This window comes from Asterias rubens, chromosome 6, assembly GCF_902459465.1.
Source record: "Asterias rubens chromosome 6, eAstRub1.3, whole genome shotgun sequence".
Taxonomy (NCBI): domain Eukaryota; kingdom Metazoa; phylum Echinodermata; class Asteroidea; order Forcipulatida; family Asteriidae; genus Asterias; species Asterias rubens.
Window position 1 is genome coordinate 7,492,092 of NC_047067.1, and position 121,896 is coordinate 7,613,987.

A 121,896-nucleotide genomic window follows, 5' to 3' on the forward strand; every position below is an offset into this window, starting at 1 on the left:
AATCACATACACATCCTAGGATGGCATAGGAAATAGTTTAATCATGACCTCCAAAACCCTTTCCTTCCAGCCATTCGTTCATTACCAAACAAACCGAATGATCAGTTTTCAAGGTTATTATATTTTTAGGGAGGGGGGGTAACTATTTTAAGTTGAATAGTAATTAAGGTTTTAATTAACACAAGTAAGGCTTACATTAATTTTACTCTAGCCAATTTGTTTGACTTGGCCCAGTACCAAGCAAAGTTTGGCCTCACAGACTAGGGCGAATCTTTCGCAGGTGGTGCCCACATTTCTACTGTTGCGGATTCGCTGCGAATATGTGATGTAAAATTTCTATTATTTATATACCTAGTATCCTGCCACCACTTTTTTTATTCGTTATGAAATAAGTTAGAGAAAGATTTCCGCATATCGCCACCACTTTTTCATTCGATATGAAATAATATTAGTATCTAATTTTCAGGGCTGTATACATGCTTCGTTTTTGAAAGGGCAAGGGCACCAAGGCATTTTCTCTTTGGCAAAGGGCACCCTATATGAGGAAATTGTAAATTTCTACTGGAGCGCCATGACAAATCGCCTCCGTTGCCTCCGTGAAGTATCAGGCCTGTTAATTTACCTCAAATGAGATCCTTTTTCTAAAAATTAGTGAAAAAGAGATGGCAGGATCCGGAAAGTTATCCTACCAGTTTGAATCTAATTAAAGGCAGTGGACACTATTGGTAATTGTCAAAGACTAGCCTTTACAGTTGGTGTATCTCAACATGATATGCATAAAATAACAAACCTGTGAAAATTTGAGCTCAATCGGTCATCGAAGTTGCGAGATAATAATGAAAAAAAACAAACCTTGTCACACGAAGTTGTGTGCGTTTAGATGGTTGATTTCGAGACCTCAAGTTCTAAATCTGAGGTCTCGAAATCAAACTCGTGGAAAATTATTTCTTTCTCAAAAACTATGGCACTGCAGAGGGAACCGTTTCTCACAATGTTTTATACCATCAACCTCTCCCCATTACTTGTCACCAAGAAAGGTTTTATGCCAATAATTATTTTGAGTAATTACCAATAGTGTCCACTGCCTTTAACACACAAATGAGAATTTTCGTAAAAATTACTGAAACTTTTGAAAGGTGGTGGCAGGATAAGGCAATCTCTCCGCACTCGCATTCGCAGTCAAGTATGAACCAGGCTTTTAGGGTAGGCTCTCCTTTGGTAGTTAGGTCTGCCTTTTCTTTACTTACCTACCTAATGCTTGGTGGAGTGTTCCTTGCGCTATATGGTAGAGTCAGTCCTGGGTTCTTTACTTTATGATGATTTCAACAACAAAAGACACCAGCAATCAGCAATGCAAGCTGTAATTTAGTGTAAATTTGTACTTGGTAGTGTAGACTGTAGTGGGAGGAGTTCGTAGTCTAGAGTACGATGGTTGTTTAGTCCCGATCTATGCTCCTCAAAGATCCATGGGTTTCGATCCAAATGCCAGAGCATACCAGGATATTGAGCAGTTTAGTGACTGGCTTCTCGGTGCGTTTAGTTAGGGTTTAGTCGTTGCGGACAAGCCCCCTGCCATCGTGGTTCGCCGTCCGTTTCGTCGAGTGGAGCATGGAGTATGTAGAAATACTCCCTTCAACAACCACACGTTGTTGGTAATATTTTGCTCCTCTATATACACAACTGTTCCTCCATGGTTCAAGTTAGGTTAAATTCTCTTTTCGAGTCTCAGTCTAACCACAAAATAATGACGAAGTGGCCTGCTGCTTACAACATGCTGACTTCTCTGAAGTGAGTGAAAACCATCGCTTCCGGAATTCGGATGACACATGACCTAGGATGACCCCGGCCGCGAGCACCCCCCGGCCACCTGATATTCGACATGGTCATGTGACTTGAACTAGTGGCCAATCACGAAGAGATTCCTTTGTGTGTGTGTGTTGGGGGAGAGGGGGCGGGGCTCGGGGTCAGGGCTTTTGGGGTGTTCATTGAGGCAAAATATCTAGCTCTGCATTTTCACTCAATCACAATGAACAACAAAATGTAAGCCTGAGTAATATTCATCGGATTTTTTTCACAGAACTTTTGAAAGTACTGAGTATACAGTGCTAACACACATCGGTGTATGCTGGTACAGCCAAAATAAATAAAATTTAACTGTATTTTATTATTGATGATGGAAACTAAAAGAAAATGAATGAATATTTTATGGTTAAGATGACTAAGTCTACTAAAAAACTCTGGAAATGTTCGAAATGCCATGATGCTTCGTTAAACAAAGAAAATACTGACTAATGGATTGACCAACCTGTTTTGTCAGCAAACATTGCATACTGTTTTTCCTTTTAACTACTTTGGCACGTCTCCATGCGTGCTGTGAGAAGAATGCATCCAGCTTCAGATTCAAGAATTTAACACTACAAATTAAAATGAACTAGCTGGAGAAGGGGGATTCAAAAGAGAGCGAATCAAAAGAAGTTTGACACAGTTGGCCATATGGGGGGGGGGAGGGGAGAGGACAGTACCTCCAGGGGACAGAATCTCATGCCATGCCGACCCTCAAAACTGTCTAGCAACAACCTCGAGATATCCTGGATTTTAAGCCGGTGTGGGGGGAGGGGGCAGCTCAATTGAACCATTTCCATGGGTGCCTTTGAGTACACAATTCTAGACACATTTCAATGCAAACGAGTCTGCTGGATAGGATTAATAAATAATATAAATTATATGGGTTCGAACACACCCAGGCTGAGTTCAAACACCCTAAGTTGGGTTCGAACACCCCAAGCTGAATTCCAACGCTCCAAGCTGAGGTAGAACACAAGGAGCTGGGTGAGGGTTTTAACATCCCAGGCTAGGTTTGAACACCCCAAGCTGGGTTTGAACACCCTTTAGCTTGGTTTGAACACCCCTAGCTGGGTTCAAACACCAAGGCTGGGTTCGACACAACCAAGCTGAGTTCAGCTAGGATTTGGGTTCAAACACCACAGGCTGGTCGAAAACATCCAGGCTGAGTTTCAAAGACCCTGAGTTGGGTTCGAACACCCTGAGCCGAGTTCGAACACAAGAAGCTGGGTTTGAACACCCCATGCAGAATGGATTTCGAACACACCCAAGATGAGTTCAAACACTCCAAGTTGGGTTCGAACACCCCAAACTGAATTCCACCGCTCCAAGCTGAGGTAGAACACAAGGAGCTGGGTGAGGGTTTTAACATCCCGGGCTAGGTTCGAACACCCCAAGCTGGGTTTGAACACCCTTAGCTGGGTTTTAACAACCCGGACTGGGTTCGAAATCAAACATCCTGAGCTCCAGGGTTTGAACACCCGGGGCCCAATGTCATAGATCTGCTTAGCACAAAAATTTGCTTAGCATAAAATGTCTTCATTGATAAAAACAGATTACCAACCAAATTTCCATTTGTTGCAGATTGCTTGTTACTGGTATTCAGCTGTTGTTTGCTTATCCTGAAAATCACGTGGACATTTGGTTGGTAATCCTGTTTTTATTAAGGAAGCTTTATGCTAAACAAATTTTGGTGCTAAGCAGCTCTATGAAATTGGGCCCTGGAGCTAACACCTACAACATTACAACAAAACAAAATGTTCTGGTTTGGAAAATTACTGTTTATTCCGTCATCCACAATGCGCCAAAATGGAACACACGTTCTCTCCTAATTGAATAGAGTATCACTGTCTATAGGAACAAAAGTGTAATGAGTTAACAGCACATGGTATTATAATATGAACTACCTTTAGTTTGAATATAACAATGTTTAACACACCACCAGTGGTTTAATAGGATTTTTTAAAATTATTATTTGTAACAGCTAAGAAAAACCCACTCCATTTTCTGTCTAATAATTAAAGCTGTATATAACAAACATCGATGGATATTTATAAAAGCAGAAATTAAACAAAAATACATAATTTGTTCTATAGTTATAGTACAACTCTTTCATACATAAATGCGATTCAATGCCAGTGTCTCACCCCCTTGATTAAAAAATGTCATGTTCTATAATCGCAATGGCAACTGTAGGGGCAAACGTTTGCTGAACATTGTACTGACTGTTCCATTATTTTAATGGGTGTTTTATAACATTGCCAAGTTGATGGTTTACTTTTCTTTCTTTTTTTCTCACAAAACGACCGGCTGGTTAAAATCCAATTAGATGTGAGAATAAAATGTAACAAGCCAACACTTGGACAAATTTGATGTCTGATCATTAAGATTTAACAACCCATTCTGAAATAAATAGTGTGCGCTTCATGAAATTTCTTGTTAATCTGTAGTGTTAGTTGACCCTCCTTGTGAATGGGTCGCAACCATAAGAAACACATACTGTATTGAGCCCAAGTTCGTTCTCTAAAAACTACCTTTTATAGGTAAATTGTTGGAATTTTTGGAAAATTCACAAGTATTTAAAAGAAAACTTTTTGATAAAAAGCAATAGCAGTTACAGGATTTAAGTTAAACTAAATATTGTCAAACGGTAATTAAAATTGTAAATTCTCTTTTCTTTCTCTCACACTCTCCCCCTCTCTCTTTCTCTCGCTCTCAAAGACTCAAGTGATTAAGGAAGAAATGCCCCCAGCCCACCAAAAAAGGGAGAGAAGAAAAAACCCAAACCCCAACAACAACAACATCATTTGGTGTGCCTTTTTTCATTCTGTGGTCAGTCAGGTACCAATCCAATGACGCACTTTCTCTTCATGAGAAAGGAATCTTGGGTCCTGACTTCTCCAATTTGAAAACTGTCCAATAAACAATAGGACAACATTGGCATCAAAAAGGGGCCTTCTAAAACGAACACTGGTCCAAAAAACTTTTTTTTACAGATGCACTATAGGAAAGTCAAACAGCATCTGATAGAACTATCAGCTGCTTCTACTTCTACAAGATTTTTTTTTCTTTTTTACGAACCAGTCACCTGGGATATATATTTATATCCATATTTATATTTAAATGTAAATATATTACATACAGAAAGACAGACAAAATAACTGACTGCCTGACTAGCCGACTCACAGGAAATGAACATCAGTTAGTAATCATCAATTAAGAAAAAATATGTATTTATAATTAAAATGGTGGGTTACATAAAAAGATATGAAGGACAGGGACTGTCAAAGACTGGGACATATAAAGAGGTAGAAAGAAAACCAAAAAGGTGAATCGAAACAAAAACAGTACTTATTTTACATTGACACTTTTAAAAACACAGTGAATGTTGTGTTCAACCAGGCAAGTGATCAACTTATTTGGGAAAGAGAGCCATTTTAACCGGTAACCTCAAATGACTTGAATTTAACATCCCTCTCAAACTGGGAGCTCCGTCATTATTTCTTGTTCAACTTGGATGACACTACCATCTAAAATGATCTTATTCAAAAGCCAAATACAATCTAATTCGTACATGATAAATAGGAAAAACAGAATTGTTCTTAACAACATATCATGGATAATTGTATGCCCAATTTAAATGGATGAACATTGGCAGATTTTGCAACAATTGACACAAGACACAAATGATACACCAAAACCAGAGAAAATACAGATTGAATGGAGGAGAACACTAATCAGAAAAAGGGACTCGGTAGAAACAGGAGATCAAAGAAAACAGAAAGCTCTGGACCAAGAAGGGAAGTAAATGAATAATCCAAAGATATATTTGCTAGGAGAGAGAAATTGCAAATACAACAAAAAGATGAGTAGAACATGAAACATGAAAAAGAAAGTTCACACAACTGAACAACTACTTTTGTTATTGTGTTAAGTATAAACACAACTAATACTTATAGTGTTAACCAAGTAGTTCACTACTGTTCACCCTGCAGACAACTAAAAAGAAATGAAAATTATTCTTAATAACATTTATAAATAGGAACATTAAAACTTTTTTTAACATATAATTCTTGCAATCACAGTTTAATTTCTATACATAAAAAACTCAAAGTAATTAAATTAATATGTAAACGATACCAAATAAAAGTTATTTCTGTACTCTTTGTCAGAATTATTTAAACAACACTGACAAAGAAAGTTAATTACCACTGATACTCTCTCTCTGTTGTTGCACAAAACCATTAATATTTCTTTTAACAAGATCACTCTCTAAGTAAACACATGTAAATATAACACCGAAACATTTTACTTTAAAAGACAAAACTTCACAATACCCTCAATCAATATTATTATCATTTGTAAAGACAACATTGCCACATACCACAACATTCTTTAGGTTTGTAGTGGTTTATATGTGGCTATTTTATTGTTAAGTCCATCAGGGCAGTTTTTCAAACTTTCTCTTCTCAAATTCCTTTCTTCAATCTTTCGAGACTCCATGTTATCAACATGAAGAACAACAACCGCATTTATCCATTCACAATCATTCGCTGTTTACAAACCAACAGGATACACAAATGTTATTTCATGGAAAACAAGCAAAAATGGAAAGAATACCCAAAACTTTACTAATCAAGATTTAACTAACTCTATAATTTTGTTCTTTTTTTTTTTTTTTCTTTTGTAACTTTTCTTGCCTCACGTTTTTTCGTCTTTTTTTTCTACTTCATTCTTGCTATCATTATGCTTTGTGACTCCTGTTTGTTTGTTTATTTGAGTTTCTCACTTGGACACAGAGATTTAACTCCATAAAAGTAATAATTGTAGGTATATTTCCTTTTTGACAGCTCTGCAATGGTTTTGTTACCAGAGAAGTCAAATAAGATTCAATTTAGATGCCATACCTGCTATGTATATCATTATCATGGGGCGACCATCTTGTTTTTCATCACTAGAAGTCTGATACCTATTTGTGAAAAGAGATGTTGCACTCTCACAAGCAGGGAACCATACCAGTGTGACCTGACCACAGTGCGATAAAGGGTGCATCGTTTTAAAAAATGGTCCAGTTTTAAAATCCAACATTCAAAGCAATCAAATGCCTTACAATCCCATACTTACATAATTCAAATTCAATTTGTCAGCAACTTGTAAACATTAGGTTGACTCTTAAAGATTGTTAGCTCTTGCTATTGGTACAAAAGAATGGAACAATTTTGAAATGTATTTGTAAGTATTTCACTCATGTGGAACTGAGAAGTAGAATTACTTAAAACTATTCTTTCAAAATGTTTTTTTTTTTTTTTTTTTTCATTTGTACAGCTCTATAAGTCTACATAATTGACAACAAATATTGGACAGTTTTAAAATCTTACAATTTGTTTTTCTGTTGTTAAAACGTGTGAACATGTTCGATGTTTTTCTTAAATATTCCAAGTATCAGCTGAACGGTATCGAAAAAACATCATTTATGCGTTTACCATAGAAAGAAGTTATTTTGTGGGAAACAATCCCCAAAGTAGGCCTACTTTGTTTCATGTCTTTGAGTAGCAACACAGCCTTTGTTACTGTACACCAATAACCATTTTTTGAAGTAAGCCTAACACGCACACACACACACCTACAAAATGTCTTGGTTATGTTTTGTGGAAAAAGACATGTAACAATAGAGTTGATGTGAAAAGTAGCTGCTTCTTTTTTCTGGATTCAGGTCTCAGTATCAACGATAAGTTCTTTGTTTATTTAGTACCGTAAAACAAAGACAGAAACAATAGATTTAATTTAAGGGTCACCTATGCATAGCCAATGAATGAGATGCTCCCTAATATTGCCCTTTTTTATTTGGTATTTCTGGAGTGTTTGTGACAATAAATACATTTTGATTTTGAAGTTTATCACCTTTGTCTGATGTGTCCGTCATAGCTTTCAAACACGGACACCACTGTGTTGGTTAATCGATACTTCTCTAGTCCGAGGCACCTAGAAATGGGTGTTTTTTTTCTCCCCCGATGGCTCGAAACTTGAGGTAACAACTCCAATTGCTGCGATACCAGCTGCTATGGTGACGGCATCACAGATTTAACAGTGGATGCAAAGTGACAACAGATGAAGATTTTCTGGCAAGATGCAGCTTGGATGTAAAACAAGGAGGCTCTTTCTTTAGTATCTATATAAACCTCTTGACTCGTATCATGGCTCGGACTGCATTGAAAGCTTTCTGCAAAGTCAAGAAGTAAAAAAAAAAGTAAATATTCAATTCAATTCAATTCACAATTATTTCCACAAACATATTTCCACAAGTAATACAGAACTACATTGTAATGCATACATGTATAAATAAAACACAGAGGAGAGCGCAGGGAGGCAAGGCCCAAAGTCAGCCAGGTAGCTTGTAACAGCCTGCCTTTACATAAACAAATACATAACCTAAGACATGCTTAAGACAATACAAAGACGAAACAGACAGACCAACAGACAGACAGACAGACAGACAGGCGGACAAACAACTGGAGAAAATGACAGTGACAAATAATTAGGAAAAGCGAGTAATGAGAGAGAGAGAGGTGGAGAGCAGATCTTTACGGGATCGTCAAATCATTCAATATTTTAAAGGTCTTGAAGAAAGTTCGACTTGTAAAGAACCCCTCCCAACCCCCAAATTCCTGCTTACTGTTACTTAATGTTCTTTTTGCTTTACTCAACTTATAAATGTACTTGTTGATATTTTTCATAGAAGTATGAAAATAAATGTGTATCTGAATTGAACTGAATTGAAAAAGTAATTATCACTGATTCTCTCTTTGAAAAGAAACATGAATTAAGGAATAACAGTTTGGTAATGACAGGTTGGTGGCTGGCTGCTACTAATGGCCCAAGCTCAAGCGAGGTCCATTATTCATTTATTACAGTAACTTGTTATACGATTTACTATAAAGTTTTTGAGATATTATAAGTCAATTCTACGAAGGCAGCTCTAATGTGTGCTTCATCACTGTCTTTACCTATACAGATACAGATACAGAGAATAAAGGCGATTACCGATTCTCAGAATAGCGTCCTGACCCGATTGCCACACATATATATCTAGTTGTACTAACCTGCCACCTTCTCTTGATGACGTATTTCTTGATTCGAGCCTTGGAGAGGGCGTGTGTACTTTTGAGTTCCTTCTTTAGCCAGTCATTATTCAAGCACTGATCAGCTGTCATTCTTTCACTAAAGTACAAACAAAAGTTGAAAAAAGTGTTGACATCTTTTCCGATAATAATTTGTGTGGTCACAGTTTCAAGTTTCTTTGATTGCCAGATATAGTGACAATAAACTGATGTGAGAATATACTACTGATAATAAAATGCATTTATATGGCGCCTTTTGTAAAATACCCCAAAGCGCCTTACAGTAAACAAAATATAAAACCAAGACAATAATATATTTTACAATAAACACAAATCAAATGTTTAACTTTAAAGGGTGTAGATAGCAGGCAAGCAATTCAACATGAAAGTAAACCAAACTATTAATATAAGGAAGATTTTTTAAATTGCGAAACAAAGCATTGGGATATGGTGGACACAATACGAAACATTTAAAAAGTTTTAAACAAGCTAGAAAATTCATTAAACAAAGCAATTGAAAAAAATTATTATATGCATTGATATTAAGGGTTTGAATAAGGGTTCTGAATATGGGCAGAGAAATGTGTTGCGACCAAAGGTACAGATATTGGCAATGATTATACGGTATGACGTTATGCCAAAAATAATACTAACAACACAAAACAAAATTTACACGCCGCTTAAAGGCAGTGGACACGATTGGTAATTACTCAAAACAATTATTAGCATAAAACCTCACTTGGTAATGAGTAATGGGGAGAGGATGATGGTATAAAGTATTGTGAGAAACGTCTTTCTCTGAAGTGACGTAGTTTTTGAGAAAGAAGTAATTTTCCTTGAATTTGTCAGAAAACTGGTCTTTGACAATTACCAATAGTGTCCAGTCTCTTAAATAATTACAAAATAATGCAATTACAAAAGTCGAAGTAATATTGAGAAATATGCATTGACGTACCTTTTGTCCTCTTTGAGGAGGCTTTCAATGAAGTTTTTGGACAGGTCTGAGATTTCATCAAAGCATTCATCATCAAAGTCCCATTCCACCTTAAGGATGTTACTCATTGTCTCACCTTCATTATCGCCCATGAACGGCGACAACCCGCTCAATCTGTAAGCATCAGATCAAATTGAAAATAGAAAATAAAATGTGGGAAGAAACTGTAAAAAAAGAGTAAACTTACGGGTACAACCATGTGTAAATCTCTTTAGTGGGAGGTTTGGCTCCGAAAAGAGCCGGTGTGGTCTCGACGTTTCGAAAAGTACACTCTGCTCGTCTTCAGGAGAAATTGAAATGGTTTATTGATAAAAACCATTATCGCAGCCAGAGACCAAATTAAGACAACTTTTTTCAGATAAGAATATTTACAATTTTTATTAAAAAAAAACAGTGCACATATCCACAAATTGCTGGTTGCTGTAAAAAGGTTTATACATTTAATGTTTTATTGTTCTGTTCTTATCTTGTTTCTCCGAGACAGTTGAGAGGACTTTCTTCATTAAGAATTAAGATTAAATAGATTGCATCTTTGTGGTACCCACTGCTAAAACACAGGATTCGAACTGCCTCTAGCTACTGGGCAATCTCGGTGGTCTATTCATATTTCATGGGTTAAATTAAAAATTAAGATTAAGTTTTCTACTTCAACAGATATATTGAAGACACTTACAAAACGTAGCAGATGACACCTACAGCCCACATATCTGTTGTGTAGGAGACCTCGTCATATGACACAACCTCTGGGGCCAAGAACTCTGGCGTACCACACGACACTTTAAGTCCCTTCTTCATGACTTGAGCAAGACCAAAATCAATAATCTTGATTTTGTTGCTATTCTTTCGCACACATAGGATGTTTTCTGGCTGTAGACAGGGGGGGGGGGGAAGTGCGTTAATTCAGCTGGTTCTATGTAGATTTTTTCACCAGTAGCATTAGTAATAATAATCATAACAATAACAGGCATTTATAGAAGGCTCTTACACAAGGTATCACAGCGCTTAACAAAAAACAGTACAACAAGCAAATAAATAAAGGCATTCATAATGGGAAGACAGCTGGTCCTCAGCAGTCAATCATTGAACAGGAAAGTTTTGAGATGTTTCCTGAATACTTCAAGTAGCTCAGCTGAAAGAATTTGATGAGGCAGACGGTTCCAACGCTGCAGGCGGGGTATTTATATAAAATTCCAATTCCCTGCAGCAGAATGCACCTTTGACCACTAAAACCACTAAAATATTTGAATTTGATTTAAAGACCTCAGAAAAATCAAGCATCTGAAAGCACACAACTTTGTGTATCAAGGTTTTTTTTTTTCTTCCATTATTATCTCGCAGCTTCCACCACCAATTGAGTTCAAATTTTCACAGGTTTCGTATTTTGTGCACATGTTGAGATACACCAAGTGAGAAGACTGGTTTTTGACAATTACCAAAGGTATCCAGTGTCTTTAAGTTAAGGGCGAGACGATCATTTTTTTTAATTTTTTGTACTTATTCTTTGAGTAAGACAATTGGAGTAAAGTTTTCTTACTTTCATGTCAAGGTGCAAAACTTTTTGAGCGTGCATGAATTTGACACCTTCGCAGATTTGCCGCATGAAGAACGTAACTTCCTTTTCCGTCAGATCAAAGGATTCATCAATAACTCTCTCAAACAATTCTCCACCTGAAACACTGAGTAGATAGATGAAAAAAAGAATTGCGTTATCTTGATCTGGGCCCAATCTCATGGCTCTGCATATACCCAATGGATTAACTAGCCTCTCTTCTTCTTTGGGCCCTTAGCACATCCATGTTTTGAACCTAAAGTCCACTGAGCAAAAACAAGTTTGATAACAAGATTACAAATTAGGATTTGAACTGTCTCTCAGGCAATCTCGTTGGTCTACTTGGTAAGACACTGCTCTAGAATTGCAAGGGTCGTGGGTTCGAATCCCACCTGAGTAATATGCCTGTGATATTTGTTCACAGAACTCGGGAAAGTACTGAGTATACAGTGCTGACACACATCGGTGTACGGGTAACACCAACAATTAATATTCTTTATACCCGATGCAAATTTAATTAACAGCTATTAAGATTACAAATTGTTATGCTGGAGACATGAAATTTGGCCAGCATTGACACAGACAGATGCTTCAAGATCACTGGTTTTAAAAGGCACATGGAGGGCAAAGGAAGCCAGACATGCCCAGCAAGCTGACAAGAGAGCCAGGAGAAAAGAGTAGACAGAACTTTTTAATAACTGTATCATTTTCAGACTCACTACAGCAATGAAACAAGTAAAATTTGTGTAGTGTCAAGAGCTTCTCAAACTTCAAAGTGCTTACGTCTGTAAAATGAGAGCATGTTATTTACAACAACAAAACCCCATTCTTATTGGGTCTTGAAAGAACAGTCTGAACAAAAATAATAAATAAAGGTACTTACTATTCTAGAATCATGACCATATTATTTCCTGTGGCAAAGGCATCATAAAGCTGAAGCAGCTTAGGGTGCTGTAGAACCATCATGATTTCAATTTCATGTTCACACTGTAATGAAAAGTATATAGGACTGTTAACTTTACCGCCACAACATTCTTCAGCTCCATTTTGAAAGCTCACTGTCTATTGACGCCTTGGAAAAAAAATACACATTGTATAAAACATGCATAAAATAATTACAAGTCTGTGAAAATTTGGACGCAATTGGTCATCGAAGTTGCAAGAAAATAACGAAGAAAAAAAACCACCCTTGCTGCATAGAATTTTTGCTTTACAGACGCCTGAGGAAAAGGCCTCAGATTCAAAATGTTTATGTGAAAAATTACCTCTTTCTCTGAAACTACTTTACTTCAAAAGGGGCGTTCCTAACAATGTTTTATGGTATCAGTAGCTCTCCAGTGCTCTTTCCCACGTATGTTTTAATGACCATTAACTTGAGTAATGACCAAAAGTACACCCTGCCTTTGGTAAAAACTGTATGGGTGCTTTAGTCTTTGTTTGATACGGGCGAGACTTTCCCAATCTGTAATCACAATATATTTATGATGGTCTGATCGATTGGCAAGTATAAACTGCCAAAACAAGTAACCGTCAATTATGCTCATGCCAGCCATGGTCAACCATGTTAATCAAGCCAGCACAAACTTATGGTTAAGCCTTGCTCTCATTGGTTGTTCTGCCTTCCACTTCCTTGCATAATTTCACTCACACAACATGCAACAGTGTAAAGCCATAGAGGAACAACCTAGACTGAATAACCAGTCTTCCCCTGACTCTTTAGAGCTAACCCAGGAACAATTGGGGTCTCTACCCCAGGGTGTAATGTGCCAATTTTAAAGATCTTCATCATTTACTGGATAAAATTAATTTAAGTAATAACATATTTAAAACATTTACCTCTTTTTTATCTGCTGGTTTCTCTGCCTTGATAAACTTAGCTGCAAGCATTTTCTTGGATTTCTTTTCCACACACTTGTTGACTGTTCCAAATTTACCCCTGCGAATTGTTTAAATAAGAAAAACTTGTAAATTCTGCTTCTTCTAGCGCTATATCCGTCACTCAGTGATGCTCAAGGCGCTTCAACATTTAGGATTTTCCTGCAAGGTATTGTGAAGCAACGCTTTTAAAGAGTCAGAACAATTTCTTGACAAAGCACCATGTAATGGTTGACAAGGTGCTGTGGCGCAAAATACAGCCAATCAAACCAGGGGTGGATTTCACAAAGAGTTAGGACTAGTCTTATCTCGAGTTAGGACGAGTTACTAGTCCTAACTTAGGACTAGCTGTACGTTTTTGATATCTCTTAGGACTAGTCCTAAGTTAGGACTAGTCCTAACTCTTTGTGAAATCGACCCCAGGAAGACCAGGGCGAACCCCTTCTTTTTTTGGTAGTGCACTGGATTCTTTCACGTGCATTTACACAGCACCCGGAACGAACAACTTTACGTCCCATCTGAGGACGCAGCAATAATGCTTAAGTGTCTTGCTTAGGTCACAAGTGTCAAGACTTGGGCCCAATTTCATAGAGCTGCTTAAGCACAAAATTTTGCTTAAGCAAAAAATTCATTGCTTTGTAAAAGCAGATTACCGGCCAAGACTCAATTGTTATGCTAAGTAAACAACAGCTAAATACTAGTCATAATCAATGTATATGGCATGACATTTTGGCCAGTAACATGTGTAAAATAAGCGAGCTATTTTCGTGCTTAAGCAAATTTTTTGCTTAAGCAGCTCTATGAAATTGGCCCCTGGACTCAAACCCACACTGACGACCAGAAACACCAGAGCTTGAGTCCAGTGCTCTTATCAGCTCGTCAATACTAAGGGTAATGCCCCACACAGTAATGCACAAGCAACCAGTTTCGGGCAATCTCCAAGAAAGCAAAGCATTTACATTTCAAACTTCAAATTTAACCTAATTTCCTTGGAGAGAGTCAAGCCCGGTTCATACTTCCTGCGAATGCAAATGGGATACCAATGTTGACGTCACAAATTCGCAACAAGTAATTTGCAGAGGTTGAGCTGTGCTCAACTCTCTTGCGAATATCGCAGCAAACACAGAGTTGTCACGCCAAATTCACTTCAAATTCGCATCGCATTTGCATTCACAGTAAGTATGAACCGGGCTTAACACAGTGTAGTCGCCTGTGACTGTCACTGACAAATTCCTTTTGCACAGGGGACTTTTAGGACACTAGGTGGCAGCAGACTGATCAGGTAAATATTTTTTTCATGCTTATGTGCGCATTCTCAAAACAACATAGTTATAATGGTAATTCCCCAGCCGTGACACCTGTGTCCTTAAGCAAGACACATAACCATTGCTTCGTCCTTCGGATGGGACGTAAAGCCGTTGGTCCCATGTGTTGTTTAAAGGCATGTAAAAGAACCCAGTGCACTTGTCGAAAAGAGAAGGGGTTCGCCCCGGTGTTCCTGGCTGGATTGGCAGCATATTGCGCCACAGCACCTTGTAAACCATTACATTGTGCTTAAGGATTAGGTCTTATATTATCTCAAAAATCGCCCCCACTCCTTGCAGTAATAATACATGGCGCTTTGTATCCTTTGGCAAAAGGCGCGTTATAAATACGGTTATTATTATTATTATTATTATTAATTCTGCTGCCACCTAGAGTCCCAATAGTCTCTCATTGGAGTTCCCTCAATTTTCTGCTGACCGCCGAAAAGCTGACAGAAAAATCAACCCGGACATTCCATTCTGTAGCAGGCACAGGCATGCACCTACTGTGCTACACTTTGTTTCACCCGTACAAATGGGGCACAAGGTACAGGCAGCACCTACTGTGCTACACTTTTTTTCACCCGTACAAATGGAGACACAAGATACAGGCAATAATGCCTCTTAATGTCAACTTGAAGTTCAAAGGTCATACGTACTTTCCTAGTTCTTCTCTTATCTCATAGAACTCCTTGACGTTTTCCTTTCTGGTTTTGACTTTCCGTGGTTCAAAGGATGCCTCATCTGTAGATAAAAGGAGGAAAAATAGTCTTAATAGTTGGCACTGTTAAAATCTTTAAAGAAAGTAGATTTGTTCTTAACAACTCTTCAACATCATAAACAATTAGTGTTACACTCTCTTAAAGGAACACGTTGCCTTGGATCGGTCGAGTTGGTCTTTGAAAATCGTTCTCTAACCGTTTGTTGTAAAATGTATATGGTTAGAAAGATATTGTAAAAGTAGAACACAATGATCTACACAAATATGCCTCGAAATTGCGTGGTTTTCTTTTTACCCTGTCGACTAACACGGTCGGCCATTTATGGGAGTCAAAATTTTGACTCCCATAAATGGCCGACCGTGATAGTTCGCGACGTAAAAGGAAAACCGTGCAGTTTCGAGTGATACTTGTGTGGATCATTATATTCTACTTTTAAAACATCTTTCTAACCATATGCATTTCATAACAAACGGTTTCAAACGCTTTTAATATACCAACTCGTCCGATCCAAGGAATTGGATGTTCCTTTAAAATGTTTGTCATTTGCCTGACATTTCGACCCTAGCAGACTCTGACAGGGTCAAAAAGTCAGCCCACTAACAATTTTTTGTTGTTGCATGTATACTAATAGATCTTTTTAGTTGGTATACTATTTTTGTATAAGAAAATATAATAAGCTGGTGGAAACTGCTTACCAACCAAAAGGACCTATGTATGGTACAAATACAAACAAAAATGTTAATGGCCTGACGTTTCAACCCTAGCAGAGTCTTTCTCGAAGGAAGGCTCTGTTAGGGTCGAAACATTGGACCATTAATTTTTGTTTGCCTCTTTATAAAGAAACAAAACGGTGTGCATGGTTTCAATGTTTAGACTACAATATTTGGACAATAAGTTTTCAAATAAGTAAGACTTGAAACTGTTTAAGATGATAAGAGTGGTGTACCTTGTAATCATCTATTCAATCGTAGTTGCCTTCGATCGGCTGCTTTTGGGCTATAACAAGCATTTGTAGTGAAATGAATATAGTTGGAAAGATATTTTAAAATCTGCAGCCTCTTACCTGGTTCATCCTCCTCGTCATAGTCATCTGCATGTTTTGGGGTAAAAAAAGGAGGGAAAGAATAAACAAACAGAACCCAATTTCATAGAGCTGCTTAAGCAGAAATTATGCTGAATAATTTTGCTAAAAACCCAAAATGAGCAGGCTACCAGGCAGATTGTACATGTAACAAGGTGAACAATCGGTAACCGGGTTCATTAACATTCCTTTACTCTGCATCTCCTGCTCCAAAATACGCCAGACTTACAAACAGTAGAGCATTTTGTGATTCTACCATTGAAGTAAAATGTAACCAAATGGGAGACTTTGGAACAGTAGGTGGCAGCAAACATACCAGGAAAATTTCCACTATTTACATTAGTCTGAGCATGCACACATTAGCGATAGATTTTACCTGGTAAGTCTGCTGCCACCAAGCGTCCCAAAAGTCCCCCTGTAGAGACTTTCTTCTGTGATTTTAGACTCGCCATGGTGGCGTACTGATTTTTTAGTTTACAAAAGCGTTGTGAAGAAACAACAAATACCCCATCCCTCCCTAACCCCCACCCCCACCCCCCCCCCCATCCCAAACTTCCACCTTTATAAACCAAACTGACGGTTGACTTACCCCCTTTTGAATCTGATGCTACAATGGGCTCCGACACGATGCTGGGTTTGCTTGTCCCTATTGCGTTAATACAACTGACTCTGAATTTGTAGGTGCTATTGTCTTTGAGACCCTTGACCGCGTAGCTGGTGCTGAACACGTTCTTGGTCAGAACCTTCCAGCTATTCTTGGTTCCTTCGCACATCTCTATCTGGTACCCGGTCACGATGCTGCCCCCATCGTAGGTCGTACCCGGCCACACAAGGTTGATCATGTCCTTGAAGACTTTGGCCGCGTACGGTTTATTGGCAGGGGGTTCAGGAACCTCTGTTATACGGGAACGAAAAAACACAAAACATCCAAAGTTAAGAATGAAAGTATCAAAGTTTAAAAAAAAATTATTATTCCTATAAATATTCCTCTTTCTTGGGGTGGGGGTAGCAGCGGAAGGCTTGCTACAAATGTATACATGGCAGGCCTGGAATTTCATCTTTAAAAGGACGAGGCCACTTTAATTTTGCAAAGGGCACTTCCATTGGAAAATCTTAGAGTCAATGGGAAGCTCTTAAAGGGGCACCAAGGCCAAGACATGGGGCAACAGATCTGTGGCCTGCGTCTGTCCATCCTGACCCAGTGCCATGTAAATGATGGCACACAAGAATTTAACTTTCAAATAAAAAAAATGGAATTGAAAAGGTTGTTCACCTATTGTTTATGCTGTTAATAACAACATGTAAACAATCAACTGACCCAGTACTTCATGAAATACTTCCCCGGCATTTTTATTTTTGGAAAACCTACCTGATGTTTAAATCATTCTAATCTAAAATGAGATACCATTGTCCAATGCCGGATGTGATGGTTTTGAAAGTTGAAGGTTGAAGGTACGACCAACCTCCATACTGAGAACCAATCTTTCCTTTAAATAGACTGATTGGACATATGGTTTCATAAAGCGCTGAAACTTCATCAACTGAATAATTACTTTATAGGCATTAAGTAATATTTAATACATCTGTCCAGTTTAATAAGATAATCTTACCTGCAGGCATGGTGTATTTTTGTCACTGCAAAAGAAAAAAGAGAAAACAAGTTTAGTTTAAAGACATTGATACACTTAATTGCTGCAGATACCTGATGTACATGTAAGACCTCCTTCTTGTTAACACACTTTGATTAACCCACAAACCTCTCCAAACACACCTTGCATGGGAGTGGTTGTTGCTGTTATTGCTTAAGCAGAAAAAATGCTTAACAATTTTCTGCCTAGCAGAAACGAGCAGGATATCCATCACAAGTTGTACATGTGACATGGTAAATTGGCCGGTAACCTTAATCTGGTAAGCAACATTTTGTTGTGCTCAGCTATTTTATGTGCTTAAGCAGCTTTGTGAAATTGGGCCCTGCTGATTCAAGTCCGAAAATAAAGTAACACAACAAGGAGAACTTGAAGGAATGCACCCAACCATGAATGAACAGCAAAAAGGGATCATCTCTACATAAATAGCTCATGGAGATATCTGAGAATTACACAAACATTTCATCAAATATCTCATCCAGACATTCCAAACTATATTTATTCTCATCCAATTCACTAGGGATAAGATCCCTGTGCTTCATACACACTACCTCTTCATAATCAATGACAACATTTCTGATCAAAAATCTATCTTCCTTTTACCAACAGCGTTCTTTCAGCAGAATCCTAACATGTAACAACAACCCCACAAATATTGTTGGGAAAAACAGACAGGCATCCACAGCTCTTTTAAAAATCCAGAAGTGATTCCTTTTATGAGTGATAACAAGGAGTTCTATCCTTCTTGAGGACATAGTCCATTCCCCTGATAGGGGAATTCCAAGAAATGAACCCTAAGATACCTTCCTTAACTCATCATTTACTGCCAAAATAAAACACAAATGTCTTGCAAAGTCAAACAAAACCACTCAAGCAAACTTGATTATTGACTAGATTAATCTTAATTATAATTATAGATTGGTTATCATTTTCCTGTGTAATACCATTAAGTTTCCCCTCGGCCATGAATAGTATGCCCCGATAATGCAGCAGTTCAGTAGGAGGAGATTCTTATAGGAGCATGGACACCGTGCGTACGCTGCCGCCGGGTTATCTATGCTCACCCATAGAGTTAAGCCTTGGGGATACATTAATATCTACGTCATTCCCATGGTTGAAATTTCTCATCTCCTGTAGATCCTTTAGTCGACGTGGATCTCATTCCAGGGGAATGCTTCCCGACCCCCCCCCCCCCTCCTCTCTTCGGATTTCTAAGAGCATCTCCTCTCTCTCTTTCTCTTCCGAACGAGCAGGAGGTTCTTAAGTCTCGGTGTTATGTTCCCAAATGTCAGAGAAGTACCAGGAGGGTGAAAAAAGGTTGTTGGTGCTGAACAGAATAAAAGGTCTTCAACTTGGTACACTATGACGCTCAGGCCTGTATGCTCAGTTATTGAAAGGGCAAGGGCGCCAAGGCATTTTCTCCTTGGTAAAGGGCACCCTAGGAGGAAATTGTAAATTTTTACTGAAGCATTTCAAGGGCACCAAGGCAATGACCAGGTTGCATGGAGGCAATCGCATTCAATGCCTATGTGTCGTATCAGGGCAGGACACTGCAATACAGAACTTTTAACATTGTTTTGTTTTGTTGTACAATCTCTGCAAATAGTAGCAATATGAAGTTCAAAGGTTTTTGGTTGCTTCCGGTTTTTTTTCTCCAGCATCTCTAGATTGACAATTAAACATCCAATTCTCATACTCTTATTCAAACTTAAAAAAAAAAAAAAATCATGAGTACACATTAAGTTATGTTTACAAATTCAGGACTGCAATTTCCTCATTAAGAGGGCAAGGCAATTTTGCAAAGGGTACTTTCATCTTTAAGTCTATGGGAAACTTTTGAAGGGGCCCTGAGGCCAAGACGAGGGGCAACAGAGTCCATGGCCTGCGTGGTCTCCATGCTATTCCAGGGCTGCATATTTGAGTTTGTAACTTTCAAACACAACTCCTTCTTCAGACTTTTCTGTCTGGCCGGCCTTTTTTTTTTCTTCTCAAAAACTTAACATCTTCACACAGTCTCGTTGTACTGTTGCACTGACATTTAACTGATAATCTTATATGTCATGGTAATTAAATCTCTTAACTGATATGAACTCATAAGAATGTTCAAATCAATCATGCACTTTTATGCCATCTTAAATTTCAAGACGCTGTTTCTTAAGGTTATTCCAAGTAAAAACAAACTTAGAACTGAAGTTGGCAGAAAACACAACCATCATGCTCAGCAAGGATTGTTTGCTTGGTCCATTTCTGCCTACATGCTTTGCTGAACTAGAGACGAGGGAAATATTGTAAGCATGTATAAATGTGGTTAACAGTAAATTAGCACAGCTTGTTTCTACAACTCTTTTCCATTAATTTTATGACTGAGTCAAGAAAATGTAAACCTTTCATTTCATCAAATTCGTAATGGGAGTGGAGACTTTACACATATGTAGGCTTAATTGGCAATAAAAAAAATAATATTTTATTGGATATCTGTTTATATTGAGCTTCAAGGAAGTGTGTTTAAAACTGTTCTTGTTTATCTGTTTATTAAATACAAGCTTAAACTTTGCAAAGAAAACAATTTCTCTCTCGGAACACTCGACCCCGACAAAGTTTTTCTCTTTGTGAATTAACAACTTTGTTATCATAATTTGTGTTTAAAAACTGTCTTTGTTTATCTGTTTATTAATACAAGCTTAAACTTTGCAAAGAAAAAAGTCTGCCTATGAACACTTGACCCTGGCATAGTTTTTTAAAATCTGGTCTAAAACAAATGTCATCACAGGAGCAATGCTGACAGTTACTGATTAGAAATCCAGTCGAGGAGTAATGTCACAAGCAGAGAGCTGGGGCCCACAACAATGTAAGGAAGCAAAAAATGTCAATGGGTTTTATGGTTAGTATTACAATCCAAAGATCGGGCCGGACATACCACGCATAGTGAACTATGGTAGGGTGCATGTGTATAATAAGAACTGGGAAAAAAGAAAAAATAAGAATAAAATACTTTGACCGTCAGTCGAGTTGGATATCTAGTTAAAGATTGTCTAAAAATAATTTGTTGAGTAAACATTGTTTTTTTCTTCTTTTCATTCTTCCATTTTGTGAGCTCCGAAGTGCAAGTATACTGTGTTCAATTATGGTTTACTTTTGGTGATGAAAATTTAAAATTTGTAGAAGCTGCATTCCTGTAAAGAACTAGCAAGATGACATTAAAAAAAATAAAATAAACATTAAAAAAGTGTCAAATGGCTGCCCAATTATTTAATACTCGATTTTCACAGAGAACAGCTCTTTGTAAGGCTTGAAGGGGTGCAGGTAAAGGGGAGTGGCTAGTGGGGTGGGGTTAAGGACAAATTTCTACCTATACTATAATTGTTTGAAAAAGAAGGTACATGTATGTACAAAGTTCTCTTTGTGCTTGTTTTTGTGCAGGAATAGATCACCAGGCCTTAGATTTTTTTTCCATATGACTTTCCAATGGAAGTGCCCTTTTCAAAATGAAAATGGCCTTGCCCTCTCAAAGATGAAATCCCAGGCCTGGATCACTGTTTGTGGAAGAAACTTACATTAACTTTTGAAAAAATGCAAATGGCTGAACTTGAGGGAAGATTCATGAATTAATATCGTTGCTATATTTATCCAGTTATATTTGGCACAAAATGTGAAATGAGCATTTAGCAGGAAAACAATGTGAAAGATGATAAAATGGTGAGACATCGATGGCAAAGGTCGTGGGTTTGAATCTCACCTGATATAACATGTCTGTTGATTTACTTTACTTTTAATAGGACTCAGAAAAGTACTACATACACCACATTGGTGTGTGGATAAAACAGTAATAAAACTTTTTATGAATACACAATAATAATAGAGAGTCTATTCTGTTGACAATTACCAACCCATCAATCTGAATCTGCTAGATCACTCCAATGAAAGTGCAATAGGGCAACATGTGCAGCTGTAATGTTGCCTCATGTTACGATAGTTTTTGTATTTAAACAATACTCCTACACATCTTAAAGGGACTGTCCACCATCTTCATTTAGAGTACCTCCTGGTTTTGTTTTCAGCAAACATAATCTGTGAAAGTTTTCGTCTAATTCTGTTGTGATGTTTTTAAGAAGACAACTCTAAATAAGTTTGTGTTTTGTTTTGGATTTGGTGCAGCGCATGCTTGTTCATATACAAATAAAATAAGCGAGAACGATTTGTGGACTTTTTATATATAATTTCCTTGAAAGTGATATATTGCTATTGAGAAATAGTGCTGGTAAAAATGTGATGACCAGTTTGAATTGAATTGCTTTTGTTTATATAATTATAAATCCTGAACTATGTCTTTAAGGTGACGTACTGGATTCAGATGTGCTGTACTCAACTGAAGTCAGACAACATAAATCATCCAATTGCACCAAAAAATTGTCAAGAATCTCTTAAGAAATTTTTGTAAATTCTTGTATTGATCCATGGACAAGGCAAACGAAGAAAGGTTCAATTTGATACGAAGAAAGGTTCTGAAAGGATGTTTATGAACTTCGAAAATTCTAAAGATTAAGATTTTTTTTTTAAATACCCACGCCCCCCCCCCCCCCCTGAAAGTTAAAATTCCATTGAGGTCGGGGTCAATATTCCTTCTTTTAAAAAAAAAAAAACATTAATAAGTTTTTAATAAAAAAAGTGTAATGACAATATTATTCTGTAAAACTGTGTAGATGATATCAAAAGTCAAGAAAGTTAATCACAATTGACAATCACAACTGAGTGGAAACTTATCAACTCACTTTAAGGGTATCAACAAAAACAAAATTGTTTTTTAAAAATAAGAGGCGTAATGATCAAAATGGATTGGGGGGTCAAAAATGTATAGTCAACCTATAAAAAAAAGAGGAGCACACACAAATTATGCAAAAATGATTTGATATATGAAAGTTAAAACAAATATGACTTGAAATACATCTTACTATTTGGAACAAACCTTGTAAAAGAAAACACATCCTTTTTTATGTTACACTTTGCATCTATTGTTTCAGTTAAAAACAAAAAATATCACAAAAGGAAATTAATACCCTTAAAGAAAAAAAGTCGGAATGTGTAAAAGTTTTTGCAACACAAAATGAGGAAGAACCAAAGAGCACAAAATCATTCCAAAAAATTAATGAACAAAAGGTAAGTAATTTAAAAATGAATGTACCACCCCCCCCCCCTTTCATGGCCTCAATTAATAAAATACATTTCATAGATCCTAATAACATTTGAGTACACATGAGTACACATAAATCATACCTCACACTCAATCGATCACAGTCATTTGAAATCATTTAAGCTAATTAGCTGAAGTTGCGGTGGGCACGAGACACACCGCAAAAAGAAAAAATGGAACAAGGGTTAAAGAAGAGTCTTAAAAAAATCAACTCTGTGTATCTTAAAGAATAAGACTCCAGCAAACTCCAGTCATCAGAGAGAGGTTGTATTTTGTAATTGTCCGACCAATTACAAATGCAAAATGGAGGCAGAATGAGACCAGTATCAAGCAGCATATTTTGAATTCCTTCAGCAACAACGGAAAGAAAGAGAAAAAAAAGCACCAAAGATGCTGTCACTCCATGTACCCGAACCCAATCAAAATGTCTTCCCCCAAACCAGTTCCTTGTCCAAAAAGTTTAACTTTAAGTTTGTTTTACATGATTTTTTCTTGGGTAGATAAAAAAGACAAGCAAAAAGAAGGCAAAAGGAGAGATTGCAACTCACCACACAAATTTGTAGAAAGAAGGCTGTTCCAATATGATTTCCTTGCACACGGTTGTAAAAGTATGACAAAAATTCTCCTTCCAATCCTGAGCAACTAGCTTACTACCATCCTCTTCTATCTGTGTGTGCATACGTAAGAAACGTCCCTGGCCAAGCCTGAGCTGCAAAGGATGCTGGGTAAATCCCTCCACTGGGCACAAAACACATGTATACACTGATGCTACACATCTGCACTCTCTGCATGTGCTGGCCTGTTGCTTCAGTGGCTGGGGCTGCAAAGAGAAACATACCTATTTCTGGCTTCTTTTTTTTCTTCTTCTTTAGTTTGGCCTTTGAGCATATAGGAAAACACACATGTAACACACAAACAAGCAAGTTTTACCTGTAACTTAAGAGGCATGTATTTACTTTAGGAAAGGTTAATTATATGCACTTGTGAAAGATCTGCGAGATTGAGTAGTAAATATTATGAAACTGAGCTATATTTGTCAACAAAGTGCAAAAGAGTCTTGCTTCTTAGGATAAGTTTTACCAGAGATTTGTTGTTATTATTTTTAATTTTAAAAACATATGCATTTGGGGACATTTGTGAGAATTGTTTTCACAGTTTGTGTATTAAGTTAAATGAAAGGGCATTATTACTAAGATGATACATGTATGCATATATAAATATTTCTACAAAGATTTTCAAGGTTAAAGTAGAAATGCAATTATGGCGCGCCTGGGGAAGGGGGGGGTAGGCATTTTCTTACTTTTCTTATTCCACATTACATCCAAAAGCAGGATATAAAGATCTTTGCACTAGCTGCAGTGGATATAAGCAGTGTAATGAGGAATTCTCAGAAATCAGAAATCCTTTGATTGAACCCCCATCTATCGCATAGCAGATTCCATTCCCCTGGTATGCAAGGCATGCATGTCCATATATGGGCAGGGAGTTCAACTGTTGTCCAATCGCAGGACAGCAGCAGACAAGTATGCAAAACAGCGTGCAGCTGGTGACGGGGGTAGCTCACCACTATTTTAAGCGGGCAGTATTGCGCTTTGAGGGGCTCCAATGGGTAGAGTAAACAACAGTGATTGGGGAGGGCACATATGTTCATGTGAAATGTGGATTGAAGTTTCAATTTCAATTTTTTGTTTTGATTCCAAATTTCCAGACGGTCTGATCGTATAGATTTTGATGTGAGCACTGAATGAGATGGGAAAGAAAATAAGGTGACAATGGAGATTTACCAGCTGAAAGTAAGAAGCTATTTTTAGGTTTCTGTGTGAAAAACCAAGATGGCTTAAAATATGTTTTTTTTAGTTATAACCTTGGTGATTTAGAAAGCAGGGCTGCAATACTTTCATTTGAAGCCATTGGACACTTTCGGTAAACAGTATTTTCCAAGGCCCACACTTCGTGTATCACAACTTATATATAAAATAACAAACCTATGAAAATTTAGGCTCAATTGGTCATCGGAGTCAGGAGAAAATAGTGGGACACCCACCCTTGTTTTCGCACGTTTCGCCGTGTCATGACATGTGTTTAAAATAAATCAGTAATTCTCGACATCGAGAATTGATAATTGTTTTAATGTTTTCTCAAAAAGTAAAGCATTTCATGCAATAATATTTCAAGAGAAGTCTTTCACCATTACCTCATGTAAACCCTGCAAGTTATTTGTAAATCTGTGATTTTTTTTTTTTTTCTGAAAGTGTATAAAAATGGCTTTAAAGGGTTTTGGTTCCCTTTGTAAATCAATATTTTGTCCATTTCATGAATCCTATAGACCTTTATCACAGTGTAGCCATCTTGATTTTACTCCATTCCAACTCATTGCAACCAAACTGAGGCTGGACGAAATAATAGTCTGGTGCCATATGCACAATGAACGTTAGCATTCATTACTGTTATTGCAAACAAGGAACATGAACAAGATGGTGACAGCATGATAGAGGTCTATACTCACTGTGAATGAAGATTAATATGTAATAGAAGTTTCAAATACATTAGTTGTTAAGTTTTTGAGAAAATCACAGAGCAATGTTTTTAGGAGAGTTGCGTTAATCCATTGTATGTGCTAAAATAAGGTTTTTATTCATTTCTAAAGATACCGCACCTCAGCAACTATCTTAAGGGAAGCTTTGTACAATCTGTGGATGTTTGGGTCGTACAAAAAGAACTCAAACCTTTTAAGTCATCAGAGTCACAAGAAAATTGTGAAAATTGTCACTTTTCAAAAATCTGACTATGTTTTCACTCTTTTTAAACATTTGAGTGTTGGACTCAACTATTGATTTCCTTATTTCTCAAAAACAACCGCATTTCAGGCAAAATTATTTCATTATTTTCCACCATGACCATCTTTGTACCATTTAACTTATGTACAACTCGGTGAACATTTGTATTAGGAATATTGAGCCCACACTTTAAATGCATTAATTTAATATCCTAAAGATAAAAGTTTGAAGTAAATTTTTTCAACGTGCATGCAATGTACAAAAACGTCTTCATGTTCAGAGCTGTTTTTCCCCCAAATACAAGCTTGTTGCTTCCCGTTAAGAAGAGCCAGGCATTCCCTGTTCAAGAAATTCCTAGTTCAAGAAAATCAATGTGCGCACAGTCTCATTCTAAAAATAGAAATTCCTGCTCACCTTTGACCTTAGCTACAATAGGATCAGAGTATCTCAGTTTTTACCTAAACACGTAGAATCACTGATGGTATAGATCTTAAAAATCGTTGGCTCTGCATGTTTAGACATTTATCATGCTGTCACCATCTTGGTCATGCTCCCTGTCTCCAATAACAGTAATGAATGCATCAATTGTGATTTTCAAGGAGCGGAAGGGAACTCAGATGGGGTCTGTGTTTTAAATTGGTGTTAAAGGCAGGGGACACTTTTGGTAATTACTCAAAATAACTATTAGCATAAAACCTTACTTGGTAACGAGTAATGGGGAGCTGTTGATAGTATAAAACATTGTGAGAAACGGCTCCCTCTGAAGTAACGTAGTTTTTGAGAAAGAAGTAATTTTCCACAAATTTGATTTCAAGACCTCAGAATTAGATTTTGAGGTCTCGAAATCAAGCATCTGAAAGCACACATCTTCATGTGACAAGGGTGTCTTTTCTTATCTCGTCACTTCGACGACCAATTGAGCTCAAATTTTCACAGGTTTGTTATTTTGTGCAAATGTTGAGATACACCAAGTGAGAATACTGGTCTTTGACAATTACCAATAGTGTCTAAGTTATTTCAGTAGATTAAGCAGCATTGTAGTATTCGTCCTCACAACTCATTGGGAACACCTCAAGTTCGGTTTTCATGGTACACAAAAGAAGATACACAACTTAACATGCAGAGTCTTTCTTGAAGGCTAAAGTATCATCTTTAAAGATGATTTTCAATGTCTGTGTATTGACACTTAACATCCGTTTCCAAAAGGAGCATATCAGTTTCTTGCATACCAGTTTCCAGAATGGTCGCTCAAATAGTCAGCCAAGTCAAAATGAACCCCGCCTTAAAAAAACACAAACACATCACAATCCATGGAGTGACGTCAGTGCCAGTGATGATATGACCCGATTTATAACACACTGTGTTTCAATTTAGCTAGGTGTAGCCTTGTTATTTAACAAGCCGCATACATGCTTAAGATATTTGGTCAGATCAAGTTTAAAGATAGGACAACAAAAGTGAAATGACAGCAGGGCCAGCCAGATTTCTCCAGCAGAAAGAGGAAGGAGACCATCGCCGTCCAGCTGTTTTCAAAACACCAGTGTTTTCATATCTGAAAGGTCATTCCCCAATTCAAGGGAAACCAGTTGGTTGTTATGGACTTTTCTTCAGAAATTTGTGTGGCTGGTACCCTACTAGTCTACAACATCATGTTGTAAGCTCTTTCATGGAATAATCAGGACAAATAGGGCACTTTCTAGTGGAAAGTTAGGACACTTTACAGTGGAAATTTAAAAAGGCAGTCTTCAATGGGAACATAGGGAACTTATGGAAACTTTAGGAACTTCCTGAAGGAAAATTAAGGCATTCCTGTGGAACTTCAGGCTGAAATTAAAGGCAGTCTTTATCAGGAAATTAGGACAATTTAGGTGGAAAACTTTAGGAACTTCCTGAAAAAACTAAGGTATTTTTAGTGTAAAACTTTGCACTTTCAAGTAAAAAATTAAAAGGCAAATTTCAGTGAGAAATTAGGGAACATCAAGTGGAAACTTCCTTAGAATATTTAAAGCATCTAGTCGAATATTCAGGCAGTTCCAGCAGAAAATTAAAAGGCAGTCTTCACTGGAAAGTTAGGGAACTTCCTGAAAAAATTAAGGCATCTCTTGTGTTCAATTAAGGCACTTTCCAGTGGGAAAATAAGGCACACTCCGAAGGGCTAAATAAGGAACATTCCTATGGAAAATGAAGACACATTCCAGGGAAAAATTATGGCATTTTTATTATTGAAAAAACCATGGCACCTTCCATTTAGCATGTTGGAGATTGATGACAAAGTTTCTGTAATATATATTATTACTTTGATGAATATCAGGTTTATCAATTTGGAACGCCATTTGTTTGTTTTTACTACAGTAGTATCATGAACCTTCAAACAATTGTGAATGTTAATGGAATATTATTAACATTATCTTAGAGCCTAGAGGTAAATGCTTTAGATGTTGCCGACAGGTTGGGAGATAATTCTAGCATGTGTCCTTCTATGAGGTAAACTATCTTCCAAAATAAACGATGATCTCAAACTGCATCTTCAAAATTCTTAAATGCACTGGACACTATTGGTAATTACTCAAAATAATTATTAGCATAAAACCTTACTTGGTGATGAACAATGGAGAGCTGTTGATAGTAAAAAACATTGTGAGAAACGGCTCCCCCTGAAGTAACGTAGTTTTAGAGAAAGACTTCAGGCCTGAAGCCTTTCATTAGGCATTTGAAGGCAAACAAATTTGTGCAGCAACAGCGTTTTTTCTTTCATTATTTTCTAGCAACTTTGATGACCAATTGAGTCAAAATTTTCAAAGATTTGTTATTTTGTGCATCTGTTAGGATACACAAAGTGAGAATACTTCTCTTTGAAAAATACTAAAGCTGGCCAGTGCCTTTTAAAATATTTTTTAAAGCTTCATCATGATTGCAGACAAGTAACAACGCAAAATCACTTCACTAAAAAAATGACAAAAAAAATCATAAATTGATTTCATTTATTGTAAAGAACATGGTCCTAATCCCCTTTAGATGACATTTACTGATCTGTTTTATGTGCATGAGATGAATGAACCATTGATCAAAGATCACGTCATACCAGCTGGTGTGTTGAAGCTCACCTATCAATCAGTTCATGAACTTGTTTTTTCTCTCTTGTTGAAGGGGGGGGGAGGTGGATGGATGGAGGTGGGATATGCAGAGATATTATTGAAGTCGTCATCAATCAAAGTCAATGTAACGGCTGCTTGTAATTAATTACCATGGTTGTTACTGCTATTAATATCCTTGCTGTAACCCTCAACCTAAAAACGACGTCTTGATGAAATAAAAGTCCCTGCTTTGCTACGCACCGTACATCACGTACACGTCATCTGTAGCACGTGACTGATGTATTAAAGGTGGTTGCACTCAAGTGTCTATAAAAAGACAGTTTCTCCAGTCGCAGAACCAGGGTTAAGCCCCGCCCCCATCAGAACACCTGTCCCTCCCAAAACTAGACCCCCTCTTCACAAACGAGATTGAAAGAAATGCACAACTAAATGGTTCCATAAATTAAATAGCCCTGACAAATCTCACTTTGAGCTGGTCTATGTCTGAACTTGGCACCCCTGCATTCTCTGCTTTTCAGCTTTACGAGAAACACTCCATAAAGTGCCAGGAGTTCACATTTTATTCATAAAGGAGGAAAGAAAGTTTATGATTTGACACTTTCCAGACAGAAACACTTCCCTTGAAGGGTTGGCAGTAGTATGAACTTTCTAGGCTAGTCAGTGAGCTTTTAGATTGGTGTAAGTGGTGTCTTGCCTCACCTTCCACCTCTGGGACCCCGGTTTGAATCCCACCGGGGGGGGGGGGGGGGGGCACTATGTAGATTTGGGTTTCCGGTCCCTACTTGACACAGTGGTTTTTCCCTGAAATAAGTCCCTGGGGTTTTCCTACCACATCTAAAACTGAAATTTCTTCATTGTCTTCTCTCTTTTCGCTTGGCTCTAAAACAAGCATTGTGGATATATATCAAAGTTCAAAAAAGCACTCCGCACAAATGAGTGCTATTGAAACAAACACTTTTTTTCAGCCTGTAATTACCAAAAATAGTTTACCCTTAAAGTCACGCTGAATTATTTCAAAAGCAATTTATTACCATTTATTTTATCGTGTATAAACTATTTAAACAAAAAATCTGGAAGCAATTCCATCCAGTCCCATAAAAATTGTCAAGCCATTTGACCATCTAAGCTACGATTATACCACTGGCAGAATTCTTGCAGTCCCAATATAACACGTTAAAACACATCACTCTGCTACCCGTCATGCTTGCATTCCTAAAGGCACACTTTGGTCACACTTCATCCACACTTCTACCAGGTTATGCCCACACTCCCTGTTATTATAAGTCCACCCATTGGACATGCATACCTTGAATCACAGAGACTTTAAGGAGTAACATGGCAAGGGCACCAATGGAGGCTGGGTATGAAGGTGAGGTCACCAAGGTGAGGTCACCAAGGTGAGGTCACCAAGGGTTTATCTGAGACCCTTGGTGTAACTTCAGACCACACTAAGTATAAGCTCACAGAGTCCAAATATCAACAAATTTTTAACATCTAAAATCGATGCGGTACCGGTACCCGCCGCTTAAACATAGGATTCAAACTGCCTGTAGCCACCGGGCAATCTCCAGTTATTACACTGCTCTAGAATTGCAAAGGTCACAGGTTTGAATCCCAGCCGATTAATTTGAATGTGATTTTTTTCAGAGAGCTCAAAAGTATGAAGTATCGGGGTGTAAGGGTTAAAAAAAACTCAATTCTTAAAGGGACTATGTACTTTTTTTTCTAACACAAAACACAATGTCCACAGATTTACATTTCAGTTTGAAGATTACGATAGCAGAAAGCTTCCCTTAAAATTTTACTTACTGAGGTGCTGCAGTTTTTGAGAAATGAGTAAAACAAATAATTTTCGTCTCAGTTTTAGCATGTAAAAAACGTATTAACCAGTTATGCTATGGTTATGGTGTAATATCATAACTGGTTAATGGGCTTTTACATGCTAAAATAATTTTCGTCTTTCCGAGACGAAAATTATTTTGTGACTTTTTTTGCTCATTTCTCAAAAACTACACAACCTCAGTTAGTTATATTTGAAGGGAAGCTTTCCACTATCATTATCTTCAAAGTGTACATCTGTGGACATTTTGAAAAAGTACCCGAATCCTTTAATCATCCAAAAATACTAAACAAATATTTTAAAATCTCTCAGCCTCCTGACAACAATTCTTTTTGCATTTATTTACAAGCCATAGAATTTTTGAGCTCCACCCATTTGAAATGAATAAACTCACGAACAAATAATGGTCAGTTTCCATATAACAGGGCCTATTGGCAAACAAGGCAATTTTCAAATAACTTTTTAAAGGACTTTTTACAGCACCCCAAAAACATCAGGTTAAAATTTATCAACCCTCAAGGAACCCTGGACATACATGTACAAAAGAAATGCAGACAACAAAAATACTGATACAAGTAACAAATACAGTAAGTCAGCTAATAAATAAAGCTTGTTGTAGGGCACTTGATCAATGACAGCTCAGCCTGTGAATTTGTACTGCTGCATAATTAGTCTATGAATGGATGCCCTTATATGGTCAATGCTTGCCACAGGCATGTCCTTTGTTTGAGATGAAATACACTATTTATTATGGGTCCTAGCTCTATGGGTATACCTACATTACAGACAAGAAAAGTAAATCTCTTATATATTTTTATCTTGTAAGATATCACCGTCAAATAGCAAGGTATTTTCACTCTTGTTCAGATCTCTTGAATTTTAAATGGAATGTATGGGGATCTTAAAAAGTTACAATTATTGATCAACTGTTAATATGTTTTAATAAAAAAAGTTGGGGTCAGGTTGCATTGGGATATAATTTTAATAAGAGGAAACGCTCTAAGATGACTAAGTGAGTGACTTGTCCAAAGAAACAACTTGGGAAGTCTTTCAAAATGCACAAGCTGCTGTCAATTTCACAAAGAGCTAAGATTGATCTTAACTACAAATCAATCGAAGTTGCTTAGTAAAGTGTGATGTCACAACACTTCTTATTTTAGTGTTAGCTCAAGAACCATTTTGATGACTAGACTTGTCTAGTATCTCCTTTATGTGTATGTCTATGCTCGTTTGCCTTTTATAGTTGTTCAGTGATTTGTATTATCTTCTGTGCTTTTTTATATGTCCTTTCTTGCCTTCATGTATTAATTTTGATTTAGGAGACATGTCTTTTTGGCAATAGTTTTTTTTAATAACTTTTATGGTCTCCACTGTTGTTTAACTTTGTTTTCTTAAATATTTGAATGTGTGTACATGTGCTTGTAAATGTGTTTGCCCGAATAAATATTATTATTATTATTATTATTATTATTATTATTATTATTAACACAAATCGCTAAGGTAATACTTACAATTTGTCTTGCGATGAATTTTATTGCTTTGTGAAATCGGTCCCTGAACTGTGTAATTGTTATCATCGATCGAAAGCTGTAAATATTGGGTGCTCTTTTGGATACTGTTCAGTTCCATAAACCAAGGTAGTAAACCATGTTGATGTTAACTGACATTGAACTCCAATGCCTTTTAATTTTAAGACATCTGTCAGATACCTTCAACTAAAAATACAAGACACAGCTGGTTCGTTATGATACTACCTCCATGGTTATACAAGGGTCAAGTTGGTTAACTATTTAATTGTTCTTAATTAGGATTAGTTGGTTAATGAGCTAAACCTGTTTACAAGTTAAAGGCACTGGACACCTCTGGTTAATGTCCTATTTCATAGGTTGCCTATATTTTATTTACAAGCAATGGACAACTTAAGTAATTGTCAAAGACCAGTTTTCTCACTTGGTCCATTCCAAGATATGCATAAAATAACAAATCTGTGACAATTTTGCTTCTTGCTTCTTGCACTAATTGGTATGCTTTCAGATGCCTAAAGAAGGCTTCAGGCCTGAAGTCTTTGAATATTTGAGTGAGAAATTACCTCGTTCTACGTTACTTCAGATATTTTTGACCTTGTAAGGATGTGTGTCAACCAAGTTTACATGATTCAAAATTGGAAACTAGTAAAACAAACTGTTTTCCTTATTGTTGTTTCCGTTAATGTTATTTATTTTACCATTGATAGAAGAAAACAACATACAGTGATGATTAAAGGTAGTTATAAATTTTGATTTAGGAACAAGTTATCCCGAGTTACATCCAGGCACCTGTCCTCGTTTGGATAACTACCTTTAAATAATCACTGTACAGCAATCAAAATAAGACAAACTGCTCTTATTGTGCAATGCAAATTGAAAGCGCCCTCATTCAGTCACAAATACAGTCAGTTGAGATTTTGAAAACTGATTTGGTACATTTGTTGTTGGGTTGCCGAAAGTGAACAAGAAAAAAAAAGTGGAAAAAAAGTTTTTTTTTTTAAACTATTGAATTAGTTTAAAACAGACCACTTATAGTGGGAAGTTGGTTTGAAATATGCATTTGTGTTGTTTTTAGACTAGCAGATCAACTTGTATGGGCTTTGCAAAATTCTTAAAAAGATATCACTCACATCATTTCACAATGATTTGTTTTGCTATGTTTCAGAGTTTATAAAATAGCTCTGGGGTTACCCTTTATCTTCCTAAAGGCCCGGTCCCACTGCAGCGATAACGAGAATGTTAACGATAACGAAGCAAAGAGGACGCAATCCATTGGTTGAATGAGCGTGGGGGATTATGCGTGAGCAATTCAACCAATACAATGCGTTCTTTTTGCGTCATGATCGTTATCGTTTTCGTTATCGCTGCAGTGTGACTCGGCCTTAAGAATCCTTTTTAAACTTAACATGGGCTCTACCAGTTTTAGAGTGCCCTGTTCACGCCCAGACCTGCCAACTTACCAAAAAAAAGGAGTTGCACGCCAAAGTACATACCCTTTTTAAATTTTAGTTTCAACTGGAAACCTTGGAAACAGTAAGTGTTATTGAGAACTGTTATTGCTTGGATAGAAGTAGGTCCTGGAGTAATGTGTCCGAGCGATCAAGAGCAATTGACTCAAGCTCTCATGTTTCTAACCACCGGAGTGAGGGTTCAAGTCCCGGTCATGGCACTTGTGTCCTTGAGCAAGATATTTTTTCAATTGTTATGACTTTTGGATGGGACATTAACCTGTTGATCATGTGAACTGGACACCTTTGTAAACAGTCAAAGACCAGCATTCTCACTTGGTGCATCTGTGAAAATTTGCAATTGGTAATCGAAAGTTGCAAGAGAATAATAAAAGAAAAAACACCCTTGTTGCACAATAATTTTTAGTGCTTTCAAAATGCCTAAAAAAGGGTTTTAGGCCAGAAGTCTTTTATATTAGAGTGAGTAGTTACCTCCTCAAAAAAAATTTTCACTTCAGAGGGAGCCGTTTCTCACAATGTTTTATGCCATCAACCGCTCTCTATTGCTTGTTACCAAGTAAGTTTTTATGAGTATTTTGAGTATTTACCAATAGTGTCCAGTGCCTTTAAAGGGCCAGGGGACTCACACATTCTCCTGAGCACTTAGAGACTTTCTCCTGAAGGTGTTGGCGCTATATCATTATTATTCTTACTCTGCCAGGCATCTGCAACTATGACAATGCGAATAAGCAGAAGCTCTAAAATAAATACAAAACACATTAAATTTTAAGATTTAGATGCGAAAAAAGAGAAGCGAGACAAATAGACGATGAGTAAATGTTTCTCTGCAAACCATCAGGTTGTTTTATTTGGGACTGGTTAACAAATGGTTTCACCATTCACTTTAGGAAATTACAATCATGTTAAGTATGGAGATGGAGAGTCAAAATTGTGTGACATTTTAAAAGACTTGTGCAGTTTCTTCCGTTAAAAATATCGACCCATGTCAAATCAAAAAATATATTTGATGGGTCTCTCTCTTTTCCTATTCATAACCCGCTCTGCAAAATGTTCTCTTTGAATACAAGGATCTAAAAACAAAATAGCAGTACTGGGTAAAAACTATACAGTCTTCATCAGAATCTAAAATGTATTTGTGGATAAAGATGTATAATATTTCTACTGTCTATATGTGACATAGTGTTGAAAGAAGTAATCAACAAAGCCACAATTGTTTTAAGTGGGCGAGGGGGCTACAGACGTGATTCTGCTGTTTTAAAGCTTTCGATTTTATTGACTGAATGGATGTAAAGTTCTATCCAGAATATAAAATTGCATAATGACATTCGATTCATGCCTTAATAATATATAAAAAGTTTTTATGACTTACATATATAACATGTACAAATAACGCTCATTTCTAGTCTACCATTCAATGATATGTCTTGCTAGGGTTGAATAAAATTAGGAGTTTAACACCCCCGTGAAAACTAATGCAAAATCTAAGACAGAATTATTGCAAAAAACATGTAGTTCAAACTGTTCTAAAAATGTGTATAGTAGACTACAGATATTTAAGTTACCAACTACGGGGAAATAAAATGAGAAAACGCCATGACCAGTAGCGGATTAATCACACTGTAGTGATTCAACAGGATAGGCATGGATTGTTTCAGCTAATTGAGGCAGCCATCTTTAGTTGTACAGTTTATTTATTTAGTCTTATCTGTTGTATTATTATTATTTTATGTTTAATAAATATTGATATTAACTTTGTACACAGCACACATACCTACAAAGAAAAAGCAGTATCCCTATAAACCCATGCAGTTTATTTTTTATTTTAATTTTAGGAAAAGTTGAACCGGATTCTGTAGTTATTGCTTTAAAAAAAATGAAAACAGTTCAGGTATAAATTCATGTAGCATTTCCCCTGAATAAGGCACACGGTGAAATACCTTCATCATTCATAACTAAAAACGGATCATGAGAGTTGCAACTTGTGGCTTTAAGTTTGGACAAAATTGAATTTTTGTTCTCTTTTTTGTATAAACATCTACCCCAGGCTAGTTACAACTGTCATGATCAGTCAATGGAAGAAGAAAGTGTTCTGATTTTGTGATGAGTAAATTTAAAATGCTTATGTTAGCACTCTTCCAAAGTAAGACGAAAGAGGGCTTCGAAGTCTGGGGTTGGGGTTTGGTTGGCAGAGTGACCATCGTTGTATCATGCAAATTACAACATGGATAGCGGGCGTCAACCTGTTGCCTTAGTCTCCACTTAAATTAAGTAGAGCGTGATTGAGAAGTTACAGTTTATTACTGTTACTGCAGGTACATTAACCAATCATGAAGGCTCAGCTAGTAAAAATTTCCCTCACCATACCCATATTGGAAGGTCGGATCAAAGGTTCAGGAAAAAAAACATGAATATGAGAGCGAGTGGTTTGGGCTTCTTTTTCTGTGAATTTTAAAATCTTTAAAAAAGCCTTGTAGACATCTATAACGGGAGAGGTTTTATTTATCATAAGAAACTATCTTACTAAGGCACTTATATAAACGTAAAGAAACACAATAAAAGTTGCTCCTACAGTTCTCTATGCACAATCTGATCTGCCAGGTTTGCTTGATAAGCTCTAGGATACACTGCCAACAAAAATGTCACTGCGATCTGTTGTGGTGGTTTCAACAACGACGTGATTTACAATTTCAAGATAAAATTGCACCAAGTCCAGTACTTTCAAGTGAGAGACGTGTGTCCAGAATAAACAGTTATTGGATTATTTGGACAAGTAAGATGGTGAGGGAGGAGGGGAGTGGTCAAGAAGGAGTGGGGTGAACTGTTGAATCCATTGCTTGAGGTTGGAGGGAGGGTGTAGAAGGGATCTTTATGGCCTCAAATTCTCATTCCAAGTGGGCGACTTTATCAACTAGCTTCCGTGCTGTGTCAGGCATTGGTTCAATACCTATGGTTGCTTCAGAGATTGTTTTGCCGTGCTTGTTTGTAGCCTCGCATGTATATGTGCCGGAATCTTCCATTCTTAATTCGGTGATTGTGAGCGTGTAGACACCCTTGGCCTCGTCCTCCTCCATGTCGATGCGAACATCGTTCTCGTCGAGGGCGCCCTCCTCGTCGCACCACTTGACCTCGATCGGTTGTTCGCCTGTGATTTTGACCTGGAAGCATGCGCAGCTGTCTTCTACTTCTTCGATGTCGCACATCTCCTGTGTGAATATAGGTGCTGCGGATAAATAAAGAGACATATGCAAAGCAATCAAACAAATGATCAGAGTTTTTTTTTCAAACTTAAAAAGGGCCATTGTCTAACCCCCAAAATGGCAGTTTTCTGTGTCTTGCCCCAAGCTTTAAAATCAGCCATTCACCTTTGATTTCCTTTTTCATGAACTAGAAAAGTTCAAACTTGAGCGTCTAGATTTGTAGTGGTCTCAATAAGTTTGCATAATATTGTATTATCCCTGTGTGGCATTACCGTTTTCATTATTACACTGAGGCAAATGTGTGCATATGGAAGAACCACACATGTGCAAAATGTACCTCTTGTGAAAGGACAACAATTTGTTCAACTGTCCAAGTTCTCCTGCAAAATCTTGTCAAACATTGCTACATTTTACAACCATGCAAAAGTTAGGCAAGGGACCGCAGTTAAATTGCTGTAACGTGAATAGCACTAAAGGCACAATCTCTGTGCATGTCATACTACATGTAGGCGCAGCCAACCCTTCCCATGTAAACTAAGAGTGTACATACATTCCGATCCTTGTCGGAACCTAATATGTTGTTCAACCAATGGCAATGAAGGCCTATTTAGCTGGGCCCAATTCCATAGTGCTGCTTAGCGTTAAGTAAACTTTTGTGCTAACTATAGCAGAAAAATTTGCTTAAACATAAGCATATTTCACAGGTTCACAATGGATTCGTATTTGAATGTTACCCATTTTCATACAGTAAGCACCGGAAGGTTAGCATGCCTTTTTGTGTGTCTTACAGTTAGCAGTGCTATGAAATGGAAATCACACAGTAAGCACAAAATCGGTCGCTAAGCAGCTCTATGCAATTGGATCCTGGAGTTAAGGTGGGCCCATAATCATTTTTGCGTGGGGGGGGGGGGGGAAGAGGGGTGACGATCCCCATAAAAACATCTGACAGGCAGATATAGGAGTGTGGTATTGTTTCAATGCATTTGCTCCAGCCTCACAAAGGCAGGGACACATTATGGCAATGAGTCCACCGAGAGAGAAGTGGAAGTATCTGGAAAGTCCTGCAGTAAGGCCGAGGTACCACCATATATGGAGAACCCTGATTGCATAGAGGGCGGGGAAGGGGGTTGGATAACAGGGCATTGTTTCTGTTTCATGGAGGCTCAGGTTTGAATTTCAGACCTGGCCCCAATTTCATAAGGCTGCTTAGCAGAAAATGTTGCTGAATAAGGTTCTGCTTAGCAGAAATGGGCAGAATATCAGTTAGAAATTGTACATGTGACATGGTATTTTGACTGGTAACCTTGTTCTGGTAAGAATAATTTTGTTGTGCTAAGCAACTTTTGCAATAACTCAACCAAGAGGAAGTTTCTGGAAAGTCCTACAAAGAGGCAGTACTACACAACCTGTCCCCGTGACCATATATGGAGAACCCTGATTGCATAGAGGGTGGGAAAGGGGGGGGGGGCTGGATAACAGGGCATTGTTTCTGTTTCAAGGAGGCTCAGGTTTGAATTTCAGACCTGGCCCCAATTTCATAAGGCTGCTTAGCAGAAAATGTTGCTGAATAAGGTTCTGCTTAGCAGAAATGGGCAGAATATCAGTCAGAAATTGTACATGTGACATGGTATTTTGACTGGTAACCTTGTTCTGGTAAGAATAATTTTGTTGTGCTAAGCAACTTTTGCAATAACTCAACCAAGAGGAAGTTTCTGGAAAGTCCTACAAAGAGGCAGTACTACACAACCTGTCCCCGTGACCATATATGGAGAACCCTGATTGCATAGAGGGTGGGAAAGGGGGGGGGGGGGCTGGATAACAGGGCATTGTTTCTGTTTCAAGGAGGCGCAGGTTTGAATTTCAGACCTGGGCCCAATTTCATAGAGCTGCTGATATTAAGCAGAAAATATTGTCTAACAATGTTCTGCTTAGCAGAAATGAGCAGGAAACCAGTCACAAATTGTACATGTGACATGGTGTTTTGGCTGGTAACCTTGTTCTGGTAAGAATAATTTTGTTGTGCTTAAGCTACTTTTGCAATGATTCAACCATGGAGGACCAAGAGGAAGTTTCTGCAAAGTCCTACAATGACTACACAACCTGTCTCCGTGACCATATATGGAGAACTCTGATTGCATAGAGGGGTAATGTCGGAAGTAATTGGTGTGCTTCCAATATGGAGCTAAGGTTCCAGGGAGTAGGACAGAGGTGGGGAACAGGGCATTGATTTCTGTTTGATGGAGGCCCAATTTCATAGAGCTGTTTAGCAGAAAAGTCTGCTTGGAACATTCTATTGAAGCAAGAAGTTAGTGTAGTGAGGTACTCACAGCAATGGTAAATGTCCAGTATTTTGGCTGGTAATCTATTTTTGGTAAGCAATAATTTGTTGTGCTTAGCAAGCTTGTGTGCTTACATGCTTAGAGCTGCCCAAGCAGAAAATGTTGCTGAAAAGTTTTCTGCTGAGTAGGAATGAGCAGGATACCAGTCACAATTTGTACATATGACATGGCATTTTGACTGGTAACCCTGTTCTGGAAAAGAATAATGTTGTTGTGCTTATGTCATTTTTGTGCTTAAGCAGCTCTATGAAATTAGGCCCAGAATGCATCCAAACTTTTGACAGCTTGAACGCTTAAATGTAGTTTGTATCCTAGGACCAATTTCATAAAGCTGTTAAGCAGAAAATACCGCTTGATGAAAATTCTTTGCTAAGCAAAAATTGAGTGGGGCACCAGTCACAACGATTGAAACTTGATGAAATTTTGGCTGGTAACCTGTATCTGTTAAGAAATAGTTTTCTGTGCTTAGCAAGTTTTTGTGCCTACAGGCTCTTTTTCCCTTGAGCCACAAAAAAAAGGTTTAAGTGAAGAGAAACAATATGAGGTAAGCTCGGTTCATACTTCCTGCGAATGCAAAGCGAATTTGTACGCCACAATTTGGAAAGCATTTAATAATTAAGTTGAGATGTACTCAACTCCTACGAAACATTTGCTGGGAAAACAACCCCATGACGTAAAAACTTGCTTCGCATTCGCAGTATGGACCAGGCTTTTACTCTCTCTCTCTCATTTTGTTACTTTGGGTTCATGTTTCCTCCTACTTATAATGGTTCACTGTGGTTGAAGTCAAGTTTACAATGAAAACTTACTTTGAAATCTACAATTAGTAACAACTCTATAATGTAGATTTTCACCTAAATGTTTTGTACTGACTTTAGATCAAGTTCTATGTTAAACTATAAAACGCTTCTTGAAATGAGAGTTGGGTATAACATGCATTCTTTAAATAAGAGTGTGGCGTAGTGCCACTCCCATCTGCTAGAACAAAATTGTTAGGGGAGATGTTAGATCCATGATAATAACTTAATTAAACAAATTATGTGGAATTAAACAAAAAGGCAAAGGAAATCTGGCAAATTTAAAGTTTTACAACTCATCAAAAACAGGGGAGACACTTGAACTTTGACCCCTGATATTCAAACTATACTTCCAACAGTTGGATCAATAGAGTGAAAAAAGAGGCAAAAGTATTTGATGTCTTATCCAGAATATATTTGAACAATCCAGGGGTCCATTTCACAAAGAGTTAGGACTAGTCCTAGCCCTAACTTGGGGACTAGTCCTAGGACTAGTCCTAGGAGATACTACAAACTTGAGGCTAGTCCTAAGTAGCTCGTCCTAACTCAAGATAAAAGACAAGTCTTAACTCTTTGAGAAATCCACCCAGGGTCATTATATTCTAACAAGTATTATTAAAAGGAAATGAAAATGATGATTAACATGGAAGCTTTGATAGCTAAGCGAACGAAAGTGGGCTTGCCAAATTAGGAATGCACTGGTGGGCAGAGGGAGATATGAGATGTATGTGTGTAATGAACACTACAGACTATCAAAGGTTGTTAGCAGCTAGCAATAAAGCAAAATAGGAAAGAAGACAGACTTTGTAATGAGAAAAAACAAAAACATGAGAAGGCAAAAACTGAAAAGATGTCATTTTGATCATCCTGTTACAGTAAATGTTATAGTGGATGCATATAAAATGTTCTATAATTAGTTGTTTTAGTTAAGTCCTAAAACAGAATACATGCAAAAGACACTAGGCCTATTGCACACAAAGGAAGTATTAATGCCTTTGTGTAACTCTAAACTCTGGGCTCCCACTCTCCCCCACCCCCAAGGGTACGGAATGGTTTAAAAATGAACCAACATGTGGGATTTGTATAACAAAAACGTTAAGTGTCTAACCGATAATTATCAAAAGATTTTAATCCCAAATATTATTTGGTATTGGCAATCAGATGCTGAATTCCTGCATTTTTCATGCAGCCTTTTTTTGACAAAATTTTCTTCATGCTAATATTAGTTAAAATTTACTGGCCATTAAATTTGAAACAAGTAATTATAAGTTGACCAAAAAATATAGAAATATATGTTAATGTTATAAACATTTTTTTTCTTTTTCAAATAACAAGGAAAATAAACCCCACATTTTGAATGACAGGGCCATTTCTTCTGCAATAAAAGCCGAAAACATTGAATAATGTACTCTTCCAGAAGTTAACGAATTGCAACCCCTTTAAGATATTATAAGTATTATAACGGCAATTTAGTTACATGACAACTGGAAAGAAAATGCAAGCAGCATGGATATGTCTGAAAGCAGAAAAAAAGGAAAACAAAAAAGGAAAAGGAGGGGAAAAAAACACAAAAAGAAAAAGAAAAGCAGCTCACCCTTTGATTTTGAAGCAGCCATGGTTGAAATAACTAAATGCAAACCCTTTGAAGCAGAGCTATCGGGTACTCAGAAGCATGCAGTGTTTGCCGACCGAGCTAAGGAGTGTGCTATCAAACGTAGGGAACTACACGAGGACAATCAGTCAAGACTTGCACGCCGCAGAGCAAAGGAAAGCAAAGAGAAGTAGTAGGCCGTTGAGCAAGTGAAAAGAGTAGCCAATGTCTCAGCTAGCTAGTAAGGGGCCGTACACAATAGTAGGCAGAGGCTATGACCCTAAGCTGGCATGTCAGGAATGGGGAGGTCTAAATGAAGGCATTGGTGAAGTCAGGGTATGTGGGCCCACTCCTGACCAATCACAACGCCGAACATTCATCCAGGGTCTGTTCACCGCGGGATCTGATTGGTCGGAGAAGGATGCAGGGATGGTATTGAGATTTCAGTTTTCTTCTTTTCTTCTTTCTCTCTGACTCCGTTGCACAACCTTTAGCTATCTATTGGCATGTTTAAATAGACTGCAACCAGCGGTGGTGCTGACCAAATATGAACAATGATTGGAGGGTGGAGATGGCACTGTGGCGTGTTTGGAAACGATAAGGAGTAGTGTAGCTTGATTGAGTATGTATAGAAAGTATGTATGTGATAGGAAGATGGGTAGGGAAAGAAACTACTACAAATATCCATTTGATGTACCGTATGTCTAATTAGATTCAAGGTACAATTGTCTTCAGCTTTGGCATTTATAAGCGACCAAAGTTAATGCAACAGAAGATGCGTGTGTGTACAAAGGAACTTTTACAACCTGACATTAATATTAGCTCTCCGCATACACAAAATTCTTAATGTGCGATTTTATTGGAAGAGAAATTAATTGATAAAGACCAGGTACAGACCTCGTTATTATCAAAAAATGTTTAAGTCCATTCTGGAAGCTCACTGATTATTAAAAGATTATGCATAAATCCTCAAAGAAAGTATTTCTGTCTGGAATAATGTCAAGTTGAGGTTTGCACTCGACAACTCCACAATTTGCTGTTTGAAAGTTACCCTTATTATTAACCAGGTTTTAAAGACCATTTATTTCTGTACAATCATCACCATACAGCCAGATGTATGGCTGATCTTGTTGTTTTTTGGCCCCGTTATTTTCAGGAAAATCCCAGTAAATCTAAACAAAATTTAAGAAACTGAAGTATGTGGTTTTGTTTTAGAATTGTACATTCTAAGTGAACAGGGCAGGGAAACATTGTAACAACAAATTCTCACTAAAATAGGACGTTTGAATTGAATAAATTGCCACAGGTTGGTTATTGTTTGTTAATTTTCTGATTAAAACAACAGTAATGGAGTACTTTCTCTTTAATCTTTTATTTTGTTCAAGCATAATGGCCCATAGAATGTTCTAGAACGACCAGTTATGAAAACAAAACTAGAAAACTAATCACGGTAATCTACTTAGTGTAATTAGCAGATAACACTGGTTAAGTCATTTATTACCAAATTGCATCTGGTTAATAAGATAACATGTTTGTTTTGGTACGATATAACAAAAATGCTTGAGGTCTTAATAATAATAAGACATTGTACACATATCCACCCTGCTGGGTGCTCAAGGCAAACAGTCAAGGCGAACAGTATGTGTTCAGTCTTACTTAATAATACATACATGTGTCATTGTTTGTAGAAGAAATAAAACTACTAATTTGCATCTGAACAAATTTCTTTAATTCAGTAAGGCAAACAGTATGTGTTAAGGCCATACACACATGTATTACCAAACACGTGTCATTATTTGTAGAAAAAAAAATATAATTACAAATTTGAATTCAGTAATTCAGTAACAACTGATAATAAATATTACGTATTTTATGCTTAAAATAATTATGAGTGATTATAAATGTGGTCCATCCAATTGTGGTGGATGATTAAAAGAAACCAAAAAAAAGTAGGTAACATTTATGTTGTTCAATAGATTAAAACATTTTGACCATTACAATTATTAGGGAAAATTAGTATGTTTGAAAGGTTGAGATTCTTTCAAGACATCTAAAGACCAATCATCCAATGGTGTAATCAGATTTTTTTTTTTTTGGGGGGGGGGGAAGAAGGGGGGGGGGGCAAAGCGAGGGCAAAGACATAATTTCTTTATAAATTGATTATTTTAATGTTATTTTTATTTTTATTGTGTACTTATTTATTCAGTTTAGGTCCTTTTGGTTGATAAGCAGCAGTTTGCAACAGCTAATGCTATTTTTGAATTTATTTAATTATTTACTTATTTATGTATTCATTTATTCTTATTTTTCAAATCAATGTATAAAACCATTTTGTTTGTGCATTCTTTTCGATCTGGAACAACTCTGAATGCCCTGAATTCTTTTGCAGAACTCAAGCCAGGTTTTATTAAAAACTACCACTTTAAATTTCACTTGGCAATATTACAATTCATTTATCTCAGACACAACTTGATCCCAGCTTAAATACCTGAACAATATCAATACTTGAGGAAAGAAATAAACACCACATTTCCGATAGCTGAGCTTGCCACCCAGGAAAGTATATATCATATACGAACAAATGCTTTGAGCCCTAAAGCACATAAAGGGCAATAAAAGTTGGGCTCCATTATGGACATATTGAGAATCAATATTCATTATTCCTTTTGAACACCATGAACCAGACAAAGATGGTGTCCGTCTGATGAAGGATTGTATGGATGTGGCTGAATAGATTGGCTACAGCTAGTGGCTACAGCTAGGGCCCAATATTGTAGAGCTGCTTAAGCACAAAAAGTAGCCTAGCACAATAAAATTACGCTTACCAAACTAAGGTTACCAGCCAACATGCCATTTCTCATGCAAAATCTGTGACTGATATCCTGCTAATATTTGCTTAGCAGAAAGTTTTAAAGCAATATTTTCTGCTTAAGCAGCTCTACGAAACTGAGTCCATGGTCCAATTTCATAGAGCTGCTTAAGCAGAAAAAGTAGCTTAGCTGCTTACCAGAAAGAAAGTTACCAGCCAAACTACCATGTCAAGTGTACAATTTGTGAATGGTATCCAGCTGATTTCTGCTTAACAGGAGATATTTTCTGCTTAAGCATCTCTATGAAATTAAGTCCAGATTAGTGAAAAGGTTTATTCTTCGATTATGTTGCTGAAGCTAACAGCCATAATCGCCATAACTGTAGCCATAGCATTAGCCATTGCAAAAGCCGCAGTCATAGCCATACCTATAGTCAATCCATTGACATAGCCATATCCCAAGTCCCTTGATTTGACACAGCCCGTACACACTGAAATAAAAAACACAAGGCACAGCTAAAAAAAAAAAAAAAACTTGTTACTCACCTATCTGACTGATGCATCCTCCTCTTCTTCTAGTAACGTTTCTCTACTGCCTGCGAGTAGCTTCTGGGCACATGCCTCGCAGACTGCCTGGGTGTCCTCGGACATGTCGTCCCTCTCGGCTTTACAGTGGACGCACGTTGTTGTCTTTTGTTGTTGTTGATGTTGTTGGTGGTGTTTACTTCTTCTGTGAGGTTAAAATGTTAACATTTAAGATTTTTATACTTATCAAATTGTGATTAAAATAAATATAAAACAAACATTAATAATAATAATCTTGATTGTTTGATGCTACTTTCACACAACACAATCATCAAATTTTAAGATTTTATTTACAGTTATTGGGGAGATAGTATGCTGAAATTAAATAGAAATCTGGCCTGTTCTAATGTGTACAATATTAGGGTTTGGGTTTTTGAGTGTGTTTTTTTTTTGTGTTTTTTTCCGATTAAAGAAGAAATTTCTTAAATCTAGGAGAACCATATGTTTTGAAATTTGCAAAACTTATTCGGTGACGAAAACCGTTTTCCTTAAAACTTTTGTAATATAGTAACTTTTCTCATAATGTTTGTTCTTTTGTTTGCTAATTTCTTTATAAATCAGTGCACAAATCACTGTATAATGGTTAATGCTACACAGACTTGTTGTTTTCCCCAACAAGTTCTATCTTTACATCAGTTGAGAGTTCCCTTTGATGACACTGGCCTCCTTTCATTTTTGTATAAATTCTTGACATACGATTTGCTATCGAAATTGTCAGCAAGTTTCAGGACCTATATCATAAAATTTTAAAAGAATAATTTACTTGTTTTTCCATCATTGTGTTGTTACTATAGAAAACTTCAAACAGGTACAAAACCAAAGCAAATACTATTTAATCAGGGTAAAATTTTTGAGCAAATTTCACTATTTTTCAAGTATTTTTTCAGTTGAAAATAGCACTTGAGCCGCTGAAACTTTTTAGTAACAAATTACATTTTATTAAAATTCATACAATTAGCTAAAAAATGGTGTCTCAGTGTCACATTTGTGTCATTTTGAAATTTTGGCAATGAGGTTTACAGTTCCATGGGACTGCCCAACATGCAAAAGTTGTTTAATCTGAACAAGTTTGCTAAAAACAAGGCTTTTCAAATCCACTCTTGGCAAGGGGCTACAAGAAGAAAAACATTGAAGATGAAAATAACTCAGGGAAGTTGAAGTTAGATATTGATACCCAAACAAGTCTAGAATGTAGAATGGAAGGAAACATGCACCAGGCGAGGAGTACCAAAGACATGCAGTACGTGGAATAAAGCTGTTGGAATGGCCCATTGTTCTACATCTCAGCAAAGCAAGAGTGCATGGGTGAGAAGTAGAAAGTATGGTTTCACGCTCAAACGCACAATTGAGGCCTGATACTTCACTGAGACAACTGAGGCAACGAAGGCGAATGCCTCCATGCCCCCTAGTGCCTCCATGCCCCCTAGTGCCTCCATGCCCCCTAGTGCCTCCATGCCCCCTAGTGCCTCCATGTCCCCTAGTGCCTCCATGCCCCCTAGTGCCTCCATGCCCCCTAGTGCCTCCATGCCCCCTAGTGCCTCCATGCCCCCTAGTGCCTCCATGTCCCCTAGTGCCTCCATGCCCCCTAGTGCCTCCATGTCCCCTAGTGCCTCCATGCCCCCTAGTGCCTCCATGCCCCCTAGTGCCTCCATGCCCCCTAGTGCCTCCATGCCCCCTAGTGCCTCCATGCCCCCTAGTGCCTCCATGCCCCCTAGTGCCTCCATGCCCACTAGTAATTGCCTTGGTGCCCCATAAATGCTCAAGTAGAAATTTACAATTTCTTCATGTGGTGCCCTTTACCTAGGAGAAAAAAGCCTACAGGCTATTTGAACACGAGGACCAGCATATGGGGATTTTAATTCCTTTACACACTCAAAAAATATACAGAGAGAAAAACAAAGTTAAAACTAGACATTAGGTGTTTGTGAACAAACACAAAGCTGTTCCGTGTTCTTTTGCTCGGATTATGTGCTAAAATTACCAAGGAGTCTATAACTGAAAAAAAGTTTTAAAATAATGAACAGTGTCTTAAGTTATGGTGCCACTTCTGGTTAACCCGGAAGTAGAGGTCGACATGGGGTCACGGTAACCTAAGGCTTATCTCCAATGCCCAAGGAGTCTCTAACTTAAGTTAATAATCGATATTGTCCCACATCCGGTTTACCCGAAAGTAGAAGTCAACTTGAGGTCACGGTTTTTCAAAATTAATCTCCAGTCCCCAAGGAGTCTATAACTACAAACAGTCTAAAAGTCGGCCGTGTACTTCTTGAGATATGGTCCCACTTCCGGTTGACCCGGAAGTAGAGGTCAACTTGAGGTCACGGTTTTTTAAAGTTTATTTTTAACGCCTAAGGGTTCTAAAGCTGAAAAAAGTTTGAAAATCGGTTGTAAAGTACTTGAGATATGGTCCCACTTCCGGTTGAACCGGAAGTAGAGGTCAACTTGAGGTCACGGTTTTTCAAAGTTTATTTATAACGCCTAAGAGGTCTAAAACTAAGGAAAGTTTGAAAATCAGTTATGTAGTACTTGAGATATGGTCCCACTTCCGGTTGACCCGGAAGTTGAGGTCAACTTGAGGTCACGGTTTTTCAAAATTAATCTCCAGTCCCCAAGGAGTCTATACCAACAAACAGGGTACGAATCTGCCGTGAACTTCTTGAGAAATGGTTCTACAAAGATTTCCCAATTAAATATGCAAACGAGGGTCACGTGGTAAATTAATTAAGAATTTTAACATTTGTGACATTTAGAATTAAGCTCAAGTTCTAAGCTTCAATTTGATATATGATTTAACTCTTTTGACCTTGTGGTTTGGGAGATTAGGAATAAACAAAAAACGTGTACAAATGCAATGGGGTTTTAGGCGGAAACAAAGAATAATAATAAAAACAATAAAAATCTCGACGAAAACAATAGCTGTTCCGACTGGATCGGAACAGCTAATAAGAGCACAACTTTTGCCTTCTAATATTATTGCTCCTCCACAGATGCTACCTCCATGGTTGGTCCAAGAATCCCGACTCCATGGTCAAAGGAATGGTCAGCTCACTTTAACCAGATAATATCAAATCCGCCAAGCTGCACTGCACAGCAGTTTATCATTATAACAACACACCTCAACCCACCATATAAGAACGGGTGGTCTGTTTGTACAACACCGATCACCAGACTCCATGACTGTGGTAGTGAAACACCACATAACTTGACCAAATATGTACACGGTTGGGCATGCCATGAGTTGATGAGAGAGAGGAAAAGGGGAAAGGTACCCGTCTCTCTCTCTGGTAGCAATTGATGATGCGAGGGGAGTGACCACTGGTAACCGCAGGAAAAACCTCCAGACATGGCTGATTATATTGGTATCTTTGACTGTTTGATTCATAACCAAGGAGGGTTGAGGGGTCCCATCCAATTATACAGCGTTATCTGGTACATGTACGTGTAGGCCTACTATCATCACTCTAAGGATTGCCATCTAGCATCTCAATGGATAGAGAGTGTTCTAGAACATTCTATATTATATCCATCGATATGTGAATGTCACAAAGTGGTGATGCTACATGTACAGGTACCTGTAATACAATGTGTGGTTCGCAAGAAATGTTTGCAAAGCAAAGTTATACAAACTAAAGGCTTAGATATTATAAGAGAAATATTGCATAGATTTAATCTAGCTGAAAGTTCGCTGGTTAGAAAGTTCAGAACAGTATCAACTCTCCAGAGAAATGCTGTCAAAGATAGATGAAAAGGGGAAAGGTTCCTGTCTCTCTCTGGTGGCAATTGATGATGGGAGTGGAGTGACCATGGTAACCGAAGGAAAAACCTCCAGACATGGCTGATTACATTGGTATCTTTGACTGTTTGATTCATAACCAAGGAGGATTTAGGCGTCCCATCCAATTATACAGCGTTATCTTATACCATCATCACTTTAAGGATTGCTATCTAGCATCTCAATGGATAGAATGTTCTCTAGAACATTCTATTCGTTTGGGATGTGTGAATGTGAAGAACAATGGAGTGATGCTACATGTACTTGTACGTATATGAATGTGCAATTCACAAGAGATGCCTCAGAAGCAATGCTCAAAAATTCAGGATTGGTAGATATTATAAGAGAAATATTATAAAGATTTAATCTAGCTGAAAGTTGGCAGGTTAGAAAGTTCAGAACAGTATCAACTCTCCAGAGAAATGCTGTCAAAAGATGAAAATGTGAAATGTGTCTGACTCTCCGGTAGCAATTGATGATGCGAGGGGAGTGACCACTGGTAACAGCAGGAAAACATCCAGACATGGCTGATTATTTTGACTGTATGATTCATAACCAAAAAGGATTGAGCGGTCCCATCCAATTATACAGCGTTATCTTGTACTATCATCACTTTAAGGATTGCTAACTACATGTAGCATCTCATTGAATAGAATGTTCTGTAGAAGATTCTATTCGTTGTGATGTGCGAATGTGAAGAACAAAGCGGCGATGCTACATGATGAGTGTGCACAATGGTTCGCAAGATGTCTTTAAGCAATGTTCCAAAGAGTTCAGGATGTCATGTACTAAAAACAAAATGCTTAGATTTAATTTAGCTCGCTGGTTAGAACAGTATCAACTCTCTAGAGAAATGCTGTCAAAAGATGAGGAAATAGCATTGGACAATCCAAAAAATCACTGATTGCTCATTTACATCAGCCTAATCGAAACATAAGCACATATAGATAGTTCCAATTTGACAAGTAAACAATCACTGAATGCTATGATTTCTTTTTACAGTTATTCGGAAGATGGTGTGTTTATTTGAAACCTAAGGAATGGAACTTGTTTACCTCTTAAAAGCAGTTGACACTATTGGTAATTACTCAAAATAATTATTAACATAAAACCTTACTTGGTAACAAGTAATGGGGAGAGGTTGATAGTATAAAACATTGTGAGAAATGGCTCCCTCTGAAGTAACGTAGTTTTTTAGAAAGAAGTAATTTTCCACGAATTTGATTTCGTGACCTCAAGTTTAGAATTTGAGGTCTCGAAATCAAGCATCTGAAAGCACACAACTTCGTGTGACAAGGGTGTTTTTTTCTTTCATAGTTATCTCGCAACTCCGACGACCAATCAAGATCAAATTTTCACAGGTTTGTTATTTTATGCATATGTTGAGTTACACCAAGTGAGAAGACTGGTCTTTGACAATTACCAATAGTGTCCAGTGCCTTTAAAAAAAAAAATTTAAAAAAAACTTTGCACTTTGACCCAGTGCATTCCTGGGTTGATGAACAGAAAATGTGATAGGTTAGTAACATTTGTGAGAGAGCCATAAATCCAGACAGCATGCAAAACCAATCAAAGCACCAACGATTTGTTTTTAGTAGTTAGTAGGAGAAATCTTTTCAAGGAGATGCTGAGAATGAATGGGTAGACACTGATGCAAGCAATGACAAAGACATTTGAAAGATGGTGGAAATACCATAGATCATTACCACAGTGCATCTTATCATTCTACCAATAGCCTTCCGCACTGATGCTAAAAATAGAAGCAGAGTACCCGGATCTCAGACAAAAGTGTCAAATTTCACTAATGCGTGCCTACGTCCAAATTGGATGTTTACCCGCAACTAACTACACTACTTGTGCAGTTTGGCGCGTTGATGTAAGTAAATCATCAATTTACTGAAGAGAGTATGTAAAACAAAACATAGCGAAGGAGCCACAATTTATAGAGAATAAGCTATAGTTTTTAACATAAGTAACAAAGTATAAAGCTTTTGGGTCCATCGGTGCAGACACATTTCTCACACACAGCACTGTTTCAAACGGAAACATTTGTTACGCCAATGATTAACTGATATCATGCTTATAAAAAGCTTTGAGGTTCAAAATTATCAAGAAGTTTTTCAATTAAATAAAATCATATCTCCAGGCCTTGAATTTCATCGTTAAAAGGGCAAGGCCATTTTCATTTTGCAAAGGGCACTTCCATTGGGAAATCTTAGAGTCAATGGGAAACTTCTAATAGGTGCACCAAGGCCAAGACCAGGGGCAACAGGGGCCATCATGGCCTCTGTGCACTGTGTGTGATTCAAGGCCTGGCCCCAATTTTATATAGCTGCTAAGCAAACAAAATTGCTTAGCATGAAATTTCTTCCTTGATAAAACAGGATTACCAAAAAAATTTCCCTGAGATTTTCAGGATAAGCAAGCAACAGCTGAATACCACTAACATTGGAACTTAGCTGAATACCAGTAACAAGCAATATGCAACAAATGGCATTTGGTTGGTACTCCTGCTTTTATTAAGGAACGAATTTCATGCTAAGCAAATTTTTGTGCTTAGCAGCTCTAGGAAATTGGGCCCTGATCACATGCTTAATACTGATCAGCAGAGCATCCAAATTAAAAGATTAACTACAAAACGACATCAACTGCGGGCACTGCAGGCAGTGGACGATCCCCTACAGTCTTAAAGACAAGAACGACAGGGGTGACAACCCTCAATGAACTTCACATCAGAGCGTGTTTCTTCTCAAGAATTAGAACTATGGCTCTGGCTTAAAGGCACGGACAAAATTTTGACAAAATTGGTCGTTGAAGTGGCAAGAGAATAATGAAAGGAAAAAACCCCTCTTTTAGATGCCTTTAAAAGGCTTAAGACCTGAAGTCTTTCAATATTTGTGTGAGAAATTACCTCTTTCTCAAAAAAATACGTTTGACAGTATCAAAGTTTGATACTGTCAACAGCTCTCCATTGCTCGTTACCCGGTAAGTTTGTATTCTAACAATTCTTGTTGAGTAATTACCAATAGTGTCCAGTGCCTTTAAGACTCATTGTGCTATCTGGAAGCCATGTCTTAACTAGATGCAAAGCCACAGGATGGAGTCATCAGACAAGTCACAGCCAAAGACACAGTTTAGGGAAAGATCTGTTTTTGATTGCAGCTGTCAACACAGGGTGTGCCGAAGAGCACGTACACACAGTCCACCTGTTCTCAATCTTAGCTACCCTATACCGTCAAGTGTGTTATTGTACATCAACAAAATCACTGGATAATGTGACTAGACATGCATGAGCTGCACATTCATCCCATCCTCGTCTTGCACGTATTTAATCATTATGGGAAGTTGTTGGTTTGAACATGTATGTATGTCTTGGACGTGTGGAGGAAACAAAATTAGGAACCTACATGTATAAAACGGGTCCCAACTTAGATTGCTTCTGTTGGTTTCAATTGTGAGAAGGAAAAAAAATTGAGAACCTAAACGGGTCCCAACTTGGAATATGCTCATTGTTACCAATGCGTGCATTGAATGTGTAAAGGAAACCTCATTGAGAACCTAAACGGGTCCCAACTTGAAATACACTCATTGGCTCCAATGCGTGCATTGAATGTATGAAGGAACCAAAAATGAAAACCAAGACATCAACACTGGGCTTTGTCATACCTTAATGTAACACTGAGAGCTACGGAAAATATACACCGCCCTCACTTGCCAGGACCCGGAATTATTCTTTTATGTTTCTGGTTTTTTTTTTTTCTTTTTTTTCTTTTTTATTTCTTTCTTTTTCCAACCACATATTGTGACACATGTGCTGCAAAGCTGAGGGTGGTATCTTCTTTTTAAATTGTTTTTATTGTTGTAAGTTTCTGAATGTTTACACCTTGAATTTTAATGCGATTTCTATTTTTTTAATTTTTTACATGTTTTTGTACAATTTTGTTTACTTGTAACCTATTTCAATATGAACAGGGTCGCAGGTAAGCCCTGTCATGGCCAAGCGGTTAAGAGCACCAAATTCAAGCTCTGGTGTTTGATCAGCAGAGTGTGGGTGCGAACCCCGGTCGTGACACTTGTGTCCTTAAGCAAGACACTTAACCATGATTGCTTCGTAAAATTGGAGAGGTAGTGCTTTCTGCTCTACATGTACCAGCCAGGCTTCTAAAGGATGATAACCAAACCTACAATGTACATCCGTATGGACTGTAAAGGGGGTAGCCCTGTATCTGCCCCAGGAGTAGGTGGCAACAGCCCCTGGTGAAAATAGTTGATTGTAGCCCATACCTTCAGGCCCTGTGTGTCTAGCGACTTGCATAAATATCAAAATTAAAATTAAACATACAAAATCCTACTTACTGATTGCTGCCCCCGCTTGGCGCTCTCTGTAAGTTATGAAGAATCTTGTCTCTCTCCGCTCCAACGCTGCTGAACGCCCGCTTGAAGTGTTTCCGGAAACTTCCAATCTTCTCCTTGGTCGTTTCCAAGCTGGACGCCCTGCGGGTGGAGCTCAGCATCCCCCGTCCGGAGACGGAGGAGGCCCGGATGATCTCGGTCGGGAGGACGTCAAAGTCTTCCGGGAGGGTGGTGAGGTTCTCCAGGGAGGAGGAGCGAACCAGGAGGGGCGGCTCGGGGTAGGTCGGGGAGACGGCGGGGCTGGAGGTACAGCCTTCCCGGACGTCTTCTAGGTCTGTTGGAGTACTGCTTGTTGAATAAGCACCTGACCATTGGTAAGGAAATAAGGAGATTGTAACGATTGTAATAATAACAAAAATCGTTGCATATCGCTCTTAACACACAAGGGTCTCAGAGCGCATCCAACATTATTACCTCTGGTCATTTGGCAATTTAATTTATCGCTTAAACCATCTCAGCTCCCTAGGGAGCATACAGCCTGTGCAACAAATATGCCTAATAATCTAAATCAATCACAAGAACCATCTATGCCCTCACAGGTACACATATACCCCTGAAAAGAGCTTGAGTTTATTATTCAGAAATATTTCTTGTTTGAATAAGGTTTATAGCAAAAATTCAGATTAGAAATCATCAAATTGCTAATGTACATTTATTGGACCATAAATATTAATTGTCTGTTCAAAACAAAAAAAATACCTTTGACATCAAGCCTGGCCGAACAGCAAGTAGAGCCGCTAGAATTCTCCACGGTGCACGCATACTCCCCGGTATCCCGTATGACTGTATTGTACAGTATCAATGTTGAGCTTTCCTCAGTGGTGACAAACTCCAAGCGTTTGTCGTCATGGCTGAGGTGGTTAGCCAGCGACCAGGTTGCCGTCGGTGAAGGCTTGCCAAGGAAGGAGCAGGTTAAGATGGCGGTCTCGTCGGCAAATACGGTGCGGGATTTGACTCTTTCTGTGAAGTAGGGATGTTCTGCAAGAAACAAAGAAAATGTATAAAATTTAGGGTTTTGTTTGCTAATGTCCGAAAGGAAAGAAACGACAATTACAGAAATACAGTTACAGAAAATCCTTGACTCCTAGTTTTGCATGAATACCCCCACTTTTCCATTTGCAACTACTTAGTGTCATCGATACAAGCCCTATGGGTTTCTAGATGGCCCTTCGCTCGATATGTATTATTTTCTTCAAAGCCAATGTTTTATGACTTTTTGTTTACTTGAGTGGAAATTAATGAACAAACCAACAAACAAAACAAAATATAGTAATTTTCAGCTCCTGCTATTTCTACCTCAAATGAATTTAGTTCGAGCATGCTTGAGGTTTTAAATGGCTAAATAATACAAATGGCAAAATACAAATTGTTTACCTTCAGATGAGCCAATCTTCTTGACCAGGCCAGGGGAGACGTAGCCCTCAATTCCTGGGCTGGATTCATCCACCGGTAAGGTCAGGACGTGGAACATGTTATTATCGCAGACCTCTAGTAGCTTGACCATGTCCCCTCTATAAAGCTCCTTAGATCTGTGCCCTTCTGCCACCATATCCTCTACGACTTCATAGGTTGATCCCACGGACGGAATAAGCTAAGGAAAATTAACAATAATAATAAAAATCATGGCTTCTTATAAAACTTGCATATCTGTCACTCAGTGACGCTCCAGGCACTTCAACATACAGTACTTTCCGGCAAGGTATGTGTGACTACATTTGAATTATGAGACCTACTTACACATAGCACCATGTTTACAAGGTGCTGTCGCGCAATATGCTGCTAATCAAACCAGGAACACCAAGGCAAACCCCTTCTCTTTTTGATAAGTGCACTGGGTTATTTTACGTGCGTTGCACAACACTCGGTACCAACAGCTTTCTGATTTGATTTTGGATAATCTGATTTGTTCAGATAAAAACAAGTCAAAAAAATACATACACAACAACGGAAGAGAAAAGACGATGAAATAAAATAAACCAAATTAGAACATAAGATAACAAAACTTGCACAAAAATATCCAAGGATAACTTAACAAAGCCAATATCTTAGGCTTATTTCCATTGGGGTCCTAATTTGAACGAGGAAGCATCATGGTTAAGTGTCTTCCTTAAGGACACAGGTGTCACACCTGCGACTCGAACCGACACTCTGCTGATCATAAACACCAGAGTTTGAATCCGGTGCTCTTAACCGCAAGGCCACAACACACCACAAATTAAAAGACAGATCATCATAAACCAATACAAAATAAAAATAAAACAATTTAAAAGAAAGAGATGTATCATACTTACTGCGCTGAAAGCACTAAACTCTGCTGAACCCATCATACTGTCGACGCTACCCCGACCTGAACGGGGGACATTCAGCAAGGACGGACTGGACATCAAGCTACTTAGGGACTCAGTGGATTTGCTCATGTTGCCAAGGAGACCTGCACATCAAGAACAAATTCTACCATTAATAAAATATCTAGCAATATATATTTGGTTTGCGGTAACACCATGTGTGTATCTACTTGCCAGGTAGAGTTTGTTCTTTGGAGAACTGTCTTTCTATATTCTACCATGGCGGAGTAGATTTATCGGATTGTTTGGGAGACTACTCGGTTCTGAAAAGAACTGTCCTGCCTCAAATCATATAAAATATCTAGTACCTAAGAAGTTTTGGTTGGGATCAGTTGAGCTTTCTTGTGGAGCTGCCCATATTTGATCGCTTTATTGAGTGGGTAGTCAGAAAGTTTTCAGCTCGCTGTAATTTAAATCTTACCTAAGTGATGTTGGTGTAAAACATAAGAATAAACTATTAATAATAGTAAACTTGTGGGTACAGCCATGACAAGAGCCATTTCTATTAGTATACTCTCTGTGTCTTCAGGAGAAAAGAGTAACTAGTGGCGTCTGTTATGCTAATATCTTGGTTAATGTTTTAGCTAGTTGGTTAAAATGGTTAAATGTTTAGTATAGATTTAGATTTAGTATACAGTGCTAAAACACAATGGTGCAGGGAGTATCCCTCATGCAAGTTTAACATCTATCACTATTAGATTTAGTCTATATTGTTAACTTTATTACTGCAATGTTCTTGCCACCAACTACAAAAGCTGTTTCCACATGCTATGCATTCTCAGGCAAGGTTCTTAAATAGGCACAAAAATATTGAAAACATAGTCCTTTTTGATGTATGTCAAGAGGTGGACGCCACACTCAGTATAATGTTGCCAATGAAGTTTACATATGGACTGGTGTCATAGAGATATGCGTTATGGTTGGAGCTAGCTATACAACGGTCTTATTGCTTAGGCCATGTTCGAATTGGCAGTTAAGCTATGGCTACAACTATTGCTAAGGATGTCGTATACTACCAATGATATACCTCTAACAATTTGGCCCCTTTCCAACCAGACTGCTTATTTGTATTGAATACTTTTCTTCATAACAGAGTTAAACTGGACCTGATTTTCCTCATGGACTTTGGTGTAGTCCATATGCAAATTGCAATATTTTTCTGTATGTACTTTGTTTTTAATGTACCTTCTACATGTAGTTGGAATAACTTTATTCCAAATGGAAGAGCTTGCAATTCTAAATGGAATAAGTCTTTTTCAACACGGACGAAACCTGGTTCATACTTCCTGCAAATGCGATTGCGACTCAAATTTTGTTGTCACAAATTCGCAACGAATAATTCACATCAGTTGACTAAGCTTGTGCTCAACTCCTGCAAATCATTCGCTGCGAAAAAAGGCAAGTGACGTCAAGATTAACTTCGCTTTCGCATTCGTATGAACCGGGATTTAGTCTACTTCTATCCATATAGAATCTCTCATTCCTCATAGAATGTGCCACTTTTCCCAGAGGGAAGACTACTTTGTACTTATATAATACCTGGTTCCGATAGCAGTGATGACATGGAACTTCCTGATGAAAGCATGGAGAGAGCACGCCGCTTACGTGTCATGATTGGTGAGTGAACTGGATATGGGCAGGGGTCAAGGGTCAGGGTGGGTTTCCGTCACACAGCACACAAGGAATGAACATTAGTTAAGAAAATGTTAAGGGTTGCTAAATGGGGAGTGCACTCAATTAATGAAAAGGGAGGAAAAAATAATAGACCCTATTCACAATGCGCAGCGCACATACACATGCACATGCACATTGTGTGTCAAAACATGCACGGTATAAGCGCATTATTCCGAGTGCGTAAAAACATGTGCTATCCTTTTTTTGAACGCTTTTGACACACAAAATAACGGACAGGAGATTCGGGTGTATGTGCAATGCGTGTTGTAAACAGGGTCTATAAAGAAATTCATTGTTCTCTGATCCCCAACAACAATGCCAGTCAGCATTGTCAAAAATGTCTGCTCAGAACTATTAGGTCCTTAGTGAAATTTGTATTGATTTGAAATGCTTTTGCATACTTTTGGAGCTCCCGGTATTGGGGTTTATTGATCAAGGGGAGTCTGCATTCGTTTTTCATGTAAGGACCTTTTAATCATTATTGTTACGAAATAGTTCTGAGCAGACAAAAATATATTTTTGGGAAAAAAATCAGTTGCTATCGCTGTTGCAATTTCTACACTTCTACGGCAATAAAATGACAATGTGGTATGTATTTGTTGGAATGCGACAAGTTTGCATTACAATGGCAATGTTCTTTTTATCAGCATGCAGGTATGTTTTTTCTACATCCGGTGGTATGTATTTGTTGGAAACAAAATCAACGCGGTCAAATTCAGGAAAACATTTCAGTACAAATGTGCCTGCTAACTACCTTTGTATTGTTAATTTTCTTTTAATTGTGCTTTGGTTGTTATTTTATTAGTGAACAACTTCTTCCTCCAAACACACACACACAAGACACATGCATTCAATATTTAAATCAGTGACACCTCTAGAATCTATGGCCCCTTTTCGAAGTAACGGCTTCGGCTTTGGATTTGGCTCAGGCTACCTTGGCCCCGCCGGTTGTTTTGACATATTTGCGTATACGCGCTCTCGTCTTCAGATGAGAAAACGGAGCATCAAGCCGAATCCAAAGCCGCAGCCGTGGTTTCGCAAAGGGACTATGTTAGATACGGACTGTGCAAGTCTCATACGTATTCAAAATTCCGGGACCATGGTCCTAACCATATTGAGACTTTTGTTTCCTCCAAAAATTTGTATCTGCCTTTTGCAACTTTCAAATTTTTTATATTTGGGTGCTTTTTAAAATTGTGTGAGCAATATAATTTTGTCTTTTTGGAGAGTAATGCAGTTTTTATGTCTTACATGTATATCTCAATTATGGCCATGAAAACTATACCATTTTGTTGGAAAAGTGAAATGTGGACATGAAAAAAAGTAAAATAAATCATTTCACAAATCAACAACGAAACCCTGAGATATATATTGACTTCAAATTTCCAGTTACTTGTTAATATTTGAGAATTTTGACCAACTGATGTTCATGTTTTCATTAAACATATGAAAATGGTCGCACAAAGCTGAGTATGATTGGCGCATGGGGTTTAAAAAAAATTCCCAAGTTTCAATTGTGCTTCAATATCTGTATTAACAAATTTGTTACAGTTCATAAAATCTAAATTGTATTTACATGTATAACAAAATGCTGTGGACATTTTATTTTTCAAGAAAGTTGTATAATTAGAATTTTGTTTAAATTGATTTCATCAAAAAATATAGTCTTGGTTTGAGTTGTTTTCAAGCCATCAATACGGGCGAGACTTTCACAGTCATTTAATAATGCAGAATTTTTTATTTTTTATTTTAATAATTTTTCTGATGCAACTAACAACTCCAATGGATATTAATTTTGGTTTTACCCATATACACCGATGTGTGTTAGCACTGTATACTCAGTACTTTCCTGAGTCCTGTGAAAAATATCACAGTCACATCCCATCCGAGTAAATATGCCTGTGATATTTTATCACAGTACTCAGGAAAGTACTAAGTATACAGTGCTAACACACATCGCTGCATGGGTAAAAACCAAAATTAATATTCTTTATCCCCGATGCAAATGTAACATCTATTAAACTCCAATGGATGGTTTTAACACAGCAAACAATGACAGCTCAAATCAAAATATTCCTTCAACTGTCAGCCAAAAAAAACCAGTCAGTTCATAAAAATACTACAATGTTAAGAGTACATACCTAGACGTCGTTCAGTGGATGACTTCCCTTCCTTAAGATCCTTCGGCACCTCCGCTATCAAGTCTCGAAGGGCTTTCACCCACGCCTCCTTCATGTACTTCGTCTTACCCTGTTTGAAAGAAACCAACAGAACAAAACGTTTTTTGGGGTTTTTTTTTTTTAAGAGTGGTTAAAATTTGGCTTCCATTTGAAGGGTTTTGATACCTTTTGATGATCAGGTTTTAGGCCACGACACAAATCTCTACTCACTGTGAATGAAGATGTGCATGTCATATAATTTACCAGTAGAAATTTCAACTTTAATTGGTTGTCATGTTTTTGAGAGAAAAAAAGAAGATCACAGAGCAATGTTTTCAGGAGAGTTGCATACATCGGTTGTTCATGCTACATAATTTTTGTCTCGCTGAAACAAACAATTATTTAAATGAAATTGTTCTACTAATTTCTTGAAAACTGCAGCACACCATCAAGTTATATTTTAAGGGCGGAATTCTACCATCATTATCTTTAAACCGTGTTACTTTAATGTAAATCCGTGGGTTTTTGTGTTTTGTTTAGTACAAAAAGTACCCAAACCTTTTAAAACATGCCAACAAAATTTAGCAATAATTTCTGCAGACTAGGAGGGGGAGCTCATATTCACTTGGATGAAACCTTTACCTGAAGTGTTAATGTGGACGATCTTCCTTGGGAGATCTCAAACCGTCTCTCATCAGCCATGTCCTCTGATACAATCAGACTGCCAACCTGGGAGAAATAATCAAGAGTTAATAAGATGAGTAGTAAGAGTCTTGGGTCTGTAAGTGGAACCCCGAGAACCTTCTTGGATTGTTTTTGCTGCTTTAATAAAACTAATAATGTGTATTTATTATGTGTTTTTTTTCTCTGTTTTCTTAGCAAGTTGACAATGTATCCAGCTTTCACGGGTGACTTTTCTTGTCCCTTGCTTTAAAAATTTTGCCTCAATTTATGTAAACTAACATTACACTGACAAAACAAATCCTTTATAAATGAATCTCAATTTTCTTACTGGTATTTTTATTATTATGTCCCTGGAGAGAGCGCAATATAATTTTAATAAACTATTATTATTATTATCCCAATTTTGAAAGCCAAATCAGTGTTCTAATGCAGGCATGATATTGGGTCCTTGGAAAAATAGTAGGACAATTTTATTGGCTGACCTACACGAACATATGGGTTAGGCTTTAATAGACTTCTCAGGGAATTTAATCACAGTTTTCCTGATTTTTCCAAGGGCAAAAATAAATTGGAAATCAGACGATAAGTACAAGGAATGTCATGTCTGCTTCTGGAGTCGTTTTATTACTTACGATAAGATGACTCTTGTAGACGTAGCCCACCACATCTCCTTTCAGTTCCTTCCTGGGTTTAGTGAACATCAAGACATCTTTGAAGAGGAAGAGGTATCGCTCCTTGCCTCGTCCCTTGGGCTTTCCTGACCATGCCGAGAAGAAATCCTGACGGTATAGCTTGCCGAGTTCAGTTACGTCACGCTGAATTAGGAAATAAGAGCGACTCTCACTTATTATTATTATGCATTAAGGTACACTACTCATAGTATAACTATATCACAGCGTTTACAACAGTAATGAGCAATATATCAACAAATCATTAAACACTATACAAACAAAATGGCAATAATAAATCAATTAGGAAAGATGTATGTTTTGAGGATCTTCTTAAACTCATGCACTGATGGAGCAGATTTAACAAAGGAGGGAAGTTCATTCCACTCTTAAGCTGCTGTAACAGTCAATGTTTAGTCTCATGGGAAAGAGTTAGCCGAGATGGATCTGCATTAGAGTGGAGCTTTGTACGCAAAGGTCAATACAACTCAAGACACTCATTAAAATACTCTGGTGCCGGATGATGAAATAATTGTTTTACAAATAAAAGAATCTTAAAGGAACACGTTGCCTTGGATCGGACGAGTTGGTCTATAAAAAGTGTTTGTAACCCTTTTTATAAAATGCATATGTTTGGAAAGATGTTTTAAAAGTAGAATACAATGATCTACACAAGTTTGCCTTGAAATTGCGTGGTTTTCCTTTTACTGTGCGACCTAACACGGTCGGCCATTTATGGGAGTCCCAACATCTTTCTACCCATACGCATTTTATAAAAAACGGTTACAAACGCTTTTCAAAGACCAAATCGACCGATCCAAGGCAACGTGTTCCTTTAAACACAATCCTCTGTGTAATTGGTAACAAGTGAAGTGATCTTAGAAGATCTGTATGCCATCATGACGACTCTGAACAACATATCAAATATCCTGTTACCCTTTCATTCTAAAGTATATTAAAATTTAATGCTCAAGGAGATTTAATAAAGGCAGTGGACACTATTGGTAATTACTCAAAATAATTATTAGCATAAAACCTTATTTGGTAACGAGTAAGGGGAACGTTGATGGTATAAAACATTGTGAGAAACGGCTCCATCTGAAGTGACGTACATGTAGTTTTCGAGAAAGAAGTAATTTTCCACGAATTTGATTCCGAGACCTCAAGTTAAGAATTTGAGGTCTTGAAATCAAGCATCTGAAAGCACACAACTTCGTGTGACAAGGGTGTTTTTTCTTTCATTATTATCTCGCAACTTCGATGACCGATTGAGCTCAAATTTTCACAGGTTGGTCATTTTATGTGTATGTTGAGATATACCAAGTAAGAAGACTGGTCTTTGACAATTACCAATAGTGTCCACTGGCTTTAATACCCTGTTCGTTCGTTTGTTTGTTTGTTTGTTGGGGTGTTTGATTGTTTGTTTGTTCGTTTGTTTGTTTGTTTGTTTGTTTGTTTGCTTGTTGGGGTGTTTGTTGTGGTGTCTGTTGGCGGGGGGGGGGGGTATGTTTGTCGGGCTGCTGTTCCTTGGGGTTTGTTTGTATGTCGGGGTGTTTGTTTGTTTGGATGTTCGTTTGGTTGTTTGTTTGTTGTGTTTTTTTGGTTGGTCTCAGTTGGGTTTGTTAGTTTAGTGTGCTTGTTAAATATTTATTGTTTTTGTTTTATCTAATTTTGCTCTTAATTTTCCAATTTTTCTTGTGTATAAATTTTCTCCTCTGCTTTTTAAAATGTTTAGATAATAATGTAAATCTGTATTTTAATTCAGTCTCTGGACTGCGACAAGCAGATGTTTTTACAATAAACCAGTAATAGTAATAATAATAATAATAATAATAATAATAAGCACTTACCTGGAAGCCTTCAATGAGTCTCAGATGCATTAAATCATTCGCTCTCTTTGGAACTTCAATCATCACATTTAACGCAAACTGCAAGACAAATAAATAACTGTTGTTATTAGGCTCTTGAAAAGTGACCAGCAAAACTAATTAAATTAAATTTTCTTGGTGTTCTGTTCTTCTTTGTTTATTCTTTGGGACCCTCCTTTCGACTTTGCGAATAAGCCACCTAACTGATGTTTAAGCTGGGGAAAGACAAAAGAATTTTCAAAAGATTGAAGATAAGAATTATAGATACCTGTATCATAAAATACAACTTGAATAATATAAGTAGCCACTGAAGGGAAGGAGGGTACAAATTCCCCATCCCCCCCCCCCAACAAAAAAGACATAAAATATAAACATCAAATAACTATGAACATTAAAGTTTTCCAATATTACTGCTATTTACCATTCTTCATTAAAGGCAGTAAACACTATTGGTAATTACTCAAAATAATTATTATCATAAAACCTTTCTTGAATACGAGTAATGGGGAGAGGTTGATAGTATAAAACATTGTGAGAAACAGCTCCCTCTAAAGTGACGTAGTTTTTGAGAAAGAAGTAATTTTCCACGAATTTGATTTCGAGACCTCAGATTTAGAATTTGAGGTCTCGAAATCAAGCATCTGAAACAACTTCAGGCGACTAGGGTGTTTTTTTTCTTTCATTAATATCTCGCAACTTCGACGACCGATTGAGCTCAAATTTTCACAAGTTTGTTATTTTATGCATATGTTGAGATACACCAACTGTGAAGACTAGTCTTTGACAATTACCAATAGTGTCCAGTTTCTTTAAGAAGAATTTTGTTCAGAGGGAAAAATCAGCAAAATTTTCTTTTATCAAACTTGTCCTCCTCGTCTCTGCCGATCTTCCTACCTCAAGTTCACTGCAATCCTCCTTGGCTCTGGATGTGTACTTGACAATCTCCTTGAGGAGTAGTTGATACTTGGTGATCCTCTGTACTGGCTTGATGAGGTAGTCACCTAGACCTAATTGGCCTGGACCAGTACCACCGCCATATTGCTGTCAAAAGGCAAAGAAATATCATGAATAAATCATCTTCATAAACAAAAACCTACAGAATAAATTTCAATATTATATAACACCCAAGCAGATCCTTGCCGTTTGATTGGAGGATGGTCCGTCACGTGATAGCAAGTAAACGTATCATTGCACGCTACGTCATTCACCAAGCATTTTTAGTTCCATTCATCATTCATTTGCCGTTCCATACGATTTACATTACTGCTTGCACGTGTCTTTGATAATGCAGCAGTAGTTACTGCAGGGCACATTACGGCACTCGCGTGTCTCAAAATAAAGATCTACTTGGATGTTATATCAAACAAATAATGAATGTTTTTCATTTGTGCAATATAATATTGAGAAAATTTTCATTTGCTGAAAGATGGAATGTTCAACTCATGAAAATATTTGCACCATTGCACTCATAAACATTCAGTATTTGTATACCATCCACTGTGGTTGTCTTCATTTTTATTCTTGTTGTCATTTGTTACATCAACAGTTACTCTGAATACACTTAAGAAGCATCTTCAAGCTTGAGGGTTTCCAATTTTGGGACTTACCAGAAAGAAGGCTTTTGCCGCTGGAGTGAGCACATTATCTGCTTTGGGTTTGTTCTTGCAGTACTGGACGTGTAGGTTAATGAAGGTAGATTGCTGTAAAGTAGGAATATATATATCAATATCAGCAATTCTTAAAGGGTTTGGGTACATTTTGTAAGACACAAAATGCAAAATGTCCACAGATTTACGTTAAACTTACACAGTTTGAAGATAATGTTGGTAGAAAGCTTCCCTTAAACATTACGTTTATTGATTTCTAATTACCAGGGGCACTTCGGACAAAACAATTCCAGAGGAAGCTTACCTCTATCACCATCGGTGAACCAAGTAGGCTTTTAGATAAAAACTCCAAAATGTATAAAGTAGTGGTGTAGAGGTTGGTGTAGTGGTGTCTTGCCTCGCCTTCCACCTCTGGGACCCCGGTTCGAATCCCACCGTGGGGGCACTATGTAGATTTGGGTTTTCAGTTCCTACTTGACTGCGTGGGTTTTCCCTGAAATAATTCTCTGGGATTTTCCTCCATTATCTAAAACTGAAACTTCTTCAGTGTCTTTTCTCATTTGGCTCAACTTATTAGAGCGCTGAGAATAAATATCCAAATCCAAATTCAAAACTTTCTGAAGGCTATCTACTCACCCACTTAATGAATGCCCTGGCTATGCTGTTGGCGTCGTTTTCACACTCCTCCAACTCATGATGGAACTGACTGTTAAATGCAAGAGTACATGCAAATAGACTGTTATCATTTTTGCCAGCATTAATGTCATGTTTCCTGTGTACACACCGCAATAAGGAATGTCAATTTATATCAAAATGAAACCTGACTATAAAAACCTTACAAACACAGGCCCGATCCGAATTGGCGGCTACGGCCACGGCTACGGCCGGATCGCCGCGTCATCAAGCATTGAAGTATAGGACGCCCTTAGCAACACACCTGGCAACGGTCGTAGCCACAGCCGTAGCCACCAATTCGAACACGGCCTCAGTTTGGGTTTATAAAACAAGTTTTTGGCCAACCCAGGTTGGAAAACTATGTAAAGCCATAAATAAAAAACAAAAACAGATAGCTTCTGTTTGTAACAATGTTACACAAATATTCAAATATATTATCAAATTTGTTAAAAACAAAGCCAACAATCACGGGAGGTATTTTTATTTATTTAAAGTTGGCAGAACATATTGAATTTGGTTAAAGGGAAGGTATATATTAACTTAAAAACTGACTTGGTAACGAGCATTGGAGAGCTGTTGATAGTATAAAACATTGTGGGAAACAACTCCCTCTGAAGTAACGTAGTTTTTGAGAAAGAGGTAATTTCTCACTAAAATAATAAAAGACTTCTAGCTAGAAGTCTTCTATTCCTATCTGAAAGCACACAAATTCGTCCAACAAGGGTGTTTTTTTCTTCCATTATTTTCTCGCAACTTCGATGACCGATTGAGCCCAAATTTTCACAGGCTTGTTATTTTTATGCTTATGATGGGATACACCAAGTGAGAAGACTGGTCTTTGATAATTCCCAAATGTGTACCTTCCCTTTAAAACATATGTTGATCAATGGGAGACTTTCTGGGACGATAGAGGGCAGCAGACTTACCGGGTAAATCCATTGTTCTCAGAATTATGCGCATGTTCAGAACTACGTAAACAATGGAAATTTACCCGGTATGTCTGCTGCCACCTAGCGTTGGAAAGTCTCCTATTGATTAGTGTATTACTTACATTCGGCCTTCCATGCCAACCAGCCCGGTTTGTTAAACAACAATAGAAAGGAATGAGTTGAATGGAGGTAGTAATCAAGATGGCTGCAATGCAACTACCAGTTAGTAGTGCATAATACTCCCAGTCCTGCTGCTACCTATTCTCATTAGTTCTACTTGGTCCCTCATCGAGAACAAGTCTTACCTGTTATGAAAATCATAGATCTCTTTGATGTTGCCGAAGATGTCATCTTTCTTGCCCCTGAGAGCAGCGGGAACGTTGGGGTGCTCAATGGGAGGGATGAAACGGGTCGTCACGTATCGAAGATCCTTCACAAAGTCTCGCTCTGTGTCTAGGAGTTCTTTTAGTACAAACCTGAACGGTTGAATAAACAAAATAAGATGAGAAAAAAACACAACTCTTAAAAGGCACTAGATACTATTGGTAATTACTCAATACTTGGTAAAGAGTAATGGAGAGGTGTTGATTGTGAAAAATTGCTCTCTTTGAAGCAACGTAATTTTTGAGAAAAAAAGTTATTTCTCACTCAAATATTAAACGACTTCAGGCCTGAGCCATTTATAAGACATCTGAAAGAACACAAATTTGTGCAACAAGGGTGTCTTTTCATTCATTATTCTCTTGCAAACTCGATGACCCAATTGAGTCAAAATTTGAACAGATTTGTTGTTTTCTGCATATGTTGGGATACACCATGTTAGAATACTGTTCTTTGGCAATTACTAAAGGTGTCCAGTGCCTTTAAAAAACAACTGTATGTTTTGCCTCCATGGTGTAAAGCCCTCATCAAAGAGAGGATAACATTCTTTTAAAACCTACTCACCCTCTCTTCAGCATGGCCTCTTTCTCTTTACTCCCGACCTCCCTCTGCTCTTCCTCCTCAGTGCTGATATCCTCAAAGTCATCTCGGAGACTCCTGGAGCCTCGTCTTGCACTGTAGTGACCGCTACACACAAAGGGAGTCAGGTAACTCGCTGGTACCCATCCGACACTGCAAGGGCTGCTCTCGGCTCTCACCAGCCAATTGAGGGCACTGTTTGAGTCCAGCACCTCAAACACTTGGTTCTCTGCCATGGGAATGAAACCTTTCTGTTCGGCCGAGGGGGTGTAGGAGGCGACCGCCATGTAGAGGTCGTAACACTGATTGGGGGAAAGGGGATTAAATTGAGTCAGGGAGGGATGCAAAATGTAAGAGGAAAAATTTTGTCAATTATGCTGACCTCAAATCTTTACAGAAACTGGATCTTGTTAACGGTGCAGACAAAACATCTGGTGAGTTTAATTTTGTTAGAATTTCAGTATTCACTTTCTGTTTAAGTATGTTCTACATCATTATGTCATGCTGTCCTGCCAGAGAAATTGAGAACACCGTTGACGAATAATTTGCCTAAAAAAGTGAACTTGTTTAGATGTCTCTGTTTACATATTCTGGTGCTGCCAGTGTCCCAGCAAAGGTGGCTTGGCACACAGCTCCACAACAAATCCCAACTTTGTACAAAGATTTCTGTTATAAATGAATTAGTTATCAGTTTCTGTAAGCTCATTCACTTTTATATCATAAACTACTCAAACTACCCTAAATGGGTTTAAGCAGTTTGTAAGGAAACATTTCAGAATGATACTTCATTAGCGACTGGAAAAAATATTTGTAAGAATGTTTTTCGATCAGCAGATTTAATTTTTTTTAACTCTCTTGGGAAATATCCATTTTAAAATACTGTTTGAGAGAAATAATTTCTCACAAAGATGTTTTAACTTGGCAAATTTACTCAAGTACTTAACCCTAAAAACTACAATATTATTATTCAGTGACATTGTTCACAGTTTGGCTGTCTGATAATTTTGAGTCTTTAGAATTTGAATGAGTGGTTACCCTAGAAACCAATGAAGTATCATACATTTTAAGAGGTGTATTGAGAGAAATTTAAAAATAAAGTGAAATATACCTGTGTAGCCTCTGCATCTGAAAACTGCTTGCAAGATGTGTGATGATTAGATGGTATGGTACAGGAGTGCAAGGTTAGAAAATGCAACAGAAAAAAACAGAGGTTAGAGTACACTGAATGGCGATTAATACTTTTTAAAGTGATTACAAGTATGATTACGTCTACTCAGAACTATACGGTCCTTGATTGCAATTTCATATAATACGTAGTAATCAAATTTTCCTCTAAAATAGATGTGTACAAATTTGAAAAAAGTTCAAAATAATTACTAAAAGTTACAATGCTTTTTTTTGCCAAACAAATACTTTGAAGACCACACTTGTTCCATAAACCTCATTTACCAGGAGCTTCAAAATATGCAATAAGTGTTTTTACGAAATCCATAGAAATTGCACCCTGGGACCTTATGGTTCTGACCCGACGATAAGTGCATTTTCCATGTTGGGCTGTTTCCGAATGAATGGTTGTGGCTATGGCTAGATCACTACATGTGTTGAGGCATAGGATGCCCTTAGCAACACCCTTAGAAACAGCCGTAGCTGCAATCACTCATTGGGACACAGCCCGGTTCATACTTACTGCAAATGGGATACACATTTAAATGCCACAAATTCGCAACAGTCTAAATGTGCTGAACTCCTGCAAAACATTTGTTGACATCAAAATGTGATTTGCAGGTGTATGAACTAGGCTTTAATGGTAGGGTCGTAGGCTGGTTTCTGTCAATATTTATAAGCCTAATTATAAATAAAGATACAATAAAAGTCACCAGTGAGAGTGCAAGCTTTTTTTTTCCAATTTATGACCCTACATTTAATAATTCAGGGGTTTCTTTGTATACATGTAGCGTGGGTTTTGAATTGGTTCAAGTGTTAGATGCACAAAGAAACCCCATCCCTATTTATTCTTAATACTTATTCTTAAAAGGACACAAACTGTTTTGAACATTAGTTGAACATAGTGAGATATGCTAGTAAGGCCTAATTTCATAAAGCCTGCAATCACAAAACTTGCTAAGCACAGACAAAAATTTCTAAGAAGAAACAGGTAACCAGGCAAAATTGCATAGAGATGACATTGCCACTGGTTTCCAAGTCACTTTTTGCTTTGCTTAAGAAGACGATCGCGCATACTGATCGAAATGTTGAGTTGAAACCTTAGGTTCTTTTCAGAACCGTCTCAACGCAATGAGAGATTATCATTATTACATGGTGTTACCGCAAACCTTACTAGCATAATTATTCCACCATGTAAAGTTTCAAATCCTTCTATGCTAAGCATTCTTTTTTGCTCAACAGCTTCATGAATTTGGTCCCTGGGCAAGCTTCATGGTAAGCTGCCATGAAATTGGGACCAGATGAGGAATAACAGTTATTGTTACTAATGTCTGTAGATTGGTACATGTAGTAGAGGTTAGATATATGGAAAACTTATTTCTTACATCGTCAATTATTCTTCCTTCTTCTAGCTCGGAGAGCTGTCCGTCTTTAGAGGTATGTCTGTTCAGTTTTTGTTTTCCTCTGGAACGCTTCTCGATGCCTGTATTGACAAACACAAAAGCCAAAATTAGGGGGGGGGGGGGTTTCAGACACCACATACAAATTTAAAAGGTGTGTACAGTTATGCTTCAATTTTGAAAGTAAAATGTTGGAAAATACTTCTTTCGGGGTGGGAGGTGACCCTCAAAAGTAGCAGTCTCTGTACGACCTGAAAAATGTTGAAAACTTCAGATGGCCCGAAGTAGCTGTTTAAAAGTTGTCTTGTGTTAGTGTTAGTTAAAATGAATAATTTTGACTCACTTTGTTTGGCGACAAAGTTATAGACAATCTTTCTGTCCTCTCTCTCAGATGATGATGCGCTTCGTTTTAGCAGTGTACATGGGATATAACCAATCTAGGGTAGAAACAGAACACACGGTATCAAGAACACTATTGATCATGGATGGATGGCTACAGAAAATGGAGCAGGGTCAAATTTCATAAAGCCTGTAAGCACAAAAACTTGCTTAGCACCAACAAAAATTGCTTAGCAAAAATAGGTGACCAGCTAGAACACCCTACAGTAACCAACGCTGTAACTAGTACCATGGTCATTTCTTGCTTAGCCAAGACATTTGCTAAGCAGAATGTTCTGCTTTATGAAATTGGGCCAAGAACTGGTGATTCCATCACTGAAAATAACGAGGGTGTGAACCACAGTAATAAGAGAGAAAACACCCAAGTCCGGGTCCATCTTCCAAATTCCAAGGGTCCAAATTATCTTATTGTGTATAAAGTTGTTTATAATTTGGCCCTAGTGTGTCTTCAAGATCCCTTAAGCCTTCCTTCATCTTCATAATCATCAGCCTTTGCTCTTCTTCAATCGCTCATTTCCAGCTTTCCCCGGGACCCCGCACCGTGACACGCTATCGCAATCATGCTTTCTCATTCATAGCACCAACACTTTGAAACAAGCTACCCACCCACATTTGAGCGGCACCTTCATTAGACACTTTAAAATTCACTTTAAACCCATCTGTTTTATCAATCTGTTAGCTTGGTTATAGGGCTAAGAATAAATCTTATTATTTTTACTATCATTGTTTCTATGGATGACTGACCATGTTGGCATTGGTCTTGTGTCTGACCAGCCACTTGTCTTTCCTCCTGCCGTCAAGCAGCTCTACCTGCTCTCCTCTCTTGACAGACATCCTGCCACTAGAATCACTGTAGTCTGACTCCAGGGTGAAGCTCTTCAGTAAATCCTAAAAGATTCAATGCAATAAAAAAAATAGTAATTTCTTGAAACAATCATTCAACTAGCTAGTGACATAATTGTAGATACAATTCAATTCAATGAAATATTTTCATTTCACAAAATATATGTACAAGTATCAAACAAAATGATGATTTACATTAAAACTAATGAGAAGTGAAATAACCAAATATGAGATGAGAAACAAAAATCAATCAAATGGTCCTCATTGGGATTTGAAACCAAGAACCGTGACACTCAGGGCTGATCCTCTACCAACTTAGCTGTGAGGCACAGTAGTATACCCTAAGAAACACAAGTTGAAAACTAAATGATAATTTGTTTACCTCCTCAATCTGTGACGATTCCCCGAAGCTCTGTTCGTCTTCTTTCTCCTTAACGAGTCTAGAGACGATTCTCTTGTCATTCTCATCACCATTGTCGCCTTCATTTCCATTTAATACTGGACAAGAACAAAATACCAAGACATCTTTTAAAAAATAAATAAAAATTCTCTTTACAAAGGAATTTCTAAGATTTAAAACAAATTTTTCACTCTTCTCATGTACTTAAAGGTATTTTACAAGATTGGTAAAGATAAAAAGCACCATTGTTTAATTTTAGAATGATAGATGAATAACTATGAAATTCATACTAGAATCGTTTTTCTGTTTTATATACTCTTTCCAAAATGAAGTCAAAATAGATGAAATGCAGTTCAGCTGATTTCAGTTGTTACAATCAAAATTAAGGGAATGTGTTTGCATGCTCAAAACTGTGCTACATGTAGGTTTGACAATATTTTCCCCAGACTCATGGCTCAAGCCCAAATTTTCACTGGTTCATTATTTCATGTATATGGTTGATTCACACAAAACATGAACACTGTCTGTGACTATTTTGTCAGCTCCACCTACATGTATCCTGCTTAATATTTCTCTCCAAAGTCAAGTCATAATCGATAAAACTGTATGGGACTATTTTATGCAACAGAGGTAGTAGCAGTCATACCAGGAACATTGCATTGTTTAAGCAGTAAGTCTGCTGGCACCTACATGTAGCATTCACATAAGTCTCTCATGTAATTAGTTTTTTAATTGGATTTTGATGAAGTTGCATGCTTCACTATAATTAAAACATTAAGGTTAACTCAGGTCAGGCAGCAACCGCCCCTTTTAAACCAACGACCTTTGTGTTGCCAGAGTAGATGTCTAGTGGGTAAGACATCTGCTTTGGCAACACAATGGTCGTGGGTTTGAATCCCACCTGAGTGATTAGCCTTCAAGGGCGCCTATGGCAGCCAGCGACATCTACCTATATGAACATGGAGCACAGCAAGAGATGAAAAGGGGGCCGGATAAAACTCTTGTAGCATATAGGAGAGCACCAACGCACAAATCTAATCCCATACATGTAGGCCTTAGCCCGGTATTGAACCAGGGTCACATGGGGGCAAAGCACTTTATGCACTAGCCACCCATGCCAGTAGTATAATGAAATAAGTTTCAACTCACATTCTACGATCAAGAAGGCAATGCAAGCCTTGACCCCTAATCTGTTCTCCGCCCGACACATATATTTCCCATCATCTTCCTGCCGGACTCTTGAGATGCATAACCTCCAGACGTTGGTGTTTTCAACTCGTCTACACTTTGTATGACTGGTATCTTTGAGTTCCGATGAATCGTGATACCACCTAACCTTAGGTTCAGGGTCCCCCGTCACACACACTTCAAATTGCACGGACTCTCCCTCCAGAATTTCAGTGGTCTTCAGGGCCTTGATGAACTTGGGGGCGCCCTCCGTGTCGCTCTCGTCCGACGTTGAGTTACCCGTGGAGCTCGGCTCGACGGATGTCGTGCTATCCCGACTCGTGTTCTTCCGGAATGCCCTGCGGTGACGAATGATCTCAATGTTACTTTCTGGGCGGCTTCGTTTCTGAATGCTAAACGGCACGCCCTTATCGGAGTTGTTTGAGTTGGACCGACTGACGTCTGGCGAGGATTCGTCGGCCCAGTTTGCGTTACTGTCCAAGCGGATGGCTTCTAAGACTCTGGATGAGGCCTCACGAATGTCCTCCTCCCCGCTCTGACTCAAGGTGCTGTCCTCTTCGGCATTGAGAAGGATCGTCGGGAGAATGTCTTTGGAATTGGGCTTGACAATGAAGACATCATCGTCCAGGGCAGTAGGGGAGGATGCTGAGAGACCATGTGAGGAGCTCTGAGATTCCTTGGCCTCGACGGTGTCTTCGTCCTCATCACAATCAGCAGATTCGGGTTCATCCACGAGACCTGTTGAGGTAAATGCCAATAATGCATCAGTAGGGGGTTCACATTTTTTTACAAAGACACTGATTTCATGAACAGCAATATATTTTTTGCTGATATTATACACTGAAATATTTAAAAATTTTGGGACCCTTTTGATCTCGCAGCATTCAAGTGACATCTAGGTTGACTATGGTCAAGTGTAGTCTTTAATCTGAACTTGCATGATTGCTCTCAGAAGTGTGTGCATGCTCAAAAGTTTGTAAACAATGGAGAAAACCAGGTATTTCTGCTGCCACATGGCATCTTCTCACACTCTGCTCACAAGAGCTGAATGATCGGTTTATAAATTGACCTGAAATTATTATTCTGTTTTTGGTTTTCTGATCTTATTCATCTCATGAAGACACCACCCCATTTTAGAGCAAATATTATTTGAGTTTAAAACGCGCCTTTCATCAATGTTTGTAAGGCTCAACATGATTCCGACCTCGGTTGACTAGAGAGAGAGAGAGAGAGAGAGTAACAAATTTTATACTGGCTCACTGAATGTGTCTGCAATTTGATGGTTCGAAAAAAGTATTGAGTCTATTTTATACAAATGAAGGCTACAAACCTGCAACAGCAATGACAGCACTTGTGCTGGTTGAGCCCAGCGAGTTTTCAGCGACACACGTGTACACCCCACCGTCTTGAGCTTTAATGTTCCTGGTAATGAGCGCCCAAGTGTCCTCACCGTCAAACTTGAGCTGGAGATTCTTGCCATGCTGGAGCTCCGTGCCGTCTTTGTACCACAGGACCTCAGGGACGGGGTGACCTCTTGCTTGCACTTCCAGTCTCATGGCATCGCCCTTGAGAATAAACGTGTCTTGGAGTTGGGTGACAAGTTCAGGAGGAGAGTCTTGACTCTGTGAGTCTTTAGCCGGCAGCTCTTCAGTGGGAAACTCTGTACGAGGAGAGCCTTCGGGTGAACCAGCAACCGGACTTGGGCTGCGTGGCTGGCTGTGACACTCCAGGAGTGTAAATTTTTGGGCCTTGTCGACGGGCGAGGTGGCTTTAGAGCTTTGCTCAGAGTTTCCATCTACGGCTGTCTCCGGGAGGGCATCGAGGATTTCATCCAAGGTAAAGATTTTGTCTTGGGGGCCACGGAAGAGGCAAGTTCGTGGCGACATTGAATGTGACGAGTCTACTGGTGGTTTTAAGCGTGGTGACTCTGGCGAATGACTTAGATCTAATTGTTCAGATCTGTCAAGTCCATTCTTACAATCAAGGGAGTTTGTTTCCTGCAAAGAAGCAGTCGTTGTGAAGCTGAAAGGTTCAAGGTCCACTGAAAGGTTTAGGTTCATGTCTTCTTGGGCAACCTCTTCATCTGAGGTCTTGTTAAAATCATCTTTGGCAGAGTGCTTAGTTTTGGGTGCAAAACCGTTTGTTAATGGCAAGTCCGCTTGGGGTTGTGGGGCAACCGGTAGGCTATCTGTTTCCCTCATCATTTGCTCAGCAATTGCACTGGCTACGGTTTGCGCGGCCATGTGTTTGATAAAGTCATCCTCTGTGTCACTGTCCACGAGACTGCTGTCCACATTCTCAGACTGGTGGAGGCTGCCGTCCGATTCCGATACATTAGCTCTGAAGGCATTGATCTGCTCCTGGAGAGCATCGTCGACTTCCTTATCGAAAGATGTCATTTCTAGAACCGAGTTCACAATATTCAAACAGGCGTCGGCCTTATCAGATAATGCCATAACCCGCTCCAAACCATCATCAAAGTCGTCGTCGAGATCCGACGAGAAACTGCTACGATACTTCTTTTGAGGTTTACTCCTGTGGGTCGGCGTTTTCGTTCGGCCGTAAGTGTCCTCCGAGGAATCCGATTCCTGCTTCAGGCCGATGTCGAGTTGGTTTCCGTCACCACCTGACCTCTTACTGCGGTTGCTCTTGCGGCTTTTGCGGTGGTCTTTATGTTTCCGTGGTGTCGCATAATGTTGCTTCTCCCTCCGCCTGATCACAGCATCCTCTCCGTTGCCGCTACTACTGCTGATGGAGCTGTCTGAATAGTCCACAGAACCAAGAGTTCTGTGTCCAACTTTCCTGCTACCCTTATCGGGAGCAACGACAGGACTTACTTTTGGACGAGCTTCAAGATTCTCCTTACGTACAAATGTTGCCTTGTTCAACTCGAGTGGTCGTGTCTTGTCTTTTGGAGCATTTTCAACTTTGGGTGTCGAAGAGAATGGACGTGAGCTGATTGAATCTGTTCCGTCATTTGCGTTTGCCTCCTCCTCTGCAGAAAAATCAAGAACGAAAACCATACCAAATGTTTGTTAGTTTTCTCAAGGTTTGAACACTTTCAAAAAAAGAATTGTTTTCCAATAAAACTGTGGATTAAATATCTTTTTGGAGTAGCATTGATTCTTAGAAGAACTGGAGCTGAGAAACATGTAATAGCATTTTGATTATTATTAGTGCTTTGTCTGTCTTAACTATTTCTATCTAAACAAGCATCAACACTGTTCAAATTGTCTTGATTCTACTACATCTCAACTTCAGGTTTTCCTTGTTATCAGGGCCCAATGTTATTAAGGCAAAGCCTGTATGCACCAAAACATCCTTAACACAGTATAGTATTGCTTCGCAGAATCAGGTTACCAGCCTCAGGTTACCAGCCCAAATTACACTAAGTTTTAATTGTTGTGGCTGGTGCCCAACTCAATTTTTGTTAAGCAAAGAAATTTGCCAAGAAGTAATTTCTTCTTAACACAGTTTTAACTTGCTTCCTACACCATGAAAGGCCTTAAATCTTGCTCACCTAAAAAAAACAAGCATTTTAAAGAACAACAACTTTGGTGTTTTTTCTTTATTGATGATGACACACTCTTCGCACAACAAACCTCAAGTATTAACAAGAAAACTGGTTCACAAGTTTTTTTCAAATTAACAATCGCTGTTTTTAATCCACTCAGCAATTTCAGTGAAATGACTCACTTGCTGATTATGCATTCAGACTTATCACTAAGTACGTATGCAAAGTTTATTTTTGTTTTCTGTTTAGTAGTAGTTGGTCCAAGTGTTACTGAGGATGACCCTACAGGTTGTTTAAAGGTACTAGACACGTTTGGTAGCTGTCAAAGACCAGTGTTCTCACTTGGTGTATCCAAACAAATGCATACAATAACAAACCTGTGAACATTTGGGCTCAATTGGTCATCGAAGTTGCGAGAGAATAATGAAAGACAAAACACCCCTGTTGCACAAATTGAGGTGCTTCAGATGCCTACAAAAAGGCTTCAGGCCTGAAGTCTCTTGTCAGATTCAAATATTCGAGTGAGAAATTACCTCTTTCTCAAAACAACATTTCTTCAGAGGGAGCCGTTTCTCACAATGTTTATACTACCAACAGCTCTCTACTGCTCGATACCAAGTAAGTTTGTATGCTAACAATTATTTTAAATAATTACCAACAGTGTCCAGTGCCTTTAAGTTATACCCTGAAATACAAATTTACAGTGGATTGAGACCAGCAAACAAGTTCAAAGAATCCGTGGGTTTGAATATTGAATATATGGGAATGAATGCGAACTCAGCATCCACCCTTTTTGTACATGTTGATCCAACCCATTTCAAGTTGATGATTATATAGGCAAACAGAAGTCAACCTTTGTCAATAGCAATAGCCGCAGGAATGTTGAAAGTGCGTAGCAACGAGTAAGTTTCCGAGGGGGTTCAGAAAGTACTGGCCTCTAGATCGAGTGACAGCAATAATACAAAACAAGTGGGAGTTGAAACTTTGTATGGTGGAAGTATTAAAACTAAAAGAGGTTTGCGGTAACACTGTGTGAATATCTCTTTTCACTTATCGGAACGTAGGCCTATAAAAAGTCGTTAACCACCGGTTCTTTTCAGAACCAGCAGCCGATTTCAAAAAATGCTAGGATTAATCCTATCTCGAATAAGACTTAGGATGGGTTCAATGCGCCCTAGCGTCTTTGAATACGGAACTTAACTCGTCCTAAGTCCTAAGATTAATCTTCAGTTAGGAAGAGTTTGGTGAAATCGGCAGCAGGTTCTTTTTAGAACCAGCACTACACAAAAAGAGATATCTACATGGTGTTACCACAATTCTGACTCTCTTAGTAATATACAAAATGTTATAATGTTATAAACTTAATATTCTTCCAGAATGTTTTTTAAAAATTCAAATTCTGCAGGGGTTGTTCACTATAAGCAAGGGCAAGATTCAATGCTTACAAATAAGGTCTGAAACTGTGATTTAGTTCTAGGGGTTATAAATTTTAAAATGATAGCATTTCCACCATTAAGTGACCCCCGAAAATACCAAACTGCTGAAAATAAAATATCTTTGGATGATAAATCAGAAATGAGAGACCACATGCGTGGTGACATAAGGTTATATCTTAATGGTGCAAAACAAAGACATTCCAGCCATAGTCATACATGTACATATTATTACAAGAAGTTATGAGGTTAAGTCAATACTCAAGAGTAGCTTTTAAAAGCAATTCATAGTTGTCTCACTTCAAATTGTTCAATGTCATGTAGTTACTGTCTGATGTAAACTGTTTAGCATGACATGTCATAAATTTCATAAACTTGATAGTGGCTTCTTATACATGTTGCGCTCGTATCCGTCACTCAGTGACGCTCAAGGCGCTTTAACATACAGTATTTTCCTGCAAGGTATGTGGGACTACAATCAAACGTAAGCTTTTAAATTGAGACAATCATGTTGCATAGTAATCTGTTCAATAAATTTGGATGTTTATCGACAGTTGAGTAATTCCATGCTAAAAGTAAGTCTGAGGTGAGGAATTGGTAAAATCATTTACAGTTTACATGTCACAAACAATGCTATCTGGAGAAGCTTTTCAAGGGCCCTTCAGATACCGTTAATCTCACAGGCAAAAAGTTTGATGTGTAACAAGCAGACGAAGCAACTTACAATAATTAATTGATCTGCCCTTTGAACTTATTTTGACGTCACCGCACTCACATGAACCAAAATTCTCGGCAGATTTTTGTTATTTCAGTCTGTGTAGGTGTACCTGGTACAAAATGGAACTCCCAGCTTCAGCATGTGTGAAGTTCAAATGTGTGAAGTTCAAATGTGTGCACGTGTGGCAGACTTTGAGGCCATGATGACCGTATGAATGTTCGCCATTGATGTCTTAAAAAGTTTGTCATTTCAATTCAGTAGTTGTTTTCTACAACTTACAATAATTAATTGATCTACTCTTTGAACTTATTGTGATGTCACGTGAACCAAAAGTCCATGCAGATTTTTTTTATTTCATTCTGTATAATAGGTGTACCTGGTACAAAATGGAACTCCCAGTTTCAGTGCGGTGTGAAAACATGTGCACACATGGCAGACTTTGACTGTTTGAGGTCACGGTGACTGTATGAAATGTATGCCAATCAAGTCTAGAAAAGTTTTGTTATTTCAATTCATAAGTTTTCTTTACAGACTAATTGTGTATCTAGAAAGAACAGAAGAAAAAGTACTTTGAAAAAAAAAAATGGTTTTTTAGTTACGAGTGACCAAGCAAAGACATGCATCCTTTCCAATAGGGAACTGAAGTGTTCAAGAGTGCTTATAAACAGTTTAAAAAAGCATAGTTCTCTGATAACACTGGTCCGCTTGTTAAATGTCAGTTAACAACTGTATGTATCTGGGGACCAATCAAAACTCAGTCTAGAACAACTGGGCCACCTGCCAGGGTCCAGTTATGGTTATGTTTTCCCCTAAACAAATATTTCTAAAAGACCGACAGATTAGAACTTTTGATTTTTGAAAGAAAGTCCTGAAAATTAAAAGAAAGAGAGAGAAATTTGCTTAGCAGAATTTTCTTCTTGGGCCTTGGTCTTTGACAATTAAAAAAGTACACCGTGCCTTAAAAAGCTTTTGAAAAAGTCAGTATACAACGGCAAAGCACTTCATCAGGGGCCAATTTCATAGGGCTGCTTAAGCAAAAAAGTTGCTTAAGCATGAAAATAGCTCGCTTATTTTACACATGTTACTGGCCAAAATTTCATGCCATATACATTGCTTATGACTAGTATTTAGCTGTTGTTTACTTAGCATTTACAATTGATTGGAGTCTTGGCCGGTAATCTGATTTTACTAAGCAATGAATTTTTTGCTTAAGCAAAATTTTGTGCTTAAGCAGCTCTACGAAATTGGGCCCTGGTGCATCAGTCAGACAACATGTGTACTCCCCCTTCATCCTCCAATCCAGTGATCCTATTGAAGCCCACTTTAACCCATCTACAACCTAACTACCTCCATGCTCTAACCCACTCTCAACCCATTCTAACCCACTTACCATGTACCATCAGGCTACAACTGCATAACACTTCATCTGATGCATCAGTCAGACAACATGTGTACTCCCCCTTCATCCTCCAATGCAGTGATCCTATTAAAGCCTACTTCAACCCAGATCTACAACCTAACTCTAACCCACTCTAACCCACTCTCAACCCATTCTCACCCACTCTAACCCACTTACCATGTACCATCAGGATACAACGGCAAAGCACTTCATCTGGTGCATCAGTCAGACAACATGTGTACTCCCAACTCCCCTATCGTCCTCCAATGCAGTGATCCTATAAAAGCCTACTTTAACCCAGATCTACAACCTAACTCTAACCCACTCTCAACCCACTCTAACCCACTTACCATGTACCATCAGGATACAACAGCATAGCACTTCATCTGGTGCATCAGTCAGACAACATGTGTACTCCCCTTCGTCCTCCAATGCAGTTTGTGGTATGTTTAAGATTAACCTGTCTTCATCCACACTGGAGATGCAGTGGGGGCTGGCATCTAGGCTCGTTCCATCTTTGAACCATGTCACACTAGAGGTCACACGACCTAGAGAATTCAGGAATATTAAAGAGAAAACACAGAGTAATGGGTTGTACTGAAAGAGTAAATTCTTTCCACTCGTCTAGATTCTAATAAACATGCCATACAACCAATCTGCAGTTTATTTTACCAAAATCTTCCTTTAACTCAGGATTACTCTTAGGACTTAGGATGAGTTAAGTTCCGTATCCAAATGCGTAGGCAAATTTAACCCATCCTAAGTTAGGACGGGTAACTCAAGATAGGAGGATTAATCCTAGCGTTTTGTGAAATCGGCTTTTATGTTTGGCAGGGTTTTTGTGCATTCATATCAGGCTACAGTTGTGTAAACTGCTCTACTGTTTCTAGGTATTCTTCACTCACACAGCTACATAAGAAATTTGGCGCTTGCACAGTAAGCAGAGAGATGCAGTCAAGTGCAGAATTCGGCAGCAAGCAGAACCATGAAATTTAGCCCTGATCCTGCTGGACAGTGACTGAAAAAGTTCATGAAATTTTGACAAAATTCTGAATTCAGAAACATTCCTGAGAACTCATGATGCCTGCTATAATAATGAGCACTGAGATTGATGATTCCATTTGATTGATAATTACAACCTCTATACTTGGTCTGCAGTGTAATCAAAGACCTTCCCAGCAAACCTGCACTTGAATTTACGAAAACGTATGATAAACGAGTATGTACCGTATGAGTGTAATCTACTACCATTTCCAGTTAGTACAAATAATCTTAAAGGAACGTTACAGAATTGGTAAGAAACAAAAACCGTGAAGATCACAGATTTACATAAAACTTACACGGTCTAATGATGATGATAGTAGAAAACATCCCTTGAAATATTTCTGTCTGAAATGTCATATTTGATGAGAAATAAATAATCAAATTTCGCATTTGGAGTTTAACGCTCAGTGAGCGTTTTATTCATTTTTGTTTTGATATCAATGCAATGCAAAATTTGTAATTGGTTTTTCACTATTCTCTCGTGACCCAGATGGCCGATCGATCTCAAACTTCTACAGGTTTGTCAGTTGATGTATATGGTGGATCACATAATGTGCTTACACTTCCAGCAATTTTTTTACTAGCAAAACCAATTCTGTAATGTTCCTTTAAACATCAGATATTAACCCCTAAATTCATCATTCGCGCCAAATAAACCTTGGCTGCCAACCTACTAAAAGTACCAGGACTTAATTTTTAATACACACTTACATGTTTACGGTCCAATCCATGCACATTTCACGTAAAAACAAAAAATTGCAGTTCACCCGGCAGCTCGCCAACTACCTCTAAAATCCAAAATCCAAAGTAAAACTTAATGGGAGCCCTACCCTGTGGTCTGGCTCACAATGCCCAGGACGAAGACTGAATAACAGAACCACTCAGTGGGTTCCAGGTTTCTTGCTCTCATACATAAACACATACCACGGTGGGGTAAAAAACTGGAGCTGATCTGTTGACTCTGTATTGTTCTGATCATTGCTGGGTAAATTTTGCTGATGATATGGCCATTAATCATTAACCTTGTCCCTTTTTACCTGTGTTATTCCTGTGCATATGTGCTCTTTGAACTCAACAGGTAATGGGAATCACGATTAAAGATAATTATTTTTTGAAGGTGAATGTAGATTTTTTATTTTATTTTTATTTATTTTTTTTAGGTGGGGGGCTGATTTTTACAGACCTCATCAATGCCTGATTCAAGGACTGATTCAGGTGTATGTAACTGAACCAGGGTGCTTTCAGGGACAGGAGTGAATATTAAAATGGTTGTTTTGAATTGCCTTTTAACCGTTTAAAATAAATGTTATACCTGGGTTTTCTACAGTCCGAAACTAAAATGTTAGTTTTAAAAGATCCATGCTTAAAATCCGAACAGTTCAATGACACAGCTTATGTAATGACATCACATGAGAAATACATCTGCCATCATATCTGTACAAAACCTTTTTAAGTTATGTACTCTTTTGTAAGATTTTAGTAACGGCAAACAGATCTTCTTGAAGGGTTTTTGCTGAAATGCTTTCACATAATATTGTACAGCACTGTACTCACAAACACATGTACAGTAAACAAAGCTAGGCATTTCATGGCATGTAGGTACTTTTCAACATTTTTTAATTGTGTTAATTTATTTTTGAATGATATTTGTTGTTCTTATCTGCTTTCTACCAGATGTGGAACAACAGGTCTACAGATCACAAGATCGCAGTGATTAATTTGCATTGCGTGATCAAAATGACTTCAACATTTGCCAATTACCTGGTTCTCGATCACTCTGCTACCACCGTTGGTCCAAAAGTCACTTATTATCCCAAACCTTCTCAGGCCTAAAATTTAAGGTAAAATTCCACGAGACCATAGGGCTGGGATAGACCTACATGTAACTTTAAAGATGCTATGTCAGATTTTTGGCCAATTTGACCCAAAAATTTTGATTTAAAATTCAATAGGTACTTTGATGGGGTCGAGAAAGTTACAAGCTTTCATTTGAGCCATTGCTCGAAAAAGTCCGCCAATCATTAGTAGCAGTGAAATAAAGTGCTCAAAATTAGTTTTTGTCGGGATCCCGACAATATATCAAGTGACCCATTCGTATGTGTTTTATAAGAAACGTTTTAAATTTTTGTCATGGTTCCTGACCATTAAAAGTAAAAGTTAAATTTTTTTGTCGTTAGAGCGGGTGATACTCTTTGAAATACCATTCACTCAAAAAAATCTAACTTTTTTATGTTTGGGGCAAAAAATCTGACATAGCATCTCTAAGTTAGTCCTAGGATTTATTTAAAACTCAAGACTACATGTACATGTAGTCCTACATTAAGTTAGGACGAGTAACTTGTCCTAACTCGAGATAAGACTACTCTTAAAGGCAGTGGACACTATTGGTAGTTACTCAAAATAGTTATCAGCATAAAACCTTACTTAGTAATGAGTAATGGGGAGAGGTTGATAGTAAAACACATTGTGAGAAACATCTACCTCTGAAGTGAAGTACATGTAGTTTTCGAGAAAGTAATTTTCCACAATTTTTTTTTCGAGACCTCAAGTTTAGAATTTGAGGTCTAGAAATCAAGCATCTGAAAGCACACAACTCATGTAACAAAGGTGTTTTTTTCTTTCATAGTTATCTTTCAACTCTGACGCCCAATCGAGCTCAAATTTTCACAGGTTTGTTTTTTTATGCATATGTTGAGATACACCAAGTGAGAAGACTGGTCTTTGACAATTACCAATAGTGTCCACTGTCTTTAACTATTTGTGAAACCCACCCCTGAATTCAAATGAGGAAGGACTTTTTATAAAGTTTATCATAATACTGATTTTATTTGACAAGCACTAGAGAAGTTTTGTTTATACTTTCATACCCAACCGAATTGAATGGTATTTACTGGTACCAGACTCAAAGCCAACAGTTGAACATCATTTTTTTTTATGGACATGGATTAATTGAAGAAAAAAAAACACCCCAAAAAGGGGACCATCGGACTTGTCAAGTTGTGAGTTAACTGGCCCCAATGCTTAAATCAATGGCCTCTGTACCCAACCGAATTGAATGGTATTTACTGGTACCAGACTCAAAGCCAACAGTTGAACATCATTTTTTTTTATGGACATGGATTAATTGAAGAAAAAAAAAACACCCCAAAAAGGGGACCATCGGACTTGTCAAGTTGTGAGTTAACTGGCCCCAATGCTTAAATCAATGGCCTCTGGTATGAGGTCCAGTGTTAAATTTTAGCCCTGTTATCATTGTACAAATCATCCTTCCAGATATTGTTTGCGTATTTCTTGTTTGGCCAACAACAGTTTCTGTTAATTTATATATCAGAAAATTCCCAGAAATTATTTTAATGACAGAATGATTGAATTAAAGGAATATGATGACTCTGCCCCTTCAGGGACTAATCTCACTATCAACCAACTGAAAATATTTACTTAGGAAGCTACAATCAGTGACAATAAAAGCCTAACATGGAATTTAAGCAAATTTATCACAAAGGAATCTGTATTATCCGAGATTATGTTAGTAACTTACTCATTGCTGAAATATTTTGTTATGGGTCGGGACTTAATCAATAACAGAGACTGATTTTCGTGTAATTTTATTGATTCTTTTGTAAAGATATTGTTATCTTATAATGTTAGGAGAATAAGATTAAGAGCTTACTTACCAGTAGTCGGAGTAGGCCAGTAGTGGGCGGTAAACATGACACGCTCTGGAATTATTGTACACGAACTCCTTGTACACTACAAAGTCTTTTTGCTACTCTACGTATGGATCATGCCATGATCATACTGATCTTAAAGCATTTTGTAGATCCAAATTTTTGTTGGCCATGACATGAATCCCTACTCACTATGAATGATGAAGCTGAATAATTTAACTGTAGAAGTTTTTAGCTGTGAAAATCACAGAACTATTTTTTTTTTAGGAGAGTCGCGTAAATCGATTGTACATGCTAAAACAATTTTCGTCTCACTGAGAAAAAAAAATTCTGTGTGAAATTGTTTTACTCATTTCTCAAAAACTACAACACCTCAGCAAGTAATATTTTAAGGGAACCTTTCTTCTATCATTACCTTTATATTGTAAGTTTAATGTAAATCTGTGGACATATGTGTTTTGTGTTGTACAACAAGTACACAAACCCAATAAGTTAAATGCAGTATTAATTTAATGAATTACCTTCCACCAGTGAGCAGTCCAACGTTGCTGTTGTTCCTTCCATGGCAAGAACCCTCTGTGGAACCACAGGTGATGCTTCCCCCTCTGCGGGCGGAGCCTCTGCTGACACCGCCTCCTTCTCCTCCTCCTCTGTCCGTGCATCCAGACCATACTGAAGGTACTGCACTGGCAAACTGTAAAGAGAAAAAGAAAAATATGAAATTAATTCTCCTCAAGAACAGATCACAAACAATTCTTCTCAAGAATAGATCGGGATCAGGATTTCAAGAGGGTGACGGTAATAAAGACCATAAGAAAAAATTATAACATCAGTGCAAATCACTGCAACTCAATTTAGGTGCTGCCGTTTACAATTACCATCGTTTTCACAAATGTACAAACCATACACTGGGAAGGAGAGAGTTAAAGCCGCATTACATTTTCGTTTTCTGAATATAAATGTTAAACCCTTCAGATAAGCTGCCTCTTGTATGCAGGAAACACATATTAATTTTAGTACATTACTGAGTTATAGATCTGGTGACCTCTGTTTACAAAATGAGTGACCTTGCACATTCCAGGTACCACAACGGTGGGAATTTTCACATTTTCCGACACAATTTTCACATAGGCCCAAGTCCAAGAGTTATGGAAATAACAACTGTGATGAGATGTGCCCAAATTCTTCATGTTATTATTATTATTATTATTATTATTTTATTCGCCATAACAGTACAAAACAAAATACATTGACAACATTATACCCCAAGATGGGCAAGGGACAACAAAAGCAAATACATACTATGATCCGTAGATCTGTTGCCCCACACCTGGGGTACACGATAAAATTAATATAGATTTAACATAATATAGTACACAAGTAAGAAAAATCTCCACCATAAGATTTGATTGTTAGTTCAATTGGGATAACTGTGTCAAAGTGTACTAATCATGCCTACATGAAGTCCAGCTGTTTTTGTCTGGTGATGTCACAGTTTACATGGTCTATATAGGTTACAATATTTGAATAACAAAAGAGGAAACTATGCCATAAACATATGGCATACAGAAAAACAACTGGGGGAACAAAAAAAACCAGCTGATCTGCCAAGTGAGCTGTTACATGCATGGTCGCATCCATAGCGAAATTAAAAAGACCCTTCTAATGAGAGTTTACAAAAAAACTCACCAAACACGGTATCTTTTCTTCACCTCTGCCATTATCACGACATCATCAGTCTCATTCAATAAAATAATCATCAATGCATCCAATCATATAAATCCACATCCAAAACAACTCGTTGACAATCCCATCCCGTGGCTCCTCCAACAGGATATCATTTAAAAAATCAACATCTCTTTCAAACGAAAGGGCTAGCGCCATTGTTCAGGGCCTCCACACCCCTGTAATGTGCAGTCAGCATCCGACATAAGGCTCGTTGAATAAAACAATCATCAATGCATCCAATTATAAATTCACGTCAACTTGAACTCCGACATCAATAAACAAGTCATTGTCACTCCCATGACTCCAATAGGCGATCATTTTAATAAAACAAACATCTCTTTCAAAATAAAAGGGCTAGCACTTATGTACAGCGCTTCCAAACCCCTGTAATGAGCACTCTAGCATCCGCCCTCTCAAAGCAGCCATAACTCCACACGGTCAGCAGCTAGCAGCGCAGCAAGCACACTGCCGAAGTACACCGCCTGCGCAATCTGCACTGCTCACAGTGTATATTAACATTTCATTGATTTCTCCCATGTTGGGAGTTCTTAACGACTCTCCCCAGTTCATCCAATTCATCCTACAAAATGACACCTATTACAACCAGCTGCTGTAATCGAAATCAATGAGGATATAAACTCCATGGAGTCTTGTCCTCTGATGACCTCCGCACAGCTTAGAAAATAAATTAGTAACCTTCGCTGTTATAAACGCATATAATGAATTAATTCTGTCTATCATGCCCTTTAAAGGAGCATACAGCCTGCATCATCAATCAGCAGTAAAAATGTAGGCTCACATTAAATATTCAAATATAATGGCTAGACTGTTGAAGCGCTATACGATTTGCCTTTTCACGGGGGATGATTATGTGACAATGTAATGCCAGCTAGGTATGATCAGTTTTTGATTCATTTCTAATAAGACTCTCCTTTTTTCTATACAGGTGTTGGTTTACATGAAATTGTATTATTGAGGGGTTTGTGGTGACAAACCCGAAGTTGCTCTTTTTAATGTTAATTTGACAACATTACTCATGGTTTTTGTAGCCCTTTGATAACCTTAAAGGGGAAGTTCATCACTTTTGTAATATCAAGTTATAAACCACAAGGGAAACAGGCTGGGTAAATGTTATGTTTGTTTGTTCTGTTCCTTGCTCTATGGTTCATATTCTGTCAGAACATGTAGTTTTGAATAAAGAAACCATACCACAAAGTTGCATCGCAAATTCTGTGAAAATTGTATCAACACTTAAGTGGTAAATGTTGAGAGAAAAAAAAACAAGAACAAAACATAAACAGGTTTTTAATGCTTTGTTTTAAAAGATTTTACCAGCTTCATGGGCTAAATATTGCACTAACAGGTGCATCTAGGTGTTTTTAATTGCTGTTATTTTCCTGAATTTTGTGGCATTCTTCCAGATTGAAGTATTTCTCTGGAGGATTGGTACTGGCATGAACATTTACTGTAAGTGAATTTTCAAACTGAAATCGATTTGTTAAAGCCAATTACCAATGTATAAGTTTGTCTTTAAAATAATTGTTAGTTCTTCTTTTTCTGCTTGTTTACAGTACTCCTTCTGCGGTCATGGTTGGTGTAGTGGTGTAGTGTCTTGCCTTGCCCTCCACCTCTGGATGCCAGGTTCGAATCCCACCGGGGGCACTATGTGGATTGGGTTTCAGTCCCTACTTGAATTCGTGTGTTTTCCTTTGAATAATTCTATGGGTTTGTCTCCCACATCTTAATCTGAAATTTCTCGATTTTCTTCTCCAGGGGACGATATCGCCCATCAATTTTGCATTATAGCAAGATATTTTGACTGAACTTGTTTATGTGCACACTGAATGCTAATATTGAATAGTAATTGAAACATTTTGTGTAGCATTTTGCTCTGCTATACAAGGGAAATCTTTTGCTGTTCTAAAGATTCTCGTTCATGGCTCTAATAACAGCGTCGAAAATATATCCAATAACTGTTTTACAACAAGTAGACCTTGCTCTATAATCAATCAGTGTACATTTCCTTTAACCTGCAAAGTTGCCTTCTACACACTTATCCCTCCCTGTTGACCAGATGTCATTGAGAAGCTCCCAAGGGAGATGCTAATCCACTGAAGATTAACACATCATGGATTAGCTTAAATACTTACAAGAGCTTCCTCTGGTAATTTGTATGCAACAATGGGACTTCCCAGAAACTGTTATTTGTGCTGATATGTGGCCAGGGGTATCCGAGTCACAGATAAACATCACCACATACAAACCTGCTCTTACACATCATCATCTAACAACCATTTACAATGCAATGTGACCAAGAGGTTGTTAACTTACACTTCTCAAGGGATAGACCTAAGAAGGCACTGATTTCTACTTTCTAACCTTGGCTTAGTTTCACAAAGCCTGTAGCACAAAAACTTTCTAAACACAGACAAATCTTGCTTAGCATATTAATGTTTGGTACAAGTACAAATTGCCTGTACAAACAAATCCAGAAATGCGAATTACTTATTTGTTATATTTATTTATAAATTTTGTGTTTGTCTTGTTTTTCTTAATTTCCATGATTCATATTTTTGCTCTCGTCTAGATGTTTGTCTGTTTTTGGTACTTCCAATATATTCTCTTTGGTGTTTTTCACTGTTTTATTTGTAAGGACCCCGATGTAAAATAAGTTATTGGCTGTTTGTGCTATCCTTGGATAAGTTTGTGACAGTATTTCTATCTTGTGTTCTATTTTGGTTATTAGGCCTATCTCATTTCAATGCCCTTTCTCCTGTTGTTGTGATCAGCAGTGGTTGTGATGTATTTTGGCATCATGTTCCTGCTGTATTATTTTCCTTCCAAATAAATTCAATCGATCAATCACTGAATGAATAGGTTGCTGATTGACAAAATTTGCACTTTAAGGGTATCAAATACAATGGCATGAATGATGTTATTGTTAGAGACGTCCATTAATCATTTCTCCCAATTACATCTAAGAACTCTTTAAAGGCAGTGGACACTAATGGTAATTGTCAAAGACTAGCCTTCACAGTTGGTGTATCTCAACACATGCATAAAATAACAAACCTGTGAAAATTTGAGCTCAATCGGTCATCGAACTTGCGAGATAATAATGAAAGAAAAAACACCCTTGTCACACGAAGTTGTGTGCGTTTAGATGGTTGATTTCGAGACCTCAAGTTCTAAATCTGAGGTCTCAAAATCAAATTTGCGGAAAATTACTTCTTTCTCGAAAACTACGTCACCTCAGAGGGAGCTGTTTCTCACAATGTTTTATACTATCAACCTCTCCCCATTACTCGTTACCAAGTAAGGTTTTATGCTGATAATTATTTTGAGTAATTACCAATAGTGTCCACTCCCTATAAAGTCTGTATCCCAAGTTTCGACCTTGTAGCTTTTAGGTTGTTTTTTTCAGTTGCCTCTGCCCCACCCCATGTTAAATTTATCCTTCAAGCAGGATCTAGAGTACGCACTTCTTTTTACATGCATTCAAAATACATTTCACAGAAACATAAGGTTAGGTAGGGGTCTACACAATGAACAACCCAAGGTCCCCACTCATGTATTAAATTCAAGTACAATTACATACTGATTGCTGAATACTGTATTTTAAGCTTGTTAGTTATACTGCGCTGCACTCTGGCTTCTTCGTCTGATCTATAAATAAATAGTAAAACATCTGTCAAGGGACATGGTAGGTCTATTCCGTTTTGAAGGGATTATGGGTTTTTTTATATTTTTTTTTATAACATTACATGAAGCAAAGTTTGCTTTTAAAGGTACATGTATGGCATGTTACTAATAATATAAAAAAATCATGTTTGTCAAACGTCGACCTGTCATAGACTGTACACAAAAAAAAACTCATCCAAGTTAAATACCACACACAGCAGGGTCGGTATTCAAACTTTTGGGAGCTTATGGAGTAAAAAAATTTCCTTTGGAAATTTGTCATAATTAGCACCATGATTTGTTGGTCACTGTTGAGAAAAAATGAGTGTTCGTTAAGCCCTGAATTGCAAATCCTCAACTGTAGGTTAGGTCAAATAATCTGTCATGGTATGCTGGGATCTTGATTTAAAAAGCACAGTTGGTGAACCTAGTTGCAATAAATCATGACCCAAGATCTTCTGCGACTGTCGGGGAGGATGGATGGTTACGATTATCGCACTAGAAAACCCCCAGAGGGGCAAACCCTACCTTGGACTTGACTGCCACTGTCAGCATAACATTTTAAACAAGTCATTTTCATAAAGAACTATAAGTATAGGTCCTGTCTTCTTTTTCTTCTTCCTCCGTATGTATGTGACATGTACAGACTCACATGAGCAAAAGCGTACTGCGTTGGCAAGCATACATTGGCTCGCAAATGACGAGAAATGATTCATGAAGGCAAGTGCATACACCTACAGTGACTCTCAAACAGTGAGGTTAAAAAGGAGGGGGGGAAAAACATGACAAAAATTGACAATCTTCATCAATTTATTGCAATTGGGACTATTTAAAGCTATTGGGAAAAGCATAGATAGTAAAGAGTCTATAGCTATGCTCACACAGTGATTAATTTTTGTAAACTTGTTGTGTCGTACAGGTTCCTTGCTCAGTGCATGCTAGCCTCAGTCACACGTCAGTCTCCGTTTGTGTTGTGTTTTTCTTGTGACTTGTGGTGGTATAAAAACGCTGTTCAAAGTTTTGATATGGTTAGCCCCACTTGTGTGGCCAAGGATTACTTCTAGAAATTATAAGCTCACAGGGGAAGTAGCCAAGGATCAGCTATCCTTGGCCACGACAAGTGGGGCTACGATGATTTGAACACGGTCCATGTTTTCAAATTCATGTTTTCGACCAGTAAATATCGGAAAAACTTACTTTATAGATACTCTCTTGATCAATGGAGGAAGGAAAATAAATACCTTGACAACAAGTGACCATTGATTCTTCAAATCAGACTATTCGTGTTCAAGTTCACACGTGCGCGTAATTTTTTGTGGTGGTGGTGGTGTACACAAAATATGGAGAGACGATGTCAAAATTGTATCAGACTTGAACAACGCCCTCAATCGACAGATCAAGGATTTTACCGAAAGTGCTCAAAACTACCTCCATAATTTTATTATCCTGCGGCCGAAAATTCTGCTCAAATAATGTTTTGGCCAAGTAAGAAATGAATGTTGCAGCAATTATCAATATCTTATTTTTGTTGTGCTAAGCAAGTTTTTGTGATTAAAGGCTTAATTAAACTTGGTTTCCTGATACTGGACTGACTTCACTGTAAGGTCTATGGTCCGGTGTCGCATGCAATTATGTCCTCTGTGCAATACTATCCGGAGGACATTGTTGCATATGCAATAATGTCCGCCGGACGGTTTTGCATAATGCAAATGTGTCCGCCCGGACACATTTGCATATGCAGTTGTGTCCGCCCCCGTGCAAAACCGTCCTTGAAGTTAATTAAACGCCCTTGGTCGACGGAACACGTTCGCCATTTTTTTACAAGCTAAGTGCGACATGGGAAATGTCCGGCCGTTGGGTATTCGCTGCAATCATATACGTGGAAGTTCATGATGCATATAAATAATTATGTAAGTTTAGTGCATGCACGCTAACTTACGCGCGCACTATTATTTTATGTACAGTCATGTACATGTCCGCCGGACGGTTTTTGCATAGCCCCGGACACGATTGCATATGCAAAAGTGTCCGGAGCGGAGAGTATTGCATGGCGGGCACAATAATTGCATCTGACACCGGCCGAAAAGATTTTTAAAGACAACCGACTTTATTGTTTTGAGGCGGCCTCTAAAAAGGATGCAGACGGTACGGGGACGCTATAAATGTTTTCTTTTATTTGGTCTGATGTGTATGTGTCTTGACCGAGCGGTCAGGAGCAAGGGTGTCACGCCAAAAAGCCTGCCAGACAAGTGTTCGCGTTATGCCTGATTATTATGATGGTACAGTTAAGCCGTAGAACTCCAGTACACTTTGAAATTGAGAGAAAAAAAAACTATTGAAAAAATCGATGTTAATTGTTTATTTGTGGGTCGGGCAGAAGAAAATCAAAATTAATGTTTAGTTTAATTTTATAGCATAATATAGAAAATACCCAGCCGGTCATAAGATTATCATCATTCCTAAAACCCATACAAAGTCGTTTAATTAATACAGGAACAGCCATAGGAACTTCTGATGCTAGAGAGCTTTCATCTAAATTAATATTGTTCGTTGTAGACATTACGTTGTTCTTCAGTGTGTAGATTTTTATTTGAAGCCATTTAATATATAAAAACCGAACTTTGTGTTAGGTAGATGGGTCAAAACATTGTCTATAACCTTGACTGTACTGAATGGTCCATAATAGCTAAGAGACACGGGGGAGAAGAGTCCGGTTATTTAGCCCTGGTGGCCATCCACTTTCGTATTATACTAATAGTCAGACTCTGTATCCGTGTCCAGCACAGAGCAAGGGCTATAGGACTACCCGGTGATTCTGATGGTTGGCAATTCCTAGCTGACTACAACCTAGACTTGATTCAAGCCCCTTTCTCGTGCGAGAGGTCCCCAAGCATCCCCCGTCAAAATAATAGCTATTGTGGTCCCGTGCGGTCCCGTTGGGAAATGCAGAGCATCACAAAACAATAGTTTTGACGATGCCGCGGGATTGGGACTTGAGTCAAGTCTACAACTGACCCTTTCCGTTCAACCCTGAGACCAGGGCCACATTATTTAATAAAGCCGTTCAGCAGAAAATATTGCTTAGAGATTTGTTTTGCTAAGCAAAAAGTGGGTGTGGCATCTGTTGCAACAATCAAAACTTTATGGAATGTTTGCTGGTAACCTGTTCCTGCTAAGCTATGTTTTTATGTGCTTAGCAATTTTTGTTGTGCTTACAGGCTTTATGAAACTGGGCCATGGGGTGATAATGCAGTACCCATTGATATAAGAATACAAGAGAATTAGGCCATAGTGCACTGGTTCAGAGATACTTACAGTGACATGTCTGCATCAACGGTCTTAACATCAATTTCTGGTTCACCAAATTCTGAAGTGAATAAGCAAACACAAATAATTATACACTTTAAACTGAAGAAAAGTAACTTTCGACAGTAATACTAGTAGAACTTAAATTTGTGGTGGACTTGATTAAAAACAACGCAAATTAATTATGTTTTGTTGTATGTGACCATGTAGGCCTTTATTATGTTTTACAATGTCCGCGACATGCGAAAGTTTTTGCTTGTTTTTCGTTTTGAAACAGCATCATCTGTCAAATAGTTGTTCGGAGGAAGACACAAAATATTGCCAAAATCCGGCCGTGCATGGAACTTTTTAAAACATGTATGTAATCCAACCTTCGACTGAGAGCTCCGTAGTGCAGTAGATCTGCCCGATGATATTCCCGGCCGTGCAGATATAACTACCAGTGTCTAGCGACTCGACCTCCCGTATCTCCAAGACAGAGTTACCATCTTCGCTCTCCAGTACTCGGTAACGTCCCTCGTTCTTGAGCTCAGTGCCGTGATTGAACCAGCTCACGCGTGGCTTAGGGGACCCTGGCGTTACATAACAAAAGAGAAGGGATTAACAAAAAAATGCTAATCGATGTCGCAAGATGCCTCCGACAAAGGTGTCAAATTCAACACTTCTTAAACCGATTTTGTTGTGCATACAGGAATTGTTCTCGCTATTTTTGACATTTTGAAGGCCATCAACAACAACAAGCAGTTCAAGATGAAAACGAAATTGTTTTGCCAAATCACGTTAGCGCTGAGCAAGGCGCAGTGACGCGGCGGGGGTTGGAAATAATTATTTTGAAAATGAAGGGTAAATTCCTAGCCATTATTTTGGTCCATTTTTACGGTAACATTTTGTTTGCGTGCGCACCATTTTCCCTCTTCTTATTTAACAAGAAGAAAACATAATTAAAAAATCAAATCAAATCAAAAAGTTTGACAAAATCAAGTCGGGGGGAGGGGGACGGGCATGTCCTGCCAAATGAAGTACATTTCTGTAAAATTTTACAACCATGCCAAAATGAAGTAATTTGCCATAATGGCCAGGAAACAATACCACCACTTTTCATACTGCAATTACATCAATTGAATTTTTGAAATGTTGCTGTACATGCGACAACATTTCCCCCCTTCTTTCGTGTCTTTATTCGTCTCTATAAATACGGCATATTATTCTCCCATTTCTTGTCTTTCCCTTTCTCTTTAACTATGCACATTATTCTTGTTAAGTTATACTTATTAAGAAATTACTACAAACTTTCGGTATTTGATTTATTTACCTCTGACGCCACATATGAGTCTGGCCGTCTGTCCGATCTCAACCACTCGACTCTGTGGCTTGAAAGTGAAGCGAGGTGCCGAGGCACGGTGCGTTGTGATGCGTACCGTGCGCTCCGGTACCATCCTACCGGGTAATCTATTCCGATTCACCCCACGGCCTCGAGCAAGCCACGACTCGCCTAAATTATCCACGATTTCATCACTGTGGAGGTAAGTAAACCACATAATAATCAATAAATGTAAGACAGTTTGACGATAACCTGCAGGTCGTAGTTCTTTAGAGTCCTTCCAGCCTGAAAATGACAGGCCTGAGTGATACTTCACGGAGGCAATGGTTCTTCTATAATGCTCCAGTAGAAATTTAAAGATTCCTGGGGTCGATTTCACAAAGAGTTAGGACTATTAAAAACGTATGTCTAGATTCCTAAGTTCGGACTAGTAACTTGCCCTAACTCAAGATAAGACTAGTCTTAACTCTTTGTGAAATCCACCCTGGTGCCCTTTACGAAGGAGAAAATAACTTGGTGCCCTTGCCCTTTCAAAAAGGAAACCCGAAATGAACGCCACACGATGTGGATTAATAAGTACCTTGAAGAAAGGTTATGTAAAAAGGTTGTGAAAAACGAGTAACTGCAAAGTCGTCGAAATCGCCTCTACCCGACAAATAAACGGGACCAACTTCAAAAATATACCTAGCAGGCTCGAGTTACTTGTTGATTTTCCTCGAAGAACTTCGGCAAAGGGCAAGGTCGCGGGCCACCAATAACGTTTGTTTCACCATTGCACATGATATCAGAGCCTTTATTGCGATTTCTTGTGGGAACCAAAACAGGGCACAATTTCAAAGAGCTGCTTATGCAGATTTCTGTAACATTGTCTGCTTAGCTGAAATGAGCAAATACCAGTCACACCATTTGCATCTGACATGTTAGTTTGCCTGGGGTGGATTTCACAAAGAGTTAGGACTAGTCTTATCTCGAGTTAGGATCAGTTACTCGTCCTAACTTAGGACTATCAATACAATTTGTATATACTATCAATGCAATTTGTATATATCCTAGTCCTAAGTCAGGACTAGTCCTTACTCTTTGTGAAATCGACCCCTGGTACACTCTGGTAAGCACACGTCTATCCATCAACCGAATTGACCGAAGGCGCTGGGATGTACTTCTTTATCATCCTTTTTTATAAGCCGTTTCTATGCAGTGTGTTGGCTTCATTCTCAATGGTATACACCAGCATGTCCAGACATGATAGGTGCTAATCCTCGAAATTCCAGACAAACTTAAGGCATTTTCACCACGTGTTAAGCTTTAGATATAGCACAGTGTGTTTGCCTGTCGAATTACCACTGAAATCAGTGATTATGCCTACTACTACTGAAATCAGTGCCAAGTAGATTCACAGGTGGCTAACAATGCTCAAACAAAACCATGAGAACAAATTATCCATCTGCTTTGCAATATCCAAAAGGAATTGAGGAATTCTGATGAAATGCATGACAATTTACGCGGATGAATCGGGCGAGTTGGTCTTTCAAAAGCGTTTGAAACCGTCTCTTATAAAATGCATATGGTTAGGAAGATATTTTAAAAGTAGAATAAAATGATCCACAGAAGTATCACTCGAAATTGCACGGTTTTCCTTTTACGTCGCGGTCGGCCATATTATGGAGTCAAAAATTTTGACTCCACAAAATGGCCGACCGTGTTTCTTCGCGACGTAAAAGGAAAACCGTGCAATTTCGAGTCATGTTTGTGTGGATGATTGTATTCTTCTTTTAAATTATCTATCTAACCATGTGCATTTCATAACAAACCGCTTCAAATGCTTTTCAAAGACCAACTCGACCGATCCAAGGCAACGTGTTCCTCTAACTTCACCAAATTCAAAATAAACACAATCTTGTCAATAGAGGGCTACATGGTAAAGTCGATGGTCCACATCAAAATGTAGTGAAGACACTCAAAATCTAATCTGTCATTGGAACTGTATCATCTTCGTCAACTCCCCTGTGTGCAATACTACTATTATGTATACTGATGCTACTTCAAAAATGAACCAGACTGCACAATTAATGGTAAATAATTAACACCGGTAGAGAATGTCAGGAAAATCAGCAATGCATGGGAACACATGAATTACGGAAAAAGTCAACGGCAGTGACGTCAAACTTACCCGGATGTAAAATAGGATCGAGCTGTTTCGTACTCTGAGTCCGACACTGATTCTGCAAAAGAATGATACCAAACAAAATAGTTAACAAAATTACATCATAATTTATTTTACAAACTCTAAACTACCGTGAGCTTATTATAATTTATAACGTAAAAAATAAATCGCATTCAACAAACATACTGTTTGAAGGCACTGGACGACACTATTTGTATTATGTCAAAGACCAGTAATATAATAATGCTGTTGCGGTGGACTTTAACGGACAACATGGACAATGCAACGGGTCTTTATAGATGGCAAATTTGTTCTGCACTTTAAAATTGCCATTCTAAAAAACATTCTATGAAGGATTCCCATTTTTGAATCGATTAAAAAGAAAAGAAAAAATCCCCATTGAAAAACACCACGACAGTGGCAGTATCGTTTAGTGTAGAAACAAAATTCATTAAGATGCGACCCTTTTTTTCGAAAAGGACAAAGTTGATTTGGAAAATTTGCTCTCCGGGGTCAACACTCCGTAAGGTTTTGACCAGTAAAAAAAAAAAACCCACGCTGCAACAATTGTAACAACTCTTTACAATTGTGATAAATCCCCCTTTATTTGGGCGTTTTGTCCCCAACACGCGTCACCGACCCCTTGGCCCATCCTGGGCTTACTGTGTGAATGTCTACATGTTTTGTACTTTCTACACTCTCACGCCCCGTCAATAGTCTACAGCTCTTCACTTTCTTGGCCAGTTTTTAACAGGACTGTGTGTCAATCATTCTGGATACAACAAACAACAACAATGCACTTTTGAAAAAGGCGTACTGTTGCATTAGGGATGATTGTTGAAAAAAATCTCTCTTTCTATTATACATCGATACATCATTTTGAAGCTGTGTCTAGCTTCAAAGAGCTCCTTAAGCACAGGGAGTAGCTGAATGTAACAAATTATAATTATCAGATTTAGAATGCCAGACGTACAATTTGTGATTGTTATCCACGCTATTGTTTGCTCAGCAAAATGTTTTTTAAAACTCATGTATTGAATTTAATTCGATCAAACGAATATTTTGATGTTAGATGTACAGTTATCACTCAAAGACATAATATTGACATTTCATTTGTTCAAGACAACTTGAAGGTAATCTTTTCTTTCATTTTCTTTCTTTCTTCTTACAGTTCCCTCTTCCTTCTTGTCTGTTTCATCTTTTATTATTAATACTTCTACTTTTTGTCATGTGCTGTGCGCACCTTATTAGGTGGATATTGTGCAATATTAACTACATTACTTTAACGCATGATGATGCGGAAATTATCTAGCCAAACGGTCCTACTACTTGCCGTCAACTCGCCGACTTGCCGTCAACTCGCCGTCAACTCATTTTTGTGCCGTCAACTCATTAAATTTACATGAAAAATTTATAAATGGGACACGGAAGTGTTAAGTCTGGGCTAAACTACATATTTCTCATGGTTTTCGGTAAAAATTCATTCACAAAAACGACTTTGTGTTGATAAAAAAAAAGTACCAATCATTGACATCTTGGGCCAAGACTAATCAATGTGAAAAAGCAAGATGGCGGCCGACGGTTTTGCTGTTTCGAGAAAAAATTTTCACGAGAAAAAAACTCAATTTTTATTCCGAAATATGACCTAAAACTTTCGCGAATTCTCTTTGAGCTGATACTTTACAGTTCTATGCTTCTTTTGTGAATTTTAAATGTATATTGGAGGAGTTGACGGCGAGTTGACGGCGCAAGTGAGTTGACGGCGAGTTGACGGCAAGTATTAGGACCCTAGCCAAAAGCCATAGTCGTATATAGCCACTTTGGATGCGGCATCAAATTCACTCCAATTAAAAACAAACAACATAGCTACATCGTGCTTGCTGCTGGTCTATTGTTTCATATTAATTTACTTGTAGCCAGACGGGATTCCCCTGCTTCTTTGTAAAAGTCCATTATTGAACTTGACAACAAAAACTCTGAAAAAAAAAAAAAAAAAGATTTCTGGGACGAAACATCTTTGGAAAAAAAGGCAGGGTTTAGGATTCAAAGGGAAACCAAATAGTTTGTTTATCTTGAGAGGGCTTTGTAATTAGGTACATACACAACCCCAAGGCAAGGCAGAACGAGTGTTATTACTGTTTGCTGAACTGGAATAAATGGCATTGGCTTTGTGAATCGATCTTTTAGCTCTGCGTTTGAACTTCTAACCCTAATACGATGGGTCAGGGTCGGGTTTTATTTTTCACGGCAACACAATGTGCATTGGCCCTTTGTGTTGAAACACATTGGTCATGGAACATTGTCATTATTAAAATGTTCATGTACTTTGTTTGTTCTTCTAAACTCCACAAAGCCTTGGCTTATAGGATTGTGCCTATACAATATTGTATTCTACAATGTTACATTTACTGTTCAATATGGAAATAACATTTCTAACATTGAACTGAATTGATTTGGAACCTCATTACTACAAAGAAGAACGCGTGTGATCTTATTCATATAATTATTTATAATGACCTTTTGCTTTTTACTTGATATTTGTCCGCAAAAATGTGTTAACGGCCTGATGTTTCGACCATAGCAACACCTTTCTCGAAGGCTTAGTGACAACACAATACACGTGAGATTGTAATGACGCAGTCACATTTTGATAAAGTTTCCGTATGGCGCCAACACTTTTTCATGCGATATGAAATAATATAGTATCTAGTTTACCTCAATGAGATGTCCGTTTTTGTAAAAATGAGTGAACAAGTGGTGGCGCTATACGGAAAGAATCAGTATCCTGCCACCTATCATATTTACTCAAATGAGACATTCCTTTTTGTAAAAAAATTGAAAAAGTGGTGGCAGGATATGGAAAGTTTACACATAAAACTTGTATTTATCCAAAAACCCACGATTGTTGATTAAAAATAAACATAGTGTCCTTACCTTGTACAATCAACTCAGCAGCACTCGTTGCTTCTCCTATGATATTACTAGCTTTACACGTGTAAACCCCAGTATCAAACCCTTCCACTTCCTTCAACAGCAGAGTAAAGACACCTCGTGCACCGTCAGATTTCAACACCACACGGTCTGGATCCACGGCTTCATTACCGTCACCCAGCGGCTCGTCCTTATAAAACCAGCTGACAGTCGGGGCGGGCCAAGCGTCGATTTTACACCTCATCAACACTGAGTTTTCCCCATGGCCCTCTCCCGATGCTGATGTCAAAAGAAGTTCTTCGATGAAAAGCGGTCCTGTAAGGTAGAGAAAAGTTTCTGAAATGTCATCCGAAGATGTAACCAGAAGTAGAGCTGGGGCCGTAAAAAATGTGTTTTTTTTTCACGGCGTATAGCTAGAGGGACGTGCACCTCGTTGCTCCGTAAACGTTTTCCAAGAATGTTTTGCTGGCGACAACAAAAGAGACACACAGCTCTAATGCCCCATAAGAATCGACGAGCCATGCTAACAATTCCTTCTGTCAACACTCAGCCTTTTTTTTCTTAGTCAAATGTGTCGCAACGGGGTGGATACACATTATTTGCATACAGTAGCAGACCTGCAGGGCTTGCACCGATGTCTGAATGCTCGGCTTAGTGAAATCATAAGGGATTGAGTGCCACAATTGTACGGAACAAAATAATGTGTTTTTTCTGTGGTCTGATTCTTTTATATTTTTGCAGGGTAAACCATTTTGGGAGGGAAATAATTAGCATTTAACACCCTTGACCTAACGGTAGAATGTTTCTCTTAATCTCCAGTGGAAAACACTTCAACAAAACCAGACGTGGGTTCTACGGGACTGAATGGGGAATGGAGAGATACCATCAAATGGCCATGACATTCAAAGCATTGTATTATGTCGAATCAGAATTGAATTTTCATAAACAATGCAGTATTTCGCTCGTGAGGTCATGCACCTTCTTTTTGATGATGGGATATTTGTATTCCATTCATTCTTTGAACACAACTTTCAATCATTATCCTGTTAGCGTTCAAAGCAAACACTTTATGCTATTGATGAAAACATGTGGGAATTGTTCATTTTTAGTCTTGTTGTAATGAACGATTGTATCAAATATTGTTTGCGACTGTCTAAACGGAATAATTTCAGCTGTGCATGGTGATCAAAATAAGCACGGATTGGAGAGAATTTCAACTGTTATTTCATTGGCCTTATTCCACAAGGAAGTATGTTTTGTCAGGATACAAGTGTGAACTTAACGGTATAAGAGCTTTAAAGGCAGTGGACGCTATTGGTAATTACTCAAAATAATTATTAGCATAAAACCTTACTTGGTAACGAGTAATGGGGAGAGGATAATAGTTTAAAACATTGTGAGAAACGGCTCCCTCTGAAGTGCCATAGTTTTCGAGAAAGAAGTAATTTTCAACGAATTTGATTTCGAGACCTCAGATTTAGAACTTGAGGTCTCGAAATCAAGCATCTGAAAGCACACAACTTCGTGTGACAAGGGTGTTTTTTTCTTTCGACGACCAATTGAGCTGAAAATTTCACAGGTTTGTTATTTTATGCATATGTTGAGATACACCAAGTGAAAAGACTAGTCTTTGACAATTACCAATAGTGTCCAGTGTCTTTAATCGCCAACTGACAAATATATTTGACAATAGTGGTCGAAATTTGATTGATTGGACCATGATTGGACTTATCGCTTAGAAATTTTGATTGATGGATACGTACTATAATCTAAATATTTGTTGGTGACAAAGAATCTATAACTAGGAACGAAAATCTAACTTTAAAAACATATTATCTTATCGATTTTTACAATTATTAATCGAACACTTTTATGTAGACATGTCAAATATAAATAAAAGATGACAACATTTAGAAGACAAAAAAAAAAATTTGGTCGTTAAAGCAGCAAAGTAAGATCTAACATAAAAGCAGGGGTATAAGTAGCTCTGCTGACAAATCGGTCTGAAATTAAGATCTAAAGCTTTTGGTGTTTCGTGGAAATGCTGATATTTAAACTTTTTGATAACCCATGTTGGGTTGTAGATTTCAAGGAGCTTCTGTGAACAGTCCGAGTACACAAAAAGACAGATCAATGATCATGATTTCTTTATAGATACTCGAGAACCTAATAATGTCTTGTTTCAAATAAAAGTCTGAAACCTCTTCTGATTACTGTCCAGTCAAAAGTGATGGGTTTAGTAAACCAATTAAATGTAAAATAATTGTCACCATCTCCCCGCGTTCATTCTAAAACAATTCTCTAAAACTGAACACAACTTTAGAGTTTATTTAGCAATGATCACTCACCATTTTTGTGTATTTTGGCAGAACCCCTGGTTCGATCTGCGACATTAGTCTCACAAAATGAGAGTACAACCACAATCTACCCACGTAATGCAGTAATTCTGATAACACAACAATCACGCTGAAGTGCCTGGGTATTTCATGCCACAATTTTCACGGTCAGTCGGCATTTTGTGTACCTAACACATAATCAATATTTTAGAGTTTTGCATAATTTACACCACAATAAGACGTTTGTTTACAAGATGCGGTTCGCGGTTGCCATGGAGATGGATTGGAAAAAATTAGAGAATATGGGGGCACTCAATATGATTCGTATAATTATTGGTACTTCGGGTGTGAACCAAGTTGAAATGAGAATTCACTGGGCATTTTATAGAAAACCCAAATGTATACCTTAAATCTAGCCTGTGCCTACTTATTACATCTAAACTTCAAACCAAAAGTGTCCTTAACTTAAACTAGCTACAAGCAAGTAACACAAAAGGTGCGCAAAAGATATTACAAAGGACTGTTCCATAAATAGATGCAATGCCATAAATCGAATTCCCATGGCTATATTTAGTCCTCATTAGTAGCCTCTTTCTGCTCTTTGTTAATCTCATAAAGCCCAGATTAACATGTAACTAAGAGAAGCCCCTAAAGGTATCAAAAATTCCAGAAAACGCTGAATCGAGTCTAGCCAGCCGGAACAATAAAGGTATTCCCCGCTGTGCACAACAAACTCTTAAAAAAACCTTCGGCTCGACTGGGTTATGACATCTGACCACCTTACAAAGGGCTTTAAGAATGCTGCTCTAAACCATGTTGTCTAATTCTACCACCGTAAGAGCTCAACACGAATTGGAACCCAAGATGTGCCAAACCACTTTAATATCAAGACAGCGAGATAAGTTTAGCTCGCCAAGTCAACTTACTGAAATGAAGGTGTCGAGTTGGCCAATGATAATACCCAAGGTGACATTCTGAAACTTACATTGTCTCATGATCTCATCCAGGTGATCTCAGACACTCTGAAACTGAGATTGTAAGTCGATTTTAATTTCTAGTTAGTCCAGACAAGATATTTTGTCAAGACAAGTCGACATAAAAAAAATTAAAAAGTCGACTTGGCAAGTAAAAATAGTAAAGACAAGTCGACATAATCCATAAAATAAATCGACTTGGCGAGATAAGTCATATCTCGGTATCTAGGCAAGTGATAACCACACTCAAGGGAGCTCTATAGCTTTCGTGCAAATGAAACTTTACTTCTAAGGAAGATGACACGCTGATGTGATGTACACGTGCTAATTATACAGAAATGATGACAGGAACGATGGGTAATATAAGCTATTGTGCGGAACACGGGGAGGGGGTCGGCATGGCAGAGTGAGCAGGTATAACCGTGTGATCAAGGCGGTACAAATAAGAAGGGTTCGTATTAAACAAAAATTGTATCCATTATTTATCCTTTTTTTTTGCTTATCGTTGGGAAACCTTTCAGGGAAACCTTGCTATAAAAATAGAAGTTTGAGTATATCGTAATTAGAATTTCTATGAGCTCATTAATTTAGTTCCTTGTTTATAATTGGGTAAGCCTTTCAGTGAAACATTGTTTGACAAAGGTGCCGAGCAAGACATTTATTGCTATAAAATAGAACCGTGATGAATAGGGACTATAACAAAATAATATAAAGGGATAATTTAGTACTTTACAGTAAACCTCAAAGCCAATAAAAATAAAATAAAAAAGAAGCTCAGCCAGAGAGTTTATTAAAACAAAAATGCTCTGAAATATTGACTGCTTGTTTGAATTGAAAATAGAACACTCCGGGCTGAACGAGGTAGTCGTAGTTTTGTACGAATCAGCCAATATTTGTCTTATATTATCCTTTGTAGATTCTGCCTAGACGTCTATGTACCAAGAAGTTGTCGTTGCTATGGTTATTATACACATAATGAATGTTTATGAGTGCAATGGTGCAAATATGTTCATGAGTTGAAAGATGGAATGTTCTATTCAACGAGGCGGAGCCGAGTTGAATGGAACATTCCAGCTTTCAACGAATGAACATATTTGCACCATTGCACGAATGAAAAACATTCATTATTTGTTTTATATTACATCCAAGTAGATCTTTGTCATTTTGATTGAAAGATACAACTTTCAAAACAAACAATTTCAACTGTAGAAGCCGAATGCTAGTAATTTTACTATGCCTTCTTGCAGTAACACCTGCTGCGTTACCAAAGACACGCGCACGCAGTGATGTTTTTACTCAGCTTTTTCGTTCCATCCGGCTTCTACAACAGTTGAAATTGTTTGTTTTGAAAGTTGTATCTTTCAATCAAAATGACAAAGTTCTACTTGGATGTTATATAAAACAAATAATGAATGTTTTTCATTCGTGCAATGGTGCGAATATGTTCATTCGTTGAAAGCTGGAATGTTCCATTCAACTCGGCTCCGCCTCGTTGAATAGAACATTCCATCTTTCAACTCATGAACATATTCGCACCATTGCACTCATAAACATTCATTATGTGTATACTATTTGCTACGGGTTATTATAGTGCGTTGCGCTCACACATCTTTCTAAATATCGAAAATACAACGTATCATGCGATGCTGCGCTCTAAACCAAGTCAAGGTTAAGGTATAATCTAAATATTGGGTCTATATAATCATAGAAGCACAACATTGGACTTGACTCTAGCAACACCTTGCGTCTTCCAGCAGGGTTTTGGTTATTGTCAAAATAGAGTATTCTCGCTTGGTGTATCCCAAAATTGAATGCATAAAACAACGAATCAGTGAACAATAAAAGAAAACAACTAACGGAATAACACACTTGTTGCACGAATTTGTGTGCTTTATGATGCATATTAAAAGGCTTCAGGCCTGAAGACTTAAAAGTCTTTTGAAATTTTAGTGAGAATTACCTCTGTCTCAAAACTATACGTTACTTGGAGCGATTTATCACAATGTTTTATACGGTCAACAGCTCCACATTCCTCGTTACCAAATAAGTTTTTATTCTAACGGTAATTTTGATGTTCACATCTATTGTGAGTAATTACCAATAGTGTCTTGCGCCTTTAAACATGTGTCGAGCAAGTAAACAAACACACCTTCAGACAGCTTGTTGGTGTAATACCGACAGCGCTTAAGATGTAAAAAGGTCATTGATGAAGAACCCAACAACCAATAACTATTTCATCTGACCTTTGATATCGAATTGATTTGCGCACAATCTAATGGAGCCCACACCTCTCAAGGGCTTAACGGTGTGAGATTATTTAATAAGCAATAAATCAGTGGGGGAGACTATTCATAAACACAACATGGAACTGTGACTGATATAACCCACTTTGCAAAAAATGCTTAGCAGAATTTGTTTTAATGTTGATTGTTGGTAGGTTTTGGTTCCGTTTACCAGTGTCCAATGACGTATACGTGTGGTTTAGCTGATTGAAAAACTCTTTCCTTAGGAAGTATTGGACATCGGTCAAAGCGTTGTTGTTAGTTTGTCTGGCAACCTGTTTATTTCTAAGCTAGTTTTGAGTCCGTGTGCTTCACATTCAAAGGAGGGAGGGGGTGCACGTTTAATGAAGTTGGTATATATAGAAATGTTTGCGGTAACACCATGTAATGAATATTTCTAATGAGTTGGGGAGGTTCTGAAAAGAACCGTTGGTTTCAACTCGACGTTTCGATCAGTATGCTCTGATCGTCTTCTGGGGAAAAAGTTGGTATAGTTTTGACAATGGCCCTAGGCTGGGCCCTGTCTTTATTCACGAGCCTCGAAGTGTGACGTCAGATATTCAGGCTACAATGGGCCCAGCTCAGTCAGATTGTAACACACTGTTGAAGAGGGCGCTGTTTCCCCAAGTGGAACACTATGCTTTTGGTTTCGTGTATGGAGAATAATTACGATATTAAAAATACGATATTCTTTGTGGGTTTTGTGATTTTTTGCCTCATTCAAAGTTTGTCTGATTCGAACCGTAACAAAATCTGAAAAAAAAATGCAAAACATGTTTTTTTTACATACAGTCAAACGTCAAACAAAAAACTAATTGTATGGCTTACCCTTTGTTGTCTTGTTCTCTTCTCCAGACGATTTCTGATCTGTCGTCACGGGAGCGCAATCACCATTTACTTCCGTGTCAAAGGTCTTAGGTGGCTGCTCGAATTGCGGGGTCAGACTTCCTTCGTCCTCCTGGGATGATGCAACGAGTGAGTCGGATGAGTCATGAGTAGGCTCAGCAGAGCTCTTTATAAGAACCGTGTCGTCGCAATCGGCCCAGAAGGAGGTGCCTTCCTCGTCTGCTTCCGGATTGTCTTCCGGGTTTGCTGATGAGGTTGTGGAAACAGAGGACTTTCTTGTAAGATCTGGAGAGGTCACAACTTGAATGTCGAGCGACGTAGGCCTGGCAGGAGCCACTTTGGGATTGACGAGTTCTACCACTTCCTTGAAGGTCATTCGTGGGGGCGGGATCACCGATGGTCCCCCGAATGCAGCGTTCATCGCGGCGAATTGTTCGTACTCTTCCGGGGTTATATCCAAGCTATCCGATAGGCTGTAACTCTCTACGGTCGGAATTGGTTCTGAGGTATCAGTGGATCTTTTAACAAGATCTGGTTCCAGAGGATCTGTTTCCAGAAGATCTCTAAGCTTGGTAGACAGGGCCGGATCGGGTGTTGGGCTAACCTTCTTGGGTTGGCTTGGTGTTGTGCTTGATGTCTTTGCGGAAAATGAAGGGAATTCCGGGGCAATCTTAGGAGGTGGAAAAACCACCGGACCACCGAATGCAGCGTTCATTGCCATGAACTGCTCAAATTCCGCTGGAGTGAGATCCAAGCTGTCACTGAAGCTGTACTCAGTGGCCGGTGGTGACGCCGTCTCTTGGACGCTGCTCTCGGTCGGTTTGAGCTCTTCCTGAACGGTTTCTTCGGTGTGGCTCGGTATTGGTTCGGTCGTTAGGAGGGAGAAGGGTTGGGGCTCCAATGGGGTCATAGGAGGGGACTCATCACTGAACATTGCTTTAATCATCATCATCTGATCGGCTGCCTCTGGAGTCAGATTAAGACATAACTCATCAAAGATATCTTCGGGTTCGGTATCTCCTTGCAATGAGTCGTAAAGGTCATCGGGTACACACTGTGCGTATGTTAAATCCTCTTTCAATAACGAGGGAAAGCTGAAGTTTGGCACTGAATTGTCAGACGACTCGTCATCGTTTGGCACTGTATAATTGGGCAACTCGTCATCGTTTGTACCTGAATTATTGGACAACTCGTCATCGTTTGACACAGCATTCTTGGACAACTCGTCATCGTCTTCAGAAGCTCCCGAATGTTCCGTGCTGCTGGAAGCCGAGTCTGACTCGGTGTCACTACCTTCTCGGCCCAATTGTGTGTTGTCGAACGGTCTAGAATCCGCCTCGTCAGTGTCACCATGTGAGCTATAACTGCATTTCAGACTGTCTTTCTCGTCGCATTCACTCTCATCATCAGAGGTGGGTTTAGACTCGTTAAAGGTCGAGATACTGCTTTGTGATGACCTAGAAGCACTCGACCAGCCTTCGCTCGAAAGGTCAAGCCCTTTGTCTAGCTGCAAGTCTACCTCAACTGGGGTACTGTCATCATGGTCAAAACTTATGTTGGAAATCCGGCACGGCATACCATCTGACAAGAAAAGAATAAGAATGATTACATTGATATTATTTTCAACCTGACGTTTCAGCACCAATACTTTGAGATCGTCATTGAAGGTTGCAATCTTCTCGAAGATCTGTATGCTTCGTTTTTAAAAGGGCAAACGCACCAATGCATGTTCTCCTTAATGAAGGGCACCCTATGAGGAAATTGTAATGTTTTACAGGAGCATTTCAAGGGCACCAACTTCATTCGCCTTGGTTGCCTCCGTGAAGTATCAGGCCTGGGTCAAAGTGCTGACAAGGTAGAAATCGAAAAGTGTTTGCTAAGCAAACGAAAGAAGCATCATAACCAATGTAACAATATTTGACAGGGTGGCTTGCAGTTTTTGCACCACTTTTTGCGCAACAGCCAAAGTGTACTTTTTTATACCGACTTTATAACAAATGGGCGTGGTTGACATACTAACTTCATTGTGTCTAATTAAATTATTATTCTAGCGGTTCTTTATACCTCTTTGTTCAATAGACCATCTTTTAAAGTACGTGTAGGCTCATTTTGCAATAATAATATGGCAAAAAATAATGATTTGAAGGCTGCACTCGAAATGAAGAAGGGGAAGAATAATTGTTGACCCATCTACCTTGGCTTAATTCCATACACCTGCTTAAGCCGAAAATAATGTTTTAAATTGTTCTGCTGAGCAGAATTTAGCAGGATACCAGTCACAAATTGTATACAGTGACATAGCAGTTTGGCTGGTATAACCTTTTTCTGGTAAGCATATTTTTGTTGTGCTAGAATCAACCGATAATTTAGTGCTTAAGCAGCTCTGTGAAATTGGGCCCTGGTAACAACATCCAACATTCTGAAAATGTATAGGGGAAAAAACGGCTTAAGTCAATCAATGTAACAATTCTAGGGCTAGTTACATATAAAATATGCATTTCCCTTTTGCACTGGAGCATGACTTTTAAAGGCAGTGGACACTATTGGTAATTACTCAAAATAATTATTAGCACAAAACCTTACTTGGTAACGAGTAATGGGGAGAGGTTGATGGTATAAAACATTGTTAGAAACGGCTCCCTCTTATCTTAAGTGACGTAGTTTTCGAGAATTTTCATCGAATTTGATTTCGAAACCTCAGATTTAGAAACTGAGGTCTCGAAACCAAGCATCTGAAAGCACACACACTGTAAAAAATTACCGTAATTTTACGGTGAAAAGTACGTAAATAGCTACGGTGTTTTACCGTAACGAGATTTTTCAATGACTTTACGGTGCAACCCCGTAAATACCGGCTCGCAATGCACCATGGGATTGTTTAAAAAATAATTACCCAAATTTTTACGGTGAAAAGTACGGTGGAACCCGTAAATAATGGCTCGCAATGCACCATGGGATTGTTAAATAAAATCACCGTAATTTTTACGGTGAACAGTACGCAAACATCTACGGTGTATTTTATATAAAAAACAATTCCCTTGACTTTACGGTGTGACCCCGTTAATACCGGCTCGCAATGCACCATGGGATTGTCTAAAAGGAATGACCGTAATTTTACGGTGAGAAATGTGTATATTTCGACGGTGAATTACCGTTCTCGCTTTTGCTCGCCAGCCTTTTACGGCCAAAATCCGTATCTGGGCACACCAAAAGAACTCTAAGGATCAGCGCGCACGCGCAATGCTTATGAGGAAGTTCAGGCGGGGCGACTAGAGTAACTAGATTAACCCACTTTTTGTACTCTATTGTACAATCCCGTGCTCATGGTGTATTACTTAAAGGTATGATACATCATTGGTTTTGGTTCTGGAAACAATGAGTTTATTCCAATTCCAGTCGTCTAGTTTTCAAAATACCCATCATTGGTAACCTGTTAAGGTTTCTATTTCATCAGTTATTCTATGTGGATGTTTATATTGTGTTATGAAGACCACTAAATGCAGCGGCTGAATTCGATCAGTGCAAATCGAAAGCAGTTGTTGCCTTTTGATGGTGTTCAGAACTTTTCTTGAATATCAGCATTTAAGATGGAACTATTTTGAAGGGAGATTATTATCTCATTTGCAGTTTTATGATGAAAATTATTTAGAATTATATTTCTTGCCAAATTATTTTGATAATTACCAAAGCTGTAAACTTTTTAAAATACAATACCATTGGAGTAATTATACTATTGATGTAATAAGCCAGTACAATTACGGTCAGTTTCCACTTTTTTAAATACGGTCCCATGGCAGTAATATCAACGTGTAATATACCGTACAAATCACGGCACTCTGTAACCTCGTGTACGGTTTTACACCGTATTGACAGCCTTATCACCGTAAAAATCACGCCACACCGTAACTTCATGTACGGTTTGCACCGTATATTCACAGCTTTCTCACCGTGAAAATCACGGCACACCGTACCTTCATGTACGCTTCACACCGTAACTTCGTGTACGGTTTACACCGTAAACTGACAGCTTTCTCACCGTGAAAATCACGGCACACCGTAACTTCGTGTACGGTTTGCAACTTAAAATTTACGGGAATCGGTTGGCATCTCGCTGCACAACCGATTCCCGTAAATTTTACGGGATTTTTTTTACAGTGCAACTTCGTGTGACAAGGGTGTTTTTTTCTTTCATTATTATCTTGCAACTTCGATGACCGATTGAGCATAAGTTTTTACAGTTTTTGTATGCATATGTTGAGATACACCAAGTGAGAAGACTGGTCTTGGACAACTACCAATAATGTCCAGTGTCTTTAATACCAGATCAGATCTTTGCATTCACTTGTTTACAAAAGAGCAACAGAGCTTGGACAAGGCATTGTACAAATTTGAGTAGAGTGGGCTCATCTCAAAACCTTTCAGCGGTTATTTGTTATAATACTTGAATTTATGGGGAAACTATAGTGATACAAAATTGAAAAATTATGAGGACATTATAATGATACCAAAATTTCCCAATATGACTGGTGTAGCTTGCCTGCCCGAAAATGCCCTGGAGTGTACGAGGTCGCTCTTTTTATAAAGAAGGTTTTAATATGTATTTGGTTTAATCCTTACATCGATGTACGTTAGCACTGAAAACTCTGAATACTGAAATGGGCACTGTCCTCCATGGCTGTAATATATTGTACCCAACTGTTAATGTTACAGCATATTATATTATCCATTAATTCGTACCAGGCTGATGTGCATGTTGAACGAGACAAGATGTACATCTTTTGTTGTATGATACACAAAAATGAGGTTACTTGTGGGTTAATGAGATTCCTCCGACAGTGAGTTAAAATGCACCTCAGTAAATTAACATGGCTGAAAAGGTAAAGGAAGTAATTATGATAATTTCGATGATTTACCTTTTTCCGCTATCGTCTCTTGCGGTGTGCTCTGAAAGTCAAGCTGGTGGGCAGTTGGAAATTCAATGTCCATTCTGTATGTCTTAGAAGATGGAGTGTCGAAGAAGGCGCAGGAGAGATACCTTTTGGCGGGAACCCCATTTTCTCCTCCATGGGGACGGATTTGCGGCTCTGCGCGAGACGAACATCGTGCACATGGTTCCGAGCAGGTGCTGCATACACCCTTTCTGGACCTGGGTTCCGAAGCTCCGGAAGGTCCCTGACGAACGGGACCGAAAGGCACGACTTCCTCGGGGATCCTTCGGAAGATGAGTTCCGACTCCGGCGACTGTTCCCATCGTTGGCTCAGTGGTCGCAGTTCCAGATCCAAACCACACGACTTCGATGCATCGATGGTGCAGATACCGCAATCTGACTGGGGTTCGATACCAAGCTCGATTAAGATGGTTTTAGGCGGTGCCATGGTGTGGTGGACTACCCTTGAGTCAGGGACTCGATACAGTCATAACCTCTAAACGTCTGAGCTTCCAATTGCATATATCATGAAGGAAGTCAAATGCATCGGATGAAAGCACTACAAAACGCACTGTGACTTTAACACCGAGGTGAATATAACATCCAATATACGAACGCCGCTCTTCGATTTCCAGCTCTCGATCATAAGTGTCGATATCCGGTGCCGTTACTATTTTTCAGTTTAATTGTTCTAGAGTTAATGAAGCCCTGCTCATCTTCATTAAGAAGCCGCTGTGGATCTATGCCCTATTGCAATATTGCGACTAGACGCTACAGGTCGGTCTCTACTGCGAGGCAACCTGATGCACATTTTGCGGGGGCTACGGTCGAGCCGGATACCCGTGGTGATTTCAAATCACAGGGAGTCTTTTGTGTTTTGTTATCATCTTTATGTTGGAATAAGGTCCATGAACGATTGTCAATATGCACAGTCCCCTATACTCAGTCTCTTGTCTATTTTATTATTCTAGTGAGCCGGAATATCATACGCTCGAAGGTTGACCTTTTTAATGGACTCAGGTTGGAGGTATTGTTTGGAGTTTTGTTTCCCTTGGCGAACGATGTTTGGTAGGCCTGACACCAACAACTAAGCAATACTCAAGTACCGATACGTGTGTATGAAAAGCGGGTGAAAACATATCCAGACTATTTCAATTGCGTTGTACATACAGTGTACTGTAAGATAGAGTTACACCGCGGATGATGCAGTCTTAAATCCTCTACGTGTTGATGACGTCAGTTTTACGTCAACATTATGACAAATCATGCACTTGACATTACACCACTTATTGTGAACCAAAACAGTCTATACGTCTAGGCGTAAATGTTAGCTCGGCCTGGACTGTACAGTTTATTAAGTAACGCGGACAATATACGTTGTTGCGTTTTGTTCTCAAAGTGTAATGGGTGGAGGGTGGTTACGTCATAAGACACATTAGTGATGAACATGAGGGGTAGCATGTACTCTCGTAAACGATGTGGTCTAGACGCAATGGATGAGTAGTAGTAGTTATGTGGTCTGAGATTTGCACTTCACATGAAAATGTTTCTCTTTTTGTTATTCACCAGTCATGTTGTTATTAGATGTGGTCAATGGTGCGTGTGATAATGTGTACTCGCCTTCATCAGTACTCAGCGTTAACTCAATGCGAACCTCGTGAAGTTTGTTGTTAGGTGTGGCCTGAGGATGCTGAAGATGTTGTGGAAGACCTGGTGATGAATCTTCCCTTTGCATTGTCGAATCTGTAAGACAAAAACAAAGTGTATATATTTAAGTCTGGTTGCTTTTTGTTCTATTCGACGTCTGGGTTGGCAAACTCAGTTTCTACTGCACATTTTTGGGGTTGGGAAAAGTTCAAGTGTAGACACACCAGGGCTCATTTTCATAAAGCCTGTTATATATGAGCACAGAAACATGCCAGTGGATGATGATAGGATCATTTCATTCAGTCTCCTCAGTCGATTTCACAAAGATAGTCCTAACTGTAGGACTAGTCCATTGGGAGTTATTAAAAACTTAAAGTCACCTGGAAGTGGTATTTTGTCAAAATAAAGCTTTTGTCACTAAAATATGTGTTTTGATGAGTGGAATATGAATAAACAATTAACTAAGGTTTACAAAAATTAGTTTCCATGTTATTTACAAATTTGAAAAAAAGCCCGACCCGAGAGGGCGCTGTTCGTGACGTCAATTGAGGCGCGATGAATCGCATGCAGTGCCAAAACAACATAGTGACGCTTGGCGCAAGCTAAAAACATGCCCTCAAAGTTGAAACAATACCTGATTTTTTTTTCACGTTAGGCAAATGCTCCGTTAGGTTCGTTACGTCTTTCAGATACCTTCTTCGACTTCCCCACTAGCTGGACAAATTATTGGGGTGGCGTCATGTTTTAGAAAAGAACTTTTCTGTTCATGTCAAAATGTGTCGTGTATTCTCGAAGCACGACGGCTCGAATGAAGTGTTTGCTGCACAGCGCTGGAAAAGACGTCGGACCGGACAACTTGGCAAACTGACACCATCTTTAGTTGTTTTGCTGCATCCAGCAGCAATACACCTGGTCGACATTGCCGGGAAAATGCAAGAAAAAAACTTTTTTAAAACGTACAAACAGACGACTTGGACTTGAATGTACTTGCCCGTACGTGTGTTCGATGTTCGATCGAGGCAAAGTCTTCCTCGACTGACGTCACAAAACGGGTAGGCGGAGTCACCCCCCACACAACTTTATTTAATTGTTTAAACTTATAAATCGTTAAAAACAATTACTCAACAAATTATTTTATTGTTCAGGAATGTATACTCTAATGTTTGAAGAAAAAAAATTCTATTTCCAGGTGCCTATAAGGCTGAGGCAAAGTTCTCGTCCGTCGTCCTATAGTTCGAGATAAGACTATATAGTCCAAACACTTTGTGAAATCCACCCCTCAGAAGTGTGATATTTTGTTAATCAGAGAAGACAATTCTTATTCTTTATCCGGAAGCTCACTACTTAAGATCAATTACAAAAGTCTCCGTCTGAACTACTGGAAGAAAAATCGAAAAATAGCATTCTAAGACCCTGCAAATCACCGTTGCTTATTATACAACCGGTATAAGCCGTTTAATAAGTTGGGTCTTGAACAGTGTTTTGATGTTGTCACTTATATTTAGAAACGTGACAATGTCAGTTGATGACATTGTCCAGTGTTGGCCGGAAATGTGCTTCTTGAAAACTTAGTTGGCAATTACTTGACTCTTTCTAAACCCTTAATGTATGGCATTAGGTGAGCGCCCGGTATTGGCATTAGGTGAGCGCCCGGTATGTTTTCAGTACCTCGATCGCAAGGATGCAACACATAATTAAATATGGGCTTGAGATCATCTTGGCCCAATGTCATAGAGCTGCTTAACAGCCGATTTTGTGCTCACTGTGCGGTTTCCATCTAATAGAGATCCGAAAGCACATAAAAGGCGCGCTAACCTTCCGGTGCTTACTGCACGAAAAGGATTGAAGTCACAATGCAAATCCATGGTGAACGTGCAAGATGGCCGCCTAGTTTTCTTGCTAACCTGTGAAATACGCTTACTCCTTAGCAAACTGTTCTGCTACAGTAAGCAGCAAAAATTTGCTTACCGAAAACCAGCAATATGCAATTGGGCACAGCTGGTTACAATGTAAAGCCTACTTGATGGGTAACGCACACACCAAACTGAGGAATTACGAAACGAAGACAATAGACTATCAAACAAACAGACCTTGTACATATCGGATTACACACAGATCAAGTAGACTATACACAGTCAGACAAATCTGAAATGTCTAGTTTTATGTCAATCAATGCAATATACGTCAACATTAAATTTTATTTTAAAGGTACATGGACACCTTTGGTAACTGTCGAAGACCAGTACTCTCACTAGTAGTATACCAACATATGCACGAAGTAACAAATCTGCGAAAATGTTGACCCAATATTGATCATCGAGGTTGCAAGAGAAAAATGAAACCACTTGTTGCACACATTTGTGTGTTTTCAGACTCATAATAAGGGGCTTCGGGCCTTAAGTCTTTAAATATTTGAGTGAGAAATTAACTCTTTCTCAAAATTCTCAATGTTTTATACTATCAACAGCTCTCCATTTCTCATTACCAAGCTTTTATGTTTTGAGTAACTGATAGTGTTAAGGCACTCAACACTAATGGTAATTACTCAAAATAATAATACAAAAAATACTCGTCGTTTTCTCAACAGATTCATCACTTCAATTTGATGACCTGTATTACACGCTATAGGTACATTCTTATTTTGACTGAAGTTTCTCGGAAATAATGAATTGACCCCATGTATTGTGGCCGCCATCTTTGATGAAACGTGCATGCGTGACGTGAAAGGCTATCATTGGCCGAGAGCCGTGCGCAGCGCGCGTATACACAGGTGCACTTTTCCCATTATGTGTCATCAAAGATGGCGGTCAGTCACGTCATGTGCAAACCATCTACACGTTACCTTTAAAAACACTATGATATAATCATACCTTTTAACAGCCGTGTAAACTAACAAAATAACGTCCGGAGAAGAACAAACAAGCCAACAGGGATGTCTCAACCATAAAATGTACATGCAGACATGCTATACTGTGTAACTACAGAGCGAACTCCAGTTCAAAAGAAATAGCCAACACGTCATACCCATACTTTAAAGTGCTTGAGTGGAACCAACCCATAATAATTATAGTCATTGGGGAGAAATAGTAATCACCGTTGATCAAACACATTAGTCGAGGTAGACTTGTGGACAAGTCGTTAATGGTCTGTCGCGGTGAGACCCACGGTTGAGTCGTGGTAGTGGTGTAATGATTCAGGTTTCCGCGTTCAAATCATAGAGCAAGGACTTGAGCTATGATCGAATACTGCTCTCGCGAGAGTATCACCAGTGTCGCGGGAATCGAAGAGGCAGTTTGAATCGCGCGGAGGTAGTCAGTGAAAATATAATTTGATTGTTGAGTCTGAATGAGTTATTGCTGTTTTCTGGAGTACCACGTCATGTGTCAATCTATTTCTCAGAGAAGTTGATTAATAAAGGAAGACAGTATTCCAAAATGACAGGTAATAATATCTGAAACAATTAAACCGATGATTGCTTATAAATCTTTCTTGTAATAATGTTAGCACCGTATCAGATACCTTGAAAGGTTTGTCTCATTATTGCGAGAAAATTATAATTGCTTTCCGATCATCAAACAGTCACTCCGCTAACATTATTTGAAGACATCACATAATATCATTAAAATTTCAATTAACTTATTCAAAAAGCATCGAAAGGCACAGGACACCTTTGGTAATTGTCAAAGGCAAAGTGGGTTTTTTGTGTGTATTCTATGCTTAAAAGGCTTCGCTTCAGGCATGGCGTCTTTTGAAGGCACTGGACACGTTTCATAATTTGTTTTATTGTCAAAGACCACTAATCTCACTTGGTGTATCCCAACATATGCACAAAATAACAAATAAAATTTGGGCTCAATGGGTCATCGAATTGAAAGACATACACCGCAGGCGATTTGAGTCCCAAAATGGCAGCCCATGCCGATGGGAATAATGTTGCTGCGTGTGACGTCAGTGGAAGGAGTCAATGGCGGCATTGGTAACATTCTCATCCTGGTATATTCCAGATAATCCATATTAATTCAAATTAAATTGATAGCATTGGGAAGGTTAATCGTGTAATCAGCAGTAGCCCTCGGCAGTGAAGACCAGAAATGAGATATCCATGATGTGTAACGTAAGGCTCCGTGCACGCGGCTATCAGGCGAAAAAAAATGGAAGCTAATGTTCTTTGGGAAGTATTTTTTAAGTGTTTATAACCACTCATCGAAATGAAAGGGGCTGTTTCCCAGCCTTGCTACAATGGGCAGCATGCCGTATCAATACCTCTCGACTAGCGTGTGCTGATGGGGGGGGGGGGGGGGGGGGATTGCGTGGTGAGAAAGATCACCACCTGGGAACGAGGTTTATTGTTGACTGACATGATTATAGTAAACTAGGCCCGAACCGGGGCAGAGGGAGTCCCCGCCCCGAAAAAACTCCCACAATTAAACACATTCTTTCCCTCTTGTTCGGAAACCCCTTAAACAAAAATTCCTAAGATCCTCAAATAAAGTCCAGGGATTCAATGAAACACATCAATGAAGACACAATAAGAGGGGTCACACAATGCCACGTCTATTGAAATCCTCCAGATGAAATGTCGAACTTAAACAAACACTTATAATACTCCTTTTCCAGCAGGGTGCAACAATACCACGACTGCTTGAAACATTGGTTTCAGTTTTTTTCGAGACTCCAATCACTTCCGATTTGTGTTATCCGATTTAAAATGATCGAGTGCACTGAATGAAAAGAACATGCACTAAATGGTCGATTCAATTCATTCCGGATTCACGACATAACATAACGTATCATAACATAGCAATCTTAACATCACAAGTACAATGTATAAGGCGCTATTCCCTCAAGATTATAGCACACTGGAAGCATTTAACATGGACAAAGTTGAGTCTTTTAAAGAACGTTACGAACTATAAAGCTAGAGTAACAGATTTCATAATGGCAGTAGGAAGAACATTTCAAATCATTGGCGATGTTACACTGAAAGCTTTTTGACCTAGATTTTTGTTTGCTCGGGGAACATTCAAGTGAGTGATGTCATGTGTGGACCGAAGAAATAATATCGGAAGAATGTTATGTGACAGTAGGTTGAAATATATAGAGGAGTAGTTTTGTTCAAGCATTTAATAACAAGAAAACGAATATTCGTATGTAATAACAATTTCAACACTTGTAACAAAGGCCTATACGGAAATATTGTCAGACTCCATCCAAATCTCGCTTTATTGCCAATCCGGTCATAAACTTAATCACAAATCGAACAAACAAAACATGAAGAGAGGAGCATAATACCTGCTGTAAGATCATCTGTGGTGGAGTGCCTAGCAACAGTTGCCCGGTAACGTGATCTCGTAAGGTCGCTACACCGAGAGGCAATAGTCGCTAGTGGTATATCCCTGCTAGCTGTACTGGTAGATGACACGTCACGCTGCAATTTCCAAAACCCTGGTGGTGTGTTAACCGTTTTCTCACTGGTAGTTAAATTGCGTTGTCGAATTCTCTAATGGCTGGATAATTGATGCACAATAAGGTTTAACTTCTGCTTAGGTTGATCTTTTATAACTAGGCTCCATCACATCTTTAGTATGATCCAATGATGGTATGTACTGTAGTAACCCCATCAATACTTGGGCAATGCTTGGCCTTGTTCAACCACTTGCTCTGTGGTTCAACAAGTAGCTCTGTGGTTCAACCAGTAGCTCTATGGTTCAACCAGTAGCTCTATGGTTCAACCAGTAGCTCTATAGCTCAACCAACCTGTTGAATTATTCCTATAGTAATATATTTACGTTGTATCCTACACCTCCTGGTTAAATTCAACAACACTCCTTTTTCTAGTATTGTTGCATCGGTCTCAATTACGTTTCCGGGTTGTGTCGGCTGCACGTAGGTGTTGTTTTGTCTCGCCCAGACGGGTAGGCATTTCGCCTGGACCTCGGTGCTCCCCCTCCGCGTGAAATGTCCTCAATTGTTGGAAGCCCGTCTACAGAACGTGTTTGGATCAGTGTTTAAATTTAGTAACAGCAACCCAAGTATCGCCCGTTTTGCATACAGTAAGCTTGCACGGTCATGTTTACGATTCGAAACCTCTAATTTTGTCAGTGTCCACGTGTGCTCCATGTGAGCATCCTCACCAACGTCTGACCATGGAGGTAGCTTGTCTAGGTTTTGAATGACAAAAACTGATCTTACTTAAAGAATAGCAACAAAAATTGACGTTCGGTATATTAACTGCAAGCAATTATCATAATCATCTGTGGTTAACGAACCGTGACGGAGCCTTGTTGGGTGGTACTAGCTCAAAGTCACGCTCTACTGACTGCTGAAGAGAGGGCGTTTGGTAGTTTTCCAAAGTTCGTTATTTCTCATCATCATCATCATGATCATCATTAAGGCTGTGTTTATCCAGTGTATAAGATGTAGTCCTCCTCATGTAAATTCTACTCATTTCTATTTTTTGCAGTTCTGATCCGTGTTGTCCCTGCATACACCTCGATGTAATCTCTCCATCTTCTTCTCCGTCTACCTCTTTTTTTCCCTTGGTTGCCAATCCATTATTCTAGTTGTCTATGTTTATTTACATTTCTTCGGGCAGTGTGTCCAGCCCATCACCATTGTTTTCAACCTCCCTTTATTTATGTCACTCTCGCAATGCCTGTGATCCAAGTTGAAACTGTAACCCACACAATCATCGTTATAGACGAAAAATCAAGATGAAATTCATCATGCTGTCCTTCAGTCCGTTGTTAATTAAAGGCACTATTGGTAATTACTAAACATAATTGTTAGCATAAAAAACTTACTTGGTAACAAGCAATGGATAGCTGTTGATGGTATACAACATTGTGGGAAACTCCCCCTGAACGTAGATTTTGAGAAAGATGTAATTTGTAACTCAAATGCTAAAATACTTCATGCCTAAAGCCTTCTATTAGGCATCTGAAAGCACACAATTTGGTGTTTTTTCTTTCTTAATTCCCTTGCAACTTCCATGACCAATAATTGAGTTAAAAAATCACAGATTTGTTATAGTATGCGTTTGTTGAGATACACAAAGCGAAAATACATTACCAAAGGTGTCCATGAGCCTTTAAATGCGTGTCATAAATACCGAAATGAAATGGTTTTCAGAACGGACTTCAAAGACCTAAGACTAAAACATTTCCCCTTGTAAGACGACATAGTCAAAACAATGCGATTCATTGATTAATCTTACCTTCAAGTTCGTTGCTTCATGACGGTATAAATAACCATGTCTATAAAATGAATATTCCACGAGAAACATGTGCAGTACTGAGCAAGGCTGAGAGAAAACCTTAAGTGCGTAAATAGTAGACTGTCCTTTTATGATTTTATTTTTCAAAAGACACAATCGCTAACAGTGTCTGGCTGCGTTTTTATTACCCTACTTTGTCTGGTTAACAGCCATTATGCTAATGGCGTTTACAGCTTTGGAAACTAACTACAAACATCGAAAGACGCACCTCAAGCTGTTACCAGGTGGAAGATTAAAATAATGCAGTATGCAGTTATTGTTTTAGATAATTTGCCTTGCCTTTTCATGAAAGTGATGTCAATGCACAGTACATTAATGTGTGTAAACACAACCGCGAGGGTTACTAATAATAATAGTGCTAGCAGATTCTGTCTTGTGGAGGACAGTAAACCGACTGGGCCCATTAATTTCACAAAGCGGTAATGTAAAAAATCACAAGGGTGTTTTTTTTTCTTTTCATTATTTTCTTGCAACTTCGAAGACCAATTGAGTCCAAATTTTCACAGGTTTGTTATGTTGCAAATGTTGGGATACACCAAGTGAGAACACTGGTCATTGATAATATTACCAAACGTAACAAGTGCCTTGAAGATGGCGGTTTGCAATCATGCATGAACTAGAAGTCTATTTGCAAGGTTAGACGTGTAGGCCTATACATTTTTCAAGTATTATTAAGCAAAGAATATCTCATGTCCAGGAAAATGTTATACTTGCTCATCAAGGACCCATTTGGATTCAGTGTCAAAAATATGTCATTGATGGCGAGGACAATCCATGAGACTTGGGTGGTTTCCCAAGACATGGAGGGCAATCGCTTTTTTATTAAAATAGTATACAGTTGAAGGATGGAGAAAGACGAAGCCTACAAATTACTTTTGTAGGGTTTGGCCTACACGGGTTCTGATGTTTCAACGAACGCTACAATAACCTGGGCCCAATTTCATAGAGGTGCTTAAGTAGAAAAAAAAGTAGCTGAGCACAACCAAAATGTTGCTTACCAGAATAAGGTTACCAGCCAAACTACCATGTCAATTGTACAATTTGTGACTGGTCTGCTCATCTCTGCTTAGCAGGAAACCGTTCCTGGCTGTAAGTTTTCCTATAACGTCATGAGAGAAATCCGACTCTACAATTATAATTCCGGCGTTCAATCATGCTCATTATTTCAAGCCCTCTTCAGGTTATTGATCACGAATTAGTTGCCATGACAACCGCTGTTATTTTGAGATTACTCCAAGGTCTCTATTACTATAATAAGCTTTCTGAATATCAATACGACTAGAAATTCGCAATTTGGGAAACACGAGGATGGAAACAGACATCTAAGAAAAATAAATTTGCTATTCCTACAACAATGAAGAAACCAGTAAATGTATACTCACTTGGTGTACACCAACATGCATCAAATTTTTATCAAAGCTCAAAAAGTGTTGATCCATTGGTCGTCAAAGTTGCACAAAAAATAATGAAAGGAAAAAACACCTTGCTTATAGAATTGTGTGTTTTCAGATCTGAATAGACATTTTTTTCCTTTTTTTTCAGGTGGACTTTTGTTTTATTTTCTATTTACTCTAAACTTTCCCCTAATTTTTTGATGGGGGAGGGGGGCATCCGCGGCTAGGATGCAAACATTTCAATTGCTTTATGTATCCGCTCCGCTCTGAGCCCGATGACGTTGTTATTTAACTGGCAAGGTTGGGATCATTCCAAAATGGCCGTGCCCAGTATAATATACAAAACGAGGAAAGTAGTTCAACGGAAGTTGAAAACAACTTAAGTAAAATATATTTGTAAAAACAAATAAAATTCGACAAACACAGAGTAATCGAGGTAACTGACCTCAGTGAAGAAATAAACCACTGACTCCCCTTACGGAAATTGCCTTCAACTGTGTATCGCTAATCTTAAGAAAAATTGACGTGTGGCAAAGGGTTCTGACGAAAGTGGGTGGGGTTAAGAGTGCAGGCTTTACTTACAATAATATGGTCACTGAGCCGGGGGAGTCAAACTCCGGCGTTGGACACACGATGTTCCACCAAACCTTTGCTTCAGTCAGTTCTTGGTATTTCCCTTCAGTACGTTTCCATCCGTAATGCAGTTACGAAAGTTCCACCAACAAATTTCCGTTGTTTGGTTTGTTTTTCCACGTTTACCCTCACTCAGTGACACCGGCATGATGTTTCCTTGGGCGCTGCCATCTTGATTTGA

At 38.4% G+C, this 121,896-nt stretch overlaps 3 protein-coding genes across 6 annotated transcripts in view; all 3 read right to left on the reverse strand.

Annotated features, from left to right (window-relative positions):
- LOC117291823 (striated muscle-specific serine/threonine-protein kinase-like) overlaps positions 1 to 1,795 on the reverse strand; it is a 93,500-nt gene extending 91,705 nt beyond the window's left edge. The window contains exon 1 of the mRNA XM_033773749.1: positions 1,248 to 1,795. The gene's annotated coding sequence lies outside the window, so the exon portion shown is untranslated. The remainder of the gene's footprint in view (positions 1 to 1,247) is intronic.
- A 1,807-nt stretch (positions 1,796 to 3,602) lies between these two features.
- LOC117291258 (myosin light chain kinase, smooth muscle-like) lies at positions 3,603 to 24,132 on the reverse strand. 3 transcript variants are annotated; one of them, XM_033772883.1, is made up of 12 exons: positions 23,868 to 24,132; positions 18,096 to 18,120; positions 17,075 to 17,380; positions 16,468 to 16,494; positions 15,342 to 15,426; positions 13,340 to 13,439; positions 12,387 to 12,490; positions 11,489 to 11,630; positions 10,628 to 10,821; positions 9,916 to 10,068; positions 8,943 to 9,060; positions 3,603 to 8,062 (listed from the first exon to the last, which is right to left on the reverse strand). In XM_033772883.1, exons 2-12 carry the CDS (start codon positions 18,103 to 18,105, stop codon positions 8,012 to 8,014), a joined length of 1,290 nt encoding a protein of 429 aa, XP_033628774.1. In that variant the 5' UTR covers positions 18,106 to 18,120; positions 23,868 to 24,132; the 3' UTR covers positions 3,603 to 8,011. The 3 variants fall into 3 exon arrangements, with proteins under 3 accessions (XP_033628774.1, XP_033628775.1, XP_033628776.1); XM_033772884.1 differs by lacking the exon at positions 23,868 to 24,132 and adding an exon at positions 18,735 to 18,817; XM_033772885.1 differs by lacking the exon at positions 23,868 to 24,132 and adding an exon at positions 18,739 to 18,801.
- A 13,027-nt stretch (positions 24,133 to 37,159) lies between these two features.
- LOC117291257 lies at positions 37,160 to 118,268 on the reverse strand. 2 transcript variants are annotated; one of them, XM_033772881.1, is made up of 33 exons: positions 117,705 to 118,266; positions 110,751 to 112,508; positions 105,820 to 107,418; positions 99,403 to 99,714; positions 96,475 to 96,526; positions 94,296 to 94,498; positions 93,355 to 93,555; positions 92,993 to 93,044; positions 84,790 to 84,962; positions 79,907 to 80,104; positions 73,823 to 75,487; positions 72,454 to 73,230; positions 71,287 to 71,402; positions 70,806 to 70,949; positions 70,006 to 70,099; positions 69,648 to 69,745; positions 68,207 to 68,230; positions 67,084 to 67,400; positions 66,444 to 66,614; positions 65,171 to 65,240; positions 64,535 to 64,627; positions 63,822 to 63,968; positions 62,910 to 62,987; positions 61,024 to 61,206; positions 60,350 to 60,436; positions 59,690 to 59,798; positions 57,414 to 57,500; positions 55,821 to 55,960; positions 54,904 to 55,120; positions 54,229 to 54,507; positions 53,473 to 53,833; positions 45,306 to 45,489; positions 37,160 to 37,246 (listed from the first exon to the last, which is right to left on the reverse strand). In XM_033772881.1, exons 2-32 carry the CDS (start codon positions 111,211 to 111,213, stop codon positions 45,306 to 45,308), a joined length of 8,694 nt encoding a protein of 2,897 aa, XP_033628772.1. In that variant the 5' UTR covers positions 111,214 to 112,508; positions 117,705 to 118,266; the 3' UTR covers positions 37,160 to 37,246. The 2 variants fall into 2 exon arrangements, with proteins under 2 accessions (XP_033628772.1, XP_033628773.1); XM_033772882.1 differs by lacking the exon at positions 57,414 to 57,500 and having other exon boundaries at positions 117,705 to 118,268.
- Between the last annotated feature and the right edge of the window lie 3,628 nt (positions 118,269 to 121,896).

Excerpts from the sequence above, each read along its gene's own strand:
- LOC117291258 (XM_033772883.1), bottom strand. Across the intron at positions 16,495-17,074 it reads AGCATCAGATTCAAAAGGGG|ATGACTATGACGAGGAGGAT; the intron begins GTAAGTCAACCG and ends CAAAACATGCAG. Across the intron at positions 10,069-10,627 it reads GGTGTCATCTGCTACGTTTT|ATTGAGCGGGTTGTCGCCGT; the intron begins GTAAGTGTCTTC and ends TGATGCTTACAG.
- LOC117291257 (XM_033772881.1), bottom strand. The coding sequence starts at position 111,213 with ATGGCACCGCCTAAAACCATCTTAATCGAGCTTGGTATCGAACCCCAG. Across the intron at positions 94,499-96,474 it reads CGATCCTATTTTACATCCGG|TGATGAAATCGTGGATAATT; the intron begins GTAAGTTTGACG and ends TTACCTCCACAG. Across the intron at positions 64,628-65,170 it reads CCAGGGCATTCATTAAGTGG|CAATCTACCTTCATTAACCT; the intron begins GTGAGTAGATAG and ends CCTACTTTACAG.